We start from the raw sequence: 103,917 nt of genomic DNA, 5'->3' as shown, positions 1-103,917 counted from the left end.
TAAAGTACGGTTCTTGTCGGCCTACAGGAAGCCAGTGGCAAATTTTTTTTTGAAAATAGCCGATATACTGGATTATTTGTTAGGTTAGGTTAGGATCTAATAAAATTTGAACATTATTGTTAACAATGTCCGACGAACAATGCATTTTTTCGGTTCTATAGAGACGACCGTATAGTATGCAATCATCTCTTTCTGATAAGAAAGCTCACGGTGAAATGTAATAGGTACTCGTATCTACGTAAAATTTACGTGTAACCTTTAAGACTATCTTAGCATTTTGCAACATCAAAACTCATTGCTAAAAAGCTCGCCCGTCATTCAAAGCTCTGCAAGATTGTTATAACAAGACAAACGCCATTGAAGTATTTAGACGAGGCCCGTCACCGCACAGCGTCGCTCAATCGGACCCGAGCACACATCGGCATACCGTTTTATCATTATTTTTATTACATTATGATTTTGTTACACTGGGAGGCGCCAGGCCCGCGCACGGACAGAGAACGGCCTGGCGATACCGCTGGAACGAGGGAGATAGGAATAGGGGTAGATTCATGATACGTTTGAACTAGGAAAATGATACTAACTCGTAACTGCATATTATTATTATCTTATTACAGATCATCGATATTTTACCTATACACAATAATATAGGTATCAATAACTAGGTAGGTGTCAGGCATGCATAGGTACTTGAAGGCAGATTGGGTTCCGAACTGCCCCCAAAATTTAATAAAAATACTTAGGTAGGTACCTACCTATATAATAGGCAACTATAGAGTCGATTAATACATAACTATCTAATAGGCAGTTGCAGTTTGATGTAAGTAGGTACGTGAAAGACTAAACCGCTGACAGGTTTGGAGGTCCCCCTTGCAAAAATGTTGGCACTTGTTGGTGCAATGAACAGCCATTGTGTGTTAAAAATATCTTTGATTGATTTTTTACATTAAGATTGCGGAAAATAATATTGGGTAGGCACTTACTGACCTACTTTTTAACTAAGCAATATTGCTTCATCTTATTATTATTATTGGTAGGTACCTACTTTATTCATAGAAAACCACCCCACTAATAGTTATCGAATGTCACAATAAAAAAAGTGAATAGATTTTCCAGTAAGTAATCAATTAAAAATTCGAACAGCCCTTAGGATATTATTTTTATGAATAATATTCATAAAAATAATATATGTAAGTATAACAAGCTAGGTTTGTTGTGAATATTCAAAAAGAGCTTTTTGGAAAAAGCTCGTTTTGGAGATACAAGTTATTGTTAGGGCAGTTGTGGTGTCATACATTTTCCACGTAGATAAGAAGAGAGTGTTGTTTTACGGCAAGAAGGAGAAAGAGTGAGTGCAATATCATTGAGTTTTAAGCCCGCTATTGGGTATCACGCGCGTATTGCTATGGCGACGGATCAGGGGCACAGCCAATCGGCGAGCGATCCGTGGGCGGGGTCCGGGCCGGCGCGAAGGGGCGGACGGCAGGCCTCCGCTTCGAGCACAGTGCGCGTAGTCGGTACGCGGCGAGAGGTCGTCCGCCCCACCGTGTCGGTCGCCGGGGACATTGCTTCGTTTAAGGAGAGCGCGGCCGTGTGGGCGCCGCCCTGGGGGGCAGCGGCGGCGCGCCACCTGCCGCTTCCGACCCTCAGCTTCACCGTCACGCAAGTGGCAGCCGTCTGCGAAACCCTCGAAGAAAGCGGAGACATAGAACGCCTCGCGAGATTCCTCTGGTCTCTCCCGGTGGCCCACCCCAACGTCGCCGAATTAGACCGGAGCGAGGCCGTCTTGAGAGCCAGAGCTATAGTAAGCTTCCACAGTGGAAACTTCAGAGATTTATACGCTATATTAGAACATCATAGATTTACTAAAGACTCACATGGAAAATTGCAAGCCATGTGGTTGGAGGCACACTACCAAGAAGCAGAAAGACTGCGGGGGAGGCCACTTGGACCTGTGGATAAATACCGCGTGCGGAAAAAATTCCCCCTTCCGCGGACGATATGGGACGGGGAGCAGAAGACGCACTGTTTTAAGGAGAGAACGAGGAGTCTGCTGCGGGAGTGGTATCTGCAGGATCCTTATCCTAACCCGACGAAGAAGCGGGAGCTGGCGCAGGCGACGGGCTTGACGCCCACTCAGGTGGGAAACTGGTTCAAGAATCGCAGACAGCGCGACAGAGCTGCCGCTGCCAAGAACAGGTCAGTGATGATGATTCTTTTCCACATTCGTCGCTGCATTGCAACTGCTCATCGACTCGGTGCAAGTTTTATGTTACTATGCAATCATGTGATTTTTTATTGTTTATTTTGTGCAACTGTCAAAATGGGTGTCTTTAAAGAAAAGTTTTTGAGAGGTTGAAAAAATTCATCATTATTGTTAAAGCTTCTAATCGTACGGAAAATGATACCAACCGAGGTAGATACTTCGTGAATTAATAGTATGTGTGAATTAAGATTATTTTTTGGTAGGAATTTAGGTGGTTGTTTTTATAACTACTTCCTTGGTGTCAGTCAAGGTAGGTAATTAATTATCAACCTAGTTATCTCTAACAAAATCTTGGGCAGGTATTTACTTTATGGTGGCCATTTAACAGATTAGGTTCACAATTAAATATAATAATAATCAACGGTTTACCTATGTAGGCACTTGGTAGGTAGGTACCTATATAAATATCTAGCTGTCTACTAATTAACTACGTAGGTAGGTATTTAGATACTTGCTCATAATATGCTTATTTATATACCTACCTTAACATATGGATAAGCATTTGCTAGTTTTACTTAGGTAAATCATATTTTCTACCCACAACTTTGTTAGATGTGTTGGTTCTTCAACATGTTTAGTGTATATTTTATATGGTTTAACTTTCAACCAAAGAATTTGGACTCTAAATAAAATAAGAAAATAAGTTTTATGTGCATTCTATATTAGAAATCATGTGTATAGTATAATATTTATTAACTAATTGGTAGAATCTGAAATTATATTGGAAATTCTTAGATAGTAGAAATGTGAAGTTCTCTTCAAATGAACCTGTACCTAATAAATGTAAATTTTTCTTATAGCTAACTTAATCAATAGATTAAAGTTTTTTTTTTGCTTTAATTTTATACATTTAGACTCCATTTCTCTAGAATAAGGTTTTATCTCAATCTTCAGTTTGAATTATTTATCAATTGAGTCATTGAGAATTCAATCAGCAGTCAATTTATATATTTCTCCAATCTACTTACGTATATTTTGTCACAAAACTGTAAATAATTTAATTAATACTTAGGTACATATTGATTGTGCGATAACGGAAATAACAATCGGCAAAAACGAATCAGTTGAAACCTAACATTTAATTAGAAGGCTTAGGCACTTATATTTAAGTAAAGTATTAGAAGATTTAAATTTAAAATGTCATTCTTCTACTATTCTACTTTTCTAAATAAATTATGACATACCAAAGTAGATTACTGAGCAATAAGTTAATTATTAATATTAATAATAAAACTTCGATACTAAGGTATGTGTCTACATTTAAAATTATTATAATATTCGTGTACCTTGTCGGAATTACTCGACGTGTTAGAAATTAGATATATTTAAGAACCCATCTCCGTCTTGGATTAGGCTTTCCGAAAAAGCTCTTCGTCATTTCTATTACTCTCTTCACGATTTCTTTCTTCCTTTAATATTCAGCACCCATCAATCTTTCCTCTAATACCTATTTTGTAATTGCAGTTTGCTGGACCCAATTCGTATTTACGAACGTTCATAAGATAGGTTATTTTATTTCAGGTACTTAATCCTTTGCATACTTTTGTTGTACCTACGTAAATAATGTTATATTATTATAAGGTTGGTAGGTATTACCTAGCAACTTATACCTTGTCAATCAAATCGGAATGATTATAATATCATATTATTATTACCAAAAGTCTACCTATAAGGCAAAACAGCAATTAAATATAAATACTAATAAAAAACTAGATGTGAGGAATACCTATCAATACATATAATATTAATTGTGACATTAGAGTTTTGCCGGCGGCTGACGCGAGTTTGCGCCTTGACCGCCCGCGCAGTTCACCCACGCACTACAAAGATATTAATTGTTTCGTTCGTTTTTTAAACCGTAGAGTGGCGTAGAGCTAATTGAAATCGTAGGCCTCTACGGTGTAATTCGTTCGGAATGTGTTCAGTGTGCTTGTATCTATGATATTATCATGTGTGACGTTATTGTGTCAGTTTACCAACAAACCGCTTACGCCGGTGGTTATCTGTCATTCAAATTTGATTATAAATTACAAATAATTTAATTATTTTAACAAAGAAAATGCCATAAAAACTAAAGATCTTAATTAAGGGGGGACATGCTCGTCGAAGGTCAAAATTGAGTTTTTATTGTATATTCAAACCATGATCCTGGACACTCCTTAAACGTTGTAGATGATCTATTTATATACTTTTGAAGCCTTATTATCCTTTATAGTTAATTTAAACATTTGATGACTGCATGAAGTATTTTTGTTACATAAAATAGTATTCTTTTAAACCTCTCGCTCTAATGTTTTAGAATATAGTCATATTTCGGTACATAACTGTGCAGTGGTGTTAAGATTTTTTACATTTATTAATTTTTAAACGCATTTATAAAACCATTAGCATAATTTATTACGAGATAATTTTTGTAAAATACTCACGATAAAAAATTATATTGATAATCTCTGTGATCCCAAATTTGACAAGAATTAGGCATTTTATTATTCAAAAAATCGGCAAGATTAACACATTTGAAGATGATTCTAAAGATATTTATTATAAGCTATGTCTTTTCACGCGCGTTAACATAATTTTACTCCCTACTTTAATTATAGTTTGTCATTTTATGGCTACGGCCGTATGTTGTAGCTTAACCACTAGGGAATGACAAAAGAAATGGCGTATTTCAAAAAAACACTACCTTATTCTTAGGTCAATAATTATTATAAAGCAATCATTATTCATAAGATTTTTATCACACTTGAATGGTCAAAGACATAGCTTATAATAAAAATCTTTAGAATTATCTTCAAATGTGTTAATCTTGCCGATTTTTTGAATAATAAAATGCCTAATTCTTGTCAAATTTGGGATCACAGAGATTATCAATATATTTTTTTATCGTGAATATTTTACAAAAATTATCTCGTAATAAATTATGCTTATGGTTTAATAAATGCGTTTAAAAATTAATAAATGTAAAAAATCTTAACACCACTGCACAGTTATGTACCGAAATATGACTATATTCTAAAACATTAGAGCGAGAGGTTTAAAAGAATACTATTTTATGTAACAAAAATACTTCATGCAGTCATCAAATGTTTAAATTAACTATAAAGGATAATAAGGCTTCAAAAGTATATAAATAGATCATCTACAACGTTTAAGGAGTGTCCAGGATCATGGTTTGAAAATACAATAAAAACTCAATTTTGACCTTCGACGAGCATGTCCCCCCTTAACTGATTACATAATGGGTGACTAATCTTAAAGTAATTTTAAATCTGTGATGAAACCTTCACAGTTAGGTATCTAATAATTATTACGGTGCTATAGAAATTAACAACCTAATTATTATTTAGATTTTTAAAATATACTTACCTAATTTACGACTTTCAGACGACAGATAATCGACTTTTTAAATTGTTACCAGCTGTTATCACAGGTGCGTGTAGTTTAAAATGCTAGTTTCTCTATATAACTATACAATATAGTGATAACTGAGTAGTATTTGTTACATAGGTGCCTAATATTAATGGTGAAGGTAGGCTATTAAGATTCGACATACATAATGCATACTAAACTTTGTCAGTCATACTTATTTGTTTTCATTGAACTAAGACTACGATGCGCAGATAGTGTGTGTTAGTTTTTAAAATTCAATTAAACCTGGCTAACCCAAGCTATAATATATTACTAACAAAGTTTAGTGTGCACTATTATGTCGAATTTTAACAGCCAATCTCCACCCTTCGCCATTGGATTACTGTATGTTGAAAGAAATTTTATAAAATACGCAAAAGATACTTTATACAAACAGTCACGTCCCGTGGTGGTAGGCAGGAGATGCGTTGCATAGGGGCGGTATATATTAACTCATTTAGTGCTGACAACGCGACTGGTGCGTTTGCATTAGTTGGCCATTAGATATAATTAACATGATATTAAAATCTGGTAATTAATTAGTATCTAAGTATCTGGTTAGCAGTGAATGTAGTGGGCAGGGGATACGAATGAATACGTATATTACACATTTTGAAAGCAGGCAGTTTTTAATGAAGCAGACGATGTGGTCGCTGCATTAGAATGTATTTACATCTTAGTTTAAATATTTTTGTATTGTAAAACCACCACAGTTTGAGATAAGGTCTCGTACACTACCTACTCTAGTTATCAGTAGATGATGAGTATTTCAATTTAAGAGTTTTGGTGTATTTATCTGTCTAAGAACTCTAAAATATCCACAAATAAATAATAAAATATGTACCCAAGTAGTACTGAGGTACCTATCAGTAGATAATTTGAAACTAAAAATAAAATAATTTGGCTCTCTAAATCTGCTTAAGGGTGGCACTTTGTCTAGGGACGTCACTGAAAATATTTGTTTAATTAATTAATATACAATTATTATTGGGTATTTTTTTCAAATTAAATGTGCATAATTATATAGAGGCAGGTACATATTAGACTATTCTGCACATCTATTCTATACACAAGACTGCTATCGACCGCTATCAGCGGTTATCGAGGGTAGTTTTTCATATTTTTGTATTGGAGTATTATAATTCTTACAATAAGTTAGTTGTAACGGTTAAAATAAGTGTTATGTTTTAACAGAACCTCTATTGGCTGTGCTAACTTTATGAATGAGATAGACAGTTTTGACTGTTTAGACGGCTAACTTATTGTAACAATTATAATACCTCAATAAAAAATATGATAAACTACCATTGGTAACCGCCAATAGCAGTATTTTGTATAGAATATTACGCTGATAATTTATTATGTCAAAGCTTCACGAGAAGTGACATTTTTGCTCGTTGTAAGACGAACGGTGTTGCAATATTTTTGAAAGCTCAGAAATTTTTGAATTAAGATTAACTGTAATTCTGTGTTTTATATTACGTTATGTAAATCTGCTGCTAATATAGGTATAGTTTTTTTTATACTTGGACTAATTAAATACATCGCTTCCGTTTTTATTCATTTCAAAGGTTTAATGTCATCCCAGCAGCAATTAATAACAAACAGCGTTCGCTTACAGACAGCATTGTGATTAAAAGTATGAAGCCTGCACATTGGATTTATGTGGAGGATAATTTAAAATAACCGGCAATTACCTACGTCGACTGACTGCCGATACAAAAAGAGTTGTTACGCACATTAAAAAATCACTCTTCGATTCGGACAATTCGACCGTGACACGGAAAGGCACATCGATGCATATAAGTTGCACTAATGGCTTCTTTAGTCATCCGAATTTAATAAAATATTAATGTCACATCAGTTAAATCTACGTCAATTGCAGTGGCGAGGGGTGGAGGTAGGCTGTTAAGATTTGATATAAATAGTGCATACTAAACTTTATATAGGTAGGTACTGTTTGTTTTCATTGAACTAATAATGCACTTTGTTGGTTATTTTTTTTAAATTTAATGAAACCCTGCCTAAACCAAACCATAATAGTTTTGGTATGCTATAGGTGATCCGACAAAAATAGTCACATTTTTTCAGTCATATTTATTTGTTTTCATTGAATTACGAATACATAATATTACAAATGGTGTTGGTTATTTTTTTCAAATTCATTAAGTACTGCCTATACCAACCCATAATAGGTAAAAAATATTCTTATATCTATAAATATTTTTTTACTATTAATTATCTACTAAGTATATCTTGAATAAGGCAGGGTTTAATTGAATTTTAAAAACTAACAAACACTATCACATTGTAGGCTTAATTAAAACAAATATGTATGACTGACAAGGTTTAGTGCGCACAATTTATCTCAGATCTAAGCAGTCTACCTCCACTCTTCGCCACTGGTTAATTGCGTCACTGATATTTTAGATTTCACAGTATTTTTTTTTGTCAACATAACTTTCATAGCTTCTACTTGCATTAATCGTAAATACCTATACATAAATGTCCAATGTATTTTGTTTGTAAGCTTTGAAGTTTACACTGCGTTCATCGCATTGACGAGCTGATGACGACTTGTCAAGCTGATGGAAAATACATATTCAAGTCATCATTAAGACGTTGATTCCGGAGCCAGAATAAGTTTCCATAAAGAATCATTAGTAAAGCATTGTGAATGGACGGTCACTGTATCCATACTTATATTAATGCGCGGAGGCAGGCAGGGCTGGTATTAGTGAATAAGGCAGCCAGTTGTGGCCACGGCTAAGTGATTTGTGATTGCGAACCGGAGATTAGTGATGTTCCACCATCATCAACAGGCTCTTTAGAACCGGTTGAAAAAAATTAAGAAGCTTGATGCGATCCGGTTAATAATACTAAATTCGATTGTTTCTACTCCGTTTATATGTTAATAAACTATGGCACTTAGGTAATCAGTATGTTTTAGCCTTGATAAGATAGTTTATTATTCAATATTTTTTTCTTAAGTTATTAATTAATTACCGTGTTGACTTGTATGTAGTACAATATTATTATGTAAGTAATAGTGATAGAGACTACCCGTTGGATGGAAGTAAGCGATCACAGAACAGATAATAAATAAAATACCAATAGGCAATATTCAATACGCCGCATGGTGAAGCAGGCTTTTGAATGTGTGAGTGTCCTACGAAAATGAAGCACGCATTATGCACGTGCAATAGTGTGTGTAATACACCAACATTAAAGGAGCGTAAATGCATAAACCGAGAGCAGTTTTAAGTATTCGACGTTAAACGTATTCTAGACACGTGTGTAAGTTTAACCCGGATTCATCCTTACTCGAGTCGGTTATCGCCTTACCCGTTGTGTATTTCAGTTCCCATTATTTATGAGTTCCCTGTAAGCGATCATAATACACACAAGTTATAGGTAGATACTTATATACCTATTATTTTCTTTGTCGCGTATATGGTTAGGTTACGCCTACGATGGTTGAGCGGTAACGTATCTACTTATCATGGGCTTGAATACCAGGTCTGCTGAATTTATGTGTTGTTTTCAATGTATATTGGTCCCAGAGAATGGACCTTATAAGTTGAGCAAAATTCTAACACTAATTTCACGTAAAAATAAAAATCTGAATACAACTTCCACTCAGTGAAACATCTTGTCATCCCTCTTACAATTGAAATTACAAATGTAATGTAATGTAAGGTTAGGTTATGTATAATTATAAATTATTTTTAATGTAGTTTTTTTTTTATTTTGTAACACTGGTTAAACGATTGTATATATATATAAAAAAACGTTTAAAATTTATTAATACCTACTTACATACTTACTAAATTATTGATTTAATTATTTTTATTCAATATTGGATAAGTATAGGTACCAATCAACATACACTTCAAGATTGTACCTAGTAGGTATTCTTGATTCATAGTACACAGCTTGAAAAACCAAAAATAATAATTAAAAAGATTGGCAATCGAATATAAATTAAATATTGTTCAAACTTATCAGTAGAATTGAATTTATAACAAACCTTCTATTTAGCATGATTAAAATGAAGGATTATTAATTTATAATATGACTTGTATTAAATTGTGGGGGTATTATCTCTCGGCGAACCGGTTAATTGTTTTTTTTGCGGCCCATCTTCAAAATCCGAGGTGTTTACATTTACGTTAGTAGCACAAAGGAAGAGAAGCTCATTTTGAAAAGATTGTTATTGTTAAAACCCGGTAGCAGTCGGCGTAATATATTTTTTTTATTTTCATTTTACTCAGTTCGCAGAATGAAGCATTGATAATAATACCCACTGACTTAATGGCTTTTTTTCTTTTCCTAAAGATAACATAAATCTTCACGTAAGATTTGCATAGTCGCAATAAATATACAGAGAATTAAAATATGGAGGTGGTTAGTCAATTGCGTTTGGTATAATTACAGTACTGACACAGAGAGATATAATTAATACATATTCTCATATTACAAAATTAATAATAAAATTGAAACTTTGGGGGTTGCTCAAATGCAACGTACTATTATACCGGTGACCAAATTGAATAAATCGATTTCATAGTTAAATATTATGCAATCATAAAATCTACATACATTTTTGTTATAAAATGACCCAAAGTAATCAAACTACATTTTTTACTATAAAATTATATTTAGAGTCGATATTGCTGCTTATTTAGGTACCTACATCTTTTTAAAGCATTCGTAGTTCACATACCTATTTGAATGTTGTTCTAGTTAAAAATTGGTGATGACGTGAAAACTGATCCTTAGGTACTCATTTTTTTTCATTATACATAATATTTTACTTGTACCCATTAGGTGCTCTCTCCTTCAATGAGATTAAATTAACAATAGAACAATTATTACAAATTTCATGTTTTTAACGGTAGATTTTGTTATTTTAATTTACTATTTTATAAGGATGAAAAATGATATAGTATACGTCTGTTTAGTGGCGCGCTTAGTGAGGTAGAGGCCCAACGTAATAACTTAATTTAAGGCCCTCTTCGATAATAAATAATAGTGAAATTTTAATTTTCTAAATAAATCCATGCATTTGAACGATTTTTTATTTTATTTTTATTTAACCTTTTTTAGATTTATGTATAATATAATAATTTAATGACTGATTTCAACTTCCTATTTGTAAGCCCCTTAATAAATTTGTATGATGAATCAGTAGCATTGTTTACGACAAGTAAAATCGCCGCTGATTATCAGTTAAAATTCATCTGAAGTAAAATGAAATTGGTTTTAATATTACATTCACCATATTACATATTATACCTATATCGTTAAAATGACAGTTTTAATTTATTAATACCTTTTTTTTTATTATACACCTACCTAGATAGGTACTATATAGATACCCCTATAAAATTTTTAGCAATGAACAGGTAGATACTTGCTAACAGTTTGTTTACATCTAAAGTTTTACAGTGCCTAGTTGTGTCGCTAAAATATGATGTAGGTATTACGTTAATAACTTAGAAAATTCTATAACATGCATACACACTTATGCATATTTTAATTATCAGTAATAAAATGCATATTATATTTTAATTTATAATTTTTAAAATCTAAATAATTATTTATTAGCGTAGCCATATTAGGCATCACAATCCAATGTGATTCCGTTTTGCTCTTATCCTATAAATTATTGTTAATGACAAATAAAAAAATAACAGCGTATTATAATATTTGATCAGGAATCACAGCGTTAAACATTTAGTTAAGACTTATGCACACAATGATAATGCATATGAGTTTTGTAAGCAGGCTTTATCCATTGTACAGATATCCTTAATCCTTAGACAGTTTATAATAATATATCCGGCAGTAATTTGCACTTTACAAAATGAATACCGTTAGAATATGTCCAAATATATATTTTTCTGTTGATTTGAAAAATTCTATGTTTACATTCATATACTAGGTATATATATTATATTAGGTATAAGGATTATTAACTCTTTACTATCATAGAAAAACAAATATATAATATATACGTATCTAAATATTTTAAATAATGACTAACATTGAGCCTTTTTGTAGTAGGTACATAGCTACATATGCATGTAATATTTGGAACAGAAAACACAACATTAATGGGAACTGGCTTATCCTACCAGGTGTGGTAGGTATAACAGGTTGCAGATCTCAAGTGTGGATAAATATGGGATAAACTTGAAGATTTGTAAAGCATGATTTTATTTTCAATAGTTAGAGACGTCTGAGTAATAATATGCATGCAGATAGGGTCTATCAATAAATAGTTCACTCTGTGTGCTTCCATATACCTTTACTTTTATTTTTGTTATTTTATTTCTTTTCTTATTTTATTTCTTATTGTGTTATTAACTCACATTTCTATGTATTTTTATTTAACTGTTAACACTTATTTTATGTCATGTCGTGAACGCTTTGAATTTATAATTTGTTATGTTCATTATATGTAAAATAAATAAATTTGATTCGATTAAAGTTTGTCACGTTAATAAAACGCGCATTGAACGAGTATTAAAAATAGGCGATATACGGGATTATTTGTTAGGTTAGGTTAGATTAGGTTACATTATTTTCTGCAATGCTCTACGAACAATGCGTATTTTTGTCATATCGGTGCTATAGAGATGACCGTATAGTATACGGTACCTACTTAATCCATTTCCGCTAAGAAAGCTCACGGCAAACTGTGCTACGGTAAAATGTAATACCTACGTACAATTTACATATACCTAACTGTTAACTTGACTCTGGAAGTGATCAGATTTTAACAATTCGTTTATAAATGACCCAAATGAGAAGTTTATAATTAAAACACTTGGCTCTCGTCGGTTTAAGAGAAGCCAGCGGCAAACAAATGCTGAAAATAGCTGATGTGTTGGATTATTTATTAGGTTCGATTAGGTTTTCATTTTTGACTTCATGAATTTTACCAAAATCGGCCATGAAAATTGGCACGGTTCCTGCCTGGCTTCCCGTAAACTGACATGTACAGATTTTTTTAACCATGTCTTATCCTAAAAAGATCATAATATAGGACTCCATAGAGTGGAGGTTGAAAACTTAAAAACAATAAAAGTAGTAGGTAGTAGTAAGTATCTATAAAGATACTTACTTATTTCATATTTTGTTTTGCTGTATTATGTCTCCTCGTATAATCTATTATAACCAATGACATATTAAATGGACAACTCACTTCATACCGGCGCGCACGAGAAATTGTGCATGAAAGTCATTCACAGATGTATAGGTAGATGTCACGTGACCATATGACGTATCCATTTCCATTATGCGATACAAGCTTCGAGAATTTATAGTAATATAACCTTTATTGTAATGGCGTATTAGTGTCATGACTCATTACGTTAGAAACAGATTCTCGGTTACTTACAACTTCTCGGAGATTAGACGCAAGTGAGCCGAGCGCATCACAGGCGACTATCCAATGGTTTCTGTCATTCAATTGCATTGAATAAACATTATCTTAAAATGGCATTTTATAAATAATAAATAATACTAACACATGAAAAGTGATATCCCATCTTTCTTGGAGTGTTTAGTAGATTTTTTTTACAATTTTTAACTAGGCACATTGGCATTTTGTAACACAATAATAACGGTGGAGTCGAAACCTGACAGTCAGAAATTTTGTATGGGCAGACCCAGCAGTGTCGCCAGACCGCTTGCAAGCAGAATGTTCATTTGAGCGTAGGATACCGATATTAAAATATGAATTTCGCCATCCGGCAGACCCGACACAAAGTAAGTGTCATTTTATTTTCTAGATGATTCGTCCATATTAATGTCATTGAATATAACCTAGATCAGTAGATTTTCGTTGTTGATACGAGTTCACCATTCCTCCAAACTAATACTAATTTCACTTAGGTACCTATCTGGAAAGGTGTTCGATATAAAAAGGTGTCCGGTAACACTCCGTATTGTGATGTCAGCTCAGATTATCTTTATTCTTTGAAGGGTATAAACAGATTCGGCACAATAGACTTGTATGCACTAAATAATATAATACTTATATTCAATATGCCAGAAACACAGGGAACATACAAAATGAATAACGAAACATTATACAATTAGGTTGTTATGTATATTTTTTCTTGCTGTCTATTTATTTAAATCTAAAGGTATATACTTATAAATGGCATACAGTGGCAAGGGGTGGAAATAGGTTGTTAATGTCCGACATAAATAGTACACATTATACTTTAATAGTCATACTTATTTGCTAGGGGCGGCAGGTTATATGAAAGTATGGTGAAGCCGGCTAGTATGGTGAAAAAGTATGGTGGGGTGGGCTGGTAATCAATTTGTGGCAAAATTTGAATGTTAACATTTATATGGGTACATTATAATGACCAAAGTAAATCCTCTGTGATGCCCTGAATTTTTTTTATCGCGTCGCTATTTTTCGTAAGTTATCGGCTATTGTTGGCCTGCTTCATTCAGCTGTATGAGAAAGCCGATTCCTTGCCCCTCTAATACCTCTATGCTTATTTGTTTTAATTGCACTAAGACAACAATTTGTAGATGGTGTTCAATTAAATTAAATCCTGCCTAACCAAACAATAATAGTTTAGGTACGCTATGGAGGATCCGACAAAATAGTGCAGCCATGGGCCCCACATCCTGAAGCGGGCCCCCAGGCTAGGATCTTTGGCGGCCTTCCCTATTTATCGCTAAAGATAAAGGCAGTGTGACGCTTTACAGTAGTGTTTTCTAAATGGTGTACACGGTAAAATTAATGTGTATATTTAGTGTTTTTTGTATATTTTAATACATCCATTTGAATTATGAAGTTGTCGAGTATCGATATCTACACAATTAAAAATTATATCGTGCAATTATATACTTGGCGACTTTTTTTGCTATTAAAGCAAATTGGTGATGTGTGTTTATCTCACTTATCTGGTTGACTCGCCACGCCGGGCCCCCAAGCTAGAGTCCTGTCAGCCCCCCCCCCCTTGTGGGGGCCATGAGTGCAGTCCTTTTTAGTCATAGGTACTTTATTTTCGTTGAATTAAGTTGCATATTATTACATATGGAGTTTATTACTCTTTTAACGTTCATTACGCCCTGCCTAACTAAATTATAATCGATAAAAAATCTAAACCTATAAAATAAATCTAAAATAATTATCATAATTTTGGATATTTTAAAGATTTTTACTATTCTCTACTATGGCTTAGATTAGGCAGGATTTTATTGAATTTTAAAAACTAACAAACACTATCTACACATTGAAGTCTTAGTTTTGTTGAAAACAAATACGTTTGCCTGACAAAGTTTATTCTGTACCTACCAATATTCTTACTTTATGTAGATATATTCCTATTCTAACCATCACCATTTTCAGGAACATTTAAACAAACCACAAAGTTTAATTATTGGCTTCAGAGTGAATTTGATTAGGTACATATCTGAGCATATTGAACTAGTAACTAGGTAGGTACATGACTTAAAAGTGCATACCAATGTCATAAGATAAACAATTTATTTACACTCTCATAATACATTATTTACAAAAACCCTGTCGACGGAACTGGTTTAATAAATAATAGGATCTCTTTGCTGTGTATAAAAAATAATATCTTAAGGTAGTTTCAAGAAATAGTTATTGTCAATAAATTCCTGGCTGTATTGTGGTTGCATTTGTCACCTCGTCAGCTAACCAGAGGGCCAGGGTCTGTGAACTGGCGTTCATGAATTATTAGGGTTGACGTGCGGTACCGCCCATGAATATCTTTCTTCCTCTAACTGTTACTTGAGTCCAACTTGTAGAGAACTATAGTCACTTACCAAATTACAATGTGAACAACATGACATGTCAATAATTAATTAATTATGTACCAACTTATACAGAAAAATGTACAGTATAATTTAATGATAATCTTAAAAAAATAAGGATGTGTGCATTATTATAAATAGGTAAAAAGTACCTGAGTAGGTAGTTGCATAATACCCTACGTATTAAATGAAATACTAGAAAAATTACATTATTTTCGGTGCAATACTATTTTTTATATCATCCTAAGTAAAGCAATGTACGGAAGTTTAATATTCGGTAACCGGACAAAACAGAACATGATATAGGTAGCAGAACATGAAAAAACAGAACAGCCAGGGAAAAAATAAAACATTCATTTTTGTCATATCTATTTATTAATTAAATACTTAAAAACTTAAATGAAAAACGTAAAAACCTCAATAATTGATGCACAACTCCACAGAAGTATCAAACTCATTATTTCGTTATACCTAGTCACTATTATATTGATTAAGATAAGATATAGATACCTAGCTTGCTGGCTACACTGAGTTGAGTCCCATTTAATTGAGGCTTTACAGCGATTAGGAATGCAGAAATTATTTGATTTTTTACGGCGTAATAGAGATACGACACTTTCAATATAAAATGTTGTATTTTTCCTGAACGGTCATAGTTATATTTTTCGCTGTTCTGTTTTTTCATGTTTTGTTTTGTACTTTGTTATGTTTTGTTTATACATGTTCTGTCATATTAGTATATCTAAAGAACCCGTCAATTTTAAAGCCAATATAGAACGGTAGATACATATCTATTTAAAAAAAGAAAAACATGTATATTTTATGTATGTTTCATTGGTACATACTATGTTAAAATCTTGGGCTTTGTAGAATGTAGGTACTAACCACTAAAACGTATTTAGGTAATATTTATATTATTAAAACTATCGACCGAAGGTAGGTACTTGTTGGAATTTCAATTTAAATTCTAATGGATTTAAGTACGGTAGATTCTTATGGACTTAAATCCATTAGAATTTTAATAAGTATATGTATTTTTTTGTAGGTATATTTAAATAAAATTAGATATGTAATTAGATCTACCTGAATTATAAAAACCTTGGGATTAAAACAGCTTACTGAGTAAGCCTTACTCCATGCCTACAAAATCAAAACAATGTCACCGATAACGTCACAAATAATTTTGAAAATTGGACGTATTTCTGCAAAGATGATTCAAGCCACACGTTTGTTTTCACATTTAAACGTCTGACGAGATACTTATTATAAATTTAAATAATCACTAATCATTTTGAATTAATCTTGTCTAAAATATTGAATTATATTAGAATATCACGCGTGGGTTGGATCTTGTTTGCAGAAATACGTCCAATTGTATGAATTAACTATGTGAATTTTGCGAAACCTATTTTAAATAGATAATCACTTTGATAATAATATCATTAATATTCTGCAATACGCGTATTCAAATCATTATTAGTTTAATACCCACTACTTAGGCAAAATGTTTTCATTTCAGTCCATCGCGTCGATAATCGTAGGGCTTTGTGGTTCACTCCTCACTAATCCTTCCCTTCCCGACGGACGCGCTCACAACAACTTACAACCCTTATTATTTGTGTGTCTGGTTTTAGGTTTTAGTTTTCCATTGTTTAATCCGTCTATGACGTTTTCATCCGGGGATTATTGTTATATGTTCTAAGGTGGTGTTTTTAGGTTTTAATCTGTACCTATAAGAGAGAATGGTTTATTATTTATTATTAAGTTGCATTAAATGATGAGAATTCGATATATCAAAGTGCTTTTCTCTCTTAATGATTAGTCAGAGTCTATTCGTTGCAGTGAAGGTGGAGGTAGGCTGTTAAAATTTGACATGAATAGTGTACATTAAAATTTGTGTCAGTCATATTTATTTGTTTCCATTGAGTAAAGAATACAATTTGCAGATGCTGCTGGTTAGTTTTTAAAATTATTCAATTAAACTCTGCGTAAAGCAAGTCATAATAATTTAAGTACCTATGTATGCTATGAGCAATTACACAAAAATAGTGCATACATTTTCAGTCATTCTTATTTATTTTCGTTGGATTTAGAATACATATTACAAAAATGGTTTTGGTCAGTTTTTTTAAATTCATTAAGCCTTACCTATACTACACCATAATCGATAAAAATATTCTTCTATCTATAGAATATCTAAAATGATGTATGGTTTAATCACATAATTTTAGATGTTTTTTTTAGATAAACAAACATTTTTTGACTATTATATACTACGGCTTGGATTAGGCAGGGTTTAATTGAATTTTAAAAACTAAAAAACACTATCTAAACCTAAACAATATTGTAGTCTTAGTTCAATATAAACTAAAACGTTTGAGTGACAAAGTTTAGTATGTCGGGTTTTAATAGTCTACCTCCACCCTTTGCCACTGATTTGCTATTTAATAAAGCCTTCTTTAAGATATTATGTTCTTCATACATGAACAATATAATTAATCACTGAAAATAGGTTTAAAAACTATTTATTACAAACGCATGGAATATCTATAGAATGAAATTAATAGTTTCTGGGTCTGCCACTGATATTTTATTTTAAACCTAGTTAGATGTCAATTTTATGTATGACATTTCGCTGTGTCACAGTTCACCGTAAGTGTCGTGCCTGAGCATATCATTCAGATCAAAAAATGTTGGAGACATTAATGTTCCAATTTATTAGATTCAATTGACTTCAAAGACTTGATAATATATTTACAAATACCTATCAGAATTTTACATAAAATATAGATTCGTTATGATTGTATTTCTAAATTATCTATTTACCTACTTATAGCCCACTGTCTCTCCTTTGTCTTCCAATAGTTTTAATTACATATTTTTAAATGTTTTATTTTTACATGAATTTGAGCTCAATGATATTTATAATAATATGCCAATGATCGTAGGTATATGTCATCGATTTCCAATACAACATTTCATATTAAATTGTAATACAACCAACTGCATACGTAAAAAATTCAAGACACGGTATTATATTATGTATCCAAATAATTCATAATTCAAAGTGTGATATCCAATAAAAAATATTACAGACATAAAGTACGTCAGATTCACACCCTAATGACATCCGAAAAGGCCCAAAAGCGCCAAAAGGCGAAACCAAATCGAGGAATGCGATCGCACGGCGGCCGTGCGAGAGACAAAAAGACCTAACCCGCGGCCCTCTGCCCTATCTGCCATCGTTTCGCTTCGAATGGGGCGCGCCGGGATTCAAACTCGAACACCTTTGGTTGCGCGGAGATAACGGATCTCGGTCCCTTTATCTAGACATTTCGATTCATGTATGTTGAATAACAAAAGTGTAAAATAGGTCCCGTTTAGGTAGAGACGTAGAAACACATCATTTTGCATATCTGTTGGATGGGTAAATCTGCCTGGCTATTTTTTTATATTGTAACAAAAATAGTTAATCTAGAAAGAGTTTTCTAGAAGCACAGGCATCGGTTTCCTCAAAAAACTTAAAAAAAAAAACAAAAAACTTGGGACATTTTTTTTTCTTTTGACCAAGTCCAATCTAATAAGATCATATGGGCCTCCACAGAGTGTAGGTTTGTATTAACAGATTTAGTTTTTACGAGAATTGGATATCAGCCATGTGCTCAACCTATTAGATCTATACTCTGACTCATACACCCATTGAAAAACGATATACTTATTATGTACTTGCCTGATCCAGGATTCGAACCTAGGATTCACGACGCTATAGGCCGATGCTTAAGCAGCGTGGGTAGCAATACAAAACGAAAGATGTAATTTAGTGGAGTTAGTGGAGGTTGTATTGACAGATTTTGTTTACTGGAACTTTACCTAAGCTTCAAAATCCACCGATTAGGTCCACACTCTGGCTACAAACACACATTGAAAAACTATATGTGATTTTGCCAGACCCGGGATTGAAAATCCAAAACCTCGAGATGACATAATCGATTCTCTAAAATAGTTTAATGGGGGCCTGGAAAGAGTTCAAATTAGTGAAACAGTACCTAAACCAAAGCATAAAAATTCTCTGCAACTATCATAAAAGGACCTATACTAAGTCACTGGTATCTTCAATAATAATTCTAAATTTCATTTAAATTTATTGTCGTGAGGTCACAAATTGATCTGTGCCTCGAACATGACCCCCACAAGAGGGGTGGCTGACAGGGCTCTAGCCTGGGGGCCCGGCATGGTGTGTCAACCAAATAAGTGAAATAAACACACATCACAAATTGACCCTGATAGTAAAAAAGTTGCATGCGGTGATAATTTAGTTCAAATATTAATATTGATTATGGTTTTAAAACATGTAGTTATGCGATACCTACAATATTTGATGTGTATTGATACTCGATAATTTAATATTTCAAGTGGATATATTAAAAAATACTAAATAATATACTTACTAAATCCCTACTCTTAAATTTACCTCGAACACCATTTGGAAAACGTTACTGTAGAGCGCCATACTGTCTTTAATCTTGGCGATGAGTAGGGGGGCCTACCAAAGATCCTGGCTTGCGGGCCCGCTTCAGGGTGTAGGGGCCATGGACCTCAAGTTTCCATATCCCTATGCCAATGGGTACTTACTTATTGATTTTCTGTTCACTTGTTACAACTTTTTGTTTGAAGTGACCAACCTTTTATCACTGACTCACTGACACTTTTTATCGTTCAATGTGTGCGTTATATGGGTGGTTCACAATAATTACAGATCAAGTCCATCAAAATGAATTTTGATATATGTGGACCTAAAGTTAAAACTTATTTAAAAATTCACGAATGTTTTCACTGTACCTATATACTTAAAATATTTTGATAGTACATAGTCGAAACATTAAGTAGGTATATTCAAGCTTTATTAATATTAGAAAATTAATGTTAGCAAATACCTCTTTATACCGCTGAAGGAACTGTCAGACATGATTCACATTCAATTTGATGTCTTATCAATACTAGTACCTATTGCCATTTATGCAGAAAATTGTAGAGCTACGATTGTGAGATTAATACACAATTTTGTGTTATCTAGCTACTGAAACAAAAAAAATGAATTTTATGAAAATTGGACATGATCCATAATAATTGTGAACCACCCATATTATAAACTTATTTATATGTCGGTATATTACAAAAAAATGTCATAATATTTCATTAAGGAAGTAATGAAACACCTTTCGTATCATACAAATTACAAATTATGCATGCATCATATAAATTCCCATTCCAAAGAATCATGAATCCAGATCTAGCCGTTACAACAACAAATAAAATAAACTTTTTAAAACACAACTTTAACAGCTGAGAAAAAAACATCTCACACTGAAATATGCGGGAAGTCGTTAAGGCGAGGTACTAATAGTTTGTAATATCTACTCTTATATGTGGCTTCTGTTTCTAGTTTTGGCTATCATTAATCATATTTAGTTTCAGGGACCGTTCACAGATGGACGACGCTCACGTAGCACCGATTTTCATACGAATTATTGAATAAAGGTGTTCTCTTACCAACTATTAGGCACGGAGTTTTTTTACGTTATTTTTTCCTGCTATTACTGTAGCAACTCTTTTTTTATAGCACATTTTTTTAGTACTGGCAATGTTATTATTTCATTTATCACTTATGTCGGTGCTTACATACGCTTTAACGGAACTACAACACTTACGATGTTGTGATGTGGAAATATATCCATTCTCACACGAGTAAAAACAAACAAAATCTAAAGGTTATATGCTTACTTTACATAACAAACCAATACCGGATAGATTGTAATTAAATTATTACATACGTGGGTAAATGGGAACGTATTTATAGAACCAATATATTTTAATATAACAAACGGTTGTCAAAAAGTTATTTTTAGGTTATGGCACATTTCGCCGTGAGCTTTCTTATCGGAAAGAGATGACAGTATACTATACGGTCTCCAATTTTATTAGATTCAATATGGACATTAGTTCAATTTTCTTTAAAAGCTAACCTAACCTGACAAATAATCCAGTAGGTATATAGGCTATTTTCAAAATTTGTTTGTAAAATGTAAACCGACAAAAACCGTGTTTTATTTAGACATGAATTTTATATCAGTAGGTACTATACGACCCAAAGAGGTTGGACGGTCTTTAATATACGGTGAACTGCATATGTACAAGTTTCCGAACATGGTGTTTTTTTTTATCCTGCCACGTTTTCTTTGAGGTAAATGACACGATCGATTTATCAATGCATTTAAAAGGGGCCTCGACACAGTTCAAACTAGTTATAAAATTATTAAATTACTTATACAAAAAAAACTTAAAAAATTATATCACATTAAATTGTGTATGAAATATTGGCCAAAGTACTATAAAATTACTGCAATATAACACCAGTCTCTTACCAGTATAACCTAACGTCTAAACACTTACCAACTAAATTGTTAACATGTTAAAATAAGTACCAATATTTATTAAGTGAGTATTTTAATATTCTTAATATGTTAAAAAGTATATAGGTACCTAACGATAATAAACTTAAGACTAGGTTTTATACTAATGAAATTATTTGGTTTTTATTTTATTTTTTATCGTATGAAGCCTCAAAATCAATTGAATAAAAAAACGATAGTCAAATATGTAATATTAATTATTATTTTAGATAGATTGTATTAATTATGGTCAGATTGCACCAAATATCAATATTCGTATGGCTCACAATCCTCGCATCACACCCAAATTACAACACACTACAAAAACCTTTTTTAAAGGAAATTCACCGTTGCGTTGGACCAATCAGATATGTAAAGAATTACTAGATAAGACACGAGTAACTTCCGTTTGAATCAATTGGAATTGATAGACTGCGTCAGTTAGGTCTTGAAGTTATTGAAACGGTAATTAACAGGCAATATTCATTATATAATAGGGTGCAGAAAAGAGGCAAGCTACAATACGCTCGAGATATACGTACCTAAACTACTATACAACTTAGTGGCAAAGGGTGAAGGTAGGCTGTTAAGATCCGACATAAATAGTCCACACTAAACTTTGTCAACCAAACGTATTTATTTTCATTGAACTAATACTACAATGAGTAGCTGTAGATAGAGTTTGTTAGTTTTTAAAATACAATTGTTAACCCCTGCCTAATCCAAGCCATACTTAGTAGATAATCAAAAAATATTCTTTTATCTATAAAATATCTTACATTATGCCATTTCATATATTATATTATATTTCATTCATATATTCATATTCATATAGCCTATTCATAGTTTTAGATATTTTATAGAAAGAAGAATATTTTTTAACGTATATTAACGATTTTAACTATACAATGGCACGCAGTTGTAATGGTAATGATTACTAGCATTGGAACAAGAAATCTATTGTGCTACTGTAGAATAACTTACCTATACCGAATTGGAAGGCAGCCGGTTTGGATAGGCACAGATGAAGAGAGTTGTTGGAAGATGCCAGGATTTACTCCGGCTTTTGTGTTGATAACAACTTAAATAGAATACCTGCTTATATTTTCACTAATAGTTTATTGGGTATATACATTCTAAGACTTTTATGGAACCAGAGTGAATAAAAAAGTAATATTCTAATTTTTAGATTTATTACTCTTTAACTATAGTAAATCAATTTAAAAATAAATGGAGGTACAGTAAAATAATATATTTTGTTAAAAATAAACCAGTATTTAACTTCAATATTATGATTTTTTATAGTGTTATAAGAAAGAGATTTTTATCTAAACATTCACAATAATAGGTTTGTAATTATCATATCTACGTATAATCTAAATTTACATTAATTCACAATAAATTTAGCATATTTTTATCTTCCTTGAATGACACAAAAAAAACAACATACACGCATTACAAAACGTATCATTAAAAGTAAAAGGATTAACATTTTTAATTTTTATTCAAAATATTCATACACCGTAAATTATTACATCCATAATGAATGGCATTAAAAAATCCTGCAATCTTAAACCCTTAATAATAACAACAATGAAGAGCCTTATTTTACAATAAATGAGTTATTGAAGCCTTAAGCAATCCCAAGCGTCAGTTACACCGATTGCCATATAAATATCACCTGTAATTATATGTACGGCTGATCAAGATGCCAACCCGTTCCCCAGGGTGGAGTCGAACAGGTAAAAAATGTGAATCTTTCAACACTGACTAATGTTGCGTTTTCACTTGGCGATTTTTGTCATTCAACAGAGAGTTGGACGTCAATAATTAATAAGTAGGAACCACATTTCGACAAAATGTGATCAACATGCAAGTTAAATTGAATGAAATTGAGGTCCTTTCTTCTTTTAGTCGTTCAATAGTCGAGTCAACTTGTTGCCTATTCAAGTAACCAAGGTGATAACCGTGTCCGACAATGTATAAAAAATATGCAGTTAGTTATCACAGTTCATCGTGAGCTGTTCACGACACTTAAAACCACGAAAACAAAATAAAATAGGTAGATAAGTAAATTAGAAATACAATCATCTAATATGGTCTATTCTATTCTATACACAAAGCGGCGGCTATCGGCGGTAGCTTATCATATTTCTGTATGTATTGAGGTATTATAATTGTTGCATTAAGTTATCCGTCTAAACTAATCTCTCAAAATTGCCTATCTTGATCTAAAAGTTAACACAGCCAAGAGAGGGGTTGTTAAAACATAGATCTTTTTGATAGTTAAGAGGGTTAACTTATTATAAAAATTAAGCGCTTCAATACATAAACCCATTGACACCCACGGTGGCCGCGCGGCTTAAGCGTTGGACTATCACGCCATGGGTCTCCTGGGTCTGGCAAGTACACATATTGTTTTTCAATTAATTTGTGTGTGAGTCAGGGATATGGACCTTATAGGTTGAGCAAGTGGCTGACATCCATTTCTCGTAAAAAACAAAATCTGTTAATACAAACCTCTACCCTGTGGAGGCCTATATGATCCTATTAGGATCGAACATGGTCGAAAAAAAATACATACATATGATAAACTACCGTCGATAGCCACCGATAACTGCCTTGTGTATATAATAGACCCAATGATGTGTATATTTTTATAAAATTCTGTTAGGTTCTAGTAAGTATTATTAATTTAGGTAGGTACCTAGGTACGTATCAAATATCTGATAATGATGACGGCGTCAATAATGTCACGAATAGTGGGTTCAAATTAGTGGTCTGGTAAGAAAAATCAGTTGTTTTACATTGTATGTTTGGACCCAGAGTGTGGACCTAATATGTTGAGCAAGTGGGTAACATCTATTTCTCGTAAAAATAAAAATCTGTTAACACAACCCTCACTCTGTGGAGGCCCATATTACATTGTTAGGATCGGACATGCTGGTATTATCAGATATTTGATACCAATTAATGTTTTTATAGAATCTAATAAAATTCGAACATTACTGTCTCAAATGCTCCATGAACAACGCGTTGTTTTTTTAACCCAATGTTTACGGGCCGCACAAAATTGTGTTTTTGCTAATTACTTTTCAAATGCAAACTAACACGTTAATTACAAAATCAATTACAAGGGCCCGTAAGCAATGCAATGCGGCCATATTTTTCCAGTAAGATAGCTCATGATAAAATGTGCTACGGTAAAATGTAAAATATACAATTAACAATATTTACATATAACCGATGATTACAGCTCGTATTGGCACGTCAAACTTGTCTCGATTTACACACATCGTTTGACACCGTTTTACATAGTTTATAATCGACGTTTTTTATGCTTTTCAGCAATATGTTTTCTTTAGTTTGTCACTTAAAACATTAGACAGTAAGCATTGTTGCAAACCGTCCATGGTGACTGATTGACGGCAATGATTTATCTATACAAGACAAAGGATCCATTGTTATCTTTGCAATATGCAGTGACATCCTTGTAGGCAGATCATGCGTTGTTTAGGAGCGGCAAATTAAGGAATTAATACTTGCATTACCTACAACTATTGAATGCAGTGGTGGATATCCAAATCCATTAAGCGGACGATGCGAGCGCTTCGTTATAAAGTATCAACATCTTGCCTCCAAACTTCCCAGTTTCCAAAACCATCGCTGTTTGAGAGAACGTTAATCGATATCTTAGTTCTATTTATGAAAACAACTCATAATACCTTGTTCTAAGATAATAGCGTTTGAATGTTTTGCACAAATTCTCATTTAAATGTTAAAGTCTTGATTTTTTTTATTTCGTTCAACAAATATCCGTTTATAATTTAAAAAAATAATATTTCCAAAAAGCGTCATTCGATTTTATGACTCGTTGAAGAAATATTTGATAATTTTTTTTATTGAATTTTAAAAAAGAAAAAACTTTTCAACATCTTCGGCATTATTAACTCAAAACACTGATATTTTAAATTCTCAGTAAATGATAATAATATGTACTTACCTATATTATTTACTTTCAAGATTTTTATTGCATTTGTCAGTTCAATATAATATAGGTAGGTATGCACCTAATAATGTGCAATTAAGAAATGCATGCAATTTGAGACTAAAATCGATCTGGAAGGTATTCTAATTATTATTTTACCTAACTGCGACACAGGTGTCATGATAAAATTTCACACGCATAAAGTCAACATTAATTAGCATTGTGCAATTTTTACTCTCTGAGTGTAGATATTTTTCGGTTACTAATCGTTTGGCTACCTCCTTTCAGCAGGCAGTTTTTGCTATTGATTTATTTATATCAATCATAGGTAGGTACTTAAGATTTCTTAAATAAGATTATTTTTATTGTGTGCTATTTTACGCTCCACCCTATCGTTTAGGCCAGGGCAAGTCGATCGAGAACAAAGGTGTTCATATTCGATCGGCGAATGAATTAATTGTCGACCGCCGGTGATAATAATATTGACTACTTTATACCTTAAATATCTGGTAGTAGGTATTCCTTTAAAATTTGAACCTAAATTACCCTACTAAATAACCCGAATTAATGATTCGATACTTACTGAGATTTTGGAACAAAAAATTATATAACATAAATGGTTTGTTTACCTTTACACTATTTTCTACCATAGAAAAATATTACATAATAAATTGGATGTAGGTACGGTAAAATTATAAAAAAATATAATTAAGGCGAATTTTTTAAATATTTTTAAGTACAAACTCGATAACATTATAATTATATTAATCGATTGATCATTTTTTCATGGCACTATGTTAGTTATTTAAAATTAGAGTTCATTCATGTAACATTAGAGATCGTGAATCCCTTGTTTATTGCGAGATTTTAATTTAAGTAAATACTTTCTCGTAAGTAGGTAAATATGAGAATAAAACATTCCATATTAATCTTATATTTTGAATATTAAAATAAGTAGAGAAATGACAAGCTATATTTAAGATGAAATTAGTGATGATGGGAAAAAAATACGTCGTTATCTACATAATCATCATTTATGGCACTACAACCCTTGACGGGCCTATGCCTCCCTAAAAACTTCTTCTATCCTGGACGATTTAGCGCCGATACTCCTCAGTTGCTTTGACCGAGCATTCTTAAATCTCTTGTGGCGCAGTCCAGCCAACTCAATTTCGGCCGCCCAGGTCTTTTCTTGACCTCGGGGGTAGTGTACATAGCCAGCCTTGCTCAAATATGCTCCGACATTCTATACACGAGGCCGATCCAGTACATTTTCATATGCCATATTATTATGATCTTTTCACCTTCATAAAGTGTGTACAGCTCCTCATTATACCTTGACCTCCAAATACCGTCTTTATGAATAGCCCGTAAGATTATTTTCAAAACTCCCCTCTTAATATTATCCATATTTCTCTCATCCTATTTGTCTGAGTGTCCAGAATGTTGATCCATACGTTAATACTTGGTGCAAAAGAGTTTTATAGAAGTTGTTTTGGTTTTCTTTGAGAGTGGTTTGTTCTTCAAAAATCATTGGATACCAAAATAACACTCATTGGCGAAGGTGATCTGGTGATATATTCGCAAAACATAGATAAAACACAACTCGAATGCGACACTGCAGTTTGAAAAAAAACGAAAAGTCAAACGGTTGCAAAAATGGCGCCTATAATCCTTGTTAATATTTCCCGGAATTTAATGGGAATAATTAAACTACACTAAAAAGTTGAGGAATCGCTTTCAATACAATGTCTTTTGTAAGAAGAAAAATAATAGCATACCTCACGCATTAAGTCGATAGTAGATACAACGTCATGCCGAATCGATCAAATTGAAAAGCTCACCCCGCCTCAACGTAAAGTTCATACTTTTGATTAATTGTCTCCCCATTGTATTCAGAAGTGAGCCACCGTTTTTGAGAGCAGAGATATTTCTCAATTGATGTCATAATTAAGCACGGAAACCAGTTTAGGCGGCATCTGACGCAACAAGTCGAATGCTTGTTGTATCGTTTCAAAGAGAATTTCTATACATTATTCAGAGGCGTTTTAAAAAAAACGTTATTTTATTGATATTTTTTTCATCCTTTGCGATACTACAGCATGAAGTAGGTATTGGCCGCCACAATCAGACTATTAGGTTCTGCTGGATCATTGATTCTCCTTCAAAAGTCATCAACTTAACAAGGTCTCGACTTCCAATCTACACGGATTTTTTAAAATTTCTCAGCAAACAATTTAATCGCCAATTAGAGGTTAGTATACAGGATTTACCTAGAAATCAAATAATCAATCTCAAATTCCTAATAAACTCGAGAAATGAGAAAAGTTGAAAAGTTCTACTCCATAACACACCAATTAGACAAAAATCGGAAAAAATCGAATGGTACTTGAATCTACATCTATCGCAATCTGAGTAATACACGGACGTTTAGTGGCTTTCCAGCATACGGAAATCCGGTTGGTTTGAAGAACAGGAAAGCCAGGTAGAAGTTCTCTTCTGTCATTCGCAGTACGTGGCCGAGCCAGGTTCAACGTCGCCTCTTCACTCCCAGGTTCTCGCACTCACTTGCACGCTTCAGCACTCTCTGCTTCGTTCGTTCTCTTATCTCCTCGATACTCATAAAGTCATACCACCCCACCGCAAACCCAGTATCTAACGTCGCAAATATCTGTTCTCGAAGTTGAGTTTACGGTTGCTCTGAAAATTCATAAGGTGCCATGATTTGCTACCAGTAGCAAAGGGTGAAGGTAGGCTGATCCGAAAGATCCTAAGATCCGACATTAATAGTACACACTAAACCTTGTCAGTCAAACTAAAATCGAACTGAGACTACAGTGTGTAGATAATGTTCGTTAGTTTTAAAATCCGATTAAACCCTGCCCTATCCAAACCATATTAGATAATGGTCAAAAAATATTCGTTTATCTACAAAATATCTAAAATTATTTAAACTGCATATTATTTTGTGAATATTTTTTATCGATTATGGTTTGCTTTAAGCAAGGCTTGATGAATTAAAAAAAACTAACTGTATTCTTAATTCAACAAAAACATATAACTATTACTGATAAATTATGCACTCTTTTTTCAGATGGCCCATAGCATACCTAACTAAACGAATGGTTTGATTTGGGCAGGGTATAATAGTATTAAAAAAATAACTAGCACCATCTGCAAATTGCATTCTTAGTTTAATGAAAACAAGTAAGTTTAGTGTGCACTATTTAGGTCGAATCTTAACTGCCTACCTCCACCCCTCGCAACTGTTTGCTACCGTAAAGTACTGTTAGACTGCAAGCGTCGAATATGCGGCATTTTTTTAAATCCAGTATAGTATGAGTCGCAGACACTCCGCATTGAATTGAATGTAGCTCCAGCCATTTCCATTCGGATAGTTAACTTTCTTCGCAAAATGCCATCTCGTGTAATGTATATTTTGACGCTGTCCACGACGCTACTGAAATCAAAAAGTGGCTTACAAAACAAAAAACAAATACGCCGTAGAGGATCAATAGTTTAAATAAATCATATCTGAGACAAATTAATTACGGTTTCCGAGCTGCCGGTCGATATTTTTCATATCAGGCGCGTGTGTCACTTCTGGCCATTACCTGGTAGTTTTCCGGTAGTTGATAGCAATGACCCTATTAATATCTGTAATAATATTATAACCGACTATTAATTTTTAGTTATACGTTACTGGCTTTAGTCATAAGTCATTTCGGGTTTCTTTGATGAAAAACTTCAATAGAAACTGGTTCAAACTACGGTAGCTAATATTTTTGCTCAAAGTCAGTTTCTTTTATATGTAATGATTGTTTATTAAATAGGCATTCATCTATGTTATTAAATACTTCTCTTTCTTTAACACACTGTATAATACCCACTTTAAAGAATATAGTAAAACTTTCCCACCGTCAGTGATGGGTTTAGGTTAGGTTAGATATATGCGCACCGGAGCGCCATTCCGGTTAATAAAATCATATTATCGCTCCGGTTTGTTGAAAATTTAATATAACCATCTGAGCTAGATAGGTCATATAACAAAAAATCGAGCACACTTTTATAAAATAGACTTAATATTGGATAACTATGTATTTATATATTTATCTATGTAAATACTTTCAGCGCTCCGGTTCGTAAAATTTTTCATTTTGAACGGTGGGTTTAGGGACTTATAGGGCCAAGGTACTGGCTGATTCTGAGGGCTCCAAAAAATCATAAACTCTAACTATTAACGTACCTACTAAAATATCAGTACACCTCTTTCCTAAAATCACATTATGTTACGAAGAAATAATCGATATACAGAGCTTACTCTTCGTAATTTAATTATAAAATTTGAATCAAATGATAATGTTTGTGATGTTAAGAATTCGACACATCAAAAAAATAAACGTACTACTGAAAATATAGATGATATGAATAAAAATGTGGATGAAAATCCAGAACATTCAATTACACGTCAATCTCAAGAACTTAGACTGTAATATTCTTCATAAATATTTGCGTTTCAAGGCGTATAAAATACAGATAACATAAACCGAATCACCGTTCGGTGCGACGAAATTTTGCTGATTGGGCATTAGAGCAACATAAGTAATGTATATTATCCCTTATTTGATAACCTTATAATTATTATATATTTTGTAACAAAATCTGAACGAATTAACTAAAGTTAATTAAGGGGAACTAACCTTATTTTCCAAAAAGATTTTTCATTATTATTTCATTCCATCTACATGTTAATAACATCCTACCTGTTTATCTTATTTCTTATAATATATTATTTTTATTGAGAGCATAGTCGCAATCATTACCAATTACACAAAATGAATTCACATATCTCGTATAGGAAACATATATCAGAGCAAAGAAATGTAATTGGTTAGAAATATTGAGACATTATGCTCTTAAATACGATCAATTAAAAAGTTACAAGTTGTTTTCTTACCCGTATTCATAACATAACTATAATATATCATTTCCAACTCTCAAATTATTGTCAATTAAATTAAACGATACGCTTCTGATAGCGATAAATTAAAAACTGGAATACAGAAACTATTCAAGTGGTCTCATATACTATTTGCAGGATATCACAATCACTTCAATATCTTATTATTGATCAGTGGTCATTCACTTATATATAGTCAATAAATTAAATTTATAAATCTTTATTAATGTAATTCTTCATTTAGTGGTGATTTAGTTTGATTATATAAAAGCACTAAACTAATCTCGAGTAAAACACTTGGTAGCAAAATTATGTTAAGAGCGTACTTATTATAACCTATGTCTTTGACCATTCAAGTGTGATAAACATCTTATGAATAATGATTGCTTTATAATAATTATTGACCTAAGAATAAGGTTGTGTTTTTTTGAAATACGCCATTTCTTTTGGCATTCCCCAGTGGTTAGGCTACAACATACGGCTGTAGCCATAAATTGACAAACTATAATTGAAGTAGGCAGTAAAATGATGTTAACGCGCATGTTTGAACATGTACCGTTAAAAAAAAATATTTTTTTCGGTACAACGTACATCTACAACGTTTAAGGAATCTCTAGTATCATGGTTTGAAAATGCAATAAAAGTTCCATTTTGACCTACACTGAGCATGTCCCCCCTTAACTATTTGCATAATCTTTGAGACCAAAAATTAAAGAAAGCGGTATTCTAAGTATGTTTAAGGGCAGCGCTTTGCCTAGGAACATCATTGCAAACACACGTTGAAAAACAACATTATAAGCCAAAACGTTACCCCTCAACCAATATGGGTGATTTAAAAATTTACCTAATATATTTTAATGCATAAATGTTAAATTAAATAAAATATTAAAGATATACCTAGTACACATGTTAACAAAATAATTATCACCATCATCATTATGTATGGAACTGCAAACCTTAGTGGGTCTTGTCCTTCTTCAAAATTCTTGCTCCATCATGGGCGATATGGTTTCAACACTCTCCAGTTGCTTTTCCAAGCATTCTTATATCTCTTGTGATGCAATCCAGTCATGCCAATTTTGGCCACACATATATTCGCGTACATAGCCCGTCTTGCTGGAATATCCTCCTGCTTTCTATGCACATGGCCGATCCAGCGCAGTCTCTGCAATTTCATATGCCTCAAACTCCAAATGCTATTTTCTTGAATAGCCCTAAAGATTCTCCTCAAAACTCACTCTCAAAGATAACCATATTTTTCTCATCCTGTTTTCTGAGTGTCCAGCATTCTTAATAATTAAAGAAAATATTATAAATAAATATGGCTTAGCTCTCCACTTTAACATGACGTTTACAATGATAGTCTTTTATTTATGGATTATATTATTATGTTGTCATGAAATAATAATTTCTAAAGCGAAAAAGGATAAGATATTATCATAATAACATATACCTACCTACGTGTTTCTACTAAGAGTATGGATTATTTAAGCTAAGCTTGCAAATGTACCCTAAATTTTTCATTTGTGACACCCGGACCCTTATGGTATAATTGAGGTAGCCTCTAAATAATCTCCAAGTAAGGATTCTTGAGTCTTGACTACACATACCTACATAATATCATAATTATAATATGTACATATCTTAGACTACATACATTCTCAGTTACATATACATTTATCATTATAGTATTTTGAAAATATTTCAAACACGTTTTGTGGTAAACCAAAAAATATGTGTAAATTAATTTAATAATTGTAGCCCTTAATACTGAGTGCATTTCAAAACGTATATCCAGGTAAAAGCTTTTCATTTCCATTAAAATATATTATACAAAATTTTGGTTATTTACTTAGAGTGATTTTAAAAATAATGCTTTAATAATACAGAGATCCTGCGTGTTAATAAAAATAATAAATACGGATATAGACACGCAGGAGCATTGGTTTAGTTAAAACTTGAATGCTGGGACAGGTTGTTGCTGCCAGGCTGTGAAAACAGCTCTGCGGAAAACAAGTTTTTGACGCTATGTGGAAAAATGTAGCATAGGGAATATAAACTGATTGATCGAAATAAATCGTGAAGTATTCATTATTTACTTTTTTGTTTAATGGAAAGTGGATATTTTAAGTATAATTGTTATATTATATGGGTGGTAATTCGGTGCGCATTTTATAGGCGTATTTTATAACGTAATAATATGACAACTTATGAATGGTTTTCATATTATAAAATGTTTAATAAATTGAACATAATAATATTAATATCAAAGCTTTTTTTCACTTCAACTTTCTTATTATTAATAATTCCTATTGTTATACCTACTGTGCACATTGAAATAATTTTCTTAAACATTCACAGCTTAAAATGGACCATGAGATCAATGAAAATATTAAACTATATATGAACACACATAATTTGAAAACACTTCTGAGAAATGTATAACCAATAGAAAGAATCATAAAAAAGTGTTTTCAAATTATTAAGTGTGTTGCATTCTTAAATCACGTGAATTATTTGTAAAATAAAAATGTTAGATATAATATTAATACTTTTGACCGAAGGTACTTGATGGAATTTGAATTTAAATTCTAAATTCAAGCTCTATACTATTCCATTTAAGTCGTTTGTTTCTCGCGACCCGGGTTTTACAGGGAAAGGGTTTTTAGGGTTGAAGTTTTGAGTGTACACGACGCCTGAAGATGCCGAAAGGCGATACCCGGGCCGCGAGAAATGACTTAAATGGAATAGTACAGAGCTTGAATAGAAAAAAATGTTAATATAATATGTACTACATAAGATTTTGAAGTAAAAACTTATTCCAAGCAGATATATAAAATTTACCCTAAAAAGATGTTTCTAATGCTAATTTTTATATTAGCTGCAAGTTATTTCGCATTGCAGATTCATTTTTAGCTACCTCTATCCTCTATTTTTTCCAAAATTTATTGAGCAGGGTCGCACCAAGATGCATATTAATCAGCAGTGGCTTATGTCACGGACAAAAATGTATACCGTAAAATACGTTATTTTATAATAAATTTTATCACATAATATGCCGTTTAAGCTGTTGATATTTTTTTTATCTTTGATTTCAATTGGATGTTTTGTTACTATTGATATAAAATCCTGGTATGCGCTCGTAAGTATTAAGTCGTACATATCAAATTGATGTTGTTATTGAATCTAGTAAATTTGGAATCAAAAAAATCTGCAATCTAAATGCTATACGGCCATCGTTTTCTGGTAAAACAGTTCACGGTGAACAGTTATACGGACAATTATTAACATACATAATACGTACAATTTTCATATAACCCCAAGGAATGGATCAGGAAGAACACACGATGACAGCCCGACATCCAAATATAATAACGACCAAGCGCTAAAATCTCAAGCAATAGTCGGAGGCGCTTATTTTGAATATCCCTGATGTGTCAAGTTCGAGAGACGGGAGGCGCCTAGGTACAATACAGACATATAGTTATTATCGCCGCCCAGCCGGTAGGTACCCCGCTGCGTGGCGTAGGTGCGAGCTGCGGCCACTCTCCTCTATGTATCCACGGCGACGCAGAAAGCATGGCTGGCTAAACTCATTCTGACTTTGGCCGGCTGTAACTGTTAAATTGTTTTCTATCAATGTGTGGAATCTAGATACGGCAGGGGTGGTCAATATAAATTATTGACGTACTTTATATTAAAATATTTTTTATTTATTCCCACGACATTTTAAGAATAACAATCTTTTGTTGAATACTAACTGGTGTACCCGTTAGTGTACGAAGATTCATTGATCGATATACATACCTTACAACAATGACATTATTAATGGACGACGCACTCAATACAGTAGCTAGCAAGTAAATTCGCGCATTCGCATGTATAGGTAGACGTCACGCAATTTCCATTATGCGATATCACGCATCGGGAATTTATAGCAATATTACCGTTATTGTAATGGCGTTAGAGCAGTGTTTCTAATGTCAATGTTAATTTGAGCGAACCCGTTCGAACCGAACCATTCGGCAGACCCAACAAAAAGCATCAGGAATTTATAGCAATATCACCTTTACTGTAATATCGTTATAACAGATTATGCCATTCGGCAGATCCGACAATAAAGTGAGTGTCATTTTCTTTTCAGATGATTCGTCCATATTAATGTCATTGCCTTACAATAATAATTACATTCTTCAATTATAAATATTATTTAATATTAATATTCAATTTATTCATTTAATTATCTAAATTTTATTGTAATAAAATTGTTTGATAAACTATTTAAATGTATTTGTGAATATTTTTGTATCTTTTAAAGATTTGTTTAGTACCTATAAATGTCTGTTTGCTCTTCTCCCTCTAAGGCGGACGAAACCGATCCAGTTATATTAATATTTAAACTAGTAATACAATGCATTTCCATCACGAATTCACAGTTCAATAAAAGACATTCTTAAATATTAAAAAATATATATCTAGGCATCCAACATGTCAAAATTAAAATAATTCTGACAGCCAAGTTAAACAAAAGGAATTAAAATTGAATCCAAAATAATATGTAAAATATATTTTTAGCAAAAGGTAATGTAAACAAACAAGCTTTATATTTTTATATGTAATTGTCAGTTGGGAGAAAAAAGAAATGGAAATTAAGCAATTATATTTTCACTAATATATAATATAGATACGTAATTTAGAAAAACTTCAGACATATAGGTACATTATAGAAAAAAAAATTCTGCCTAAAAAAAAATTATATTTAGTATATTTTCAAATAAAAGACAATATACGAATGTCACATTCATAAATATTATAAATAATATAAATACAAGTACGTTAAGAGTAACATTTGGAGAGATTCTGATGTTAGCTAGTAATCTAAATATTGGTACCTTGATTCAAACTACAAAAACCTATCTCCAATATTAACAAAATTTAATAAACGCTTTATGTAAGGTAGGTTTTAATTGAATTTTAAAAACCATCCTACACCATCTGCAATTTGTATTCTTAGTTCAATGAAAACATATATTATATATAAGTATGACTGACAAAGTTTAGTGTGCACTATTTTTGTCGGATCTCCACAGTCGTATATAAAATATCCTAGATTAATCTAAAGTTTGGTAGGCCTGTCGTCTAGTCATGACAGTTGTCTGTCTAACCGTTCCACGCTATAATTTGATTCCGGTGACTGGTTTCCTACAAGACACATAACAAGCGGACCAATAGAAAATTGTGTCAACTGTAAAAAATATAATACAAAAAACACAATGCGTTTTGTGTCACTGCTCAGAACGTATAGTTATCAATTATTATTATGATTCGGCTTTGTGAGTGGTTGAAAACATTTTCGTCACGTTTGACAGTGTTGCAATTAAAAAATACTAAACTCCACACAATGTTTAGCTGTAATTAATGTAAAAATTTTCACAATAATTAGTTAGATAGTTAACGTAACTAGTGAGAAAAACACGTTAACAGTAATTTTCTTCGTATCTACGTACCTACCTACTTACTGAAAAAAAATAGTAGATTTTAAATAAATATTTAAATAAAAGAAGAACGTGTGGTCACGATCAAAATATTTACAATTTTTTCGGTTGCGATATAAATTGTTGTAATTTTGATCATTATTGTCCGCAAATTTCTCTACTAAAATAGATCATAGGTACCTATACCATTTAAAAACACTTCAAATATTTATTCCCATTAGAAATAATATTTGAAAAAATATAACGCCTGGCGGGAATCGAACCCGCATCCATCGCATTCGCGCCAATGTATCACCTACGCCCTACCTAATTACAACGAAAATGGACAATATTCATACATCTGAAATGGTTTATAAATTGCGTTAATGTTTGGCAATCGTATTTTGTGGTTTGAATCAAGATACCTAAAGGGTTCGAAATGCACCGATGTGCACCGAAGCACCGTTCCAAGATCCTCAAAATTGTCGCTCCGTCCAATGGAAAAAATAATTTGATTATAGGTTCGTAAAATTTACAATTTCAAACGCTGGATACACAATAATATATACTAAGTTCGATTTATCGCCGATGTCAGAATTTTTACAAAATTATAGTTTTTATTGCATTATTATTAAGTACATTAATAATTTAATGAACTATTTTTATTCAATGAATAATTCACAAGATTTGAGAATGTAAAATTCTTTATTTGTTCTGTACGTACCTATCCTCTTCTTCTTTGGCCGTATCCTCTAAGAATCCTTGTCGCTCGCCAGTCTTCTTGCATCGTTCCAAGCTATACTAGCATCCCGTAGCTCTGGCGTATATAATCAATAGATAGTATTTAGCAACCTTTTAGAACGCCGGAATCCGGTTGGTTTGAAGAACAGGAAAGCCAGGTTGAAGTTCTCTTCTGGCATCCCAGTCCAATATCGCCTCTTCGCTCTCAGCGTGATGAGAGGCTGCTTGGTGTGTTCTCTTATCTCCTCGTTACTCCTAAAGTGTATACCACAGCGTGACCGCACGCCCAGTATCGGTCGCCAATCAGAGGGAAATCTGGGGATCAGGACAGGTGCTATTGCACAAAACGTTAGTTGATTGTTGATTGGCTTTGCTTTTTAATCCAACGCGAGACGAGTTGTCATACCTCTGTACATATAGCGATTTATTTTATCTTAAACAACCTTAATTTTTACTAACTTTCACCGTGATTATAAAAATAAAACTAACACAAAAAATGTTGACGACCGCTTAAATTCTTAAATAGATTGTTTGTATTTCCTCATCGCTATTGTATTGGTCTAATATATTTTCATAATAATTCTTTTGTTTAAAAATGTATATTATTATATACCTCAGTGGCGAGAGGTGGAGGTGGGCTGTTAATACTTTGGCCGCTGAAGACGCGCATGCGCGTAATGGCCAGGCGGCCGATCGATGTAATTAACGTGCATTTTAAAGAGGGCAATTAAAATCTCATTATATAGTTCGCAGCGAATGCGTTAAGATTCGACATAAATAGTCCACACTAAACATTGTCAGTCAAACGTATTTGTTTTCATTGAACTTATAATACAATTTTCAGATGGTGCTGGTTAGTTTTTAAAATTTAATTAAGCTCTGCCTAAACCAACCCGTAATAGTTTAGGTATGCTATGGGCGATACGACAAAAATAGTGCACACCTTTTCAGTCAAACTTTTTATATTTTGTTTTCGTTGAATTAAGAATACATACTTATGTATTAAAGATAGTGTCGGATAGTTTTTTTTTTAATTCATCAAACCCTGCGTGACCAAACCATAGTCGATAAAAAATATCTATCCATAAAATATCTAATATAATTACATAAATTTAGATATTTTATAGATAAACGAATATTTAATGACTATTATCTATTATGGCTTAGATTATTCTTTCGACCATATCCGATCCTAATAGGATCATATATGGGCCTCTACAGAGTGGAGGTTTGTATTAACAGGTTTTATTTTTACGAGAAATGGATGTCAGCCATTTGCTCAACCTATTAGATACATACTCTGACTCATACACAAATTAAAAAAACAATATCAGCCAGACACAGGATTCGAACCTGGGACCCACGACGCTATAGACCGACGCTTATACCGCGCGGCCATTAGGCCAGGATTAGGCAAGGTTTAATTGAGTTTTAAAAACTAACAAACACTATTTTGTATACATTTTTAGTCTTAGTTCAATAAAAACAAATACGTTTGATCGACAAAACTTAGTGTGCACGATGCATGTCGGATATTAACAGCCTACCTCCACCCTTCGCCACTGATATACTAACCTATAATATATTATCGTACCTACGTATTATTAACAAGATAACCTACAAATAACTCACTGATTGATAAAGGTACTCATATTTTAATAATATACTTAATTTTTCATCTGCTGCAACTTAAATGTACGAGTACCTAAATATGGACCTCTTTAATTAAACGCTCGGTATATTATTATAGATATATAATATTTGTTTATATTACATTTTCAGATTAATTTTCAATATTTTTGATTTGAAAATGTAAAATAAAAGAAGATACTAACCTGGCATTTATACTGTGAAAATTATATGCACAGACTTTTTAACGACAAAAATGATCCATTCACCCAATCCGGTCTGTTTTTTGGATTTTTAAAATAATAGTGTAATGTTTTATTTATCGATTATAATATGTATAATAAATAACAGTAATACTGTGTAAGATATCTGGCGAAAAATGTCAGTGTTTTTCCTTCGTGTTATTGTTCTGTTGTTTTTAGTTGCTATGGTTTCCTGCTCTCCTATTTTCCGCCTATCGCCGGTGTTGCCATCTCTACTGCCATAGATCAAACACAATAATTGAATATTCCTACCCGTAATAACGGCCTCTGAGACAAAATATTATTAGTGAGATTTAACTAGTTATACCTACCTTGTACATATTCGATTCGAAATAATTATTGGTATCAATACCTGCTTTTTTGAAATACGTGTGAATATTTTTTTCCTTGCAAATCGATTAATATTATAAAAAATATCAACTACAAAGAAAGTCTTAAACCTAACACCCTTCTCCTTTTCGATAGAACCTTTGAAGCTCTTGCCAAATTAAAAAGCACTGCAGGAGATTTTCAAGAAAGCTTTTTATGATATTACATTGACTCGCGAGCTACGTCAACAAAATGAAGGGGTACAATCTCATCTTCTGTGATGTTTTTTTGTTGTTGATACATTATTTGTAAAAGGTGAGGTTTTATTATTATTCGATTTGGAGTTGTAGATATAAGGCGATAGTGGTGTGAAAGTTTTGATACTTATAAATATGTTACCAAGTAGATGGAACAAATGAAAATTTATCTTCACATGAAATCCATTTGAAATAAGGATATAACTGGTTTGGATATATATTTTTTACTAATCTACAATACCCAAAAATAGTTTTCACTTTGTCACGGAATTACAAAATAATCTAACCTAATTTTTATATGTATAAACTTAATACATTTATTTATATAGAGGCAGCTTCTCAACTACACAAAAACACTTAATGAAACGGGCCATGCCTGATCTTGTCTAATACAATAATTATTACTTAGTAAATTTAATTATTTTTTAGATTTGTTTAGTTCAAATTCCAGATTGTTTTTTTTATTTCTCGTGAAATCGTCATTAGATATTAAGATATTACCTCTTTTTATAATTTTATTGATTTTCCGGTCAAAATTTTTTTACCGATAAATTTAAGGAATTCCATTTAGAATCACAAGCCTTCTTATGTCAAAACAATTAAATTGTCTTAATAAATGCGTTATGCTTTGGGTGATGTTTTTTTCTAGATTTTGGTAGGTATTACTTAATAATTCTATTGCTAGCTTAAATTGTTTCCAGGTCTCGTTTTAACTCTTCCGACGAATCGGTTGCGTTATAGCAAAGCGTCTGAATACTCTTCAACATTGGTATAGGTAAATTACTATGCAGTGCCATCATAAGCGATTCAATGGAATAATTTGTATGCCTGCTTTAGTGTTATCAAATACGATGCCACTGTAAAATGATTCACGTATATCTATAATCCAAAGAAATTAGCTAAATTATATCTTACTTGTCATGATCTTATTGTTATTCATATTGTGTTATGTTTTTTTTTCCAATATCTACAAGGTGGCATCAAACTATTTTGGAAATTGTCTAAAACAAAATATGTTGGGTTAATGTTGTGTCCACGTTAAGTGGTGCCTAAATACAAGTCGCAGCCAATTAACGGCGCCGAAGATGGTCGATACGACATGTCGTATTAACTGTCAGACGCTAGATGTTATAATAACATTTCAAATTAAACACATTAGATATAACAGGCAAAATATTTATGTTGTTTAAGAGGATGACATGCTTCTTTCTTCGTGTTTTTTGTTTTATACAACCAATTGAGATGAACGGCGCCACAGATTTAGTTTAGAGGGTGACCAACTGGTTTTACAAAATGAAAGATAATATTGTTAATGCACAGTAAATACACCGTAAAGGTAGCTTCACGGGCTTCATATAGTATGTAAATATAGAATTCAATCATTAAATAATTACCTGAGCAAGATACGTTGGAAATTGTTGCTACTTATAGTTATATATAATTTATAACAATCATAAAAAAGTGGGAAACAGTAGGAAACAGTGGCAAATTTAGAGATTTAGAAGTCTGAAGCACCTACTGATGTTGTACCCCATGATATCATCATCACCATCATCAGCCTGAATCTATCCACTGCTGGATGAAGACCTCTTCAAGCTGCTTCCACTTCTCTCGGTCCTGTGCACTGCGTTGCCACGTACTTCCGCAGAACTTTATCATTTCATCGATCCAGCGGCCTCTAGGTCTACCGTGCGGATGTTTTCTACTTCTTGGATACCACTGGATGACTAGATTTGTCCAACGATTGTCTCTTCTTCGAGCTATGTGTCCAGCCCATCTCCATTTAAGGGTTTTAATAAACTCTTTTACATCACAAACCCTTGTCTGCTTCCTTATCCACTCATTCCTCTTTTTGTCCCGTGACCCACGGAACCCCATGAAACCCCATGATATAAATTACAATAAACACCATAAATTCCACCTACTAATGTATTAACCACATAAAAATATCAATAAATCGGTTTTAACTACTGGCAATAACTTATTCTTCTGAAAAAGACTGTACACCTACCTATCTGAGGTTTAATATGGAAGCATATTATATATTTCTTTTATAGTGTTAACTGTCAATTGATGGTGGAACTGCATTGTATTATTTGATTAATTATTTGTTTAATTAAATAAAATGTGTTTTATTTAATAAATATTGACATAAACAAATATATAATCAAATAATACATAATATATATGTATTTTAATATTTAAATAATTTTGATAAACGGTCATCTCGTTTATAATTTATTATAAGCGAAAATTACCACTATTAATTACAATCATTTATCATAAATTAAATGTATAAGTATAGTTTTGGCCTGTCTTATTTATGTATTATCGTATTTAACCGAGCAGTTTGAGCCTTTGATACTTATTATGTTCAAATTCCGTACATATAAATAAACATCGCATATTATATTTGAATTCAATCTAACTAATAGATCATGAATAGATCACATATTCTACAATTTAGTACCACTGGAATAACGAAACGTCTAGCTGTGTCCAGATTTTTCAATTTAAAGTAGTGTCACACACTAAAGCAAACAAAACAATAAAAAAAGACTCATGCATAGGAAGGAGGAGCGTCGTCGACATGGGAAATGAAAAAAAGACTGGAGAAATGAATCGGAGTTAGGCCCAAACGCCCTAAACAAATATTTTCTGGTGTACACTTTTAACTTGCTGTTTTGTGCTAACACTTCAAAATGTTCTGTGATTCTTATATTCCTAATACAACAAATAACAATAAACACGGTATTTTTGGCTTTTTGAGGCTATTTATACATAATATCTACCTAATATATCTACGCATATACTTATTTATTTGATTGTACGGGTTTTGTATTATTCTGTTTGTATTTATTTATCAACTGAAACCAAAACGCATCTGAAAAATGAACTTGACACTATTGTACATACCTGGAGATCTATATTGTCTTATAATATATTGATGTAGTGAATTTATTTTTCATTTTAGTTTACAGTTATTTAAATAATTGTTAGAAAATGAAACCACCACAGTGTGGTCTACTGTGTACCTATATGTAATTAGTAAAAGTCAACCATATTTTTTAATGTAGGTTACATAGATTTTTAAAAGTTTACTTTATTTAGAATATCTACATAGGTTAACTAATCGTTTCGAAAAATATTTTTTACAAATAATTCATATAAAATATTATTTATGGCATAATCTCATATTAATTATAATTTTAAATATTTTACACATTTGTTAATAATTAATACTTTGGACGCTGAAGACGCACTTGACGCGTAATGACCAGGCGGCCAATCGATGTAACTAACGTGCATTTTAAAGGTGGTAATTAAAAAATCATTATCTAGTCAGCAGTGAATGATTTAAGAATATTATGACAATAGGTTGTGATTAAGAAATCTCGTGACAACGTGAAGCCTAAAACTCGAGAAATAAATTTTTCGTAGTTTTGAGAATTCTTATTTCTTGAGAAATCTTTAATGGGAATTTAGGAAATTTGAGAAAAAGATACTAGGAAAAAATAACACTAGCTACAGACGTTTATTTGAAATGAAAACCGTTAAATTCCCTGTTGGAAAAAGCACGAGAGTCAGAATGGAATGTCTTATTCGCACGTAAAAAGATTTTGACAAGAAGCTCTCTACTAAAACGGTTTTTTTTTAATTCACAATTTAAAAATTTTTTTGCTAAGAAAAATCTAAAAAACATGGACTCGATTTTAATCTCAAACGGACAATTTGGGCTGCGTGAGTTAAAAACTAAATAGAGATACTTATTAATATAATCAATTATGAATTCGTGAGAAAAAATAAATTCATGAATTATCTTATTTCGAAAAACTAAAAAAGTCGAGAAATCACAATCTAGGATGGCGATAGTTAAAATTAAACAGTATTATTTGTTAATATATTCCAAATTAGGCATATTATGTAGATACCTCGTACCTGCTAAGTTTACCTTATTATCGATTTATTTAGGAATGATTAATACATAATAATACTTTTCGGATTAAATAAATTTATGTTGGGTTTTATTAAAATAAATAGAAATGAAACTTAATGGTGAAGTTTTATACTATTCGGTTACGATACGAACTATTCTCAGTATGTATGTACCAATATACGAGTAGTAAAAACTTCTAATAACTCACATAATGCTTTTCAAATATCTACCATGTAACACAATATCAAGGAATATAATATACCTACTCATACACAAAAATGTAGCAAAACATATTCTAATTCGTTCTGAATTAGGGCTACAATTCTATACGGCTTTCCCCGGGGGCGTTTCTATTATTTCAAGCTACAGTTTCCAAACATTTCATAACTAAGCTGACAACTAAATAATAGGATTTTCTATGAAGGTATACGGACATATCACAAATTAACAGTACACCAAATACATATAGATATCATATAGCTATAATTTGTGTTATTTTTATTCTTTTATTGTTAAAAATAAAATATGTAATGTACAATTATTAATACTATTCGAATTTTAAAAAGTGATGTATGCATTCTTGTTTATAAAAAAGATACTTAATTTGGTTTTGCAGCTGGCACTTTTTTGGCATTTTGTATTATGACTAGGTAACCGAAGTAACGATATATTAAAATAATTAATTAGGTACCGTTTCAATTAGATAATATACTATTTATATTATTTATTATGAGCAGTGTATGCTTCACAACTAAAAAATAGTTAAGTAGGTACACACATTAGTGTTTTTAATATATTGATGTCTTAAAAGAGCTCTAACAAACAAAATTGCAAATATGTATGCAGGTACATTATTTTGCAAATATCCACGCTTAGGCAGACGTAAAATGCAGTCCACTTTCATTTTTAGCCTCAAAATTTATGCGAAATTGTAAGGTGCACTCCTAGTTAGTATCTTAAGCTAAATAGAATATGCAACATTTTTTTAAAGAAACCTATACGTTATCTACTGAGAATTAGAGTATTTCCTATCTACTACTCCCTACACCCAAACAATGGTAGTTTTAGGTATGTGGAAGTCTGAGGCGCTGGCAAATATGAATGCCCCTTCTTATGTTTTAAAACTAAGAAAGTTTCACACGGGATTCCGGCCTGGCGAGATTCCGCATTTATTGTACGACAACATCTTCTTGGCTACTTGCAGGAAGGCGTTGTTGTCGACTAAATGGGAGGAGCTTGTTAGTTTATAATGAAAGTGCGGTTAAAATGGGAGGAGCATGTTAGTTCACAGTTTTAACACGTAGCCAAGAAGATGTTGTCATATAGTACATAATATAATTGCACGCAACACTCGTGTGTTCCCGTCTGAACGCGCCCATTCAGTTGTGTGTAAATGCGGAATCACACAGGTGTCCCGTGTGAAACGGGTCTAAGATGTCTGTACTTTCTAACGAAGCGACCGCAAACTGCCACTACTTCCAAAAGTTGTAATAATCACAGTCGTTCATTGATTTGCCACTCTTTATAAAGCAACGCATGACATTTCTACTCCCACGGGACGTTATTGTAACTTATGAAATTCTGAAATTCTGTATATATTTTATTACTTGAATCGTGTTAGAAATAAATATTTTAAACTATTTTCTTATTCTTTTTCTTCCACCCTGTCACGTCCCAACATTGGGGCAAGCACAAGTTGGCGCCACTTCCCTCGGTCCATCGCCAACTCCTGCGCCTCCCGCCATGTCAGACCTGCAGCACGTAGGTCACTTTTGTAGCACCGCTACAGGGTGAGGGAGGGCCGGCCATGGCGACGGAACCCTTGAGGCTGTGCCACAAAGGGTACGAAGTGCCGTACTCTTTGGCGGCATCCGAAATACGTGTCCCAGCCACGTAAATCGTCTCTTCGTGATCATTAATTGTTTATTACTGAGGACGGCGATCATTAAAATCACAGACATTGCCAATAACCTCCTTCCACTTATACATAACTAGAAATATATATTTCATTTTTAAGTGAATTTTTGATAAATAGCTACATAAAATCCCATACAACGAGTGGCTGTGTATTTTATATTGCTGTACTTTTGTTCTTATATTTGTTAATATATTTTCATAGTAAAGGTGAAGTAATTTCCATAATCAAACCTTTGTAGAAAATTATTATTATAATCGAATTTTCTATACAGACGATTTTCAGCAATTCAGATTAAAACAAAAGTAGGTAGTAACCGGTGGTAGGTATATAGACATGAATGGTGAATAATATGTGCTATTTAATAAAAATCCAATTGAATGCCATTCCAAATAGTATATCACCTTGTTTTAGGCTGTATGAAACTGTTATATATAGCCTATCCGACTAACTTGCTCTTAGGGATGTTTATATACTGTAGTCAGACAACAGCCAGAAAATGTATTTATTTAGCTACTTATTTTTTCTTACTTATGTATAGTTTACATAAATGAGAACTTTTTGGTAGTATTAAGATGTGTGTTCCTGATAACCCTCACGAGTATTGGGAGCTTGGCATTAGTAATTATTGTTTGTCTCACAAGATGCAAAACTAAACTGCCATTGGTAATACCAATTTGAAGAGAAAAAAAAATTCGGTCAATATAATCGCTTCAAATATTAATATATTCCACTTGTGTAAGAGTAAGTTAGGTGTTAATTGTTTTGTTCTAATTACATATTTTTTGTTTAAATATGTATTGTTTACAATGTTTACACTTTCTCTATTTTTATATCACTATACAAATAAATGCCTTGAATTTGTCATTTTTTGTGTTCACTCTAATTTGTTTCTATGTAAAATAAATAAATTTTAATTTTACTGGTCATTCATATAATTTACTTTCCGCTAACAATTAATACAATAAACTATAATAAATAGAATTTTTAATTTTCATTTATATTTGAATATTGAATAACGTAAATTGCGAGAAATAAGAACGTAAAACTGGATAATCAATGTATTAAAAAATGAAACGGAAGTTCAATACGCAATTATCTGTCCAGTTAATAAATTAATTGATGTAAACGAGACGTTTTACAGTCTCGTCACAATAATGTCATTTTTTGATTTTTTAAATTAATAAATTAAATAATTTTCACATTGATTTGCTCGGTAGAATTTTTAGAAATCCTGCTTTGAACGGAGGGCGCATGCGTGAGCCTCCCTTTGCAGCGCAGCCTCCCCTCACAAAAATCCCCGAATGTTAAATAATCAAATTGGGGTAAAGTCGTTTTGCATCGATTTTCCGCGAATTCGTTTTGTTGGCACAGTCGTTACGGGGCGCTTTTGACGGCGGGACATTTAATCCCCGCCGCCACAAACAGCATAATATTATGTATTTATTTTCCAATGCGACAACACCGCGGATTTAACATTATTCTATTATGTCATTATTTGGGCTTACGCTAAGCGGATGAGTTACGTTTTGATTCAAAATGGCTTCTGTTCGACTGGTTCTAGGATGTTTATTCGTTTTAATAGGCCGTATTTAGATGTCTAAATAAACGGGTGTTATTTAGATACCCAAGGAAACTTATCTACCTATTTTTTATATCACTATTTTGCGCAATGATTATTCATACACACTTTTATACTAGAGATAGGCACGTACTTACCTAAACTTATCTGTATTGGCATGCATAAATTTAGCCTCATTTAAAGTATGTATTAGAGAAACTTATTTCTGCCTTAATAAGCAGGTAGGTACATAGGTGCATCATAATATTATCTACCTAGTGGAAATCGATACCAGCTGGCTGAACCACGGGGTGACCGTCGGCCACCTTTTTGATTTGTCTTTGCAACGGCCGTCCCTTGATTTAATGGTTTCTATCTTTACGCATAATACCTAACATACACATATCCATACAACATAATGCAACTCTTTTTTTTTTAGAAGGAATCTTTATTTAGCTATATATTTTTTCAGACTTATACGCGGCGTAAATGTGAACTCTACTATTCTTGGTGGTGTTGGCTAATTAATTACCTTAGGAATCGAGGGCATCCGTTTTTTGTTCTCCCACGGTGCAGAACTAACCTGCCATTAGTAATGCCAATTGAGAGGGCAGTAACCATGTTTAATGAAATCGCTTCGGATATTGATATATTCCACTTACGTGAGAGTGAATTTAGGTGGACGTTGTTCTATAAGTTTTTAAGATAGGGTCTAGCAAAGTTCACTCTGTGTGCTTCCATCTACTTTTATTTTGTTATTTATTTTATTTATTTAACTCACACTTCTCTGTATTTTTATTTTTAAAAACACCTATTTTATGTCATATCATGAACGCTTTGAATTTATAAATTGTAATGTTCAAAATTAAAATAAATAAATTCGATTTGATTCGATTTGAACTCTTATCTACTTATATAAGTAAATGCTATGTCTGATGTGATTGTTCAAAATTACTAACAACCACCTTGTACCGAGGACATGGTTAGTAATAATTCTGAAAAAAATAGTTAGGTACCTATACTTAATAGTTTTCCATGATTTTCTTATTTATTTATTTACCTAACCACTATATTACCTATGTCATAGTTTAAAATTACCTATGTACCTACTTAATATCTTTTACATACATTAGCCTAGTTTGTAATAATGCGATACCGTAGATTTAAATCCGCGGCTGCTAAAAAACGCATGTTTTTCAATGTATACCTATTTTAGTCAGTAAAATGATGCAATGGCTAATAACTGTTGCTCATTAAACATTATTTTAGTAAAACCTCCACCATGTGAAGGCCCATATGGTCTACTTAAGAGAGAACATGGTAAAGTATTTATTGTTTTACTTGATACACTACACATAGATTATATTATTATTTTGATGTCACGTGACAACATAATATTATGCAAACGTGCAGTCAGTCAGTGACTGGCTTAGAAACGCGGTGGCCCGATGTAATTAATGATCTTGAGCTCCCTCCCCTACGATAAAATAAAAATAAAAACAACAGATTCTAACTAAGTACCTAATATATATAGTTTTTAATACATAGATAAATCCACACCAATTTCTCAGGTAAACACCAATAAATAATAATATATACATATATAGGTAATTTTATTCAAAAACTTTCTGCAGTTTTATAAGAAAATGCGAATCAAAAATGAATCCCGTTTCTTTGTGAGTTCCCATGGGAATAACAGGACAATATCCAGACAAAAACTTCGTTACGTTACTCGATTTAGGCCGAGGAAAGTTTTCTCCCTACTTTCCATTCCTATCACTTGTCAAAGCTTTGCATTCTACGCTTGAGATGTTGAGCTTTCACGTAGAGGTGGAAGCTCAACATCGTTCGTAGTAAAATGTGCTTTGAATATATTAGGAAATTTTTAATATTCAAAGTACCAGTTTTTCACGGATTAAATGGGGCGATAGTATACCCAGTATAAGGGTGGAAGTAGGCTGGTTAGATCCGACATAAATAGTTCACACTAAATTTTGTCAGTCATACGTAGGGAATCCAATCCCGAGCCAAAATTCTGATCCCGGGATTGGCATTTTTTTCCATTGTTAATATAAAAAAATTATATTTACAAATAACATTGATAAAATCGGTCAAAAATAAATCTAGTATAATTTATACTATTTAAGGCATTTATTGTTAATATCGTACACGTTCAATCTTGGAAATACATAAGTTTAATGGAGTAATGTAATACGAATCATAATTTGAATTTAATATGAGATTGCTGTTTCTGATAGTAAAGACTAAATGAATGGGTTAGTGAGATTTAAAATAGTAAAGCAAATCATGGTGTACTTATGGCCTTTCCGCTTCATAAATATAATAAGTTAGCCAAATATGAAACTGCCGTAAAACGTATGAGATCATGGTGGAATTACTTTGTTAATATTGCGAAGCTTTGTTTTTTCCAATTTTTCTCATTTTTATTAATTTATGTGAAAAAATAAAATGAATCCACATGGGTATAAATCAAAGTTCATTCAAACTCAGTTTATTTCTAATGTAGTTATTTGTTATTAAAAGTATTTTTTCTGTTATATTTTCATTTTTATTTTATTTTCCATAAAAATTGATAAAAAAATCAATCCCGGGATTCATAGGTATCAAAAATAGATCGGGATCCCGAGATTAGAATCCCTAGTCATACGTATTTGTTTTCATTGAACTAAAATTACAATTTGCGGATAGTATTGTTAATGAAATCTTACGTCATACAAACCATTTGTTATGATATTGGCAATCCGACAAAAGTAGACGATAACTTTTCAGTCATACTTATTTGTTTTCGTTGAATTAAGAATACATTATTACCTTTATATGGTATTGGTTAGTTTTTTTTAAATTCATTAAGCCTACCTAAACCAATCCATAATAGATAAAAAATATTCATTTATCTATAAAATATCCAAAATTATGTACGATTTAGTGACATACTTTTAGATATTTTATAGATAGATGAATATTTGTTTGTCTATTATCTACAAATAATCCAGTATATCGATATTTTCAAAATGTGTTTTCCGCTGTATTCCTCATAACCGAACTGTACCAAAAAAAAATATGTACAAAAATCTAATAAACATTTTAATCGCAATGAGTGGAGGTTTTGTATTAATAGATTTTTGTTTTTACGAGAAATGGGTGTTAGCCACTTGCTCAATCCATTAGATCCAAACACAAATTGAAAACAATATCTGTATTTGCCATACCCAGGAATCAAACCAGGGACCCAAGATATTATAAGCCGACGTGTAAGTTGCTCTGCGATAGAGTATAACATAATATATTCATTCTTTAAAAGTGTATTTAGTTAAGTAAAATTTACCATTCATTTTCACAAAAATATTACATGTTAAACATTTATGGGCCTACCCTCATGACAGCATCTATAGATCAGATGTCACTGATGCATAGGTAGGTCCCTATATGTATTTTCAATATATTAATTCCATATAATGTTGGTTACTCTGTTAAAATAATATCAATCGCATTTGATTCACCCTACTTTGACTACAAAGTGCGCAGTTGAAAACCAATCCCGAACAAGATAAGCGTTAGTAACCCGATTTGTCAGAAGAGTACTGCGAACTGCGAATGTGGCGACAAACGAACTCCGGCCAGACGCATCCCTCTCCGCTTACAAAATCATGATGGGCGGATTAGGCCTGGTCTACGGCAGGGATGTAGCACGTGTGTGTCTACGCCAGCCTATAACAGTCATTGCGAGAGAATTGAGAGCTTTATCGAAAAAATAACACTATAATAATAGATTTTTGGGTTCTTGTTTATTTAGTCGACGTCAGCGGTAAACAAATTTTGAAAATAGCAAATATACTGGATTATTTGTTAAGTTAGGTTAGGCTATGTTTGGTTAGCCTAGGTTAGGTTAGATTATAATGAGGTATGGTTAGGTATATTTTTCTTTCTAGATGCCTTTATGGATACCTCGCATTTACTATCGAAGTTTCTGTAAGGACTTTGGCACTCAAACTACTTTACTGATGCTAGTCAAATAAAAATTGTGCCGGCCTTATTGAAAACCATTCTACTACCCGCATCGGGTGTTGCTAATGTGAATTGGGACAGGGCTTATGAAACAACCTTGCAAAATTCTTTGTAGCGCAAGGCGGTGGTGATTCTGATGAATATTTCGTCGTATTCATTGGGAACTGAGAACTGCGATTTATAGCCGAGTTTTTCCCATGGTATAATAGATGTCGCATATGACTAATATTCTGAGCATATACATACTGAAATCGGCTATGAAAATTGCCACGGTTCCCGCCTGGCTTCCAGTTAACAGACCTGTCCCAATTTTTGTTATCATCTGGTAAGGTTTTTGATTTAATCTATATACTTAACAGATAAAGTAATATTAAAAATCTAGTGTACGTCAACCGATGTCTTGGGACGTTCTCACAAAATATGTTCGTTATGATACGGTATATTATGCTCGCTTAAGAAAATATCTGACCGTAGTATTAATTTCCTTATAGCTGCTACGTGAATATTTTATATTTTAGGTCAAAAGCTTTCGCAGTTACTTCACTGCAAAAGTTTTTGTATATTCAGCAAGATTTCAATGCTGGAGTTTCGTGTATTTAAAATCTAAAGAATTTACCACGTGTACTGATTTTTAAATTTAAGCAAAAAATTTACGTCAAATAGAAACATCACAATATACAGTACGCAATTTAACACAGTTTTTATAATATCTACGTTTATACAGAACGGAAAAATGTCTCAGCTATTTTCATGGTATGGTTACATTGTAAATATAAATTTTTACTCCAGTTTAGTTATGGGCAGATAATCATATTATAGGTGCGGTAAATTACAAAAACTTCTATTGGTATGAATGGTATGTAGTTTTTTTTTTAAACCTTTCTTGTTTCAAAATTGTGTAAATTTTAAAATTCATAAAAATTAAACGGATCTGATAGGCCAAATTATTTAAATATAATATTACATCGGTTTAGACGCTTTACTAATACCATGATGGTGGTAATAACTACTCAAACACTCAAATACTACACTCTAAAAATATAATGCAAAATAACTGAAAAGAATAATAATTATTCTATGAAAGGTTTACCATCCTTATTTGGATCAACTTTGACGTCCGGACTTAAAATCACCCCTTGTAGTCTACATTGTATCCTCTCCTTTCTTCTAAGGGTTGTTTTTACTTCGTTTTAACTTCATCATTTTGAATTGATGAGGAAACAGAAAGGTTATTCAAGCTTCCGTGGTTTAAAGGTATAAAATTGACACGGCAATGTTTAGTTTTCATATTGATTTACTCGTTCTAATGAATGGTTAAACCTATTTTTTTCTTTAAAAGTATAATTATTAATTTATAGCGAATATATAAAATTCTTCATTATTTTAAGTTCCTACTGTATTTTTTTATTTATATTATTTTGTATTTTTTAACTACCTTAGTCCTTAATGAATACATCTCGAAAGCTTTCGATAATTAAAAGTTTTTTTTTCAAAATTTATCCGTTTATAAAGATTTAGTTTCCATGTACATTTAGATATAAATAGGAACTATCTAAGACTCACCTTTAAAAAAAATAAACCCTCAACAAAATATTGCTTAAAAGAGGTATTCTTTAAAAACAGTAAATAAAGCTTATACAATGAATACATTGAATAAAAAAAATATAAAATGGCTGTAAAATAGGTATACGATATATTTTTCATGCCTATACATCGTAAGAAGTGGGGTATTATTCCGGAAATGCATACAAGAATGTGTTTATTCTTATGCCAATTAAGTATATGCGATCTAAAATCGATCCTTTGTAAAATCTTTTTATATTAATTAAATATATATATATATATATATATAATATATAATTTATAAAAACACTTTCTGAGAGAGTATATTATAACCAAGAGAAAAAATCTTTTTTGAAAAAAGTAAGCCACCCCGACGGGAATCGAACCCTGCATCTCCACGGGTAAATGCCCCAATCGTCGCATTTATCCAATATGCTACGGTGTGACATACTAATAGCGACAAATTTTAGCTATTGGTCATTTTAATACCTACTCATCGGCGCTCTTCGAAATCAAGCTACGTTGGCAATCGATTTTTGTTTATTAAATCAAAGTAGGTAACTATTTACTATTACTTTTGATTACTAACCGACGTGTTTCAATTCCCGGCCGGGTGGCTTACTTTTTTCAAAAAAGATTTTTTCTATTGGTTATAATATACTCTCTCAGAAAGTGCTTTTCTAAATTATATTATGTTCAATAATCAGAATGATATATTCTTAAATCTTGTGAATTATTCGTTTGAATAAAAGAAATAGTTAATTATATATATATTATAATAGTGATTCCATGTATTTTCCTGGAGTAGTAAGATACCTAATCAAATTAAATTAATATTAATTATTACATAATTAATTTCACTTAGAAAGAGAATATTTCTTATGATTTTTCCTAGACACTATACGAGTTTGCATTATTTTATCAAACAATTTTAGTTGTCAAATAAAATTGGCGTGTAAATAATAATTATGTATTCTGAATCGAAATATATATTATATAGTAGGTACCTATTATCAATGTCACACTACTCATCAGCAACATCTTCTTGGCTACGTGTTAAAACTGTGAATTAACATGCTCCTCCCATTTAGTTGACAACAGCGCCTAGAAGCGTAGCCAAGAAGATGTTGCAGAACAGTACATGGGTACATACGTTAAAGTGCCCACCACCACCCGTCATATATGCACAACCGTGGATATGCACGGCCGCTTTCTATGACGCTTTAAACGTGTCTGAAAGAAGTGATTTTAAGTGCTCATTCCGTCCCGAGACGGAGCCGCACGGGACTGATGCTGCAACCATGCACCGTAGTGCTGAAAGAAGAAAGTTAAGAAAGAAAATGTTTGTTTTTGGACTGGCTCTGCTGTCCGCTGACGTTAAGCGCTTTGTGTACCCGCATACTGAGTGTCACGAATTGAAATGGATGAGTCTACAGAAGAGTCGAGACTATCCCGCTCCCCATACGACGCTGCAAATTTCTCAAATGCCGCAAAGTTGGCCTCGGTTGCTACCAGATCTCCATGACCAATTGGGCCCGTGTGAGGACGGACCCTGGCAAACAGCTCCGCTCGTTTGAATTCCATAAGCGGGCAATCCCAGAGGATGTGTTCAACATCTTGGTGGTCATGCCCGCAGGTACAACCCGGCCCATCTACTATCAAGCCAAACTCGTGGAGTCTGGCGGCGAAGTTGCCATGGCCGGTGAGGAACTGGCTAATCCAGTGCGAAGGTTGGAGTCTTCTAGTTTGGTGCCTGCAGAATACGTCTGGAAAAAAACGGTAAGTGTGCCGCCCCTTGGGGGAGGCGGTCCACCTCGCCTGCCATGCCGCAAATGCGGTCTTGTACACAATGTCACTTACAGTCTTCCTGTAAGGAACGTCCTCGGATCTCTGCGGTGGTGTCAGATGGACACCGGCGAGTATTGTGCTGATCCCCCTCAAGAGGAGGGTGATCGATCCTCTGACTTGGACGTGCAGATCGAGGGGTAGCACCCCCGCGAGTACGGCAAGCGCGTCAGTAGAAGTTGTGCGGTAGGCTTTGGTAAGCGAGATCAGCGCAAGTCGCTGCCCGCTTAATAGTGCGCGTCTCACGAGAGTTAAGGAGTTTACTCGAGAATGCCAAATGCTGGAGGCGTAACCGGCAATTCCCATGAAAATTGCGCCGTATGCAACCTTAAGGGCTCTAGGCTTAAGTCCCCAATTGCTGCCCGCCATTCGGGCCATTCTCTGATAGGCCGAATTGGCCTTAGAGACGGCCGTCTTGGCGTGGTGAACGAAAGACAGCTTGTCATCAAGAATTACTCCCAGATACGTAACCCTTTCGGAGAAACGCACTGAGGTCTGGCCAAAACGAACCGTGGGCGGCCGTCGAGTTATGTTGACCCGAGAACTACCCCTGAGGAGGGCAGCTTCCGTTTTGCTCGGGGCAAAGGTCAGCTTGTTCAGCAACCCCCAATTAAGGATTCTGCCCAAGGCGTCCGTGGCTGCACGCTCAAGTGCCGGTCGGCTGGTCGCCCCAACAAGCAGGAGCAAGTCGTCGGCGTACGCAACGAGCGTGCAGCCCGGAGGCAGTGGCAGGGACAGAACGTCGTCAAACAGAATGTTCCACAGAAGGGGTCCCAGGACGGAGCCCTGAGGACACCCCATGGTGGTCCTCCTGTGAATCAGGCTGGGGCCGGAGTCGTAGGTTATCTCCCTATTGCTGAAGTAGCTTTGAACTAAGGCAAAGAGGTCCCCGGGGATCTGTTTCAGCCTAAGCTTTGCCAGAACCAAGGGCCACCACGCAGTATCAAACGCGCCCGCTATGTCGAGAAAAATCCCGGCAACGAGGTCCTTGCCAGAGCTCTCCACAGAATCAATCACAAAGCGAATCGCATCCTCGGTGGACTTTCCGGGTCTAAACCCAAATTGTCTTTGCGAGATTGGACAGTTTTCCGACAGGTGGGACTCAATCCTGCTGTTTATCAATCTTTCCAATATCTTCCCGAAGACGGGAAGGAGCGTAATCGGTCTATACGCTTTCGGGTCACAAGGAGGGCGACTGCCGGCTTTGGGGATCACCGTGAGATGACCCTTTTTCCAGCAGTCGGGGAATATGCCACTACTCATGCATTCTTTGTAGAGTTGCGTGATCTCGTGTGAGGCAAGAGACCACGCCCTTCTCGCTAGCGCGTTATCTATGCAGTCAAGCCCCGGGGCTTTGCCAATCGGGAGGCTGGCAAACAGGATCCCTAGATGGGTACAGTTGTTTTTTTTCAGTAGATGCTCTATGGCAATAAAAACTATTGAAATAAGTAAAAACTTCCATCATCACATTCGGTATCGTGGAGCAGCTTCACAACTACATCAGATAGTAAAACTCAATCATAAAACAACACTTAAAAATAAATACCCTGTGAATTGTCACAAAGCTGTGTTTATACCAAACTATAATTTGCACTCATTTTGTCATTTCGATGTTTATCTACACTGACGACATTATCGGGTGTTAAGATCACTGTAAGTATATTTTACAATGTAGATATGAAAGTACATAATGTAGAACGGTATCAGTGAATCACAACATTTTTATATATATTTAAGGTGATACAAAAACACATAAAATAATACAATCTATTTTTCTAAATATGTTTATAGTTATAATATACCTACTGAATATTTTTAGTACTTTTTACAACTGTTATTCATAAGTTTCTGATAAGTGGCTGTCAAAAAGAAATATGATTTTGCAAATATTAATTATTGTAATAGTGTTATAAGAATAATAGACTTGATCAACCATGTACAATTGCAAATATCAATTATTAATTTAGTAATAGAGCAAGACAGAGACGAGGACAGTTAGGTAATCATTTTTTTTCAAATATTGAAAAATATACAGTTTCTGCTTTTGTCTTGCATTTATAAGTCTTAGAAATATATATTATTTGAATTTTAGCATATGCGTTTTAGACATATCGCTGCCTGATTTTCAGGTTGTTCTATGTCACTTTGAGTAAAATGTTTAGGAAAGAAATTTGAAAGTTCACATTGAAATAATAAATTGCACCACCAATATGTACATCGCTGTCTGATTCCCAGGTTGTTCTATGTCATCTTCTGTAAAATTCTCAGGAGAGCAATTTGATGGTTCATATTTTTTTTTTTTTTAGAATTATTAATAACCATGTCCTTGCTTTTTCGTACAAGGTGGTTGTTAGTAATTTTAACAATCACAAACACCCAGGCTTTGAGAAAAACACATAAATGTTTTTGTCATGACCGGGAATCGAACCCAGAACTCTCGGGTGGAAGGCCAGCGCCTTACCCACTGCACCACGAGAGGCGCCTGATAGTTCATATTGAAATAATTGCACAACATATATATATATTAAAAACTGTGTTCTATATATAATATAAAAAAAAACTTATTTTCGTGATTATCGACAATTGCGTTCATAATTTTTATATTCTAACTAATGAGTTAAACAGAGTTCTGGAAATAGAACAAAATGGCATTAAAAGTCATTTTTCTTAAAAATGTGAAATAGAACAACCTGGAAATCAGCAGCAATATTCTTTATGTTATTGCTAATTGGTTATGTTGGTAGTATTCATATTTCTTCAATGACTTGCTATTCCTTAGAATCTGCCACCTCTATAAACAGTGCATAACCTGTTATTGGTTCGAGTTACTCATAAAACATGAATGTTCTCACACCAATCGTCTGCCCAAATCATGAAATGCCACTTAAGATCGTTTCCTGGAGTCGTAGCCAAAATAGAATATTTCCTATTAAATGTTAATGACAGAATATTTCTTTATTTAACTATTTTTTTATTCAACGAATATTTCACAAGATTTAAGAATGTAATATTCTTTTTTTTTAATACAAAAGCCGATCGCCAATAATAACTCAATTTGAAAAGTCTTGTCACTTCAAAGAGTATTGTAAGAACCATTAGGTATAATTTGTCGCAATTAGATATGATAATTATAGCGTCGTGGTCAATGTGCGAGGGCACGAAACCCAAGAGGGTCACGTTCGATTCCAGCTGATTTTTAAAGATTTTTTCTATTCTTTATATATTTTCTCAAAAGTGTTTTCTAAATTATGTAAGTACCTATGTTTTTATATCCTCTGAAAATTTACACATTTTTGAGCCACGCGCGTTCACTTATCATTGATTTTAGCTACAAATGCTCACGTGACGTGATGGTAATGTATTTCTAGCATTAGAGTAGGTTAATCATTTGTGCAATTCCTATTTTAGGTCGACAATTACCGTAAATCGTTGAATTTAGTTGGGTCTACGATTTTGATGGTACAATTAAACTTTTATGTAGCTGATAAGTTGATGTGTAAAAATCTAAATTTAATTGCTATCTACTAGAAACAGTTATTAAAACTGTAAAATAATCTCATAGTTGGGTTGACAATTTCGGTTTTTTATATTTTTATTGTGAAAATTTACACCTAATGACTGCCATTCCATTTAGTCGTACCACTGTAAAAATAATTCATTGTACACGCTGCATACTGTAAAAATAATGAACAATTAAAAGTACATCAACCGATGGAAGATAAACTGCCTTGTATTTTCAATGCGACTTTTCTCGGGTGGACTATTTTTAGAGTTGGTGTTTATTATTACCACGTTTTTATTAGCTCGTATTCTTGTTTGTCCAGTACAGATTTTTTTCTTTTTGTCCAAGATTTGTATTGGACGATTTAAGATTTTTAACTAACTTACCGACTAGCTAGACATTTGAAACTTTTAGAATATATCAGAACATGATTACAATGCATTATTTTAATACGCTTAGCCATCTTTAAGCAGAATTGAATTAATTTTCAGTTCATTCTATTTTGTATGGAAAGTTATTTTTTCGGAAAAAAATCGTAAAAAGTAAAACACTATTATTGGTTGCCTAACAACTAAATTATTAATATATAAGTGTGTTACTATGGGAATCAATATGAAATATCAAAATGACATTTCGGTATTCTATATTTATTCAGTATTTCTATCAAGTACAAAAAAAAGTATCTATTAATACATAGAATTGTCAAGTTTATATGATTCAACAGAAAATTTAAAAACGTGGTATATAAAAAGTTCTTTTTATCTTATATTTATTTTCATTTTTTTTACGTATACCTAGGTTCTTGTTATGTATAACGACCATGAAAATATGTCATCACTAAAAATATTGATAATTTTATATAGTACCTAAGTAGTTAAATAGTTAGTAAGTGTTTGAAATTATTATAAGTATTTTAAAATATTATGTCTGTTTTTGACAATATTGCAAAATATTATATATATTCAATGAAAAATGTTGCATTTATAAATATTGTATATTGTAGGCTCGTAGCATCCTTCACTTTAGAAGTTCCTTTTTACGCTGCTCCTCCGAGTTTTAACTAACCTTGATTCTTCCAAATAATTATTTTTCCTTCTGGATATGTAGTCACGTTTATTTGTGCTTAAAAGAGAAGCTGCAGTTTACCAATATCTATCACATAATCATGCGTAGAGTATTAATAGTGTTTTTTCTTTTTTGCAGGTGAGTGATCTTTATCTCATAGTTCTGCATTACTGTGACATTATTTATCAAGGTAAGAACTGTGAAAAATCAGCCATTTATTTCTATTTCAATCGTTACAATGAATTTGTCTTATTTGCCGTTCATGGAGTCCTTGGCATGTGCCTCCAACACCTAGCGGCGATTTGACGTAGATAACGCATTCTGCAAAAGATTCAAAAGAGGACCTCGAAACAATTATTTATCAAGGCAAGAACTGTGAAAAATCAGTCATTCATTTCTATTTCATTTTTCATAATGAATCTGTCTTATTTGTCGTTCACGGAGTCCTTGGCATACGTCTCCAACACCCTGCGGCAATTTTCTTTGACGTAGATCACGCATTCTGCAAAAGATTTTAAAAGGAGCCTCGAAACAGTCCATACTAGTCAAAACAAGTAATACAATTATTAATAAATTATCTCAAAACTTTAAAAAGATTCATATTGCTCACAAATTGAGTAGGTATAACGATAAAATACTACACAAAGCATAACAAAATCCCTGCAAAATCAAAGGGCCATATAATATTACCACTCGAACAGATACGTAGGTACCTACTTATACAGAAAAAAATAAACTAATAATAATTATATTTGTCATCTTCAATAAAAATGATTTTTAGTTACAATAATATGAGATTATAATAAAGAGATATTAAACTTTACTAGGTACGTTGGTAGTTGAAATTAATGGTTTTTTATTTTATTTTTTTATCTTGGGAAGGAACTCAAAATTATTCAGCGCCTCGGGCCTCCACGTCTCTATACCCACAACTACTAGTACCACATCAATCAATCCGATATATATATATATATATATATATCTGCTTTCTGGCCCAAATTGCAACAGTATATTAAATCAAGATTGAGAATAACTGACCGGACAGCGTCTGTTTTCCATGTCTTGTTCAGTTTAAATTGATGTATAACAGTATACTCAAGGAACTCAGAAATAATGGGAACTGAAATACATAACGGGTAAGGCGATAGCAGGTAACCGACTCGAGTAAGGAAGAATCGGGTTAAACTTACACACGTGTTAAGAATACGTTATATCTACGAGACTACGTCGAATACTGAAAACTCCTCTCGGTTTATGCATTTACGCTCATTTAATGTTGATGTATTACGCACACTATTGCACGTGCATAATGAGTGCTTTATTTTTGTAGGACACTCACACATTCAAAACCCTGCATCAAGATACGGCGTATTGAATATAGCCTATCGGTATTCTATTTATTATCTGTTCTGTGAGTATACTTAATTAAATAACAAAACAAGGTATATGGAACAAAAATATGAAATATATTCAGTTAAATATAATAAAGTATTATTTAAAGAAAGGTTTTTAGTTATGTTAGAATGATACATAAAATTCCTCTATGGTTGATATGAATCTCACGCCATCTTTTTTATTCTCATCATAATTGAACTGATATGTCAGTTTAAAAAAATACTCTTTCCAGCCTGTTGAATGATGAAAAAAAAATAACAAATGAAAAGGTGGCATCGTATAATTTATCGTTGTCAAAAGAATTTGTTATGTGACAAAACACTCGTTTAGTCTCCGACGCGTTTTTATAAGAGAAACGCGCAGAGGCGGTCCATGACAAAATAATAACGGGGTACCGTGACGAGATTTGTAAAAAAATCTATTTTTAATGACACATAGTATATTATGTATTCTCACCGGTGTATGGCTAATTCTCTAGTTGTCACGTACCCATATAATGTAAAGAATTTGTAAAACGCATTTATTTATAACCCAAAATTACTTCAACTGTAATACGAATCATCGCATAAAATCGGCCTTTTTTAAGACAATCAACTCAAGTTTACCATAAAAATGGTAAATTTACAATAAACTGATAAACTATTACTTAATATGTTTGGTACAGTTCGGTTATGAGGAATATAGCGGAAAACACGTTTTGAAAATACCCGATATAGTAAATTATTTGTTAGTTTGGGTTAGTTTAGGTTAGGTTAGGTTTGGTTGGGTTAGGTTTGGTTAGGTTAGGTTAGGTTTGATTAGGTTAACCTAACAAATAATTCAGTATATCGGCTATTTTCAAAATGTGTTTTCCGCTGTATTCCTCATAACCGAACTGTACCTCTTCAGTACAAGTCGGTTATGGGGGAAGCCAGCGGCAAACACATTTTGAAAATAGCCGATATACTTGATTATTTGTTAGGTTGGGTTAGTTTAGGTTAGGCTAAGTTAGGTTAGGTTAGGTTTTCATCTTTGAATTCATGAATTTTGCCAAAATCGGTTATGACAATTAATTATAAGCGCGGTTTCTGACTGGCTTCCCCATAACCGACTTGTACCAATTCTTTGAGTGCCCTAACAGAGCAATGTGCTTATACATCATTTGAAAAATCCGTTCCTAGTTGTCGAAGAGATATATTATTTCAAAAAGCTGATTAGACTAATTTAATAACAACTACAAAAAATCCTCGATTATTATCAATATATTTTAATGCTCGTTTCGTTTATGTGACAAACTTTAATGCATATTATGATACATACAAAGATGTTCTTTAGTATGTATTTAAGTTTATTCCATATTTCTTCATAATCTAGAATAGTACCATCTTAAAGCTACATATAATGAAACCTACTTACTTTATTTTTGTGTTTCCTGATAAAAACTTCTGAATATGCCATATAATAAGGTTTTTTCTTCTACAATCATCATAATATCTTGTTTCTTTCAAATAATATTGAATATTCTCGACTTACCATAAAAAATACATAAAGACCTTCAGTAATATGCCATTGAAAGAGGCTTATAAAAACGTGGATATTTCCATAAAATACACGTCATTTTACAATGCAGTAAGTTGTAAGCGGATAGTGAATACGATGACAGACAATTTCCACCGCAAGGCCATTCTATTCAAATGCAAAAGTGCTTACTGTCAGGCCCAAGCCACAGGTGATAGATCGATCTCCGTAATCTCGCATTAATGACTTATGCTTATTATTATTTGATAGTTATCACTGCCACTAATGCAACCGGGTACGCCAATGGAGAAAATTTTAATCTCGCGGAGATTCGCATACATTCAGGGTCGCTTCTTATTTATATACAGTGCGCCAATGATTGCAACTTCGTAAACCCACTATTTATTCTAGACAGAGCACAATGTGTATGTGCATATCTATTATCAAAATCAGCTAATGTCGATCCATTGCTGAATGAAGGTTCCCTCTAGGTTCTTTCACTATCCTCCGTCCCTAGTACTACAGATGTATAACGGTATTTGTCCAGCGGTTGTCTACAAGCACAGAACAGACAATAAATAGAATTTCCATAGACTATAATATCAATTCAGTAAATTTTGACAAAGTTTCCTACGAAAATGAATCACGCATTATATACGTGCAATACCTAGTGTGTGTAATACACCAATATTAAATAACCGTCAGTGCATAAACCAAGAGCAGTTCTCAGTATTCGACGTATGATATATTCTTGACACGTATTTAAATCTATCCCGTAGGTATTCTTCCTTACTCGAGATCGGTTGCCTGCTTCTCCTTACCCGTTAGGTATTTCAGTTCCCATTATTTCTGAGTTCCCTGTCTACAAGTCAAAACCGGTCTTAGCAAAACATTTGTACCTGAGCATCTCCGTCTTCATGGTAATTCTCTCATGGCTGAGGATCGTGATTTCCATGAAACGCATCTTTCGTCATCTTTTGAGTGACCAAGACTCTTCACTCCTCTCAGTATTAGTTCTCAGCTTCTCTCATGGCTGAGTGAAGGCTGCCCCCAATAAGCTCGTGTCCGGAAACTTACGTATGCAGTTCGCCGTATAAACACTTCACCGTGAAATGTTATATTGGAAATATATGGCAATATATTAAAAACCGACCAACCTCTTTGAGTCGTATAGTACTGACATAAAATTCATGTCTAAATAAAACACGGTTTTTGTCGGTTTTTACACTTTACAGGAAGCCAGCAGCAAACAAATTTTGAAAATAGCCGAAGTACTAGATTATTTGTTAGGTTAGGTTAGGTTTTCATTCTTTCATAACAATCTGCTATAAAAATTGAATTAATGTTCATATTGAATCTAATAAAATTGGAGACGGTCATTCCTTTCCAATAAGAAAGCTCACGGCAAACTGTACCACGGTGAAATGTTTTACGTACAATTTACATGTAACCCAATAAGCCCAGAATGGTGTTGTCTATTCGCACGGAAGAAAGCTGTAATGTTGCGCCCAGTTTTAATTTATGCCTTTATCCCAGTCTAGACGATTTTCAATATGCGACTGGGCTTTGTGTTCTCTCTCTACTCTCACATACAGGCGGCTATCGTTCTAGCGCCGGCACTGCGTGGATCCGAGGATTACGTGAAATAAATGATTGATTATCTGGATTCATGTGACTGTGGCTGATTTCTACGATTGTGAGGAAATTAATTTATGGGGAAATGGCTCTAGAAAACTTTCATATTCCGTTACTTACAAACGTAAAGAACGCGACAATGCTATGAAACGTTACTGCCTCCTCAAGTCAATTAACCCTATTTTATAATTGCTTTATAATAACTACATTTGGATTCCAGATAACTTTGTGTTATGTTTATGGTATGAGTGTGAATTTACGGTAATCTGTGGCATCAATTGTAATTCAAACCGCATACCGTATCCGCGAAGAGTAAGCTAATCTATGGAAAATTAACATTGCTTAACGATAATTTCCCAAAACAAATAAATATAGGTACCTACACATATTAACACAATTCTTACGGGCCCTTTTAATTATTCTTGTAATTAACGTGTTAATTTGCATTGGAAAAGTAATTAGCAAAAACACAATTTTGTGCGGCCCGTAAGCATTGGGTTAATACATATTTTCTTGCTAGTATATGTGTGACGCTGACGTACAAACAGTATTACAAGCTTATTTAAATTAAAATAACATAAATATTTTACATAATATAATATAGATGACACATTACAAATTAAAAGCATTCACAGCATGACACAAAAATAAAGATAATAAGTGTTACCATGTCCGATCCTAATAGAATCATATGAGCCTCCACATAGTGGAGGTATATATTAACAGAATTTGGTTTTACGAGAAATGGATATTATCCACTTGGTCTACCTATTAGGTCCATACACACATTGAAAAACAATATATGAACTTGCCAGACCCAGGATTCGAACCAAGGACCCACAACGCTACAGCCGACGCTTAAACTGCGCGGCCATCGTGGGTTACCGGGACCATTTCTCATGCCCAAATACTCCAAACTTTGAGTTTAGATGGACACCTGACATGTAGCTCTAATTATGGGTTCTCATCTACATACCTACGAGCTATTGTAACCTGTCGCATCCACGAGTGGATAGTGGAAGGTTGCTTTCACCATTTTTAATAATTTGAATTTATAGCCAATTAATTGTTTATTATTACTGAATAATTTAACAGCTATACTGACTAATTGAGGCGTCTAATTCCAAAAAGCGATAAGTCCACATTTGGTCAAAATCGAAAAAAATACGCATGTATTCTTTGTATAATTTTACACAATTATGTATTGATCTATAAATTCCAAAACGCGACATAACAATTCGTTATATATATTAGAGTTTATCAGCTGAAACAAATTGCCATTTGGTTTTAATTATGACATAGAATACAACGAAAAAAATAATCGCACGTTAAAACAAATAGTTAAAGCTTGAAACATAAAAACGTTGTTTACCGAAAATATTGAATTGTGGACTTGTCGCTTTTTGTAATTAGACGCCTCAATTGATGAAAACAAGTCTATAGATATCTTCAGCTATGCGAATATTAGAATTAAGAATCTAATAAGAAATACAATCAAGCCTACTTAACAAAGTAGATAAGTATTTTTATGTCGTTGTTATGTTGTATATTATAATATATTAGGTGCGCTTACCATTCATACTGAGCACTTGAAAAATGAGACACATTATTAAAGACAAGCCTCATCAGGAAAAACCTATGACTAGAAAATTACTCACATACGAGTCCATTTTAATAGACTGGCATTCTTATATCAAACATTCTTTGAGATTTACCACAGTAATATGTCATTCGTCTCATCTTTTGAACGCTTTGAATGATTATAATGTGCTTAGATATTAACAATGCCTGATGACTCCTCAATATCCGAGGGAGAAACCGCAGTCATTAAATTAAGTGTCATAATTACATTATTCTCAATAGAAGAATTCCGTAGAAATTTATTGACTAGCAATTCTAGTGATATTTTTACGATATTAGATGCAGGGATTGTGTATTTAGTAGTTAACTTTATTTAGGTAAATGTTTAGCATATAATATTTTCATTGCTGTTTTATTTATTTATTCGTATGGCAGCTGTTTATCAGCAACAAAAGAACAAGAAAATGTGTAGTGGAAATGCTTTCCTATAATATGTACTCGTATGTACATGTCTTTTAATACTGCCGAAATTGGTAGCTTTAAGTAGGACTTTGTACTACAACACTACGTTAACTGATTTTATTGTTATGTGGTTGTTTATTCATTTCAGGAGTTACTATTTCTAGAATTGTTCAATTATTAAGTTTAATTTATAATTTATACATAATTGATTGATAGATATAACTGTTTATAATGATTATATATTGTATGCACTTGTAGTTACACTGTATTACATTTTAAGGATGTAATAATTATTATATCTAGATAATATTTCAAAGTTTATATCATTCTTGGATAAATAGAATATGCAAGGAACAACTGGTTAATTGAGAGGTTAATTTTGAACCGCTTCATTAAAAATGGTTTGATATCGAATGATAAATATGACTAGTTCAAGTAAGAATATTTAATTATCGTCTTAATTATACTTTATGTTGATAGATGTTACTATAGTTATGAATTAATAACATGAAACGCTATCTAAGGATAGGTAAGTTAGTTTATTAAGCCTATCTATTTAGTCACTGGTGAATTTAGTTTATTCTAGTTTAACGTCATCGCGGATAGACACTGTACTTCGAGCGACCGATGAACATTGTATAGGAATATTATATTATTTTCCCGAGCTTAATTTTTTCGCTGACAAGTGTCGATACAATGGACAATACTGTGACGTAAATGAAATGGGTAAAATAAGTAATGAAGGAATATACTAGAAAATTTATAGTATTGTCCACAGGGCTTGCAGAGGATAAAGAAAACTGGTGTAAGCTGATCCAAAATGTCAAAGAATCGATTCTGGAGTTATCATAATACTCCTTCGTGAGGGTTTTGACGAGAAAGAGAAAATAATCATATACCAATTAATGTTCAACATTACATAATAGGTAGGTATATTATATTGTATTCGCGCAGTATTTTATTTAAATTTTAACCGATTCAAATTGACTGATGATTTATTTACGTATGTTACTTTTAGGTAGAGTTAGAGTAAAAAAAAATGGTATCAAATAGTTAAACGTCCGCGCCTACATGAACCATACAAACAGTGTTTTCGACCCCCCACTCGCTTCTCAACCCTTCCGCCCTAGTAAATGCAAAAAGATACATATTAGTAATTATATAGAAGGCATATGTATTATGCGCGTAATGGGCGCGCAGGCTAAAACTCATTTACTTATGTAGTTTTAACCGAACAAAGATTATTACAACCTTTGTATAAAATAACATTATTACAGTAACAATAATAACAGAGGCTCATAAGCCATTGTGTCGTCTGTTTTTAGTAAGCTTTTTGTGTATTAACCCTATAGGGGCCGGCGCGTCAAACATTCTAATTAATTGCTTTATTATTTTTATTCGTCAAAATGATCAACGCGATACTGTGATGTAGGCCTTTTGTATGACGAATACTCATTAGCGACCAGCTAACGTTTCCTCACTACAAAAAAAAAACAACCGCAATAGAAACATTAACTCTTAACTGCGGAAGACTTATTAAAAAAATAATGTTTTTTACTTAATATCATACAAATTCTAAAAAATCAATAAGTATTAATGTACACCTACTAAAATAAAATCTTTGAAAAAATTTTGACGTGGAACAGATATTCGCATTCATTGGATTCATGAAAATGTGCCTTACCAATTGAGCCATCTGTGTCTTACTTAATTGCGACGAATTTATATTGTTAAGATTTTACATAAATAGTGCACACTAAACTTTGTCAGTCATACTTATTTTTTTAATTGAACTAAGAATACATTTCGCAGATGGTGCTGGTTAGTTTTTTTTTAATTCAACTATATATATACCATACCTAAACCAAGCCATTATAGTTTAGGTGTGCTCTGGGCAATCCGACAAAACGTGTAGGTACATTTTTATTCAGTCATACTTATTGGTTTTCGTTGAATTATGAACACAATATATTACAGATGGTGTCGGTTGGTTTTTCAAAATTCATTAAGCCCTACCTAACCAAACCATAATCGATTAAAAATATCTCTTCTATCTAGAAAATATCTAAAATTATGTATGTTTTAATGGCTAATTTTAAATAGTTTATAAATAAACGAATATTTTTTGACTATTATCTATTATAGGCTTGGAATAGGCAAGGTTTAATTGAATTTTAAAAACTAACAAACATTATCTACACATTGTAATCTTAAGAAGGTGCTACAGCTCAAGTCTGGCCTCCTCCACCGCCGTCCTCCAGCCGGAACGGTCCTCCGCACGTCTTTTCCAGTTCCTGATTTTTAGCAGCTGGTTGGCTTGTTTTGTAATGTTATCACCCCATCGTGTGCGTGGCTTTCCCACTGCCCTTTTCCCTCCTGGGCTTCCTTCGAGGATCTTCTTCGGTATCCGTGACTAAGGCATGCGCTGGACATGGCCTGCCCAGTTTAGCCTATGGAGTTTTATGAAGGTGGAGAGTTTTGAATTCTGGTATAAGCGGTATTAGTTCCGTGTTGTACCTAATTCTCCACTCCCCACCATCATTCATGAGTCCTTATATCCACCTCAGGATCTTTCTCTCAAAGTATGCACTATTTATCTTGGATCTTAACAGCCTACCTCTACCTTTCGCCACTGGTATACTTTATCCGTTATTCAATTGGATTCAAATAAAATACTGTGATAAAGTAGTCAAAAAATTATTTAAAAATTATAATAATAACTATTCATTTATAATTAGATTATTTTGATTTTATTTTCTATGATGTTCAATTTATATGAGCAATACGTACTAAGACTCGTCACATATTCTATTTTTATTTATCGTAATAACCATTGATAATTTTTTCCGAACAAATAGGTATATGTTTACATTTTAGTATGTATCATTTTAATTACGTTAATAATTGGCATAGAAGTTATATAATATTAGGCCAATTAACTTACTATTGATAACATGATAATTATATGCGCAGACAAGTAATAAGTAGTAATATTAAAACACCTTATTATTTTTAGAATACAGCAATAAAAAACAATCATTACAAATAAGTAAATGTACCTAACTAGTTATTATGTAAAATGAAAATAATTATTTGCGTCTTTTTTATGTTATTTGTTTTTTTTCATTGTAACTCCTGCGGTGTGGGGGTCATTTATGAAATACGTTTTATTACCAGAAGGTCACTTTTTCATTTCGGATTAATGTTTTTACGACATGATTACTTCTTTACAAGAATTAGCGCTAATTCTTTCTATATGACAATGTATCCATTCAGCTCTCAGACCACAGCCATATTTCAAAGTCTTTGATTAATTTGTAGGAGCTATTTCAAAGGGAACCGCGCGTCTAATATCTCCTAATGCAATTAATAAAAGCTGTAAAGTAATTATGTCTTCAATTTGATTTGCATGAGATATCATAATAATTATTATTCGTGTATCACAGATAATGTACACATCTGACGCCTTAGATCATAACGGGATAATCAGAGAGTCGTGTACATATTACAAGAAGTGAACATAACAAAAATAAATTAAATGTTTTCAGTTTTACAAATCACGATCAGCAATCACGACCATTTAAACTTACATAGATTTAAAATTCACAATTTTAGCTTGTATAACTATGGCATTTCAGTATTTTTAGTGTCCGGTACATTCTTATTATATACTTGTATTGAAAAACATATTGTCACGACTGTTTTAATTTGTAATAGCATTTTTTCATATTATTTTTCAATGAATATACCTACTATGCCGCGAAGAATTTTCCAATCGAAGAAATGTTACATTAGAAAATCTGTAAGAATCGTGATCGAAAAGCTGTGAGTAAAAAATATTTTTAAACTTAGCATTATTGCAATAAATATCAATAATTATATTTGTTCTAATCTACTTACTAAATAAAAAAGATTTTAAGTTATAAACATTTATATTTTTATAAAAATCGATGTTTTTTTTTTTTAAATAAATATACAAAAATATTTAACTATGAATTAGTCAAAAATCTCTAAGACAAAATATATAAAACTTAATACAACTAAAATTAAAAAAAAAAAAATTTAAAAAAAAAACAAAATTTTAATAATAAATATGACTACAAAATATAATATTATGTAATAATAAGATTAGATCCTTTGACAAATTCACATTTTATAACATTTTATAACATTAACATTTCAGATAATACATGCTTAAAAAAATGTCTCAAATTTCAAGCTTCGTATTTTTCCGCTAGGTGCCTCTGGTATGTAGAGGTATGCGTTAAATGATAAACTGTTTTGTTTAATCCTACATAAATACTCAGCTAAAAAATGGTTAAAGATAAATCCCGTTTTGCTAAAACCAAGTCCTATAGATTAGTATATATACCCATCAATTATTACAGTTTCAATCAAAAACCCTGTTCATTGTATTGATATTATAATTTTATCAAAAAAAAAAAAAAGAATTGAGTTTGTTGTATCTACCAATGTAATTAGATAATTTATTATTATTTAAAACCACAGTGATCAGTAATCACACCACATTTTAAATCTACAATAAATAAAGTATCTAAGTCATAAGTGAAGTTTCAATTATTAAAATAATATATATTTTATATTGATAATTTTATTGAATTAAGTTCACAGTAATAAAAAAGTGAATACCATACATTCTAATACATAATATTATTATATGTGTTGTGCTTTCATTTTTTTTTTAAATTCGCAACTACTGTCCTCGTTCGAAGGGTTAGGTTAGGATACTAGTTAAAATTGATTTAACTGTCGAAATCAATATTAGGCAATTGTGAAAAATAAAAGAGGAATATTTTTTACGATATTTACTAAAAAAAAAAAAATTACTGTATTCATTCATAATCAGTGTAGGTAAGATAAATATTGGTTTATATTAAAAACAGAACAGATTAATGAGATAGAAATGCGAAAGCCAGTCGCAATTGACCAAGACGTTGAAACTAGTTTTGTTTTATGACCTAATGACGGTCCAACCATAAAACGTAAGAAATACAAACCCTGCAGCATTTTCTTAAATATTGTAAATATTGAATATGCATTTCGTTTACGTGACAAATTTTAATTCATATTCTGATATATATCAGCCGTATAAATAAAAAATAGCATATTTTTTCACACATGTTTATTTGTATCGTAAATTTCTGCTAACTTCAGAATTAAACCTTGTAACAGCCTCACTTAGAAGGCAACCGACTTCTCAATATTTTATTGTTCCTTGCTTAGATAGATACTACAATATAATGCACTTATCATCATCACCAGCCGGGGTCGATCCATTGCTGTTCAACCAAATCGCTTCAGATGTTGATATTCAACCTAAGTGAGGATGAGTATAGGTGAACGTGGTTTTATAAATTCTTAAAATATGATTTGCTTAGGTTATTAGGTACTTCCTTGTATCTTATTTATATTTTTTTGTATTTACACTTTTCTACTGTTTAATAACTCAATACTGATATATTTGCTTTTTATACAATACTGTTTTAATAATATTTCTTTGTTACTAAATGTCATGTTGTGAACGTCTTAAATTAATAATTTGTAATGTTCGGTAAAAATAAATAAAATTTGAATTTGAATTCCATGTTTCCCCCTCACTCGAAAATTGTACCTTCTCACAGTCACACCTAGAAGGTAGCCCACTTCTTGTATTTTGCATACTGAGTAATCATCTCTTAGTCACATTGAAAAAAATAATATTATTTTTGACCGACACTGTGGGCTCCCTAGAAATAAAACTCTACAGTGAGTCTTAACAATCATTTTATTAAAAATACTTACCAAATATTATTTGTTTGACTATGTAGCTATATATACTGATCAAACATTTAGTAAGTATTTTCGACTATGAATCAAAAGCATTCGGTCTTTTGTGAAGGATGCAGCATAACCTCGGCAGCTACACACACCGATTCTGTTTTTTGTTGCCACATAAATATTTATTAAATATTTCATATTAATATTTATTTAGTAATGAATACGTTTTGAGCTGTGCAGGATATCGTTTCACCTGCATTGCGAAAGAGCTTTTCGATCAGCGAATCTCAAATTTAATGCAATATCGGTGCTAAAACACTTTTTGGAAAAGTGGGCATTTTATTAATATTACATAGATATTTTTAACCTAGTCACAATAAAAATGAGAAAATTGTTTATTCATTGTAAGATATAGCATTTTATATGTCACCTTCGGTAAGTTTTAACTGTGTTAGTTTTTTAGAAAGCAGGTGAGGAGGTTGTTTCAGCATTAGTGCCAGAATCTTGAATATTGGAGAAGATGCATTGGTATTAAATTTCAGAGTTAAAGACAATCTGAGTGTAAAAAAAATCAATACAAATTCATGACAGTATAACTGTTACAAAATATTTAATATCAGACGGCGTACAAGTAAAATGTTTGCAACGATATGTTAAAGTCTGTCAACGCCTCAGACCTCCACGTAACTGAAACTATCACTGAATATAATTATACACAATAGGCCAAACCATTTTTCGGAGAAATTTAAGAAATTCCATTCACAAAATGAGGATTTTTTGAAGATTTTTTTGTGACTTGATTTTTTAAAACTCCGGTTATAGTCGACCAACTTTCGCCTTTGTTATTTTCAGGAGAATTTCATTGGTTTGACTTTTTTTTATTATTTCTTCTCGAGAATTTATGAGACGAGATTTCTCGGTCACAATCTAGCTTCTAGCTCTAGCATCATCTCAGATGTGGTATAAATTATAGCTAAAAGTATGAAGGCAATATATGTTGGTGATATAAAAAATATAACCGATACCAACTGATAGATCTGTATGAACCGATGTAATATTTCAACTAATAAGTTCGTCAACTACTCACACTATCACTACTAATTTGTGGAGTATTTGATTAAACTGGTGAACATCAAGTCAAGAAACTTTACTGTTTATGCGGCATTCAGCGCTCGAAATGGACCGGAACGCACCGGAGCGCAGCTCCTGTTCGTGAAATCCCCGAGATTCGTCTCGTGAAAAATTGAAAAAATTGCATTACAATTCGTGAATTATTTTAAAGTAATATAATCATTTACTTATATATTTTTTTTTAAACTTAATACGAAATTTATCGTGACGTAAACCTCAATTTTTACCTGCGGCGCTGACAACATTATGCCCAAATCTTGCATACCACAAGAGTGTCTAACCGTCTAATCTTGGCAGGTACAGAACAAAAAAATCAAAGACAATATTTTTTATATAATACCTACTTACATAAAATTATTACATAAATATTTTAATATTTTCGGAAAATTATCGAGCGCTCCGGTTCGTAAAATTGTCAATTTCGAACGCTGGCTGCATGATACATAGTGAAACATATTTGGGAAAATTATATTAGATCACTAATGAGGCGTGACGTATTGTAATAATAAATTGTAGACCCTGAAAGGTTTGTAAGCCCTACATATTTTGTAGTTTCTGTATACTGTGCCTAATTGATAAGGCGGGCCTGAATACAACTAATATTTTTTAGTATTACTAGTAGAGCAATTATGAATATTTATAGATTTTTGAAAAATTAAAAAAGTCATTAATATTATTATAAATGTGAAAAAATCTATTTGTTTGCGTTGTTATTATCACCTTACATGTGAATAAAATTCGATCGATTTCTGGAAATGTTTCGAATCTTTGATACACATATTTACTACAGGTTGTTCCAAAAAACGCTTTCACATTATTTATGACAATATCAATTATCATGAAATGTTGTGTTATTGATATTTCGAGAATGCTGGCCGCGTAGGAAACGGCGCGTCAAAAATGATCGTACCTGCTTTACTTAGGACAGAGGTGGGCAACCAACTGTCAATTAATTGTCATTTTTTTTTTGTATAGCTGACTAAAATGGTAGAATGCATTTAAATACACCTACCCGTATTTACTATGCAAATGATTGAAATTTAAATGTGGGTGAAAATTCTACTTAAATTATTTATTTATTATTGACTTCTGATACAATCATTGACTTAAATTAGAATTGTACCTCATATACAATCAATCAAAAATTAAATTGAGACGTTAACAAAACTAATTATTACCGTTTAATTTATATTTATTTAAGAAATAGGTACAGTTATTTTTTAAACTACATACAACATTTGGATACATTTTCAGTTCTCAGTTAGAGCATACGGATACCGGATACCACACGGCACCTCCAAGGATTCCTGTTGGTCGCATGTCTTCTTGTTTCTTACCAGGTCAAGCCAACAAACCTTAGTTCTACTATATACACTCTGTCCATGGTATTAACAGGCCTTCCAAGCTACAAGAATCCGATTGGTTTGAAGAGCGGGCGAGCCAGGTTGAAATTATCTTGAGGCATTTGCAGCACCAACGTGATGAGAGCCTGCTTGGTCCGCTGTCCTATCTCTTCACTACTCTTAAATTTATACCAACGCACACTCAATCTTCACTGCAATCTACAAACATCTATTTTCGAAGCTCAGTATATAGTTGCTCTGAGCCTTCGTAAGATTTTGTGACTCGCTACCGTAAAGCATCCCCATCAAAATGGAAGCGTCGAACATCCGGCACAAATTTTTTTCTTCAAAAGCCTTACACTATTGCACTATTTATGTCGGATCGTAACAGCCTACTTACACACCCCTTGCTAGTGGCTGATGGTGAAAATGATAATAACACAATACACACCGTTTATTTCTCATAATTTAATAACAAAATGATATTGTCAATTCTAAAGTGTAAAAAAAACATTTGCGTAACAGGTCAATGCATCTGTTCTACGGGTAAAACACAGAGGCGTAATCCCAATTTATGTAGTTTATTTTTCTTTGAAAATAGTCGTTGAAAGCCAACTGAATTGGTGGGTTCTCAATTCCTGAGCCATAGTCCGAATCCTGGTATAGGGGCCGAGGAGCGAAGAGGGCCGACAGGTTGACTCCAAAAACAAACACAGGTTGCTCGTTATAAACGATGCTGCAGTGACTTGCGTTTTATTAAACAATTTGCCCTCTGCTCAGGCACATACATATAATATTATAACATTCAACCAACAAGCGATTCTTAAACTTTGCAAGTAATCAAATAAAATATTCACAGATAATAATTTTACCATCTCTTGTGCCCAGTAATCTTATGCCGGCGCTCCATTGGCACGTAAGTCAGACGATTTACAGTCTTCGGACTTTTTTTTCGTGTGGAGCACCCTAGATCTGCGCACTTTATAATCCAAATACCAGGCTCGTTGGATTTAAAACATGTTTGATATTTTACTCACCGAGTTGCCAGACTTCGTCCGTCGATCACTATGCAAATTCGATTTGACATTAATACGTGATAATTTGAACCGAAAAAAAATTTGTAATTGTTGTTTTAAACATTTTCATTAATTAATTTGTTAATTTACACATTCGAAAATGAGAGATTGATCCATTATTTTTTATTCGTATTTATGAAATTCATAAAATAAAACGTAAAACTTGTGTTGTTTTCACTGCTATATTATTTTATGCAAGTCTACATAGAAATAACACAAAATTATAGGATTATCGGAAGACATTACGATAATCGCAACTTTTGACAGCTCGACTTTTTTATTCGTTCGTTGATCAGTAGCAGAGCGTAGACAAATCAGACGATTTATTGTCCTCGGACTTTTGGCTCGCCAATGGAGCGCTGGCATTACTAAACTGCAGAGTTGATCTTCCAGTGTTGCCGCGTGTAATTATTATTATCCGCGTATAATTCTGACAACATGAATAAATATATCTCGATATTTTATATAAAACATTTATTATACTTAAATTTATAGCCCGTTTACACGTGGATGGATTTTTGCTGACATTGTGTATTATCGCGACCATAATAATAAAAAGCACGTGTAAATGGATCAATGGTTGCATGGATCAAAAAAGTTCAACGGCTTCTGAATTTTCACGCGATAGTTGGAACTTGTACGATATCTGCGCCTGCGCAGTAGAGCGATAGTGGTAAACTTGCCAGAAAAAAATACGAACTACACCGCGCAGGGCATTTTGACGTTTACCAATTTTCATAACCTATCTAATAGCACCACCAGTGGGTCTCTTCTATACTTATCGACCGCTAAAGTGATAAATATTATCAAACTTAGGGTAGGTTTGTATCAAAGTATTAGCACTTATTGTAACCATTACAATAATTTGGATGTAATTGTTGCAACAAGTGCTATATTTTAACAGCACCTATCTTACTGCTGGTACTTTGATGCAAACCTACCATAAGTTTGATAATATTTATCACTTTATCACTTTAGCGGTCGATAAGACGTATAGAATAGACCCACAGGTTATTATCGCAATATTTTCATACACACACTATTGGTGCCAGTAAACTCATGCACGTCCGCAGATGATAATATTAAGCTCAATATAAACGAATTATGACGTGGGTATGACTTTTTTAAGTGGCTCGACTCTTTGATAGTCACATCACTACGTGGCATCCATGATCCATGCATTGGGATCATTAATGTAATAAATGTATGTGGAAAATAAAATGACACCAAACCACATATTTTTTTCTGCAATTATTTTTTCGTTATAAACAGATTAATACATAATATGAAAGTAACATTGGAATAAGGGTCAATTTTATTTTCTAACTGCGTTAATTTGTATACCTATGTCACTATTTTTCCCTCTCCCCAATTCGCCTCTAACCTAATGTCAGATTTTTGTTGTTTTTAAGGAACACAACATTTATGGCAACCGGCATACTCTACCAGCTATGGTATAACAGGGTACGGATCTATAGTGTGGAAGAATATAGGATACACTTATGAATGTGTTAAAGTCACTAAAGTGCTTACAACGGAACTCTACCAACATTGCAATTAGGGCGAAGCTTAAAATTTTTTTCAGATGTGTGTAAGTTTTTCTGGAAAAGTACCCGCTTGTGTGTCCAGATATATCATCGTGTACCTATCTCAATGGTTGGAAGATACAATATATTTCATGGGGACTACACCTTATTTTATTGGTAGGCAAAAACTGATCCCCAAAATATATAATTATTCTATGCACGTAAGGAAAAGGAAGATAAAACCAAAATTGGCAAACATAAGTTAACTATGTCCAGGGACGCGCCAAGCGGGGGTGTTAGTCGTGCGGTGTCTCTCTCTCTCTCTATCTGCCAAATGTATGCAAGCCTAACAAAAAGCTGTCTCACTCTGACGCACGTAAATTTGCATGCAAAAGTGTTTGCATCTTTGTAAGTATATTATGCATTTCGCTCATACGCTTCTTAACATATTGACTGTATTCTTTTGAAATTTCGTTATTACCACGTTTTTCTTAGCTCGTATTCTTATTTGTCCGGTGGTTGTTTATTCAGTACAAATCTTGCAATCGATTTTTAACTAACTTCCCGACTCGCTAGACATTTAAAATTTTTATAATATATCAGAACACGATGCCAATGCATCCTTTTATTACTTTTAGCTATCTTCAAGTGGAATTGAATTCATTTTCTGTTAATTTTGTTTTGTATGAAAAGTTATTTCTGAAGAAATCCATAATCCAATCCACTATTATTGGTTGTTAAGCCGGTAGTCCTAGCAACTAAATTATTAATATATACGTGCGTTACTATGGAAATCAAAATGACATTTCAGTATTCTATATTTTTTTGTTTGTTGCAAAATAGCAAAAAAATTATTTGTTGACAATTGCCTTATTTGTCCTAAATTATTAATACATAGAATTGTCAAGTTTATATGATTCGACAGAAAATTTAAAAACGTTCTTTTTATCTTGTAATTACTTTTATAATTAAAATGAAACTATTTTATGGCAATACTAATGAAACTCACGTAAAGTACACCGGAATTATCGAAATTGATACCTACTTATCTATATTATTTGTATTCAAATCGACCTGCTCTTTACCTATAAAAATATTGTATTGTTTTGCTTATGGTGTAAAAAATTGTATTATCGAATTGTGTAATTTTTGCATCTATTTTGTATGGTCTTAGTGTTATCTTATTATAGTTTTTTTAACCTTCACGATGTGGCAATAATTAGAGAAACTTTGGATTTTGATACGTGTATGGTAACTTAGCGCGCTCATTTTTTGTGTATTTATTTATACCTGATTAAGTTGTGAAAGGTGAAGAACAAAATATGACGGGAGTGAGATGTCTAGGCAAAAGGCAATAGGTAATCGGCATTCAGGTATTCAATATTTGAGCTCAGGGAGTAATGAATAATGATTAGGCAAAATCATCGATACCTACTAACAACTAGTCTCGAAGAAACAACATACGTTGGCATTTTGCTGGGAACTCTGTTTGAACATGACCAAATAATGTAACACGAAACATTATTATAACAGTATCATAAAATCCAAACCGGGCCAAACTGAAACCGGGTATCCGGGTAAATAAAAGACAACCCGATATTTTTACTCGGTTAATCGTCCATATTATTTCATAGGTGAATACGCCGTTTATAAATAAATAAATAAATATTTTTAGAGCATACTTTTGAAAACACTTATGAGAAAATATATTATTACCAATAGAAAATATCTTTTTGAAAAAAATAAGACACCCCACAGGAATCAAACCTGCATCTCTCGGGTATCGCGCCCACTCACATTGACCACAATGCTAAGAGTTATACTTAATTACAACAAATTTAAGTAATGGGTTTTAATGCTCACTGAAGCGCTTTCTAAATTGAGCTACTATTGGCTATCCCTAGTACTTTTACACTTTTGACACCTACTTAGGTACCTAGGTATTTTATTACAACGCTTTTATTAGCACGTATTCTTGTTTGTCCTGTGGTTGTTTGTCCAGTACAAATCTTACAATCGATTTTTAACTAACTTCCCGAGTAGCTAGACATTTGAAACTTTTAGAATATATCAGAACACGATGCCAATGCATTCTATTAATACGTTTAGCCATCTTTAATCAGAATTGAATTCATTTTCAGTTAATTCTGTTTTGTATGGAAAGCTATTTCAGAAAAATCCGTAAAAATTAAAAGACTATTATTGGTTGCTAAGAGGGTGGTCCTAGCAACTAAATTATTAATATATACGTGCGTTACTATGGAAATCAAAATGACATTTCAGTATTCTATATTTGTTTGTTTTTTATTTACTTCATAACAAGTACAAGTTTGAGCATATTGAGCATAATAATTCAACACAAAATTTAAAAACGTTGTATATAAAAAGTTATTTTTATCTTGTAATTATTATTATTAATTATCGAAATTTAACACCAAACATTTTTTTAAATTAACAAGTACCTACCCCATCTACTGAGAGTAGAAAATTAGAGCATTTCCACGAAATCTAATCTCAAAAATATGTTGTTTAAGGTATGTATGTCACGCTGACAAATTTGGGGGCACTCTTGTGAAAAAAATCTATACAATAAACTGCCATTAAAATATTATATTTAATCGATAGGTATTACAATACAGTAATTAGGTAAGTAGTCTGGATTTTTTATGCTTCGATTATTTTAAAACTAAGATGTCTATATTTTCTAATATTTGTATTCGTTCCTTCTTTCGATACCTTTTTATAATATGCCACCCCTAATCAACGCTTGACTTGCCTACCCTTCACTAATAACACGTATCGAAAATTCTCGAGTTTTCGAAACTTTGAATAGTGTGTAATAGTTCTAACTCGTATTTCATTATCAGTGTCGTTCCACGATTTATTGTAATCATGCATAATACTCGTATATGACCAAAATGAATTAATTACAAGATAAAAAGAATTTTTTTATATACCACGTTTTTAAATTTTCTGTTAAATCATATAAACTTGACAATTCTATGTACCTATTAATAATTTAGGACAAATAAGGCAATTGTCAACAAATCATTTTTTTGCTTTTTTGCTATTTTGCAACAAACAAACACATAGAATAGTGAAATGTAATTTTGATTTCCATAGTAACGTACGTATATATTAATAATTTAGTTGCAATGACCACCCCCTTAGCAACTAACAATAGTGGATTGGATTATGGATTTTTTTCCGAAATAACTTTTAATACAAAACAGAATTAGCTGAAAATGAATTATGTATCTTTATTAATCTACTTAAAGATAGCTAAAAGTATTAAAAGAATGAATTGGCATCGTCTTCTGATATATTCTAAAAGTTTCATATGTCTAGCAAGTCGTGAAGTTGAAAAATTGATTGCAAGATTTATACTGGATAAATGACCACTGGACAAACAAGAATACGAGCTAAGAAAAACGTGGTAAATACAGCAATTTATAAATATAATATAGTTTAGGTCATCAAAACTTCTTCTACTCTTGACCATTGATATGGATAGTAATTTACCTTTATCTGGATTTACAGGCAACAAAATAATCATGCAAAACTATCTGCTTTCAAAATCAATAGAAAATGCGTGATAAGTCAGAACTTTTAAATAAAGGCTACATATTTTTTTGTTACTATGTGGTATGTATGTATTTTTATCAATACTTTGTTAGCGTCAATCAGATGCATGTAGAATGCAGGTACTGCAATAAAATTATTATTAATGCACCTCCAAAAGCCCCGATCACGAATTGCCCTCATAGCTGATTGCAATGACTATTCAGCCAGCTGCATCCATCCACAATTTTATTGAAGTAAAATGAATGCATTGTATTATTTTAATTGGCGTTAATGATATTACAATAATATCTAGACTTTACAACCTTGTTACTTGACAGCATTCCTCAGCGTACGTATATACATAAAAAGGCAGATGTAGTTTGGCTGTATCTATACAGCCGCCAAATTTAATGTCCAAACTCACATCCTGACTGGATTACATATTAACATATAATTGTTTATAATTCTGGCCGCTGCAACAAAGTAAATTGTTAGTAGTGTTTCAGAATGTAACAAACAAAAGACTAATATATTTTATAATAACTATTTTTATAATAAACGATCTATTTTATTCAACGAATAAGAAACAAGATTTGAGAATGTAACATTCTATATACTGAATATACATAATTTGAAAACATCTCATGCATACCTTCACATACTAGAAAATATCATGTTGTAGAAAAAATATCACACCCGACGGTTTGGATTACAAAAATATGTTTAAATATAGAATAGTGAAAAGTTATTGCAACCAGAAAAGTTTCCATGTATAAATGTATAGTTAATTTAAACAAGACAAAAAGTAAAAATAACATAAGCATAAAGAAATTACATAAGAATATGAGAAAGAATATTGAATAAACAAAAAAGTAACATTTTTTTTAATATATAATATATATTATATGTGTGTTAAGAATTATTGAAATCTATACATATTATGAGTGATATCGGATAGAGCAGAAAAAGATAATAATAAGGAAGGGAAAAAGCATTCATTTAAATTTTGATTAATGTCCATTTTACAAAATTTTGGAGATAGCGCGTTTAAACGAAACAGGTGAATTATTGAAAGTACCAATGGTGGAGAAATACATATTGTAATTTAAACAAGAGCGCCGAATAAAAGAGTTAGGTGCATGATAAGTATCACTACGACGTTTCGCGTAAATCTTGATGAACAATGGAAACCCACCCTTTCGAGTGGTTTGGCGAGTCAACAAGATTATTGATAATTTTGAAAAGAAAATATTTTGTATCTGCTACATTTGCGGCAGTATGCTTTTCCAATTAAGCTACTGGCATCTTATTGAACTACGACGATTTTAACCAGTAATTGTTACATGAAATGCTTATAGAATTGCGTTATATATTTTTCTAGTATGTATATGCATGGGATGTTTAATTATGTACATATAAGTATTAACTATTTTTATTGTGTGGAATATTTTTATTTGTGTGGTTTCGGACTAAAAGTGCTTAAGTCAGTTTGGTTGCAACTGAGATAATCGGTTTTGAAATAAATCATAGTTTTCAAAAATGCGCTGGCTTTCAAGTTAATAATACTTATTGTTATATTTTTTTTTAAATTTATTTACATTATTTATATAAGTACTTATAATTAAGTTTTTAATATTGTGTTATATTTAACGTTTTGAATAAGTCATTTTACTGTCATGTTATAACCTGACTCGCTATTTTGATGATGGCAACAAAGGCAGAAGATCGACCTGAGTGCGCATGCGCAGACGTTAGTTTCAAAGAATTCGTAAACTATTTCCGGCGCTAAACAAGAAAGCGGCTTTTAACATGAAGGCGAAGCAGGAGTCGAGGCTCTCAGTTTTTAGCCTTCGAACGAAGCAGACGTCTCTCTTAAGTTTCGAGCCAAGGGAACCGGGGCACATGGCCTTGATTTCCTGACGTTTTGGAGACGTTGATGATGGCCCACCGAAGGACGTCCCCATCAGGCCAGGAGATCGAAGGACGCCCCATGGACCTGACGCATTCGATGACGGCGAAGAAGACTGAAGAGCATATCTGTATTGGTATTACTTGTTATATCATCACGTTACGGTCCACCGATCTAGCGTTTTTATTTGTATTTCTAAAATTGTTTGATTATTATATTGCGTTAGGCGCTCGTAATTAACTAAATTAATATTCACTTTTATACACTTTCACTCGCAAGCTATTCTTATATATTAATTATACTTCTGATCAATTTCTTTATACGCGTTTTATTTATATTATCCTTATCACTATTGTCTCTATGAATTTCATAGAGTGGCGCTCAAATCCGAAATATCTTTTAATTCCATTTTTATGTCTTTTATTAATACAGGAACATCCACGAATGAGTGAAGTAACCGGACAGGTAACTGAGGTTTTAGAGGTATTGTCAATCTACCCACGACCCTGCATATTCCCCAAGTCTCATGCTCTCCGCGCTTCTATCCCATTCCATATCCCATATCCACTTCCCCGTACCCAGGCGCACCTGCCTACATACGTCCCATCCAATTCCAATCCACTCCTCTTTTCCCTACGACACAATCTGATCAATTGTCACAATTCCCACCCTACCTACTCCTACCTTTATTCCCTAATAGGACATTAGTTAAAAATGATTTACTCAATTTAATTTAAGCTATTTCTACAAATTAAAATATCAATTTATTTTACTTACATATGACAAAATCTATGATACACAAAAATACCACAATATTCATTTAAACACATTGGCATAAAAATCTTAATTTCGTAAAAACGCGACATAAGAAATTTTACCCTACAACCGCATTTTTTTTCACTGTCAATTCTTGATGGAACTATCATCATTTGAAAGAACTAATCCTACTTAAAAAATCTTATTAAAAATACTTATTAATACTTAGCTATTCTACAATTAGGTATTATAAAAATACACGCAATAGAGAAGGGAAGGTTTTGTTTGTTATGTTTGTGAATACCTCGTGTATAAGTTTATTGTTAATTTACAGATGTCTAAAGCAATCAATAATAATAATAATAACTTTGCCACCCACAATTCCGTGTAGCCTTCTTTTAAGCAATGTCTATCTTCCTGAAATTTCCTTAATTCACTAAGCAATTTTATCGAAACACGTAAAAATCAACCACGCAAAAAATCGGCAACGTTTTTAAAACCGTCACTTCGACTTAACCGATTTTACAACTGGAGCGTTAAAAATTTTACCAAAATTACTGTCTGCCGTTTGGGGATGGTAACCGATCTTCTCCATCTTCACAAAGCTGATCCAGAGGTATCCGGTTACCAGGTTAATTCGTTTAGTCGACTGTTAACCGCACCAGTAGTTAATGATATTGAATGATACGTGCGAAGGGGTTTTTGAAGGATCTGATCCCGCTAAACATTATTAAATGCTAAAATTATAACCCTTGTAGTTATTTGAAACAGTAAATAAATGTTCACCTCCTACATCATCACGAACAACTACTATCGTCATTCATCTGCAATACCTACCCTCCGCCGAACCATAATATGACAATGCCAAGGCAATATAACAAAAAATATTTAAATCACTCTAGGTAGGTATATATTCCAATACTTACTAAATAATAAAGCATTATCCCGATATATTAATGTTTTTTTTTATTTTATGATATGTAGGTATATTTATCAATGGCGAAGGGTGGAGGTGGGCTGTTAAGATCCGATAGTAATAGTGCACTTTAAACTTTTTTAGTCATACGTATTTGTTTTTATTGAACTAAGACTACAATTTACAGGTGGTGTTGGTTGGTTTTTAAAAATCATTTAAACCCTGCTTTAACCAAACTACAATAGTTTTGGTATATTTTGGGAGATCCGACAAAATTATTGTGCAGGCTTTTTCAATCATAATTATTTGTTTTTCTTGAATTTAGAAATACATAATATTACATATGTTGTTTATTTTTGTTAAATTCATTAAGCCCTGCCTAAACCAAACTATAATAGATACAAAATATTCGCCATACAAATTATCTAAAATTATGCCATTAAAATATACTTACATCATTTTAGATATTTTATTGATTGGCGAGTATTTTTGACTATTATCTATTATGGTTTGGAGTTCGCAGGGTTTAATTCAATGTATGACTGACATAGTTTAGTGTGCACTGTTTATAGCGGATCTTTGCTATTGATATTTATATATTGTAACAATATTTTTTATCCATTACTGAAAATACTCATGATTTAAGAATATTAGAAGAATTATTATTAAAAAACCGTTGAAATAAATTCATCATAAACAATGTAAGTGTATGTGGACGTGAACGTGGTCGGTATCGATATCCTTGCGGGTCCATCTTATAAACGGTGAGTCGGAGATTCTTTTTTTTTGTTGTCTCGTTACTGCGAATTTATTTATTTATTCTCGCCGAGTATCGGATGACAGTGCGTGTACGCTTCGTTTAGTGCTAAAATTGGCTTAACACACAGATTACCTGTCAATTTAATGCATTTTCGGTTACCTTTGTGCCTCTTGTACGATTTTTTAATGTAGGTAGTTAGAAGAGAACTATATTTGAAGATCAGTACATAATCTTGAAAACACTTCTAAGAAAATATATTATAACAAATAGAAAAAATCTTTTTGAAAAAAGTAAGACACTCAGCAGGAAACGAACCTGCATCTCTCGAGTTTCGCGCCCATGTACATAGACCACAGTGCTATAGGTCACAGGTATCCTTTTTATACTCGTAGGCAACGACTTTCCAATATCCAAATCATATACATACCTACCTATATTATAATATACTATATAGGTTTATAATGTACTATAAAGCAAAAAGGCAGATAAATCAAATTGCACTATTTTTTGCATTAATTATTGCATATTAGTTTTTGGCACTGTACACTAGGATCGCATTTAACCCTTATTTGGTTCATCTTTTTCACTTTGACGATATATTATAGTTTAAGTACTAAAAAGTGAAATAAACCTATTATTATATTAAATGCCGCGACGCGTTTCTTTGACGTAAATGACGCAACCTATACATCAGAAAAAATTAAAAGGGGGCCTATAACTATGTCAATTAAACCATGGTTGTATAATTTATACAAAACTAAAATTATAAATTGATTATGAATGCGTGGATTTATTTGGAAAACTAAAAAAATGTTATTTTTTAATCATAGAGGGGCTCAAAGTCAGTCAGTACGCCGGGACTCTACGTCTATAAGCAATATGAATGTTATATTACCATTGATTATAACTTACTTTAATAATTATTTGTATCAATCTGTTATTCAATGATATGAAGGAGCGTAATGTGTTAACACAAACTATATTCAAACATCAATGGCTTTTTTATAACGATATTAAGTATAATCAAGGTATCATATGACAGCGATTGAATGGTGTATCTTCTTCTTCTTCTTTTTCATCTTCAACATTGGTTCAGTGACCAATTATAAATAAAAATATATGCTTACGTATCGCGTGCACATTTAAAAGAATCGATACAGCATTTAGAATTTATCGCCGAAACTCTGTTGTGATCTGCACAGTCATATTATAATAATACTAGTATATTGGTGTGAAGTACCTAATTGAAATTAGCCTGACGATAATTATATTGAAATAACTGGTTTCAACAAAATATAAATACAATGATTACTTAATTACTCTAGGGACGTGAAATTTCGAGGCACTGAACAATTTTGAGGTCTTCTAAGATAATTTTAATTCATTCAGAATGAATAAAATGTGAGATGGTAATCAATACATCAACAAATACAAAAGTATACTAAGTAATTGATCTGACCGAACTATAACTATTTTCTATTTGAATATAGCATGAAAATGTATATTTAAAACCACGTGTATCAAAGACAACCTTAGTAAAAAGAATTAGAATTTTCTACTTTGGTTTAAAATTGTATCAAAATAAATCTCAATGTAATAATTTAACCACTCTGTAGGCAAAAGCAATGGCATAGTTTTAAATAAGTTTTTTTTATAAACTAATTAATATCTTCTTTTTCTTCATGTCGAAATCTTCATCGATTACAAAACGTCACTCCAGAAGTTGGCAAAACCAACTCAGTTTTTTTCAGCTTGTAGGATCTCGTTGAAGTTACACTTCAGCTGAAATACCTTGCATAAGGACAGGTGTTCAATGATTTGCAACTCATCCTACACGCTTGCTTCCATTCCACTATATTGTCTTGAGTACGCCCTACTTTTTTTTGATTTCAGTAGAGGTTTTTCATGTACGGTACTCGAGACTGGCACCATGGTGTAAAAGCTCTGCTGACCTTATCCAAAATGATGATAGCGTCGAGGAATAGTATCATAAAAGGGATAGTATATGAATAGATCAACCGCACATACTCTATATATCGATAACCGAATACACCTGCTTGGTATGACATAAATACAAGAATTCCCGGATTGTTACGAGATTCCTGAAGTCAAACCTGATTAATTAAGTTTGAGTAATCTCTGAAATCACCCTTCTTAGTATTTGTCGATAAACCAAAGCCTGCGTTGAGAAGAAAGCCCAAGAAGGTGACCGGGGTGAGCGACACGTCAAGTTTGGGTACAATTTCAAAAAACATGGCTTTAGCTTAAATTCATGAAAATCTTTATGAAAATCACATTTAACCATTACACCCTAAGAGGGTCTGCATAAGAAACTGAATTAGCCTCAAAGAATCGATAATAAAAATAAAATACTTTGATAATATCTTGAAATAAACGTTTAACTCAAATAAATACAGATATTTTATAAATTTGTACACTTAACTACTACCAAATCGACATTCAGGAAAATTTTCATTTTTATGCACCTGTCAATTATATGTGTGGTCCCTATTTTGGGTGAAAGCTGTTTCCTCATGTCAGGCTCACCAGGCGTCAATAGCGAGAGCTATTTGGCTTGTCAATACACTCTTTAGAGATGTAGTAATTTTTAGCGATGCATTATGTATTTTGTTTTTAAAATTCTATTTTTTTCTTTGTTTTTTTCTCTACCTTGTTTTTTCTCTAGTTGATTTACTTGTACTTTTTATTCTAAATGTCATATTATGAACGTCTTGAATTAATAGTTTGTTATGTGCTCAATGTGTCTTTTTTAAATAAGGGAAGACTTTCGAGATTTCGGTTTCGTTTCGTACAATTAATGGAAACGTTCATCTCTACCAAGCGAACCGGTGAAAATCTGAGAACAAACAATTAGTTATTATTACAAACAAAACGAAATTCGAGCAATAATCACTACCATCATCTGCGGACGATACAATCAACTGAATAAACCATCTCGCCATACAAAATCAATGACCCAATGAAGACGTCAAGGCATGATGATGAAAGTCTCCGACGCCAAGCGCGGCCCTCCCATAGCGAGAGGTTAATTACGCCGCAACCACAAAGAAGTCAGCTCGCCCTATGGTAGTTTCTATTACTCGGGTCTATTGTCCATTGCGGACCCAAGGGGTTATTATTTCATTGTATGTGTGATTTACTTACTGAGAGATTACTTGATTGAGATATACGTTTGGTGTTGTTTACTGACTTGTACTTGGTGGAAGGTTATTATAGTAATACAATACAGCATAATTATTTAGTATTATAATATGAGATAGGTACGTTTATTTTTCAATGATACGGGCCAGTCATAATCAATTCAGCAGCCGAGAATTAAAGTTATTTAAAATGTATAAGTTTTTTTAATTGGCCCACTTCACAAAGAGGACATCAGATTTTTGTGTTTAAACGATAAATGGATATTAGCCACTCTCTCAACTTATAACGTTTATTTAACATACATAATTTTGAAAACACTTCTCAGAAAAAAAAATATAACCAATAGAAAAAAGTAAGACACCCCGCAGGAATCGAACATGCATCTCTCGGGTATCGCGCCCACGTATAAAGTCCACTATGCTAAAGGAGTCATACTTAATTACGACGAATTTTAACTATTGGGATTTTAATACTCACTTAAGCGCTTCCCAAATTGAGCTATTTTCTACTATTGGCTATCGGCATTTTAAATCAAAGTAGGTATTATTTTAATTACCAACCGATGTCACGGATCACTCCAAGATTTTTCGTCGTAACTTACTTGAACTTGCTAATAATTTTTAATTTATTAATTTTTGGCCAAGATATATTTTCTCAGAAGTGTTTTCAAAATTATAATAATTAGACTGTTACATTCTGAAAATCTTGTGAATTGTTCGTTGAATAAAAAAAAATAGTTCATTATAACGTTTATGTTTGGACGCTGAAGTTAATAATAATTGTCTCACCGACCCACATCCGCCCCACACTACACTCGGTATTAATCGAGCGTATAATGAAGCCCTACGTTTGTATGTGATGCATCAGCATTTTTTTTACGCCTGGTGATGTCTCAGGAGTTGTTACCCAAAACTGATGTCGCCATGCACTCAAATGTGCTTTGACTGAATTTAAATTACTTTAAGTTCAGAGTACCCACGGGAGAGAGGACCACGAAGAGGCAAAATAACAAAACCTTATACAAAACGTGCGAAATATCTAAGTGGAGAGATAGATAATATAATATTTAATTTATTTACGCATTTATGGTTTTAATGCTATATTATATTTTCAAACACAAAATTAATACAGTTCCCATTAACTTTTGACATACTTAGTTTTATCATATTTTAGAGAAAAAAATGTAAAATCATATCCAATAGCTATATAAAAACAGTGAAAATCAAATTATCTAGTTGTAGTACTGAGGTGACGATATGATAAGTTTTCTTTCTTAATTAAAAAATAATGACCTTTATAATAGGTTGCTTACGGCTTCTTGATAATTTGTTATAATATATATTATATAGACATTGTCACGCTATATGTAGGTTCTCTTGTGATATGCGATGCCTCATTAAACCAGTTAAGGGTCATTTAAGTCGGGAGATTTTGTCACCTGATACTGCCATCTGTTTGACACAGACGATAGGCTGATTAAGAAAATTGCAGGTGCTTTGCTTTGAATTTGGATATTTTTTTTCACTCCTTTAATATCAGATCTTATTTTTTTAAGTACGCATCCTTAGGTATCTTTAATCAATGATTATTTTACGCTCAATTAAAATATAAGAGACATCACCTGACATTCAATAGTTCCAATACCAATACGTCTAGATGCATGTTTTATCATAAGATTATATTTGATCGTATAACGATTTTATAGGAAGATTGATTTCAGATTTTTTATATTCCACTGGTAACAAAATTTAACATAAACTAACGATTACTAATTTACAAAATCATTGTAAAATTGATAGTAAACATATTGGTGATAGTCTTCATTGAAATATATAAGTACTTATAATATATTATAATCATGTAATGGGAAACTATATTAATTTTACCTTAAGTTTATTTTATGAAATATTAAGAATGATAGATTATTAAGCTAAATTTGGTAAATAATATATGTACATAGTAATAATTGGCTCGATTTAGTACCTATATAAAAAAGATGAAATCATTAATTGTCACACCTACAATAACATTGCTTGTCACACACAATTTGAATTAGATAAAATTTAATGGTTTTGTACATAGTCATTATAATTTGTTAACATAATTGATATTTAAATATTGACAACATGGAAGAGCTTTACATGGCCTAACCACATTTAATATAAATTAATTAAATGGAAACAAGAAAATTTGGTACAGTTCGGTCATGAGGAATACAGCGGAAAACACATTTTAAAAATACCCGATACACTGGATTATTTGTTAGTTTGGGTTAGGTTAGGTTAGGTTAGGTTTGGTTTGGTTAGGTTAACCTAACAAAAAATCCAGTATATCGGGTATTTTTCAAAATGTGTTTTCCGCTGTATTCCTCATAACCGAACTGTACCGAAAATTTCAATGAAAACAAATACGTTTGACTGTCAAAGTTTATTGTACACTATTTATGTCAGCGCTTAACAGCCTACCTCCACTATAAGGAGTTTGATACGATTTACGATATCAAACCTTTCAATCAAGCGGTTCTCAAATAATCTTTCAATTAAATAATTGTTCCTCGCATACAGTGTTTGTCCGCAATAGACATAAAACTACCAAAATAATAAAGCCACACTGTTGTGTAATATTAAAATATATATGAAACAATAAAAACCCATTAAATCCTTATAATAAAACTGAACTAAGTAGTAGTAAGTACCAAATTGAAATATAATAAAAATAACAAACAACTACAATCGTTTATAACATTATAACAAAAATAACTAACCTTGACATCATACTGCAACCCCTAAAATAATAATATTGATTTTGCGAGGAGCGCTGCTAATGAGAAAAAATAATATTTCTATGTAGCAATGCCAATTAGAAGCATTTGTTTTGCACAATCGGCCAAACGTGTCAAATACACCTCTCATGAAATCACTGCACCTACGATATTTTAGTTGGTTTATTCCTTAAATAGGTACCTATATATATCAGGCGACGATTAATATCTGCTTAGGGGGAATCAAAAAATCTGATAATATATAGGTATTGTATGTCCCTAGCACCATAGGTAAAGACTTATTTGGCGATTATTTAAATCCGACTTCAATAAATGCCATTAAATTTTAATTATGAATGTATATTATATCTGTAGCAGAATAATACATACATAAATAATAATATTATGTTATTATATTAGTTAATAGTTATCACAATGGAACTACATGCATCATGTATTCATCACCTACTCATGCATTGAAAGTAGGGATTGCAATACTGGCGCTTCAAAACCGGTATCCCAGTATTTTTCGATACCAAAATACCGGTTTTAAAAATTAGACAATACCAATATATTCTGAATGGAGACAGATATTAAAGGAGGCAAAGACCCACAAAGGCTTGTAGCACCAGAAAGAAGAAAAAGAAAAATAAGTTTTCCCAACAAAATAAGTAACAACAAATATATTCAAGAATTACGTCATACACTCGGAAAAATAAAATGAACTGTTTCTCTTTCAACCTTACATCAATGGTCACCCACTGTGATAACATAAATTTATTTCTTATACCTACGTATAAAATAATACATAATTATTTTGCGATACATAAACGTCTATATTTTATTACCTGCACAATTTTGACATTCGGTTAATTAACAGACTGATTTTAATAAGAATCATACCAAGTGAAATGCTTCTAACCTACCTCAGGTGTCCAATGCACTACATATACTATAGATAATAGATACGTTGTACAAATATACAATTATATTTATAGTGGTACATTGTATTAAAATCTCGAATAACTGCTGTCAGATAGTCTATAGCGATTGAGCAGATAAATCTGTCTAAAATAATATTGTGATGCTGTGAATATTATGATACCACTCAATTCACATAAGAGGAAAGGTATACAAATAACGTGGACTGACAAAATGGTGTTTCTTAAACGGTGTTGATATTAATTTATCATTTTACGATGTTAATGTCAAAATACTAATAAACACTAAATAATATAATATATTATAACGACTTGTAGAGTATCCTCCACGTAACTTAGCAATTTCAGAGCGGAATGCAGAAACATTTGCCATAACTAAAATTTCCTTAGCAGATAACACTATACAGAAACTTTTGTCAGTTAAGATTAGTTAAGAGACTTAGTTAAGATCATGTTGTCTATGGTTCACCTCGTCTTAAAGCTTCGTTCGTTTTTTCTATTGAAAATAACACCATATTTAAAAATTCTCTTTCCTATAGTTTAGGTAAATTATTTTATAATTATTAAACAACTGCACTTTATTATAAATGCAATAACCATAAATACATATTAATATTTAATTATAATACTCTTATGTTTCCGTTATCAGTCATTATACGTGATTCCATAGGCACCGCAAAATATTTTTTTAACATGGTAACACTAGCGTCAAGTGTCATTTCTGTCTGGCATCTTCTATTTCTGTAGACTGGCGTATAAAAAGTAAAATAATATTCTGCAAGTACATGCCAAACGAATTAACACTATCAATATCCATATTGAGATAAATTGTTAAATGAATTTGAGTGTATGGACTGTTTTATAGACACGCGAATTTATTTTGACAGCAGCTGTCAGTGGTAAATGGTAATACATAAGGGGGCGTGGCGATTCCTAAACTCTATACTCAGTATAGTTTATAGTTAAGTCATGCTTTTCGGCAACTTATCCTTAAGATCGAAATCATGGATTCTGTATGGGGCTCTTGTAGTACAGAGTGACAAGATTTGTGTGTAATACGCACAGCGTATTAGTGTATTAGTAAATTCTAGGCGCCTGATTGGCTGATTTCATCAAATAATTCAAAAAAATCTAATCCAAATTGCAAGGTTACGTGCAGGGTAGTATACATAGGAAGGAGTACTTAGAATTTTTTCGTGATACAATTTTGACTACTAGACTCACGACTGCTATATGAAGGTCAGAAGACTTATTTCGATCCATAGTTTTTACACCTACTTGATTTTCATGAATTTGTCAATCTTTGTTGTAGGGGTATATGTAAATGTGATGTATTACATTTCGCCGTAGCACAGTTTAGCGTAAGGTATCTTACCAAGAAGAGATGGCCGTATATCATGGAGAAACAGTAATGTTCTTATTTTATTCGATTGTATCAGATATTTGATAGGTACGATTTGATGCTTGTGAGCACCTACTTAAAATATATATAAACGATATGAATGTATTTCCAATTTTCTTACGTACTTATCTACCTACATATTTTCATCCGCCCTTACATTGTATTATTACGTTGGTTTTTATTACACATTTCAAAGTATTTTAATTCCGATGCAAACGCTCACGATGAACTGTGATACGGGCAACTGTATATTACGTATAAATTTCCGAATACGATCGTTTAGTGCCCATCTATATCGGTTCTCTACTCACCAAGAAACATAACTGTCCCACTGGCATTTCATTAGTTTGACTTCTCTGTTTTTTATCCATTGGTTTATATTGTGGTCATTTCTAGGCGTCGTTGCACCAGGTTAAATTTTAAATTCATCTTAAATTAAGTATCCATATCTCACATATTTAATCTAAATATATAAGCTTTAATCACACTAAGAGGTCACTTTCGAATATACCAATCAAAGATCTGAATGCATTTAATGCCAGTTTGGTTTTGAAACAATCTTGTCATACATACATCTATCTGCAGAGATGTACTTGTTAATCCGCTTAATTTTGGTCCACCCTAAACGTCCGAATATTATTTTTTATAAAGAGAAACATTTTAATAATACTGCTCAGTGCGTCTATTCTATACTTATCGACCGCTAAAGTGATAAAGTGATAAATATTATCAAACTTAGGGTAGGTTTGTATGAAAGTATTAGCACTTATTGTAGCAGTTACAATAAGATGGTTGTAATTGTTGCAATAAGTGCTATATTTTACCAGCACCTCTCTTGGCTGTGATAAAATTTAGTGCGAGACAGTTCTGACTATTTAGACTAACTTATCTTTAGCTTAATAACTTTAGCTAACTTATTGTAACAATTATAATACCTCAATACAAATATGTAATAATTTATTTATTTAAATACTATACTTTATCACTGTAGTGGTCGATAGTCGCCTTGTGTATAGAATAGACTCGCTGGGGCTATAAAGTTTGGTCTTACATAAATATAAGTATAGACTAAATCATATGATTTATTTGGATTTTAACAGTAATGACTGACTTAAACATAAAATATTTATAATATTATAAGACCTATAGTGCTATTTAATCAGCGGCGATTCTTTAGCACAGTGATGATGCAATCAATTCGTTAAAATATGTAAAAGGGGGCCTCGAAACAGTTCGAACAAGTCATACAATTGTTAAAGTACGTACACAGAAATTTATGAAAAAACTATGCGTATTTCTCACAAATTGTGTATTATATTATAAAAGCCAAAGAATATAGATAATATGCACTAGTTCGCAAAATATTACAATGTGTCATTACTTTTATCATAAAACATATTTAATTATATGAGTATAAATCATGTCAATTCAAGGAAAGAGATACATTGATAACATATTTTTAGTAGATATCTACGATGGGAGTTAAATTGTATGGTTTATATTTTTTTATCGTGGAGGGCCTCGGGCATTCACACCCCCAAGCCCATCACTGTATTTAGTCATATGATCGTTATGAAGAGCGATGCAACCCTGAGTGGGGTAGCCCAAGCGTTTATAGGTCATCGGTAGCGCAATCTAGCCAGTATTTTTTTGACTGCATTGACTTCTGCTTTCTATTGGGTTATTGGACAGTATTTTATGCTTTTGAATTTTTTTCATAAAAAAAAAATTAAGGGTTGCTTACAAATTAAAGTTTGAGGATTCCACGTCTGAACGTTATACTGCAATGATCAGCTGTTTTTTCTTCTCCAAATCTCATTTCATATAACACTCACGTAGTGTTTATTGAAATTATCTGGCGTTATACAAATTCAATCGATCATTTTTTTTTGTGCCCGTTTTTTATATTAATTGCTGATGGCCCGAAATGAATATTATTTGCGAGTTGAAATTTAATAAGAAATGTTTAAATAATAATTTGTGTAACACTTAAGATACCAATCTAACATGACTCACATTTTAAAAGATTTTTTTTTGTAGATTCAATCGAAAACTTGTTGAAACATCATTAGATGGCAGAATTTCTTATTTTGACAATATACCTAACACACTTATATTATACTTAATGTACCTACGCACATTACAAGTAAAATTCATTGATTACGACCAAACGTTATTACCTACTTATTTTGTTAATGAAACCTTCCTTTAATGAATTTCATGAATATACATACCTACTTACATTAATTATGACATATAAAATTTGATATATTATTATGTAAGTAGATATATGATTCACTTATCATTATTATACATAAGTTCATATTATCTGGAGAAGGTATATTCACTTATCTATAATAATTATTGTATTATTTTGTTTTATACAGCACAAAAGTATCAGGATCGCATAGTGTAACAAAGGTATTTTCTCATACAGTTAGAACAGACACGCGTCTTATGGATCATGATCGAAATGTCATCTCATACTGTAGACCGCACGCTCAGCCGATGACGGATTACCAAAGGCAGTCTTTCAATTAGAAATTAGACCAACACATCGGTATGCTACCCTGATATATGAAAGCATTGTTATATTTTAATCAAATGTTTATCCATTATAATAATATTATAGCGAATGACATAAATACTCACGACTACGTAGTTAGGTACACTGGAATGTGCAATACCAATTTAACGTCATTATTTTATTTTTAAATTTATTAAGGAAACAAACAGTTACATTTTGAATACAAAAATATGTTTAAAAAAGAATTGTCAAATTATATTGCATGTATAAATTATAATATAGTTAAGCCTAACGAGAATAAAAAATGAGAATGTAAGAAGAACATAAATATAACGAAATAATTACATACGAAATAATTACAAGATAAAAAGAACTTTTTATATACATTGTTCTTAAATTTTTTGTTGAATTATTATGCTCGATATGCTCAAACTTGTACTTGATATGAAGTAAATAAAAAAAACAAACAAATATAGAATACTGAACTATCATATCGACATTTCATTTTGATTTCCATAGTAACGCACGTATATATTAATAATTTAGTTGCTAGGACCACCCCTTAGCAATTGATAATAGTCTTTTACTTTTTACGGATTTTTCTGAAATAACTTTCCATACAAAACAGAATTAACTGAAAATGAATTCAATTCTGCTTGAAGATGGCTAAAAGTATTAAAAGAATGCATTGGCACCGTGTTCTGATATATTCTAAAAGTTTCAAATGTTTAGCCAGTTGGAAAGTTAGTTAAAAATCGATTGCAAGATTTGTACTGGACAAACAAGAATACGAGCTAATAAAAACGTTGTAAAATAAGGAATATTTATAGACAAAAAAGTTATATTATATAATATATACATACATTTTAAATTTGGTTAATATCCATTTTACAACATTTTGGAGATAGCGCGTTTAAACGAAACAGATTTATTATTCAAAGGATCAACGGTGGAGAAAGACATATTGTAATTTAAAGAAGAGCGCCGAATAAAGGAGTTTTGTGCATAATTTGAATCACTGCGACTAACATTATAATAATATTTCTAGGCTCTAAAGCAGCGTTTCATAAAAGGGGCTTAAAGTTAATATTTCCACGATAACGCCACCCAATTTCATTATCAATAAATAATGATAACAATAGAAACATGGTTACAAGCGCTATACGCATACTTATATCAATAAACTTGATCTTGACTTGACTTTTTATCATTCTGCACATCTTTATAATTAATAATTTCAACGTTACAAGCAAAACTTTATAATAGAAAAATATAACTTATAATTTTAAGGTAAGTGTTTATTTGATATTGAAACTAGATTTTTTTATAATTATGTTAAAAAATTTCAATTCCGTAATCCCGTTATCGTGAGGATATTATGAATGGTAGTTTTTAAGACTTTTTAAAATTTATAAACCAACTGCATTTCAGAATTAAGAAACCAAGCAGAATCTCAGGATTGCAAATATTGCATAAATAGTACCTCTTACTATTTTTATTCAAATCCCACTGTAAAGTTTATTTAAAAAACAAAATACCTCATAAAAGGTTTTCAATCCCACCGATATCGTGCGTGATAAAAATCGCCACTGTACCCGATCCACTGGATGTGGCATACCCTGGCCTCATCCATCTTTGATGCTGTCACACGAGGACAGGTAGACGTTCAGGTGGAGGGCTTATCAACGGGGAGGTCCGTGCTCTACCGGCTGGATCCCGCACGCGATACTGTGCTATATTCTCACAACTTCCCATCATAGATTTGTCGGTACCCTTAATATAATGACACACTATAAGGAGAATGTCTGTAATAATATTGTATCCTATCATTTTCGTATACTTAGGCACTTTTTAAACTTAATAGGTCGTTATTCACGATATAGTTATAAAATCTAATCTTTTAAACATATTTTATCACTACACATTATAAATTTCTATCATGTAAAACATGACATTTATTATTTTTTACAACATATCCCATTTCTTAGATTACCTTACCGTTTTTACTACACCCACGACACACTATTGACATCTATTTATTAGTAACGTAAGTTTCGGTACTCTTAGAGCCAGTCTACATGGCGCGTTTTTACGCGCTAGTGACAAATCGCGCGTTCTCCAGGTACATGTGACCCAATTCAGCTGTGCACAAGCGCTCGCGCGTGATGACTCTCGCGCAGAAACGCCGGGCAGACGCCAGACTCTCGACCTCGCGCGTATTGTGCGCGAGTCGAGGTACTATGCCGCCAATTATTGCGCACAGTAACAACGCGTTTGCCAACGTACGCGGAAGTGATTTGTCGGGTTGTTTTAAAATATACATTTTTTTTTTCACAATAGCGCGTGAATACTTTGATACAGAATTATTTATTGATGAAATGGAAATAAAGGAAGGCTATAATGGGACATGGAGTCTTCTGATTATTTTAATAGAAATATAAAACGCACAATCTGAGAAGAGCTCGTAGAAAATTTTGTAAACCTGGTGATTCGAAAAGAGAAATTATTATTAAGAAAAATTTAGGTGCTCTAACAATGAATTATAGTTAGTTATATAGTTATAGTAACTCTCAGTACCTAGAGCTGTATTTAAATTAAATTTACTTATTATTATTATTATTATCAAAATAACAGTTTGTTCAATAAATTGGTGACAGTGTATTTTAGGCTCGGCATAAATATCCTAGATTTTTGGAGCGAATGGCCTAAAATATTTACATGTTGACCCTTTTCAAAAAAAAAAATGGTGACCGCTGCGTTAGATCATCTTGTATGACCATTGACGGTACGCAAGCCACAGTTTCCGCGGTTTCCATGTTGAATATTGAGCGTAAAGCATTTTTGCTACTCGCGCGTAAAACGCGTCATGTGGGCGCAACGCATTTTTGCGAGCGCAAAAACGCGCCACGTGGACAGGCTCTTAGTTCGATATATAATTATGTGCCAATAAGTGGGCCTATTCTTATGTATTGAGGTATTATAATTGTTACAATAAATTAGCTATCTAAATTGCCAACATTGTCTTTCTCGCTCTAAAAGTTAACACAGCCAAGAGAAGGGCTGTTAAAATATTGCACTCTTTGGCAGTTTAGACGGTTAACTTTACTTTTTGTAACAATTAACCGCATCAATATATAAATATGATAAACTACCGTCGATAGCTGCTGATAGCCGCCAATCGCCACCTTGTTTATAGAATAAATCGATAGGTATCGTAATAATACGTGAATACCAAGTCATAAAACCATTTTTTAAATCTAAAGTAAATGTACTTAATTTTTTGTCATCACTTTATTACTGGGGCAAGAGTTTTCGTAAAATTTACAATAAAGATTTCGATCAAACAAAAATTAAATATTTGCCACAGGAATACTTATTGCCCCTTCGGTGGACTCACTTTTGTAGGTACTTGATAAAGCTCACCGTGTGAGCAAAATAGTATGTGTCATAAAGTAACTCATTGTACAATGTTTTTCTTAGCTCGTATTCTTATTATTGTCCGGAGGTTCTCTGTCCGGTACAAATCTTGCAATCGATTTTTAACTAACATCCTGACTAGCTCGACATTTGAAACTTTTAGAATGTCATGACACAATGCCAATGCATTTTTTTAATACTTTTAGCCAACTTTAAGTAGAATTGAATTCATTTTCAGTTAATTCTGTTTTTAATATTAATACTATCGACCGAAGGTACTTGATGGAATTTGAATTTAAATTCTAATGGATTCAAGATCTGTACTATTCTATTTAAGCCGTTTTTTGCGACCCGGGTTTTGCCTTTCGGCATCTTCAGGAGTCGTGTACACTCACCAAAAGTAAACACACACTGACAACGAATACTCTTAACTCTACCTTATATAGTAAATCAATACAATAAAGTAGGTAAAACTCCATTATCTACCGATCTAGTCAGACGTCACAAAATATACCAATCACAAAAGAAACCCGGGTCGCAAAAAACGACTTAAATGGAATAGTACAGTGCTTGAATCCATTAGAATTTTTATTCTGTTTTGTATGAAAAGTTATTTCGACAATATTCTTGGTTGCTAGGGGTCTGGGGTCATAGCAACTAAATTATTAATATATACTGTGTGCGTTACTATGGAAATCAATATGACATTTCAGTATTATTTCTATCAAGTACAAATTTTTTTGATCGTTTAAGCTAGTCAAGTCAAGTTTATACGATTCAACAGAAAATTTAAAAACGTTGTATATAAAAAGTTATTTTTGTCTTGTAATTATTATATATTATCATCATGAATTATAACCAAGTATACGCTGAATAATGAAAACTTCATTAAGATTGCTTAAATTTATACATTCGTGCATTCGCGTCGGTGGTATATTATGGATCATTTCGCGACGAATGGACTGGATTCTATACTAGAGGACAGCCTAACCTATCCAATACAAAAATAAATTGTTAATAGCATCGTAATATTGGCCAAAAATGAATACATTGATTAAAGCAACGATTGAATGCATAAGGAAAATTAGATGATTTATTGTAGGAACCTACTTACGGAAGAACCTCGGTATAAATATTGCCAGGCGTTTTTAATCTCCGGGATAATTTATTATTAAATTTGTAATCCAGGGTAGGCTTAGAAGGGGAAATATTAACTACATAATATAATAATTATTGGTTTTGATTATAAACTAAGAATAAATTTAAAGTTGTAAATACATATCTTATGGTTTTTCGTTTCATTCCCGTGAATTAATTTACCTAATTGATGTTAATTCGTTATTATGATTAAAACATTTTATAACGTTTTTATTAACTCGTATTCTTGTTTCTCCGGTGGTTGTTTGTCCAGTACAAATCTTGCAATCGATTATTAACTAACTTCCCGACTAGCTAAACATTTGAAACTTTTAGAATATAACAGAACACGATGCCAACGCATTCATTCAATACTTTTAGCCATAGCACAAAAAAAAATAGCATCCTCGCATATTTATGGTTCCACTAATGTTGCAATGTCGGGAAAATCCGTTAGCTAATGTTATGTAGGTACTTTTTTAAAGTTTACCAAACTAGGTTATTTTTAGCAGTTCAAATTCGTTTAATATTTTACGATTTGTATATTGTTCTTATTGTCCAAATGATCCTTCATGCATTATGTTGTATAACTTACAGTCTTTTGTGAATACCTTGGAATAAAAGTTTATGGAGACAATTGAATTTTCAATTGGTTCATGATAAATTGTAAAATGGTAACAAATAAATAAAAAATATAACATAATAACTATTTGTTTAGGTATCTGCATAAAAAATTCAAAATTTTGCGGAAAACTTAATAAGGAGATTAAATAATATTATGTCTGTAAAATGAACCAGCATTTATATACATTTTTGATGTAGGTACAATATACTATGTGTTTTGTATAGATATTTAAACAGAAATCAGATTAGTATGATAATAATATAATATGTAACATTAAAGCAGCTCAGTGTTGCCATATTTTTCTATAGTATGTTAATTATAGTGCAAAAAGGTAAAAATTATAGTACTTATATCTGAAAAAACTATAGTACAGGAACATTTTTCATCTCGAATCCTTCAAAATTATAGTATTTCTGTAATATTTGCAAAAAATTATAGTATTTTACATTTTTCGCGGATTGAAAATTATAGTATTGTACTATAATTATAGTACGGTTGGCAACACTGAAGCAGCTACACAAAATATGTGTATCTCTACTTGACAAAACAGTGAAATAAATATATTATTATTCTCTAGTATTAGATGTCCACTCACGATCAGTTGTGATTTTTTTTATATAGTATTAATTAATTAAATGAATCCACACGTATCTGCTTACAATTAAGTGTTAATCGCTAATACACATCTGATAAGTTGCAGTACTGTTGTATTATGAACACTATACAGGTAAGTAGTTAGTTACCTGCATCTGAGCTGAATTGAAAGCTGTAGGTCATTAGTGGCCAAGACTTATCACAAAAGAGCACCGCTGGGGGAACTTACGGGAAGGAGAAAGGGGAAATCGGGAGATCGGTGGTCATTCACAGGTCACGAAAAATTTTGCAATAATAATAAACTGACATAATATATATAATATTATATTAATATTTTAGAATTAACAACAAATAATTATATTATCCCATAAGCATCACATATCCACAATAATTTGCGGAGAGTAACGTTTTTTTGAAAAACCCTACGATGAAATTCATATTTTAACTGATAACTTGCATGTTAAATAATCAATCTAAGAATATAAGTACCTATACTGATATATTTTAACCAAAAAATATTCTTACAAATTAGTTTATTGGAAAACCGATTATTAATATTATTAACGTTAAAAAGTTCTTTAATGTAAATGTGTGTTTCTAATTTAAAAAATTATTACTGTGACATCACTGTAACTTGAAATGTGTATCTTTTATCTATATCGATTTGAGTTTTGGTCTTGTGACCGCATCAAAGCTCAATTTGATTCAAATAAGAGATATTTCAAGTTATAAACATTTATATTTACGTTTTAAAAAACTACATATTATCGTTAACAAGGTATTTACTAATAAAATTGGTTTTCCAGAAAGCGCACATTGTACATATACCTGCTAGTACTAAATTATATATTTTTTATTTAAACAAATAAAAGTCTGAAACGAGTGCATTTTTCATAGGTGAGGTATGCATATTGCTTGACGCCGAAAAGAAAAGCCCGAATTACAAAAAATTACTCAAATGGAAAAGTACAAACTGAAATCAATTTGAATTTAATACTTAGTTAAATTTTATAACATGAGTCATGATGGGAGATGGTGCATCTTACTAGATATTATAGATTATTATTATTGATATGATAACTATAGTTAAAACCTTTTATTTTAAATGTGTAATACATATACCAGATATTCCCTACGAAAAAAGACTTCATAAAAATAGATGTTTTACAGTGATCATAAAATATAAATACTAAACATACATGAAAATGAAAACTGATTTTTGGCCACCCCAAAAATTTTGTCGTCTCCGTGCAATGCACATTTTGCTAACTCTAACGTTACATCTCTATTAATTGAGAACTTTGAATATTTTTGACAATGTCATTTTGTGTTAATGTATATTTGAAATTTACATATTATATGCTACATCCTGCCACCGTCCGAGTAATAAAACATTGATATAATCTTAAAATTACTCAATATTAAAAAGTAATATGCTTTCAAAATCTATCCTAAAATGACATAAACCGGAAATACCTCATTAATTGTAAGTTACGAAAAAAAAACCTATCGGTATTCAGTTAGTGACTAAAATACCAACAATGTTACCGAGTGGTTGTTAAGGTGGTACCTATATTTTAATATTATAATGACGACAGGGTCTCTTATGACTTGCAAGTTGATTCAGAAAAGAATCACAGTCACAATAATTATTATTGGTAGAGTCTCTGTAGGACGAGTCAGCGCGACTAATCACCTTGCAATTTGATAAATCAGGTGTCACTTCCGCACCTGCGTAGACCCGTTCCGCGCAACTGTATTGACAGACGTGAATCAGGGATATCGAGAGCCGATTAAATTTACATAAATATTTCTTCTGCTCGATATAATCTCTAATTAGTGTAGGTGCCTACATATTTTAGTTGTTTCATATTGTTACTCCTAATAAATTTCCAGCAACATTTTATTAAAATGCATAACGCTGTTACAATCAATATATTCCAATTAAAAAGCATGTAACACAGTAACATATATACGTATTCATAGTATGGTATCATTGGAGTTTGAAAAATATAGTATTTCCAAAAATCGAGTTTTGAGATAATCGCAAAAAACTACTAGAGCACTGTTTTTTTGTAATTAGAAGAAAAGTATTGAACTCCCTTGAATATCAATGAGTGATTGAGTCGATTTACATTATGTTTTAAATATATATATTATAATATCTACTCCTAAGGCTGCAGACACACAGCACAAATGAAATAATTACAAGATAAAAAGAACTTTTAATATACAACGTTTTTAAATGTTCTGTTGAATCATATAAACTTGATTAGCTTAAACGGTTAAAATAAATTGTACTTGATAGAAAAAATACTGAAATGTCATATTGATTTCCATAGTAACGCACATTTATATTAATATTAATAATTTAGTTGCTAGGACCTACTTAGCAACCAATAATAGTTTTACTTTTTACGGATTTCTTCCGAAATAACTTTTAATACAAAACAAAATTAACTGAAAATGAAATCAATTCTACTTAAAGATGGCTAAAACGGACGCTACCGGACAAACAACCACAGGACAAATAAGAATACAAGCTAAGAAAAACGTTGTAAAATAGTGCACCCTGGTTGGTTAGAAAGGCCTTAGTGACTGAACTCACATTATCCATTGAAAAATGTAAGTCATGACACACCAACAGTTAACTTAATCAACAATTTTCACATGGTTTAAAGTGACTTTTGATACCCAACTATTTTTCATTATATAAATTAATGCCTTTAAAATCACTTGCTATATTTAAAGAAAAGGTGACAAAATTGCAAAATGTGAGTTGACTCTAGGCGACCAAAATATATCATTTGTATAGATTAATTAAAAATAAATGTCTATAATAAAATCTTGAATAAATAAAGAACTTCATAGTTTTTTTTATATATTAATATTTAAGAACATGTCATCAGTCGTTAACATGAATCCGCTACTGTTTCCAACGACGATTTAATGGTAAGAGTCGCCTTGACTGCATCATCATCAACCACCGTCTGCGTCCAGTTTCAGATGAACAGATAAACTTTGCTTTCATTTCAAAGCATA

The 103,917-nt window shown here is 32.3% G+C and overlaps 1 protein-coding gene across 1 annotated transcript; it reads left to right on the top strand.

The window, feature by feature from the left end:
- Positions 1 to 1,405: 1,405 nt before the first annotated feature.
- Positions 1,406 to 81,996, top strand: LOC147075839 (homeobox protein SIX6-like). The gene is made up of 2 exons (XM_085942378.1): positions 1,406 to 2,264; positions 81,899 to 81,996. The coding sequence occupies exons 1-2, from the start codon at positions 1,406 to 1,408 to the stop codon at positions 81,994 to 81,996; spliced, it is 957 nt and encodes a 318-aa protein (XP_085798504.1).
- Positions 81,997 to 103,917: the final 21,921 nt, after the last annotated feature.

The sequence above is a fragment of the Rhyacophila brunnea genome, unplaced genomic scaffold (assembly GCF_057557595.1).
Source record: "Rhyacophila brunnea isolate RB1 unplaced genomic scaffold, BYU_Rbru_1.0 scaffold_14, whole genome shotgun sequence".
NCBI classification, from domain to species: domain Eukaryota; kingdom Metazoa; phylum Arthropoda; class Insecta; order Trichoptera; family Rhyacophilidae; genus Rhyacophila; species Rhyacophila brunnea.
The sequence above is the reverse complement of the archived record's forward strand: the minus strand, read 5'-3'. Positions and strand labels throughout refer to the sequence as shown.

Bases quoted from the DNA above. Each gene is read 5' to 3' on its own strand.
- LOC147075839 (XM_085942378.1), top strand. From the start codon at position 1,406: ATGGCGACGGATCAGGGGCACAGCCAATCGGCGAGCGATCCGTGGGCG. The intron at 2,265-81,898 runs GTTTTATGTTAC...GACGTTTTGGAG, and splicing joins TGCTCATCGACTCGGTGCAA to ACGTTGATGATGGCCCACCG.